Source organism: Perna viridis, chromosome 4 (assembly GCF_037379345.1).
Source record: "Perna viridis isolate PV_CMFRI_1.1 ecotype Kerala chromosome 4, ASM3737934v1, whole genome shotgun sequence".
NCBI classification, from domain to species: domain Eukaryota; kingdom Metazoa; phylum Mollusca; class Bivalvia; order Mytilida; family Mytilidae; genus Perna; species Perna viridis.
Genome location: NC_142448.1, coordinates 27,297,879 through 27,432,157, shown reverse-complemented (window position 1 = coordinate 27,432,157; position 134,279 = coordinate 27,297,879). Strand labels below are relative to the sequence as shown.

The following is a 134,279-nucleotide window of genomic DNA, read 5'->3' as shown; positions in this document are numbered from 1 at the left end:
TATTACACTGAGCATTTTTTTCTGTCATCTTGAAAATCATACAGAACTCTGTATTTCCAATGAGACATGTAAAAAATGTCTGAAATTATTCAAAATTTTTTTTTGCATAAACCTTAATAAAATGATGATAAATTTCAAAAACTTCTTTCAAGGGGGATAATTGGCGGTTCTACACAAATGTAATGGGAATTTTTGTTTTTTCTAATATTACAAGGAAAAAGATTCTGTGATCCTCCTTATTTTCTTTTTGAAATACAAATTTATGTCAAACTTTTCAAGGAATTTCTTATACCAGTTTTTTTTTAAGTTAGCGAAACTGTGGATCAATATAAAATATTGTAAGAAATCGTTTTAGACAGTGCAGAGCTTGGTAAAAGTAGTGTCGGCATGGTTTTAGATACCGGTGAGGTGTCAGTCTTCATTTTTGATGACGGGTTTCATTTTTCAAAATGATATCCGTATCTAAATCTATGTAAACCCGTATCCAAACATATGGATGACTAAGCAAACCAATGGCCAAATCTATGTAATGAAGCTAAATCCATACCTTAATTCATGCCAGGGGATCCTCAAGAAAATTCCTAGTTTGACCCCTAAGGCACTTATTATCTTTGGTAAAGGGAAAGTACAGATAAGAGATTTCAACGTTATCATAGTTCTTTGAATTGTCGTTGAATTAGAAGGATTATTGATGTGGAAAATGACATTCATGCATATTGCCCGTCAAGAAAAAGCGCATCAAATATATGCTAAAATTTGAAAAGTGACCCATAAACAAGAGACTCCTAGGAGCCTGAATCGATCACCTGGTTAAATTATGACTTTCAAGGGAATTACATTTAACAATGAGTTGTCCAACAATTTTAACTCAATAAGACTTCGGTAGGATTTACATATCATAAGGATCATTTCTTCAATTGAAAGTTTCTTTCTATCTATCATAGTTTTCAAGATATTGGGTGATAACTGAAAAAAGGTCATTTTCCACCTTTCAAGTGCAATAACTCTTACAAGGAGTCGTCTGACAACTTTGATCCCTGGAGACTTTTCTAGGTCTTATAATGAGGATCATTTCAGCAATTGAAAGAATTTGGCTAAACCTAGCAGTTTCTGAGATATATGCAAAAAACTATTGCCTGTGTTTTATTTTTAGTAACGGCAGTCATGTTTTTGGACGGATCAAAAATTTAAACACAACTGTTGTGAAAGATACCCTAAGGAACATCTTGCAAAATTTCATATAATTCCGCTCAGTAGTTCTTTGAAAAAATTGTTGAAGGATGACGACGACAGACGACGACAACGGATGCAAAGTGATGGCAATAGCTCAATAGTTAAAAAAGGCACATATCTGTATACTAGTATGTAGGGAGTCCTTTAAACCTAGACCAATCCAATGCGTCGGGGTTTGTTATCTCAAGGGCTCTACAAAAACGTAGAAAATAGACGAAATTTATTGCATGAGCACCATATTAATTTCTGTATTACGCAAAATTTGATTCATTAAGAATGAATTGAATGTTTTAGTAAAAACTAAAAATAATGTGAGCAAGCTCACAAAGAGAATACTCGGGTCCCCCACTTAAAAGGGACTTAAATGTAAAACTGCTGTTGGATTATACCCCTTTGGAGTCATCCAACAATAGTTATAACTTATATATACATATAATGCCCAACCTCGCTGTTGAATGTCATTAAAATTCTTGAAAATTTTAAGTTGCGCTTACGATGTTGTAACCCGTTAAACCCTTGAATTTGATTATCTCCCTTCGGAGTTATGTTGGTGATACCCAACCTTCCTACAAAATTTCATTCAATCCCTTGAGCGGTTGGTTCCTTTTAATACTCCTTCATGCATATGGCACGCCGTATTTATATTTATACCACCTTAAAGATATCTGAGATATCTTCTATTTTTAATTAGATATCTTATTAATTTTATAAGATATCTCATATCATTGTACAGTTAACCAGATATCTTATAAAGATAACTCATAATGAGATATCTTATAAAGAATAATATCTCATAAACTTTACTAGATATATCATAAGCTGTATAAGATATCTAATAAGTTTTATATGATAACTTATAAAGGTTTATTCCCGGAACGCCTACTGGATTAAAACATGATGTCATTAATTTTATGGATTAAGAGGCCATCTAAAGGGGCATACAATTAAAGTTACCTGTATTTTTTGTGAATTTATGTCAAATTCTACACATCTATATCTAATAGATAACAACAATAAAAAATATAAAATATACAGATATTATCATCAAAGATTACAATTTATTGATGATAATATGGCTATATTTTTTTAAATTTTACATTTGTTGTTTTCACCTATGAAATATATTTTATTATAATTATAAAAGACTAAATGTAAGATTTCAATTTTATTTCATTAAATGTCATATGAAATATAAATAAGCATACAACATAAAGTTATAACAATAAATGACATACAGACATACATTATCAGTACAGCACTATTCCACTGTTTTCAATTTCATGTTATCCAAATGTTATATGTAATTTAAAATAAATATCAATATAAAACATGTAACAACATAATTATTCTAAGCACATATCACAGTACAGCACTAATGTCACAAATGAAAATATGAATCACATTTTTTTAAGTTCTTAGAAATGTTCAAGCAAGGTGAAGAAGTTCGGAAGCAGAGTCAGCATACGTCATTAAATCTATGATTCCTGTTTGGTAACGGTTCTTCAATGTGGCGAGACGGCGGTCGATGTTCATGTATTTCTTGGCGCGTGGTCTGGTAGTTCCACCGGCTGCTCTCTGTATTCTGTTGATGTCGTTGGCATTTTGAACATCTTTAAACATCTTAATTGCAGTAAATATGTTGGGGTGGGCTTGTTGTGTCATCTTTATTTTGCTGTACCACCCTTCGATGTTGTTGGTTCTGGGTCCTTGTGTTCCAAAGTGGTTCCAACGTGTTCGGTCTCCTTCCACCCAATGCTCTGTGACATAATCTGTAAAAGTCTGAGTTATGTGTGTGATGTTGGCGTCGTCACGGTCTTCAAGAGCCTGGAACCAAACATCCTCAATGGCGTCCATGGGTATAAGAGGAAGAATAGCAGCACGTCTCACTAACGTTTTCACATCATTGTTGTCTCGGTACGGTATTTGTAGTCCACTGGCTTGTGTTTTTTTCCAGATGGCCTGTGCGTAATGAAAGAAACATCCCTTAGTATGTACGCCTGGAAACACATCTTTGATCGCATTGTGAGCAGCTGTCTCGAAGTCTAGATATGCATTGGTTGCAGTGAATTGAAGTCCATGTTCTGCCATCTATAATAAAAAGTATACATTATAATTGATGTAATTGTTACTTGTTATCAATTTACAAAAACTCTTATAGAAAACATGTCAATATAGTAAATTCTAAGTATTTGTCTGCAAGCCCAAAGTCATAACAGTTTCAAAAATGTGTAATTCACTTGCACTTTTTACAAAATCTTTAATGGGATTTATCTCAATTACACTTACTCCATCTCATCATTTTTTTTATTTTAAATAAAAAATGTGTATATGTTTTCTAATTACATTTAGTGCTTACCTTGTCATGTAGTAGAGTGAAAAAACGGGTGTAAGTAGCTTGACTTTTTCCTGGTAGGAAAGCGTATACAACTGGTGTCATTTTGTCGTCGATAAGTATGTGTATGGTGTAGATTTGGTGAAAGAGACTAGGGCATGTGTAGAAGGTACCATCACAAAAGAATTTGTCAGTAGTGGCTAAGTCTTGAAGATTTTCTGTTGTTGCGAATGCAATCATTCTGCTGGTTTGGTGTGTGTTATCAAATAGTAAGAATCGGTCTCCCGTTGCTGTTTGTGTCCATTTACCCTCGAGTCTGATGTCTGTTTGAGTCTTTGGTAGTGGTGGTGTCTGCTTACGTCGAGCGCTGTAAAGTGATGACTTAGCGGAGTTGAAAGTGGGCAGATGTTCAACCACTTCTCTAGTAGTATCATCACTCTCATCGTCTCGAAATTTGTTGAGTTCTTCTGTGAATATAGTAGGGATTGGTCTGACCTCCTCTAAGCAACGTTTGGTAATTTGGTTCATAATCTGTTTTGAAACAACTTCTGCATGATCTGCTACATGACTATGTGGTTGCCTTCCAAAACCAGTGGGTATGTTGTTAGATGTTGATAATGAGGCTGAACAACCTGGAACTATGCACCTCCAAAACACCTTGTCAGGTGTCCTGCGGTTAACTCTGTATAAGAAACCATCTAAGGCTAGGTTCTGGCCCCCTTTTCTGTTAGTTATGAACTTTACATTCAGTTGTGCATTTGCCATTGTTTGACGTTGAATAAGGAATTTACATTTTTCAGTCCCCTTTATACAACTTTAGAGCTTATGCTGTTCATATAAGCTGACATGATGAACACGAATCACTGGACAACAATTACAGGCAGCTTGTTAAGTTCCAGACTTTAATAATTTAATTATTTGCTTAATTGCTTCAAATTGTGCAAAGCTTGGACCACTTAGTTTGTTTTATGAATTATCTTTTTTTTTTTTTTTAAATATTTGCTCAGTATAATAACTGTTAGATAATGCTTACTTTGAAAATAATTATTGCAAAATATTAAATTTTCTATTATTTTTTAAACATCATGAATAATGTTGTTAGCTTTTATTTATTTATATGAAATTATGAAATATAGTTTATTGCAAATCTACAATTTTATTCTTATTTTATATATAGATATAGAAAATTATATAAATGTTATACTAAAATGAAGGGTCCATCACTACACATTATTAAATTATGAATGTCTACTTTTCAATTACAGGTAATTTTACAGGTAAATTAATAATTACACACCCCTTGAGAGGCCTCTTAATCCCTATACCTAATGAGATGTTGTTTTAATCCAGTAGGCGTTCGGGGAACACACCCTTATAAAGTACATGAGATATCCTGAACATGGAATAAATGCATAAATACGGCTTATTCCTACACACCCCCAAATAAGATTATAACTCCTATCGGAACTCTTCGGTCATTTTCTCTACACGTAAAACAGAAATCCGAATTGTTCCTTCGTATTTCCCGCCAGATGACCATTACGCTACTTCCGAACATTTTAATTGTTTGTGATTATTGTTGTTATCTGGAGCAAATCGAATTAAATTGTGGACTTCAGCCTTAGTTCGCTTAAGTTATACGGTATCATACGTGTGTTATCAAACAACACAGAAGAATGCATGTCATTCAGCTACGTTGTATTTCACCACAGTTGGAGAGGAAATTCGATAACAGGCGGATCCGAAACTTCCTAGTATCATAAGTAATAGAAAAGAAAGAAAACTGAAACAACGAACTCTCAGTTTATGTCTTCAGGGGCCTGGGATTATGCGTTTCATATACTAACAAAGGCGTACCACACAAAGGATATAATTAAAAAATGAAGATGTAACAAGATGCAGTGAAATGCATTTGCCTGCTGTCTTCATTATTATTCTCCTTGGAGTTTTAACATTTGACCAATTTTCAGTAGAGTCTGTGATTCCAGAATTGAATAGGAGAAGTTTTGTAAGGAGAATCAAATCTCAACAGTCTGTAAAGCATGGTTACTTGAAAGTTGGAAATATACAGAACACTGAACATGTACTTGGTAAGAAATATACAACATACAGATTTGCAATTTTCTGAAATCTCATATTATCATGTGGCGGTAAACAAGATCTGGTACTTACTTAATCAATAACGACAACTTGACTTTAAATGATCACAACTAAAAAAAGTATTACGAATATTGTAATAAAACTTTCAGTTTCCTATTCTACTATATCTTAGCTTCATGTTCATTGCCAATTTTTCATTCTACCCATACAAACAAGAAGAATTCAAAACAAATTACCTACCCCCCCCCTCCCACTCCCCACCCAGCCCCGGATTTTTACAAAAACGAAAATAATTCAAAATTAAATTAATTATTTTCACATTAACCTAGCACAACTTTTTTGTTTTTTAAAGATATTTGAATAAAATTTTCAGTTTCCCATTTTTACCTTTTCAGTGTGTCTGCTACAATTTATTTCAGATCATTTCATTAAAAGAGGAAGAAGTAGTTAAATGATGAAATAGAAAGGTCAGGGAATCTTGTTCTCTGCCGTGCATGATAGTTTTATCGATAAACTGGCTAATTAATAAGTTTCTTATCTGTTTGATTATAGCCAATGAAACAGTTGACAGGATGGAATCATGATTTGAATTACCATTACCTGATGAACTGCCTTAGACAGTACTCTGAACAATTGAGAAGGGAGATTTTCTATCAAATGTAGATTCAAATGGGACACTGTATACCGATGGGATGATAGAAAGTTAAATCTCCTTTCTCTTTTACTTGTATGGTACACTTTTAGTATACACTTACAAAGATCTTATGCATTACCTTTGGGTTTGGAGATTAGTGGGGGCAAAAAAATCACACTTCATTTCCTGATATTTCAAGTGGAGTTTCCAAGGTGTATTCTGGTCGATTTGAGTGGTCCCTTTTATCTTTTATTTATGAATGATATGGTCCAAGCTACAGCCAAAAAATGTCAGTGAAAAAAATGTGTAGAACCTATGGAATCAATAATTGGAGGTCTGTGGCCAACTAAATGGATTTCTTTGAATTGTTTTTCAGGCTGCTCTACCATAAAAGGAAGGTTTGGATTGATTTCAAGGGTTGTAACTTATTTAACTCTTTTATATATAGATGATGACGTGTTATCTTTAAACAATCCTAATTTCGGGGATTTGATACATCGCATCTACCCAAAAGAACTTGAGATAAAGGATACTACAGACACTGTGAAGTCAGCCTCATATCTTGACCTACACTTAGAAATCAATGGACAAGGAAAACTATTGACCAAACTTTACGACAAACGTGATAATTTTTCATTCAGAATTGTCAACTTTCCTTTCATCTGTGGCAACATCCCTTCGGCACCTACGAATGGAGTGTTCATATCACAACTCATATGTTATGCCAGAGTTTGCTGAAACTATGCAGACTTTTTGTATCGCGCTAGAACTCTAACAAATAGGCTTCTGGAACAGGGTTATGTTACTACAAGATTGAAATCATCATTACAGAAGTTTTATGGTCGTCGTCATGAACTCATGGATCGTTATGGTGTATCCATCTGCACCATGAAAACTGATTTATACAATGGGTCATAGTTTTCCTCTCCTCGTTTGTCTACCCCTGACTTGACCTTTTGTGAGCAACTCGGCGGGTGTTTCTAGAAAATCAGAGGACGCTTACCTTACCGGTGCACCTGGTCCATGCTACCAGTTTTTAGTGGAGTCCGAGTTGCTCATTTGCTTTTGCTACTTTGTATGTATGATTTTAGTTACTTTATGTTCTTTGTTGTGTATGTCTATTTTCCATGTCTGGTCTTTGTCCCTGGATTACATTGTTTTGATTACCGCTATAACCTTGGTTCCCTTGATTACTCTTTGTTTGGTCACATTTCTATCTGTTTCAGATGAACCCTTTAAAATAACAGTAAACAGTTCTAGTCCTGCTGTGTTAGATTCCATTGTGAAATTTGCTGCCAATTTGACTTCACTGGGGAAGATCGGATCAAATGAGACGACATTTACATATGTTTGGGAAAATGATGCCAATGATCATTCACTGACTTCTCACGCTAACCTGTCATCAAGTGTGAGAATAAAGGATTTCTCTAGTATTGGCCTTTTTCCTGTTCAGCCTGGAGAATATCACATGACAGTGAATGTTTATAAACCAAGTAGTATCTTTAAAGTAATTCGTATAAAGGTGGCACATGGATCAAAAAGTTTCAGGTTGACACGTAAGAATTGTTCATATTTTGTTATGATGAAATCCCTTTAAGAATTGGCAATAATAAAAATTTTGTCTCTTGAAAAATAACATAAATTTTCCATGTGCATATTGTTTATTGCACGAAGTGCCAATTCTTATAAATTAATTTTAAAACATATTTTTATCTTCAAACATGAGAAAAGTAGCTCTGAATTTAATGAATAAGGGCATGTCAATTATTTTTTTTATCCATTAAGATAAAACAAAATTATTTTAACCAATCAGATTACAGTATTTATCTCAAATTAATTTATTATGGTTTACATGTATCTCTTGTATCATTCATGTCATTTTTGTTGGAACATTTTGTATGTTCCATTCCAATGAATTAAAATAATAAGTTGAAGCAATGCTGCAAACTGTTGTAATGAACATTTTATTGCCATTTACACAGGAAAAATTGGAATATATATGTATGTCTATCATATGTTTTGAAAAACACCTGAAAAACATACATGTACATTGTATGTTAATCATGTTTTTCATATGTTTAGGACCTACATGAAAATCATTTGAAAAACATATGAATAGGCCTTACAGACTAATTTATGAGTACACATGTATTTCATTTGTGCATAAACATCATGTTGTAGTTATGTATTTTCTTTATTTATGTAAAGAGTATGGATTTTGTATGATTTAAGAAAATACTGTTAACATACGTACATTAGTGGTGTACCAATTTTCGCTTTTTCAGGATGGATAGAAAACATTGAAGAATAATACACGCTAAATTAATTTTTTATGCTTTATAATGCTAATCATATTTTTTTGTAACAGCATAAATTGATACCCGCAAATATGGTCACTTGAAAGAATCTAAGAAAATTAGTACAATTACAGTATATGCATTCATGTCAAAAAATAAACAAAAAAAAAAAAAAAAAAAACATGTCCATTTTTCCTGTGTATAGTTTTTTTTATCAGCCTTAACATTTTTGATAATAACACTTATATTCTCATGTTTATTGCTAAGATTTCTTCCTTTTCTTTCTGTTTTAGGAAAATTTGTCAATTATACATTTGTGTATAGTTGATAAGTTTCACATTATGCGTTGCTCACTCTTAAAATTACAAGAGGTTGGAATTCCATTCCACAGTACATGTCAGAAAATGGCTTGCCAGTATGCCAACCAACCTCTTACACTGCTGGAGTAAATCAGTTACATGTTAATACAATGTATCAACTTCTTTTCCAGAAAACCTTAATGGTAATATGATAGTTGCTCAGAACCTTACTCGAAAGAAAGGGAAATTAATATATGCCACAAAAAACCCATTGAACTTGACCTCTGTTTTGACAGATGTATTTGAAAACAATTATACCTATGCCTATATTTGGTATGTGAATGAGACATTCCAAGAATGGAATATGAATAGAAGTGCAATGATTTACCGTGGAAATCATACAGGAATTCTCAATATCACGTTAGAAGTGAAAGCCACAGCTACCCTCGAACCTATATTGACTAAGATTGGTGTTTTTAAGAAATACATTAACTTGAAAGGTACGTTTAATAAGTATTTATGATTGTTAGGCTAAAAAAAAAAATATTAGTGTTTTTTTCCTACCAGCAATAGGAAGGGAATTTGTCTTTTTAAATTTTGCATTGAATTAATTGGGATCAATCTAGACTTTTAATAGTGCATGAGCCAAAATGGTCAGAAAATGTTTGAGATGGATCGGGTAGCAGCAAACAGACATATTTTTTTTTGTTTGCCTTTTTGTAGATGTACATGTATGTAGTGAAAAACTTTACATGTTGTTCCATTAATCAATTGCCTCACTTGCTTATTGCTGTATTCTTTCTATAAATGGAAGCAAGTTAATTGTGAACAAAAATCCCAATTATAAATACAATTTTAGTAGCAAAGGCAAACATTTTATAATCAAATTATATACTGTGGTAACTACCAGTACATATATATTTTAAGGTTAGTAGAGTAAAAGAGAACGGTTTAGAATATACTTTGTGATATTTTTTCAGATAGATTTTCCTTGTTAGTCTGGAACAAAAGGATACATGTGAAGCCAGAGATTCAAGCTAATGTTTTATACTTTAGTATGACCTCAAACAAATTTTTGGTCATATAATGGTATCACCATGTCGTCTTCGTCACTGGCTTTCTATAAATTTAGTTTATTTACAATAACTTGATTAAAATTGATCCAATCTTTTTGATAGTTTGTAAAGGTTTTTTTCTCACCCCTTTAAAAATAAGGGGCTAAAAGTGAGAAAATGGATGTTATCATTAGAATTGATAGGGAAGGTTTTATTTATTTGATCTTTATGATTTTGATGTCAATGTGCTTCTGTTGAAACTCTGTTTTAGAAGTTTTAACTGTTTTGGAGTCAAAGGGGTAAGAAATTGGACCATGTCAAAATAAATTTTTTACTTTTGATCTAATTTTGATTTTTTTTTAATTTCCTGTAAAAATTCCTGCTTGTATTATTCGATCAGATTTCAGATATCAACTTATAAGGGGCCAGAGGAGCCACTACCCTAGAAGTTAACTTTTTTAAAATTTTTAGTCTGATTTTGATTCCTTATGAAATCCCTGCCTGCTTTAAGTAATCAGATTTCAGATATCTCTGATGGTTTTTGAGTTGTAAGGCACAAAGGGGCCACTCCTAAAAAAATATGACTTTCTTATTTTTGGTCCAATTTTAAAAATTTTTAATTGAAATTCAAATTTTGTGCTATAGTGTCCAGACCAGATGTTGTGTTCACAATTGCCCCAAGTGATGAGCAGAGTTCAGCATGTCTTGGTTGTATTGTGAAGCGCTTCGTGAAGCTCTTTTCTTTTTTGACAGTATCATTGCAAAATTCTTTGGCCTTTATAATTTAATATACACATGAATTATATTACTGTTGTTTGATAATAATTGAAAGAAAACAAATATCTTCTTTGACATAATTTATTATGGTTATATAAAAAATATGGTACCAGTGATACTGTTGCATATAAGTATTGAGGTTTCTGATGGTATAATGTAGTTTTTTTTAATTTACAGATGAGATAAACATTACACATATAACTCATGACAAGGAAATTGATGTAGGGAATCCTGTATCTATTGATATCCATTACAATGGAAGGTAAGAAAGGTCATCAACTTACATTCTTGTAGACGAGGATCATATCTGTCTATGTATGATACAGGCATTTTCAGTATTAGAAGTGATAAGGTACAGGTTTAATCAAGGGTGAGGTACCTATTACACAGATTATCTTTTTAGTCATCTTGCAAATTTACAAAGAAAAAAATCTGTACTTTCAAAGAGCAAATAGTGTTTGACATGAAATTGATATAGTAAAAGCAAGGTCTGTTGATTGGTGCAATGTTCTCATCCTGGATTGCATAAGATGTCTGTCAACTACAATCAATTAATCAATCTAAAATCTTGTAAATTAAGTGATTAAAGCAATTTAAAAAAAATAAATTTTTACTATGTTCTTCCAGCATCAGAAAATAGACGAATTGTTTGTTGCTTGGCATTTGGTGAATCTCATTGGCAATCAAACCACATCTATTTTTATAAAATCTAAAGACAAAGTATAATATATATGGTCTACCTTACAAAGAGGTCTAATGATCAGGTTTTGATTGCCTCAAGTCTAAAGAGATATATAGATAAGGTTTACAAATTTATAAATGAGTGTTTAACACACAATGTATGTTATATCCATGTACGAGTCATGTTTTCTCTTCGTTTATGGGGTGGTAGAGATACAGGATTTGTGCAGGTTGTTGTACAATACCTAATTATTCATACATAATACAGGACTTAAAGTCAATTAAGATTGAAGATCGGAATTGACACAGCAGTTGTCTGAGCTGAGAGATTTGTAAAATCAGTTAGCATCCTCCATGGAATAGCTCTCTTAACATTCCCAAGTTTGAGGTATCAAAGTCTACTTGATTAATATAGTATATCCGGTAATGTTATTTAAAATAAGAAATGTTTATAGGCAACCTTATGTAATGAAGGATTAATTTGTTTCCTTATCTAATCAGAGTCCGTTTTTTCTTTATTCAGATCTGACTCTCAAATCAGGAAAATTAATTCATTCATAAATGTCAGTGGTAATTTCCATATAAGGACATCATGATCTGAATGCAAAGAAATGAATATTAAATATACCCTATAACAAGTTATCTCATTTCTAATGGTCCCCAGTACTAGCATTTTGCACCAGTTATTCAATTTTCAAATGTTTAAAGTACCAATTTCTCATTTGAAATTAAGTAGCACTCCAGCTAAGGACCATGCAAAATGTGATTCATGGGTAAAAAGCCTACATATTTTTATTTTTTATATTTTGTTTGAAATGTCATAGTAAACAGAAATTAACATTCAGTTTTTCATATAACCTGTGCTCTTAAGAGATAAAAATTGTAAAGAATGCACTGTAGATTTCAAAATTAAGGGAGATAATCTGTAAATGATGTTCAAATACAATAGAATCTACTGGATTTTCAATGTTGATTATCTCCTAAGAGCAGGCAGATTTGAATGAATAATAACACATTTCATAGTATAGACCCATAAAACAACTTGATAACAAAGATAAAAATATGTAGCCTTTTTTGAGGTATATCACATTTTTCAGATTTTGCATAATTCTTACAAAGACAGCTACTTAATTGACACAGTACACATTACACAAGTACTTTGACGTAATAGCTGTCTGTTAATTGAGAAAAGCAGAATTTAAGATAATTTAGACATTTAGATAATGTTATGTAAAGATTGAAAAACTATAAATGAAAAAATATTGTCATCTTTCTGTATTACTATATTCATTGTGATTCTTATACAGTTGATTCACATTCCTGTTAATTGCATAAAAACTCAAAAACAAAAATATTCCCCATCTTATCCATGTAAAAAATTCCTCTTATTTGTAAAACACAAGACCAAAAATTAGAAAATTCTCTTAAATTTTTTTAAAATTTACTTAAAAATGTACCTGAATGGCTAAAACAATACATCATTAGTGAAGTACCTCAGTTTTCTCAAGAACTTTGTTTTTACCACAATAATATTTTCTCTTTCTAGACACTTTGGCATGAATCCAATTACACCTGGTAAAAGAATATGACCCACTTAAACATTGAAAATATGAAGTATTTTTCCTTGAAATAATAATTTCTGTTAATTGCATATTCCTGTTAATTGTAAACTTTTTTCTGACAAATAGGTTATGTGATTAATAGGAATCCACTGTATTTTCTACAAGTTCTTCCTTGATTTCATAAATTTAATGTCAATTCATGTAGATTAATATTATTTTGTACCAAGTTTGTTAAATATTCTGACTTCTTATTTAGACTTTCACGTGTTAAGGTCGATTTAAAATTATGAAGGGAAGGTACTTGTGTATAAAATACATTATGATAACAGATAGCTGTGGTTTATATTACATTGTATGTATGCAGCTGTCATGATCAGGGCATGTATTATAAAAGACTGTACAGATTATTTTTGTATCTGTAGTATCTTTAGGTATCCTGTCCCATTTAAGTATTTTTATTACACTTACTTTGGTTTGAAGTAGACTTGTATAAAACCTACTTTTTGACCTCTGTCTCCAACATGGAAAGTAGGTCTACTAGCAGCTTGACATAGTGCATGCTTGGTGCCTAATTTGGTAATGTGGAACTGGAAAAGTATTTATCCAATATTATTCAAACTTTGCACTGTGTTTTTATTAATATTTAAGATGTGCACCTCCTATTATGGATTTTTTACAACCATTACCCTATATATTGATTTTTATTTTCCACTATTAGGTGTGAATAGTACCTTCATGGTGTAATATGTAGCTGAAATAGTAAATAACCAATATTAATCAAACTTTGTACATTGCCTATACATACAGTCATACGTATTGATGATGTGTACTTTTTTTTATGAACCTATTTGACTAGCGTTTAGTATGAGTTTGGACATTTTAAACCATAAAGTCATTTGTAGGTACATGTAATTTGTAACCCACACTTAAACTTTTAAAGTTACTTTAGTGTTATGCATGTATTGGACATGTTCATGATGCTGACTATTTGGACAAAGATGTTGAACTGTTTCCCGATTTTTAAATGTTTCAGATTTTAAACTGATTCTTAGTATAATGTCTACCTTGATTGAATTGTTTGATTAAGTTGACATTTTTTTTTTTTTATAAATAACACCCACTTTAGATGGTGTCCTGCTGTTTGCTCATCCCAAGTTCAAATCAACAACTCCTCTGAAACCACTTAATGGAATCTGACGAAACTTTCACAGACACTTTATTACATGCCAGTGTGCACCTCCTATTGTTTTTTTTTTGAGTGGGGGTGGGTGGGGATGGGTGGGTGTGGTATCACTAGGTGAGCTCAGCTCATATTTTTTTCTAGTTGTTTTTGTTTTTTTTTTTGTTTTGTTTTTGTTTTTTTTTGTTTTAGTTTTTTTAGTTTTCCTGTCCGTTAAGACACTATTCTATTATTGGTATACAGGTTTACATTGATAGATATCAATTTTATATTCAGATGTAGTTAGTAGCTTTTTTAATGAAGTCATGGCCAGGACTTTGGAAATTAGAAATTGTGTATTTGATACCAACATTTTACTTTATTGCACAAATAAATAGTGCTTGTCAAGGAATAAAGAAGGCTGTCAGATCTATCCTTGCCTCAAGTGCCTGTGATCTGTCTTGGGTTCAACATTTATGGCTATATCAAGTTACATCTCACAGACTACAGTGAACCAGCATACTTTTGCTAATTTTATGAAAAAACTGGAATAATAAATTCCACAAATAAGTCCCTTTATTATGGAAAGTTAGAGTATTAGTAGCAAAACTAAAATGATATCTAGAAATATAAAAATAATTATCTGGAAAAGAAACTTTGTTAACAAAATTTATTCTCTTGAGTTAGTTTAACAATGTAGGAGTTGTTGCCCTTTAATTGTTCTTATAAACCTCTGTTTATATTTCGACCTCTACTTGTAATTGAGATGTTGTATATCGTTACACATGATTTGGCAACCAAAACAAAAATAAATCTGTTTTGAAATTCATAATAATGGAACCTACATGTTTATAATCAGCTGTGTACTGAAAATGGTATTCATGCTTATTCCTGAAATTTAGTGATTTTACTACTTATGAACAAGTTTAGAGTGTATATTAGTTGTAACTATTAAATACCCAGGAATTCAGTAAAATTTCATTAAGGATTTTGATATCACATTCTAAGCTTATATCACTATGTACATGTTGATCTTAAAGCACTTGTCTATTTCAATACAATATGTGTACAACAAAGCAGATAAAATTTGATAGTATAATTGAACTTTGGCTAACCATAATAAACACATTTCTATAACTCATGTATCTATATGTAAATGTTGTATCAAGCATGTGTTGATACATACTGTATCTACTGACCTATATCTATTGTTTTATTAACAAGGTCAGACAGTTAACTAAGTGATAGTTGTACTTGTTTAAAATCATATCAATTTAATAACAGATAATGTTGAATTTATTTTTGACCAACTTATGAAAGTGAAGGTCGTACATTTTAATCCAACATATCTATGTTAAAGTTATTTACTCTATCAGTCAGAGGAGTTCACACAGTGAAGGTCATTTCTGCCATAGGACATTAAACCATTTTAAGAAACTGTTCTAGGTAACAGTATTAACAAGGAATCAAATCTAATGAATGAAAACAATTTTCCTTTGATTTACTAAAAACACTCAAATAAAAAATTTCAGGTGTGATTCTATCTATTACTAGCTAGACGCTGGTATTTTTTTTATTAAAATTTGTTTTAAAAAATAATCACTAAGAAAAAAACTGGTAAATAAAAAAAAATATAGTTAATTAGGGTAGTTGACATGTGAATATATTGTTTGCTTTGTATACTGTACAGATTATAGCGATTTTTATTTTCATTTCAGTAATCCTACCATCGTGTCTTGGATTCTGTTGAATGTGAATGGTAGTCTGAACCACACAATTATAAATGGCAACCAAAGGAATTTTTCTATCCATCTGCCAGATGATTTAGAGAAAGGAACTTATCATCTTAATATTACAATGGAAAATGATGTTAGTCTGGTGTATACTCAAACTTCATTTTCCGTCATTCATCAGAAAGGTTTGTACTTAGTTTATCCAGACTAAGCATGCCTATTAAGCCTGTAAAACTTTAAAAGTGTATGGGGGAGCAGCGTCTTTAACTTCAATGTAAGACTGCTGCTTATCTATGTAATGTAGGGTAAATGCTGAATCAGGTTTTATTAATTTTATTGTTTTGTTGTAATTCGACTTTCTTTTCATTAACTATTACAGGGAAAGAACTGATATAGTTTGTTATGGCTACCAACAAAATTATGAACCCTTGCTAGATTCATTTTGCATTAACAAAAAAACATGGTCATATCATTCATGCCCCTGTAGGTCTAGTTTAGAGTTTTCTCTCTCAGAGCAGAGATATGCCTAAACACATGTTTCAATCTGCCTTTTCATTTTTCTTACTGACTATAAATGCAAATGCTTCTGAATAAATGTACGACTGCAGATGCTTTCACATTTTTAAGGTCATTCAGATTCTAATTTTTTATTATTTTTCAGGAACCGTCCTTCCCACTGTATCCATTACAGTGACAGTAGTATTTTGTGTGGTGGGAATTATTGTGACTATTGCTGCATTAGCGTACTCAGCTCTACGATTCAAACAGAAGCAACATGTCACAGAGACAGCAGATTTTAACTTCCATCCACAAATAAAGAGTAGATCAAGACTGACTCCAATTATAAAAAATTTGATGAATTTATTTTTAGAAAGAGGAAAATTTTCCACCTCAGATTCACCAGTTCGACAGGATTTATCAACAACAAGGTCCTATGGCTCTATTGAAACTGCAGGTGACGAGGGAGACCTTCTTAATTTTAGGTCTAAAGTGATCCTATAGATCCAACCTTAGTATTGATGTTGCACAGATAATTTGAATGTATTGACCAGAGATGGCTTTTTCAGCGAAATTTGTTTTTTCATAATGATGTGATAAAACTTCAAACTTGTTATTGTTTGCAATACAGAGTTACCACACAACCATGAAAACTGGATAAGTCCTTGAATTCCCTTGGGAATGCAAGAAGCTGGAAAAGACCTTGAATTTTACTTCATTTTCTAAAGTCTTTGAAAAAACCTGTATGTTCTTCTATCTCTGTCTGTGCAAGACTCTTCAAAGTACCGGTAGTCAAGGACATAAAAACAAACTTCCCCAGTCAGTTATCCATGAATCTTAGGCATGATTCCTTTTGTTTTTCCTAAGGTTTGGAGAGAATTATTGATCAATGAAACTGTTCTTATCAAAATCAACCATGGAAAACATAAGGAATAACCTTGGAAAGAACATTGAATTTTCTGTTCTGACATCAGTACTGTGTTGTAGATGAATATTGTTAGAATTTTTTATTCAATTGTTTTTTTTGTTATGATTTTATTCTTGCATTTTATTACATATTTATGCAAAATTACTTCTATTGGACACCTTTCCTAGATATGCAATTAAAATGAGATTTTGTTAGATTTTAAACTATCTTTACAGTTGATAAATGGTCATTTTTATAACCTTCATGAGCATGAGATTTTATTGTAAAGTTGTTTGAAACAGTTCAAAAGAAACTACTTTAATACTTGAAAGTTTGCCCCAGGTTTAGGTAATCTGGATTAATTGCTTCCTCTTGTTTACACATTTGTCCATGCTGTTTCCTTGTCAAAATAAAAATGCCAATGTTTGGTTTAAAATAACTACAACTAAAGAAGCAAGCTATACTTATAAATGATCAGATCAATGTAAATATCATGCAACTTATTTACCTTGGTAAACATTGGTGAAAGCAGCCACTATTCTCCATCTATCATGCTTAGGAGTAATTACTTTGTGTAATCTGTTACTCAGAAAGTATTAAACCAATATTTTTCAAACATTATGTAAAGTTAATATACATGTTAAAGATGTGCATCCCCATTATGGAGAAGTAATACATGTATAAACATTTTCATTTATTTACAATTTCAGTGTGTTGAACTTAGCTCTTTTTTTTGTCACTTTATCTCTGTGGATAGTACCTTCTTTGTGTAATGAGTTACTCAAAATGTTGAGAAACAATATTATTCAAACTTTGCACAGTATTGATATACATGTTGGAGATGTGTACTTTTTGTTATGGATGAATTTGACAGATGCTTTCCAACCTGTAAAACTTCTCCATTTATTTTGCAATACTCTGGTGCGGAAGTTACAACTTTGTGTAATCTGGAACTGAAACATAATTGAACTAATATTACTCAAACTTTTGAATATGTTTATACAAATATAGAAGATGTGCATCTTCAACCATAGACAATTTCATAAGTATTTAATATGATTTTTATAAAGACTGCAAATTTTTTTCTCAGCAGTGTATGCTATCATAAGTTCATACATTGTACTTTCTTCAATATACATACATGTACATGTATTTGGAAGATATGTGCTTACAAACTTATGATGGTAATGCAGTGGTCCAGACATGTTATTGGTTTAGTTATCTCCACATTAATACTTAGTCATACTATATGATTGGTATATTTTTCGTGTAACCAGATACCATTGCATTGAATGACTATTGATACCGTAATTGTTAAAAATTCACTGTCTCCTGTTAATAGTTTTGTTGAGTTTTCATATGTTTATGCTACAATAAATTGAAGATAGTACAATTTGTTTTGTTCTTATGATTTTATCTAATAATTACAATACATGCATTATTGTTTTCAAAATTCATCAGTTAATGTTGAATCCATTTTGGATTTATTATAATCTGTTTTTGGGACATATGGAATTTGACTATCTCTGATTGATTTAGTTTAGTTCATTGATAAATGTCTTCCTATACCAAATCAAAATTAAGTAATGATTTGTCAATCTCCTATCTACGTGTCACAAGGCATAAGAAAGTGGGAATTCATTGGACAGTTATTTAGTTGTGCCTATTACATCTTTATTACTCTCAATTACTCGAGTATTGATTATTGCAATAATGTGATTTTCAGTTTTTGCAATTCTAAGAAATATCCCACAGAAATAATGTTAAAAGTTCCATAATATGAGGTGAATTTATTCCAATGTAAGTGCATTTGTTGCATTAATTTGTGAATTGACAGTAATTGTTCATGTTTTTATATTTTTCTGCATTTGTTTTTGACCATGATTTCTTACAACTAAACAATATTGTGCTTAACACAGATTACAAAATCAGTACAAGTGAACTTTGGAACATGAAGGAATTATGCCTTTTGTACAATTACTGCCCCTTTGCAATTTAAATGCATTTGTCACAAGGTAAGAATTTGACCAGTATCATTGTGGCCCATTATTATTAGGTGTTTCCAGTCACAACCTCCAAAATCCTTCCCAACATTCCTTTGGGGCTTTCAGGCACCTTGAACAATTTCAAAGAGATACATTCCCTAGTACTCAAAATTATCATCCAGAATTCAGAAAGGTGCTTGTTTCTGGCACCTTTGTGGCTCCTAATTCCTTATTGGTTTAAGTCACAACCCCAAGATAAATACATGCAGGTCTTCCTTTTTAGCTCACCTTGCCAAAGGCCATATGAGCTATTGCCATCACTTGGCATCATCGTTGTTAACAATTTTTCAAAACTCTTCTCCTCTGACACCACTTGACCAATTGGAACCTAACTTGGTATGAATGTTCCTGGGGGTATCATGCATAGAATCAATGTGGGGATTTTTGATCCGCTGAAAAACATGGCCGCCTTACTAAAAATAGAACATAGGGGTCTGACAGTAGTGTTTGCATATATCTCCAAAACCATTAGGTTTAGCCAAATTCTGACATGTGGTAAAGGTGTTCAGCATGATGAGATCTATCTTTGGTCAAATTTTATTGCCCTTTTTCGACGATTTTTTGCGATTTTGAATGTTATTTCTTTCAAAAATCTTCTCGTCTGACACCACTTGACCAATTGGAACCAAACTTGGTATGAATGTTCCTTTGGGTATCTTGCATAGAACTGATTTGGGGAATTTTGATATGATGAAAAACATGGCAGCCATTACTATAAATAGAACATAGGGGTCAGACAGTAGTTTTTTGCATATATCTCCAAAACCGTTAGGTTTAGTATAATTATTTCAATTGCTGAAATGACCCTTATTATAAGGCCTTCAAAAGTCTTCAGGGATCAAAGTTGTAAGGTGACTCCTTGTATGAGTTATTACCCTTGAAAGATGAAAAATGCCTTTCTTTTTTACAGTTTTCAGCCAATATCTTGAAAACTATAATAGATAGAAACTTTCAATTGCTGAAATGATCCTTAAGACAGTCCTATTAAAGTCTTGAGTCAAAATTGTTGGACAACTCCTTAGTAAATTTATTGCTCTTGAAAGACAAACTTTAACGAGGTGAGCGATTCAGGCTCCTGGGAGCCTCTAGTTTGGCATAGCACCTTCTAATATATTTGTTTAAAAATCCATTCACTATGACTCAAGTTGATGTTACACTTCAGAAATATGCATGTTTCTGGGCCCTTATTCCTATTTGGTCATTGGTGTTATGTCTCCCACTCTCCAGTATTTCATTTTAAAAAAATCAAGTCTCACTAGCTACTTCTTACTTCCATTACATGTTAAAAAAGTAATTTTCACTGTGAACTCCCGGGACTATTGACAACTTATTGCAAACCATTGTGAAGCTAGGAAAATAAGGCTTTCAAAATCATGCTAATCATATGATGGTTGTATTGTAGAAATTTTTCACAAAATTGATCTGAATAAATAATTCTGAAAATCCACATTTTCACCTTTTCTGCTAACAGCATGGAGGTAAATTACTCACATATGTAAACAATATACATACAACTTTGTAGTAAATTACAAATATTATTTTAAAGTACACATTCTCAGTTTTATTTTGACTACTTTTGACCAGCATATACACGAATTATGCACTTACAGTATATAGATCTAGGGTCAGTGTATTTTTGATACTACATACATTGTAGTGGGGTGGCCATTTGACCAGGAAGTGGTAAATAAGACCTCAAGAATCTCTTGCTAACATTCCCTTGTCAAAGCTGAAGATTTAGCTGCAATAGGAAATTTCCCCCATTTTATTTGATTTTTTCTGCTTAAAATCACAATAAATTATTCTTGTTGAAACAAGTTAATTCTGAATATGTGATAACGAACATTAATATACAGTCATTTTGTGTGATCTTTTAGAGAAGGGAATGTCATAACAAATCATCTCATTGAAACTGGAATTTAGTTCAAATATGGACTGTTGCTAAACATAAAGCATTGAAAAAAAAAAAGAAAACGGAAAAAAACCTTCGAAAAATTTCTCAGTTGGCAAAAAATCTGAGGAAGAGAATACTCTAGCTTAAGTTTCGAAGGTTTATACTTATGTAATTGGTTCAACACATTACCCCAAAATATATCTCAGGCTTCCTATGGTGGTATGGCATCTTGTGGAACCATGTCAAAGAGATCCATTTACTAAAATCAAGTTATTATCTGAAAATCAGGAAAATGCTTGTTTCTGGCACCTAATTCCTAAACAATAGGAGTCTTAACCCTCAAAATCAATCCCAGTCTGACTTTTGTGGTATATAATATTGTGAAACAGTATCATAAATATCCATATCCTATTACTTAAGTTTTTTAGTCAAAATCTACAAAATGCTTGATTTTGGCTCCAAATTTTATTTAAAACCGTCTGGGCCATAACCCCCAAAACAATATCCATTTTCCTTTTGTTGTTTGGTATATTGTTCAGCTAACTAATATTCAAGTTATCAACGACAGCACCATACCATTATACCAAATTTTTTTGTGGCCATATATAATAAGGGTGATTCCTTCATAGCATTTGTGATTTAAGTTTTAGCCTTTCAAGACCTTTCCCTGAAAGAGTAAAAGTTCACTACCTATTTGTGAAATCCATCTAAACTGAAATTCTAATTAATTAATTAAATGTATACAGACTGTTAGAATATTATAACAAACAATTGTGTAAAGAGTGAACCTTATTAAATTAGCCATTCTCAAGTTAAGGAGCAACATGTTAACACGGACAGACGGACATTTGTATAATATAAAATGACCTCTCTTTTACTGGCGCATAAAAAGTGCATAGTGATTAAATGATGATAGACTGAAGAATATTAAACAAGGTCTACATTTGGCAAAAAACTCATTTCCAAACTGACTCTGGCAGAATAATACACTCTGATTGGTTTTACTTCTTTATTTCTTACAATGTAAAATATATAAATAAATGTCTTTATACAATGCGTACAGCTAACAGATCTAAAACATATCTTTATGAAGCTTCCTGTGTTTTCATTCCAACATTTTCAGGTATCACAGTGGTAGAGACCTCGGATGGAATCACATCATAACCTAACTTTTTCATGTCTTTCATCACAACATTAAATGATACTGTAACAAATCCTTGTGAACGCACTCTGGTTACTGAAAAAATAAAGAAAATACAAGTATTACTGTGAAGTTATAAAAACAAACCAGTGAATTTGTCGTTCCTTCCGTATTTGTTTAACATCTCCATTATACAATGTGAGTCTTGGTCTAACCTTCTAAGTTTCTATGCTTGTTGTGTTCAGATCAGGATTATGCTTCCTGGGTTGTAAATCATTGTCTTTTTGGACATTTGAGTCACATTGATGTCTAGTTTTTCTCACATCTATTGCCTACTGTAAATGATTATTATTTGCCTCTCAGCCTCTCATTCAAATGAATTGTCAATCATCACAGCAGGTATCTCACTCAGAATACATCTGTAAATTTTTATGCAAACTTTCAAGAAGCTCCAACAAAAAAACTGAAATTCCCTATAGAACGTATTAACTTATCCACAGAAACTTTAAAAGTTTTTTATTTTAACACGAGTAAAACATTGAAAACCCATCTGGCATCATGTAAACTTGACCCCACATTATACATAATGAGGGATTATTCTATTCAATACCTAGGATTCTCTAATTTATCTCTCAGATTGTTATAGTTCAGAGTAAAATACCTGCTATTATGATAGTCAACTCATGTAAAAGAGAATTAACTCTTGTGTTCACTTTGGGAATACAGGCTTGGGAAAAATAGTTTAATGACCCTTAAATCCATAAAATCTAGTACACCACAAACAACTGCACTTCATAATCCTGGCAAAGGTATTTATTTTCTCAAAATTATTTTTATGTCCAGACAAAACAGAATAAATGTTTATGCAAATTAGTTCAGAAAACCTCCCCTATTAGAATTTAATGAATACTGTCAGAATTAAATTAAGTACTTCATGGAGAACAGCATGTTGAACTCTGTTCACTTGGGGCATGTGTGGATACAATATTAGTATTTGACATACATAAGCATTAGGGACTCATAATAATAAAACTGTTGGGACTATAACCCTCAAAATTGATACCAGCCTTCTTAATGTGGTTTGGAACCTTGTCTACAGATGATGATGATGATGACAGTGCCTTACCATTACTTGTTCACAACTGTTTTGCTGCTGTCGAAAAATTATTTTCCCTGGCAAATCACACTACAGGATGGTAGCTGTGAAGGCCAAAACCTGAATATTATTTTTGTTTGGTCTTCAAATTTGAAAGGATTATTTTATAACAGAAAAATTTGTACCTTCTCGTCCTTCACCTTGACCTAGAACTTTGACATCAACATATTCTGGCTGAATCCCTATAAACAAGGTTCTGAATTTCTGCAGCAATGAGGTTGATTCTGGTGTGAACATTGGCATTTTAATTTTATGGCTGGAATGGAAAGGATAAGTTTAATTATTTTCTAAAGAAATAAAAACAATTGCTACCAAATAAATTTGATTTGTTATTTTTCTAATTCATATAATGTTTCAGCGAGGTTCATAACCCATTTACAGTTCATTGCTATGATTTCATACATGTATTCTGTTCATATTCCTACCACAATCAAGTGGTTATAAAAGGCACAATCATGTTCTCTTTTAAAAAGACCTTGAGATACTAACAAAAAATAATAACATTGTGGAACCGGTCAGATCTTCCAGTGCTCTAGAATTTCATACATTTTTCAATCTATACTTGGGCATGAAAATTTCATGAATTTCCATTGCTTAATACATGCATACCCCCCATTTTGAGTAGGGGTATATAGTGAAAGGGGTGCCTGACCTTCCATCTTTTCTCTTGCCATGAATAGTTAACAGGAAAAGAGAATTTTAAAGCCTTACATTACCCTTAATTTCCAAAAGCCTCTATAACCTGACACTTTGACTGTCTGAAACTATAACCTTTCATAGTTTTCAACTTGAGTATTCCAACAATCTGTCATCTATGCCATTATTTTCTGGTCCCAGAATTCTTCAAACAGGTTCAATGCATTTAGTAATTCTGCCTATGTTTTGTGACTTTTTAATATTGTAAAATATAAAACTTTTAGTTCCCCAAATTTTGTAATTTTAACTTACTTTCCTGGTGTAATAGGAATATGACAAACTCCATAACCTCTAACCGCATCATTACCAAAGAAATCTATTCCATATGCATGTAGTATCAATTGTGGCCCTGAAAAGTCATAGTATTGGTACAATATACAGTTATAGCATAAATACTAGGTATATTGGAATATTGTTCCAAGTTGTATATAGTGGCAGATCCTGGGAATGGTTTAGGAGTTCAAGTGTGTTTTTCAACAGATATTTGTTGGAGACCACCCCATTTTTTTTGTATGATCCACCACTGCTATTTTTGTTACATGAGCTGATGATATACATTAATGCACGGCCTAAATTAAAATTTCTAAACTTAATATTCATGGTGATTACCTGTAGATAGGGAAATAGTTTTTGGGTCAGAATTCCAAATTTGGATTTAAAACAATCAATATCAGATTCAAAGACGAGTAAAAATGCTGAAAGATGAGAATACATTTTTTGGAGTAGTTTATTATTCTAGGTAAGTAGAAAAGGGTAAACAAAGATAATTTTGATTTATGCCCAGAAACATACAGCAAAGTCAAACCATTTGTTTAAATAATTTTTAGCTATTGATGACATCAAGAGTCTTAAACCTATATTTTCACCATTATAATATGGGAATACATTGCAAGCTAATTTTTTGTTGGTTTCTGTAGTAATTACAATGATAATATACAATAGCTATACAACAGTAAAAGATTCATGCATAGTTACATTGTTAAAACATCTCTTTCATGGCTTCTGACACCTCCTGAACAACAGTGGAATGTCACTGAATTTATGGTAAGGAAGCTATAAGAACTTAAGTAGCAGTCTTTGTAAGAATCATGCAAATTCTGCAAAATGTGATACACCTCAAAAATGGCTACATATTTTTATTTTTTTTATTAAGTTGCTTTATAGATCTATTTGATGAAATGTATAATTATTCATTCCAATCTGTCTGCTCATAGGAGATAATCCACATTGAAAATACACTAGGTTCTATTGTATTTTACTGTCATTTATAGAGTTATCTCCCTTAGTTATGAATTATACAGTACATTCTATATAACTTATATCTTCTAAGAGCACAGGTTACATGAAAAAACCACATATCAATTTTTGTTTACTATAACAATTTAAACAAAATATCAAAAATAAAAATAAAAATAAAAAAAATGGCTTTCCACCCATGAATCACATTTTGCATGATTCTTAGGTGGAAAGCTAACAGGAGATTATCCTGTTCTCCTTCCTGCCAAATATTTTGATTTACATGTACAATAACTTTAATGTCAACCTAAAACATTGTATGAAATTCTGGAGAAATGTTACACAACATATGTAACTTTTATTTTTTATATATTGAGTAAATAACCATTAACATCAGAAGCCTGTGTGAAACACTTAAATAAAATATAATTTTTGGGGGAGGAACTTAAACACATTCACACTACAGAAGAATACATACATCCATGTGGATTTGTACTTTTAAATGTGACATCTAATGGGAAATTCCACACAAACTGTTGTCTGTCATCTCTGCTTTTCTTTGTTGTTTGTGTAATGCCATCTTCTAAACCCTGCAAAACAAATGAAATGATTGCATGGAATCATATTAAAGTAGTTTCATTTATTTATTAAAATCTCACACTCTTATGGTTTTCCATTTCAGGTTAGCTAAGCTTTTAATTAGAATGCCATTACCATACTAGTACAAATGTATATATTGAAATCATAGCTCTAATTCAAGAGAGAGGATACATGTATATAAATGTTTTTATACAAGCAAGAGTGGAGAATAAATAGAGTGTGTAAAATATAATGTAGTAGTTCAGAAAATACTTTTTGTTTATCAGCTAGTATATTAAGTGATAAAAAAACATAATTTCTGTTGGATAATGTAACCATCAATACTTCAAAGTCTGCTTAATATACATGTAACAAGTTCAATTTCTTTATTAAGATACCATAAAGTTTTTTTGAAACAAGACCAACAGTTTATATAGAATGAATTATCATACATGTAATTAAAAACAAATAAAGGTACAAAAAATGTATCATCTACTTTTATAATTATTTTGTTTCCATAATACTTACTGATGTTATTAACCAATCTGGACCATAATGTAGGCAATATTTACAATAAATGTCATCAAAACCAGGAAACTGCAAATAAACAATTATTCATGATCACACAGTGAAAAATAAAGATGTTATTATAGTACAAAGTGCAGTGTATACTGGTACTCTACTTACAATATATAGCAAAACGACTTGAACAAGACTTGTTAGTAATATAATATATGCAATATACCTTATAGAGCTAAATGTCCATCAATAGTCTGATCAAAGCAGTAATCACCAAGTCATTTCTTTCCTTTAATAATTGAATTGAACTTTGAAACTGGTATATTCAGTCTCCCCTACTAACTTTCCAGTTCACAGGCCCTAAATACATTTTTCGGAATTTTTTTATATAATGACTGTTGGCCTGCAATAGTTAATTTTACAGGCCCACCTCCATTTTGACAAGCCTTGGACCTCGGACTACTGCTTAATAGTGAAGACTGTATATTCAAGCAATGCTAGAAAGTAACATGACTGTATATTCTGCCAGGATTTTCTGATTTTGTGTCACCCTTCCCACTAGCACACATGTATTTGTTTCTATCAATGACTAGTTACTATCAAATATGAATATTGACTACTGACAGAACCAGTATCTGTGCTCAAGCACCTGACATTTTTATTTTGAAATTACAACTTTGTATATTATCAAGTGTTTTAAAATATTTTATACATAGCACTTTAGTTGAATGGCATTGTCATGAATGAATCAATGGCAGATCCAGGGGGTGGTCCCACAGCACACTAGACCACCCCTTTGTTGAATCTCAAATCTTTCAAGGTGTCATTTTCTCAAAGTACAGTGGTAATTATTTTTGTAGCAGTCTTTATAAGAATCATGCAAATTCTGTAATATGTGATACACCCTAAAAAAGGCTACATCTTTTCATTTTTGTAATTAAATTGTTTTATGGGTCTATATTATGAAATGAGTAATTATTCATTCCAATCTCTCCGCTCTTAGGAGATAATCAACATTGAAAATCCAATAGATTCTATTGTATTTTAGTGTCATTTACAGAGTTATCTCCCTTAATCTTGAACTCTACAGTGCATTCTATATAATTTGTATCTCCTAAGAACACAGGTTACATGAAAATCTGAATGTTAATTTCTGTTTACTATGGCAATTCAAACAAAATATCAAAAATAAAAATATGTAGGCTTTCCAACTATGTATCACATTTTGCAGGATTCTTAGCTGGAGTACTACTTAATTAAATTCTCATAGTAATACTTGTTTGGAATGCAATATCCCAAGGCGTCAAAATGGCAGTATAGCAATCAATATGGTTAACCTAGTATTTAACTATCAAAACAACTTCTAGACAATTACTTTTATGTCATCAAGGTTCTAATATTAGCAAGTAAGAGCAGGATGTCGTGTTAGTATTATAGCTGAAAAAAGTAACAATTTGACACTCATCTGTTCAAAGTGTAACTTTAAAAAAAATGTTATACCACCTTTACAACCACAGCCAAATCCTGCTAAATATAGGGTTTGTACTTTTGCTTGCAAACAACAGCTCAGCGATCAGTGTCCTTGCTAGAGCAAAATGGACGGGCGCCGTGACCCACCCTTATCAAAACTGTGCCCCTCTGCCCTTTCTGAGTGCTCATCAGTGCCCTATCGGCATATTTGAATGTCCCATTAAGATTACACACTTCCTATTACCCCAATTAGGAAGTGTCACCTTATCCAGTAGTAAAAATTAAGGCAGTAGCTGCTCATCCATGCATCCGAGGACAGGAAGCCTCTACAGGCTAATCGTCCAGACATCCGGTCTGAGTCAATTACACTTGAAATCATGACGGAAATGGTTCATTTCCGTTAGTAATGTGGAAATTGTGAGAAATTCTTTTTATACAAATAGATACAAAATGATGCAAATATGTTTACAAATTAAACCGTAACTGTTGTAACAAATAACGATTAAAATTCATTCAGAATTAATACAAAATACACATTTAACAAACTCAAAGATCTTTATATATGTACCCATTCCACACGGCAGATGTGAAACATATCCATTCACTGTGGTCTGTATTTGCATAAACTAAAAAATTTTAAGAACATTTCATGCAATTTTAACACATGGTATATTTATATTTTCGGCCAAGATTTAATTTTTATTTTTGGCACCAGTCATCATAACTTCTGTGACTGTTCAGTGTCTGACCAAAATAAAACCTGTCTATTATTAAGCACATGGGATTACTCCAATTTTCAAATATGCTGTAAAACTAGTATTTAACACAAACAGCGAACTGTTCAGTTTATTAAATGTGAACACAGTTTGCAATCATATTAATAGTCGTACAATTGCGGCAATATTTCCATGACAAATAGGACGTTTCCGTCGCGATTCCGTATGTTTTTGAGGCAAGCCAGATGTGTGGATGATTAGCCTGCAGAGGCTCTCCATCCAGGAATGTGTTGACGAGCAGCCACTGCCAAAAATCTCAGGTAACTATTGACTGATGAACAGAAATACCAACTTTTACCACGAATATCTGTAGTAGACTTTAAAGATATTTGCTTCTAAAGATCTATTTCATTCCAAATCATAAATAGATTTGTATTTCTTGTTCCTAAGTATAGGTCCCTTAAAGAACATCTTTAATGCAACCTTACAGGCAAGAATGGACATGTTTTACAACATTTTCCCTGCTTTGTAGAAGCTGAAGGTTTTAAATTAAGTGGAACAAATTCAATATTATCGGTACGATAACAGATATGATTCTGGAATTATTTTGTGAAATGAACAAACCTCCCCAGATTCAATCTGTCCACCAACCATCACTAAAAAAACCGAATTCGACGTCATTTTGGACCTATGAGAATGGTTTTGTTGACAAACAAATATGCAAGGAATAACTCCAAGGAATCCCGAAAATGTTGAATTTGTCGGAATCCGAATAATGCTTGATATGAAGTTATTTTATGTTAAATTTTCAAGCGTCAATAAAACCCTGTTTTGTTTAAATATGGCGCTAACTGAGCAGTATGACATTTGTAAGCTTGCATTCGAAGGAAATACTGGCATTTTGAAACACAAAATCAAAGAAAATCCAGAACTTGCGACAAGTAGAGATGAGGTGATTTACGCTTCTAATTGTTTCCCGTGATGACATCACCGAGAACAAGTATTATCTGTTATAAACTCTTTAAGAAATGACCATGCAAAATTGAAATCATGCTATATCAGTGGCATTTGATTAATTAAAATAACCAAACTCGGCAAAATAGGATAAAAGGGAACAAGCAGATCAATGTCCATCTTACTTTGCCGAGTTTGTTTAAAGGATATTTTAATCAGTGTGAGCTGATAAAGAACATTCCATTTACTTGATTATGGGTCTGGGACATACATGTACAATGTAAGCCCCCCCCCCACCCAAACCAGATAAAAACCCCCAGACAAAAGCCCCCCCTGGATAAAAGCCCCACCTTATAATAAGCTGAATGTTAATGTAAAAAATATATATTTATTTTTGTTCGTTTTTTTGAGTATTTTTTATTTTTTCTTTTGTTGTGACTGTTTCTTTTATATTGGTATTGCATTTTATTTGTGTTTGTCTTATTTATGTATTCTTTAGTACTGTTTAGTGTATTTAGGAAGTTTTTGTAAGTATTAAAATGGTTCAATTTCTGTGTATGTTTTTTCCCCATTTTTTTTTGTTTACTTTCTTTGTGAATTTTTTTCAATGACAATTAGTACATGTACATTGTGTCTGTCATGTAATACATGTAAAATGTTTCAGTTTCTGTGTGTATTTTTTTCAAGGGTATATTCATTTTATATTTGATGTTATATTTCTTATTACCAGAATCATTTGAAATTTTATCAATGAAATAAGAAAAGCTGCCAGTAATACACTTTTATAAGAGAAAACAAAATGACTGTTTTTAGATATATTTCTTTTTTAAAGTGTGTATATTTGACAACTGTTATCATTAAAAAAAAAAATGCATGTAGTGTTTTCTTTGACAAAAAAATTCTCAAATGGTCAGTATGATAAATTAGAATTAGAAAATGGATCTTGATTTGATATATCACCATTTTATAGACAGCAAGGCAATCACCTAAATTTCTCAATTTCTATTGCACAAATAAGTTTACTAGTCAGTTTAACAGGTCTAAATTTTGTAGAACCGTCTGTGTAAACAAATTTTAAAATTACCAAATTGTCAGTGCAAAATGTCTTTAACCTCCCTTATAATATTTTATCTTTTCTTTTACAATTTCTGTAATTTCAACAGTACAGTATATTTCCCAAGTATTGTTTGTAATAGTTATAAGAATTTACAAACTTAATTTTTTTCAATACATGCTCATGCCTCAGGACACTGGTTGAATCTTTTTGAGAACAAAGAAAAACAAGTACAGGTTATGAACATTGTATATGTGATTGAGTGAACTTTTGATATTCAAATAAGGAAAAAGTGATATATTTCAATTCTAGAACATACAGCAGTTTTTTTCAAGGAAATTAACTTTATGCATGAGGTTTTTCATGAACGTCACACAATTCTTTGATAAGAACCAAAATAAAACACTGAGTGAAAAACCTCTAGTTTTCAAACCAAACCTCCACTTTATCACTTGACTTGTATGACTAGAAGCCAAAGTCAGTATTTTGCTTTCACAAAAGTTTCTAAAGTAGTCATACTGTCAGTGTCAGCTATGTTCGCATATTAATATCATGACAAGATGCTTGCAATAATGTTGAGAGATTAACAAGTTGAAAAAAAGATCAAAGGAAAAATATGTTTCATTATATGCCATGTCAATCTGAAATGTTTGAGTTGGCATTATTCAACCTCACAATCTTAGGGGTCCTGTGGCAACACATGTCAATAAGACAAACTTAATTTTAAAATTTGTAGGCAAACTAAATTTTTGTATTTTACAGTTAAGTAAGCAGGATGTAAAAATGATGAGAACAAAAAAATCATTGTTGGGAAGTGACATATTGTGGAGAAAATGCTAAATAATGATAAGTATCCCAAAGAAAAAAAAATGATTTCTTGAACATCTAAAAATCTAACTTATTGGTAAATAGTTAAAGAGGATTTGAAGTATATACCGGTACAATGTTTACATTTTGAGAGCCTAACATTGCAATTAAATGTCATCCCCTATACTTTTGTCTCAAACTCAGTTCCAAAGACAAAATTAAGAGGTAAATGGACCAATGCATATGCAGTTCAAAACATATTAATAATGATTCATTTATTTTAATGATAATTTTATTTAAAATCAATATAAATAGTTATGTTCTCTGTTAAGTACATACTGTTCATGCATGTGCCTACAACTAATTGTCATTTACAGTGAAACTTAATACTGGTACTTAATCATGTGGTTCACTTCCAGAAAATGAATTGAAGGAGCTACAGCCTACATGCAACAGTGTAATATTGAAGTGTTTGGACCTGACATTATTCAGCAAGATTTAACAATATGAAAGATGAATTATGATGTCCATTTTATATCCCTTATGATTCTTAATACTTTACTCTGTGTAATTTAATTCCCAGCTTCTATTGGACTTGTTTTATATTTAGTTATGACTTTTGGATAATGACATTAACTAAGTCTTGATCTCCTTTTTAGAATTCCACCCCATGTAATTCCTGCTTACCATGTGACCAGAAATTTTCGTATCTATTTATTATGAGTGGGACATGCTTAGCATGACAACATACATATTACTTGGTACACATGGTATAGTCCAGCATTTTGACTTTAGATGTCGCTGGCATAACATGAATTGTTTATTTATACTGCTGAATTGATGCAATAGATACATTGTGCACATATTAAGTGAAGGTAGATTTCTTTTAAACATGGTATAACTCACAGTAAATTTCTTTAACTTTTTTGTCCCTTTGATCACAACAATTGTTATGAAAATGGAATGATTTCATGCATGCATGCACACATCAATTTTCAAAATAATCAGGTTTAATTTAGACAAAACAGGATTGGACTGGAGTTGATATTTAGTATATTTTCTGAGACAGAATCTTTTAAATGTGTAGTAAATTACTGAATGACTTGCAACGATAAAATCAATAGTACTTTATACTATCATGACTATTGGAAGATGTATAAGCCTGGACATGTTTTTGAATTAACTCATACATCTCTTGCCTGCTTGTGACAAGTACATGTTGTTTTTATAATTTCAGACACAGCGTATGCCATTACATTGGGCAGCTTCAGGAGGTCACATAGAAATAGTGGAATTCCTACTAAAACAAGGAGTACCAGTTGATGCTAGGGATGAGGTACATGTACATGTATTGTTTTGAATTTGAAGGGATGTCTGTGTTATGACAAGTGAACAGTAATATTATGTTGTAGAACCCTATACACACAATGTTCATTTATATGAGAATTATATGAAAATTAGCATCAACTGAGAACTGATTTTAATTTTGACTGTTAAAAACAAAATGACTATAATCTGTGACATAAATTAAACTTAAGCAAGTAAATGCAACAAATAGATTATCAAAGTTTGGGTGTTTACAGATGTACATTTTAAAATTGGTCTTATTGTCTGACATCACAAATATATTATGGAATAATTTACTAATGGACATCATGGCATTATATTATAGCATCTGTTTAAAAATATGTACTTACATATGATACTTACCGGTTTTCTACCTGTTGAAACAAATCCAGCTGGTCCTTAAAGCATTAAATGAACCACCTCATTTTTAAATAAGACAGAAGCCATCCTGATGTGGTCTCTGGTTATTTCCATTAAAAAAAATTGTCTTGGAAGCTGTGTAGCTTGTCTTGTGAAAAGTATGATTTAATAAATTTCTTATGACACAGTGTACTTTGCATTAAATGACAATATATGGACCAGTTGGTCCACATAACTTAGTGGAGAGACTAATTGAGCCATATACTGCCTCTTGGCCCTTCATATCATGAACCATTTGGCTCAGGCAATATATTAAGATTTGATGGCCTGTGGGATGACTAAACCTTTTGCTGCCAGGTTGCTTCATCTAAAGTTTAAATAAAAAGACTGTCTAAAACAAGTTAATTCCAATATCGTATAACAGAGTCAATTTAAAATCAGTCCTTTTGATTTGCAGTATTCTATACATAAAATCCTATGTTTATAGACAGGATGGACTCCCTTGATGATATCATCATCAGCAGGACGGGACCAAATTGTTTCTATGCTAATAAGCTGTGGAGCTCAAGTAAATGCTGTAAACCAAACTGGCCAGTGTTCTTTACATTATGCTGCATCTAAAAATAGATACGAGGTAGGTGTTTATATATTCTAAAAATCAAGTGCTGACATTTAAAAAAAAATTAGGTCACCAACAGGTTGAATAATAAAACTATGATAAATTTTAATCAAGCTTTTTTTTTAATCAATTTTTCATTGTCAGTGCCTGTTGGCCTAACTCTAAATTAGTGTATGTTACGTTGATATGATCTTAAACACAAACTGAAAAAAAACATTCAGAGACAAGTTATAAAAATGAGTTTGGTGTTTATATTCCTTAAAATTAAGTGTTCACATTTAAAAAAATTAGGCTGCCAGGAGGTGGAATCACAAAAATGTAATCATATTTGATCAAACTTAATTTTTCATTGTCAGTACCTGTTGGCCTGGCTCAGGATTTTGTGCATTTTTAGTTGATATAATCTTGAACACAAGCTGAAAACAGGCATTTGAAGACAGGTGTTTTTAAGTTATGTTATTAAAATTAAAGTTATGAATAAGACTACTTTTGCTAATAATAAATGGTGCATTAACTACCTAAGCTTATTCCACATATTTTGAGGAATTTATTTTAGCACTTTAAGACAGACTGCTAATATATGCCAGAACTTGCACCCAGTGAAAATATCCTGCTATACAGTATTTATTAATAGAGAAGACCAACTGTATTCTCTAAAGTTGACTATACTACTCACTCTAAGAATTAAACGAAAATTCTGTTTTTAGATTGCTGAACTGTTACTACAACATGGTGCTGACCCAGACACAGGAGATCAATACAACAATACACCACTACATAGAGCAGCTTCAAAGGGCCATGTTAAATTAGTCAAACTTTTACTGCAATATAATATTGATGTTAATTATAGAGATTCACAGAACAGTACACCATTGTAAGTCAAATAATTCTTTACTTAATTTTCTGATTATACAGCTATTTATGCTCATTCAGAATTAATGATCTTCTCTATTTGAATAATATTTTATGAAAAAAAATATTTAAACATACTATTAGCAAGCTCAAAAAGTTACTCCCAGCTTCACTTTGAATTTAAACACTACGAAGGAATCTAACAACAGTGAACTTCCTACATCATGTACATGTTTATCTACATATGATGCCTTACATTTCTAATAGGCATATAAAATACCATATATAGATTTTTGGAGGTTATTGCTCAGGGGAAAAAATATATACCTGTGTTTCTGCTAACATGCTCTGAAATACTAGGGTTGATAGCTTGGCAAAACTATTAATTTTTTCCATAAGTTTTTGACTGGTTTGTTTTTAAGACACATTCAAACTAATAGTGCTTGTAAAAAAAATCCCAAAAATTTAGGGTAACAAAGGCCTTTGAAATGAAGGATAAAATGTGGCAATAAACAAGGATTTTCTAAAATTTTGTATTTTCTGAGCAATTTCATTATTAAAGGCTTAAATTTTAACTCTGAATTCTTGGTGTTCTTTGATATGCTTACTCTTTATCGTGTATTTAGAATGACTTGGACCAATATGCTGAATCTGATATTTTAGATTTTTACTCTGAATAATCAGAAATTTAATTTTAGGGTTATTCTACTCATTTATCTAGATTTATAGTTATGTTGGACTGTAATATGTAATTGTCTAGTTTTCAATTTCTTTTATCGTACCACTTACATTCTGTATCAGGAACCTGTGTTGTATCAAGCTTAAATGTTGTGACCATCCTTGGCTCCTTGTCTTAACTGTTAAAAGAGCATTTTATCAGAAGATCTTAGGGAATATCTCCAATGTTTTTAGGTGTTTGACATTGAAGGAGCTGTCATGTGAAATTCAGTCACAATCAACTATTGGCTACACTAAAAAATAACCTTGAATGCAGAATTGAGAATTTCTAGAATTATTTGCTGGTATTGTAGTGCAAGGTGGCTTAAAGTAATTCCATCCACCAGGTAGCACTAAGAATACTAGCTAGATACATGTATTACCGAAAATAAAGAACACTAACTCTTACTGGTACACAAATTTTGGCACAAACAGAGGAGCTCAGAAAAAAAAGTAATGATGAAAAAATTCAACCACTTTGGCTATTATTTCAGAACTGGAATGGACAAATTCCAGATAGATTCTTCAGCCAAGTGTATCCAAGGCTTTTCTCTTGTGCTGTGTAACGAGAAAGGTCGAGTTCATTTATTCAGTAAAAAAATTCACATATTTCTTTTTTTGACGCAAGTTAGCTTTAGTCATTTAATTTATTAAATGAGCAATGATTTTTCATATGCCCAGTAAAGCTTTCAAGTAAAAGAAATTTTTAAAAAATGTGTAAGCTAACGCAGTCATTTCTCTTCAAGAGATAATAGTGGATTGAGTCATTGACTTTTTCCACCACCAGATGAAAGATATAAAAAAGGTGTTGAATATCAGTACCTATTAAAAATGAAAATATTTGATAATTTTATCCATGAATCGCAACATGCAGGGATGAATAGGTATATTCCAAACCTTAGTGCCACCATCCCCTCTGTCAGAATCAACTGCAGAACAATAAAACTGGAAAGGCTAAAGGCTATCTTTATTTTCCTTCAGAAATCTAAACCCATCATAGAAAGGATTCTTAGCAATATAGAAAAGCTATCTTTTAATGTAACCTTTTTTACAATGTTTAGCATTGGATTCATAGTCCTCAGAATTGTACTTTAGTATTAAAACAATAACTAGTTGGGAGGTTTTCAGTGGGTAGTATAATTTAGACCATATATATACTATGCTTTCAGTTTGCAATGGGGTTTTTGTTTCAGACATTGGGCATGTGAAGAAGACAGAGTAGAGGTAGCCAAACTATTGGTGGATCGAGGTGCTGACATTGCTGCATTAAATAAAGTAAATTTTACTATTATGCACTGTTCCATTTTCATTATTTGTTATGGGTCCTAGGAAATTTGACCACAAGATAGCATACCATTTAAATAGGTTTACGTATTTTATAAAATTTTGTGTAAATTGCATTATTTTTTACCAACTGGAGTTTGAGTTTAGTATATAGTGTTTGGTTTCATGTTGTGATTTGATATGCTGATTCTAATAATGAATACATTATTAGATTTTGTTTAAATCTATATACAATTGCAAAGAAATTGTGTTCCTGTAATTGTATCGTGCCGGCATCATCATTGTCATCCAGCGTCCATAGGCAATTTAGTTTCCTGACAATAACGAGTATAAGCATATGAATCTTTATGTAACTATACCACAAACTGCCATACCATCAAAGGAAGGCATAATGCATTGTTTGATTTTTTTTTGGGGTGGGAGGGGGGTGGGGGGTGTCATCAGAAGAACCCTGTAGGAATTAAGGGCCGGAAATAAGCTTTATCATAAATCTGGACAATGACCATATTTTAAGGGTTGGTATATGCTGAACAAATCTCTAAGCGGTTTATACCAAGTTAGTTTATATGAAATGTACAATGTTGTTTGATAACACTGAACTATTCAGAATTTCACAAAAATTAAAATATAAGGTTCATGAATTTGTACCACAAGGTGCCATACCACAAAATGAAGACTGGGATTGATAAATAAGTACCTAAAAGAGGTGATCAGAAATAAGCAATTAGCATGTTTCGAAAAATCCAGACAAAATTGGCTAAAACTGAATGGGTCTCTGTGAAATTGTACCACTGTTCCATACCTCTAAAGGAAGGCTAATACCTATTTTGGTGATTGTAACTGAAACCGTTTGTGTATTACGGGCAAAAACAGGGCCACTTTGATTCTAGTCAAAGTCTTATTAGTGTCAAATATTTAGTTCAGAGCTGTATCATGCTTGAATAGTGTTTCTATACTTGCCCCAGTTTATGTTTTATTTTATCTTATTTTGAAATTTGATGCTTTTAAACATTCCAACCTTGCTAAATCTTCTGATTCAACTTTTGTTGGTTTTTTTTTTTTGCAGGAAGAGAAAACTCCATTAGATTATGTGTCACCATCACTAAGAAGATCAATAGAAAACAGGACTGTACATCGATGAATTGATTTATATAACTTACATATTAGAATTTTCCCTTTAAAGGAAATACTGACATTACTAGAATACTGCAATAATTCAAATTGCATTAAATAGTGAAATTGAAACATCCTGTCAAAATTAACAGTATTTTTTATGGTGGTCTTTATCTTTGTTAGCGAGGTCAAATATTGTTATTGAATAAATATTCAAATTGAATTACTAGCACATTTAATGAACATAGCATTTCAATGGGAGAATTGTTTTCCAAGTTATTTGTTGTATTGTTTTGAATTATGACAACAGCAATTTGTCTTGAGATTTGATTGCCAATGAGCAGCCAAGACCATTGATGTGGCACTCCAGTAGCTCAATGAGAAAATTGCCGTGCTTTTTGAAACACTTTCAGAATTAAACTTTGAAAATCAGGATATCTTGTTCAACTATTAATTGGAAATTTCATATACAGTCTTTGATGGACATATTATGGTATACGACTGTCGGTTGGTCCACTCATTATATGAAAACTTCAAATGATTTGAGGACTAAGTCTTTATGGAAGGAAGCAACCTTCTTGAAGGTGCTTGAACTTCAAACACTAAATAAAAGAGAAACAAGTATACAATATGCTTTAACACAGTGTTCATAATAGATCTTAATGCAACATGTTTCAAAAGTCTTTTGACCACAACTGAGGTAAACTTAAGATGTAAATCGCAGAAAATCTATTTTATAAATGTTTAACTATGGGCTGACCATTTAAGTCGCATTATTTTACCCCAAGCAATACCATAAATGGTCAGCCCGTGGTAAAACAATGATTAAAAAAGATTTCCGTGATTTAATTCGATTCTTATAGGACAGTAATGGTACTTTTTTACATTTTCGTAACCTATTACAGTAACCTTCACTGCCATATTTGGCTGTACACATTACGCTAGCTATGTCAGTTGAAATGTTCGCTAGTGAAACTTTGCTTTGTATTTTTTGTCATGAACGAAAGGTAGAATTAAGTAGAACAATGTTAGATATGACAATAGTCTTTTGCATTATAAGGTCAGTGTTCACACATTGACAGGTATAATGTTTCATTCATTGATGATTGTTATCGTTTAGTGTTTAGCTACCGAGTATGTGTTTAAGTTATTTTTACGTAACATCTCTACATCTAAAAGTTCAATTGAATATGATTAAATTTTTAAACCATATCCTTAACTCCCCTGATACACTAGTCCACGAAATGTTCAGAGAAGTTAAAAACAACAACTTGTGGATGTCCCATGTAAAAAATATACTAAATAAATAAGGGTTCTGTCATCTTAACTTACAACTTAATAACCTTCAATTTTATATCAAAAGAATCAAACAAAGACTACGCGATCAGTTTAAGCAAAATTTAGTAGGCTCAATAGCTATGAGTGAAGAACTGTCATTTTTCCGTAAAATATTTATTCCGTCCCCATATATTGATTTATGTAAATCTAAAATAGAAAGATCTCTCATCAGTAAATTTCATTTGAGTGCACATGCACTAGAAATAGAAAGGGCTCGGTACAAAAACATAGAGAGAAAAAAACGTGTTTGTAAATCATGTGATAGTGGGAACATAGAGGATGAATATCATTTCTTCTCGGTGTGCACCCACTATGCACCGCAAAGAAATCAATACAGAATGAAATTGGACAACCATAATTTAATTTCTTTATCAAAACCTCACCTCACACCAAGAGACATAGCATACATATTTAACAGTAGCTCTATTGAAATACTAAAAATAAGTATCAAATTCATGAGTGAATGTTGGAGTCAAAGGTCAATTTAATTTAACAGAAATTATATCAATATATAACGTTAAAACTATAGATTAATCTGTTTTGATCAGATTTACACCACTGCCGCACCATGGTCATAAATTTAGTTTATATGTAATGTATATTACATTGTTCTGTTTTTGTTCATGCCATAACTATTTACTGTAAATGTGTTAGTGCAAATAAAATTGTCTATTGCCTATAATATAACTTTTATAAAACATAATATTTAATACTTATATTAAATATGAATTTGATCCTCATTCATACTACTGAAATGAACGAAAACAGCCGATACACATAGGAATGTTGCACGTGTTTGTTTACACGATTAAGGTGGGCAGTAATCTACACACAAGCAAGCCTTGCCCAACAAGTCACATGCTGCTCATATAGCAATTGAAAATCGACCACAGTTGTCATCATAAAGCTTGTTATATTAGAATTAAGAAATAAATCTCGGAAACTCCATTTTATTACTGTTTTACCAAGAGTCGGCCATTAAAGTCCCATTGTTTTACCCAAAGCTATAGCAAGGGGTTTAATAATGACGTGAATGGCCAGCCTGTGGTTAAACAGTGATAAAATGGAGTTCCCATGATTTGTTTTGATTCTAAAAGGACTTGTTTCTTCATATATTTGCATAGACACAGCCTATGTGTGAAACAAAATGTTTGTCATATGTTTATCACTTTTTTAACATGGCTTTGAAGCGCATCATATTAGAATGAAGAATAACATCTGCCATCGTAAATAAATTATACTTATTTTACTGATGTCACAGTTGAATTTTGGTCCAATGGTCACCATTTCATGCCACACATAGACTGCATCTTTACATTACTATGCAGAAACTATTCATATTAGAATCGAAATTATTCTGAGAGTCCAATTTATCTGTTTTACCATGCACTGGCCATTTGTCTTTATTTTACCCCAAGCTATCACTTGGAGCAAAAGAACACAATATAAATAGCTAGCCCGTGGTTTAACAATGTTAAAATGAAGTATCTCTCTCTGTAAGATAACATTAGATAAGTTTGTGGTAAAACAATAGAATTCCGAAGTCTCATTTCCATAACGGAACTTTGAATGAACAACGTATTGAAATCAGAAGACCAATCTGCATTTTTATGTTAACCTCTGGAATCTTGGAGCACTGCATTACAATGCCAAATCTTCTATTTATTGCTTTTCTTATTTTCATCATGTAGAATAATTTTTGTCATTTGACATTATTTTTACACAGAAAGAAGTTTTGAATTTAATACTTGACTCAATGCCCAGCAAATAAAAAATTTCCAAGCATTTGAATGGTAGACTTGGTCCAATTCTTGTGAAGCCACCAAGTCACAAGATGAAATATCTTCATTTAAGCACATGTACATACGATTCAATGCATTATCTTACTTTTTTTTTATCAAATTAAAGGGTTTTCAAGAGCTGAGTAACATGTTAAGTTAGATGATTTACCGAAGTTGCATCAAATAGTTCTTTCTTGATGCCTGAACCAACCAAACATGTATGTCTAAATATTAGGATTGCAAGATCAGAGGAAGTTTGGACTAAAAAGCAGAGGGCGTTTACCATGTTAATGCTCAAGTTTTGAAAGGAGTCTGGATGTATCATTCTTGTTTGTTTCTATGTGCCATTTTGGTTATTTCACATTCTTTGTTTTATGTGTCTATTTCCTGTCTACTTACGTCTTTCAAATCCTGGTTCCTTTCCTGCAAAATTCTATTCACATATTGTGTAACCTTGTGGTACTATATGGAGATCAAGTCACTGTATGGTACAGATAGATGAACAGACATGATTATAAGGTGCCAGGAATCAAGTCAGATCACAACCCAGCAGTAAAAAGTCAAAATCTTTCTATTTAAATGTGTTAGCAGTTACTAGGATGGCAAAGAATTGCAGTTCAAGACAATAATCCATGAGTGTAGACTAACATTCATATCAATGTGATTCTCTTAAAATTGTAAAAGCCTACTGGCTGAAAAACCAACAAGAGTAATTATACTGTCAATTAAATGTTTCATCAGGTGAAGCTTGACACAACAGCAAAGGCATAATACTATAGTAAGGCAAGTATGGACACAGCTCTGAATTTCGATGATTTAATATTTTATACACAATAAAGGTATAGGCCAGAACTAAAGTGGCCTGCAATTACTGAATGGTTTCACATAAATGCACATGTAGCATGCAAGACTAACTGTATCCATCACTCACACTATTGGCTTACTTAGATACATTAGTTCCATTCACTCCACCCTTCTTCAAGGATATTACGTGAAGTGTTACAACATAAAAAGAGATACTTATTACATCAGAACAATGTTTCATTCCTTGTTTTAAGTCACATCCCCAAAAGTCAATCATATCTAAGCCCCTTGTAGTACCATTTCAAAGAGACCAATTTACTTGCACCAGTAGTGATGTTTTTTCCATACTAGGAAATGATGGGTTCTAGTCCCAATTCATTATTGCCCAAACAGTATTTGCCTACTGATAACTACAACAGCAGCACAGTACCATTATTGGACTACATTTTTTTTTTGCAGTCCTATAAAAGTTATCCAATTGACACTCAAATGATCAGCAATTCAAATAAAACAAAGTTTGCAGATTTTAATAAAACTTTCAAAAGACAGTCCAAGCCATTCCACACTTTTTAATTTAAATATTTTGTAGCTGGTAGTGAATTAGCAATACTTAGATTTATAAAAATATATGTAATTTTCCCTCACCTTTCAATTGAGATATTTTTGTTGTTGTCTAAGTTCTTTTTCCAAGTCTTAATATTGTTCAAAGATGTCATATTTAACAGTGTAGATTGTTGCTGAAGTTTTTTCAAGCATATGAAGGAATATCATCTTGAAGTATCTTACTCCAAGAGATAATATATCAAAGTAATATAAAACCTTCTTTTCATTATGTACAAAATTAAGAAATATTTTTTTCAATGCTTTTCTGTATATATAGATGGTATAATGTATTTCATCCTGGTTTAGTTATCTCTTTGACATATTCACCAAATCCATTCTTATTACAGTGGGTAACACAGTTAACTTCAGGGAATTAAGTTAGCAGATGAAATGTCTTAGGTAGATAGTTGACTTGACAGTTTTAATAGGTTGAGTTTTCTACTATACAAGGATATCATTTAATGACGAACCGATTAATTACTTGAATATGTCATATTCTATGTTTACTGTCTTCTTTTGGACTTAAATTCTTTCAGTTAAAATCCAAGTACTATGATATCAAATATCCACATTTTTCTTATGTGTGCATGGAGTCCATAGAATATTATATAATCCATTTAATTTTGTTTAAAAGTGGATTTAGAACTAAAACAAAACTGGAAAATGTTAAAGAATCTCATGAAATTTTACATGTGGCCAATTGTCAGAGCAGCTGTAGTAGTCAGCAGTAACAGAAACAACACTAGAACAGTACACTGTTTTATGCCTATTTTTTGTCATGTAACCTGCATTAGCAATGTGGTACACTTATAGTAAATAGCACTGATTTACATGTATTAGATGGAATTCAGAAATAAGAAATGGACCAATCAGAGTGCTGCCTGTTTTAATGAAATCATAATTCAGATGTAGGATGAAGGGACAAATCCTGAAAAAAGATCTAGTGAACAGACCAAGTCTTTGACATGTATTTATTACAATATAAATACATCGGCAACACAAACTGTAGCCACACCCACCAGTATCCACTTCATCACTGAAACAAAAACAGAAACAAATTCATATTGGAGGCATTGTCACATTTTACAATTTCTTTTTTTTTATCATGTTACAAATCAATACTAAATTTCCTTTTGTATGACATCTGGTTTATTGCAGTGAATGCTTTTGGAATGTCTCTGTGACATTTCAGGACACTATCATTATTCATATGGTCATAATAATTTTCTAGAACTTTTTCTACTTTGAACTACTTTGCATGTTCTTTCAAATAGTAATCCTGAATTAATAGAAATAAAACAATCCAGTGTTCTAGGATTTTTTTTTTCTTCAATTCTTAGGTTTCCATTCCAATTGAAGATTAATTTTACCACAATTCAGACTTTAAGGCTTTCCAAACTTTAAATCAAATCCTTTCAGATATTATTTTTTTTAATAATCAAAGAAAAAGTGGAATAAAATCAACAACTTTTTCCACACCAAAATTGCACTTGCCCTGGATGATGGGAAAGTGGAATCCTAGAACATCCCTACAAACAGTTATAACTGCTGGTATATATTGTGTCATATAGCTGTGCATAAAGTGAAATGACATAATGGTTGATCTGACTCACAATGAAAAGAACCAATGAAGATGTTTGTAAAGAAAGTTTAATCGCCCTTAAGCACATATGTCTCCCTCATTTAAACACAAAAAGGTGTGATCACCCTGATGTACAATTGTTTCCCCTTTTTCATAATGAACAATTAATTCACAACATGCATGCTGACTTGTAAAGGTTCAAATAAATACTGTACTTCTATTTCAAGTCATTGAATGACTGATGAATTAAGGAAACAGACATTCTTTTTGAACAACTTAACATAAGTTCTTTAACTGAAAATTATAATATAATAGGACTACAATTAGTAGAACAGATGATCTTCAAACTAAATAGAAGGAAGTACATTGATTGGTTAAATTAATTAATAAAGGTACTACATTTGAAAAGTTCACTCATTTAAGTGCTTGTTCCATTTTAACTTTAGCTAAAGCTACAATGATTGTAGGCATCTTTAATAAGTTTTAGTCAACTTTGTATTTACCACAGAAGTTGGCAACCCCCTAAAAATATAAAGTAATTACAAAATGAACAAGCACTTAATCAGTATGTTTTACCCAATGTGTTGCTGTGAAATAATGTTTTTCATTAGAATAAATGTTTTATCACGACTACTTTTTTTTATCTTTGAGTAATAATTGGGTGTAACATATCAGGATGCTGTTTCTTTAACACAAATTAGTTTGTTCCAGTAAGAAACACTACATTATGATATGCATTCTACAGCATAGCAAGATGTTAAGTATTCCTTACATCAAATTTACTTGTGTTGCAAACTCAGCCAATAGTTAGTTCACTGCACGCGCAGAAGAATTACTACAGCAGAGAATAGCTGTTGCACTCATTTCTTACCCGTTTTCATCTGTGTATTTATCTCTGAAATATGTATTACTTATGACATACTAGTATACCATACACAGATTTCACCAGTGCAATAAATCTCCACAAAGTTGTCAAAGAAAATGATGTTCCAGTAAAGACAATTGTCCGTGGAAGAAAAATAAATATAAATGGTACAAGGTAACTTTGAACAGGGTTTAAGTAATGTTCTAAATTTTCAGGACACCCTGTTCTAAATGAATTTCAAAGGTCATGCCTAAAAGTGTCATGAATTATACCAGTAAAATGGCACTAATTGAAAATTGGTTTGACATTCAAGTTACATGTGTAAACTTAGAAACACTATTAGCCTTGTTGCCCACCAGAAAAAAATTTCAACAGTGGACGAATAAACTTCAAGAAAATCGTCTTAACTTGTGAAGCACAAGCTAAGTTTTATTGTCCCTGCATTGGATATTGTTCCATGTGTATTAAATGCTGATAACATTTTTCAATAAATGAAACCATGGTCAGTGATACATTAATTGAAAGAATAAACCTGTCATGCCTATGAAAATTTGGTCCATCTAGTGGCAAGCTATATGTTCGTTATATGAATTATTTTGTTAACCTTATCTCCTACATGCATCCCTTTTAATTTCATTTGTTAACCTTATCTCCTACATGCATCCCTTTTAATTTCATTGTTAACCTTATCTCCTACAAGCATCCCTTTTAATTTCATTGTTAACCTTATCTCCTACATGCATCCCTTTTAATTTCATTTGTTTATTATTTGACTCATTACCTTCTTGCCAGTTCCAACTTTGGCCTTTTTGGTTCCTCTGACTTTCTTTTGTCTGTTCTTTCGTTCCTTTCTCTGTTTTCGTCCAGCTCTTTGTCTCTTTTCTACTACACCATGCTAAAAAGAATGATCAGTAGTAAAATATACCTATCACAAAATTAGAGCATTATTTGCCAACCTGTATTGTATTAGCTACATTTATAACAATCTTTGGTTAAAAAATGCAAATTCAATTGACCCAAAAGTACAAAAGCATACATGGTGAACAGAAAACAATAATGACTATACTTCCACTCGTGTTACTTGGTTCATACAGAAGTGAAACTAATTACCTAAACACTAGTAGAGGGTAATTACCAAAGCATAGCATCTTATCTAAAAAAAAATCTGTGATTCTTAAAAGGTAAACATATACCAGGGGCTGCTCTGGCTTCCAAAATTCTGTTGCCAGAAAAATTGCCAGTTGCCATTTTTCGTCGCCAATTTTCAGAAATTAGAGCCAAAGGGTGGCAAAAATATGATAGTTTTAAGTCTACTGATGAATTAGAATGTACCAAGATTCACTCCTGATGCATGTATAAAGCAAGTTTTTAGTCTGTCACTTTCATATGCATAAAATAATAAAGTACATGTTTTACTGCAGAAACAGGTATTTTATTTCTATCAAGGACTTTATATAACTATTCTCATATTGTCCCTGATTTTATAACATGCTCGCCTTTGTCCTTTATGGTCTAATTTATCATACAATATAATTTGATTTTTTTTTTTAATTTTTGACAAACTTGATTCTTTTTTTCAAGTGATAAAATTTCTAGCAAACTTTATTTTGTACCATGAACCAATAATTGTGTCCCTGTTTAATTATTTTGATATCTGAGTAGTATTTCCTTAATTAGATTTTGGGAATCCCCATTCTATTTGTTTACAGATTTTTCCACCAAAAAAGTCACATGGCAAAAGTGTAACCAAATGTCATCGATTTTCTTTTGTCAATTCTTTCATTTCGAAGTGTTAGACATTTCCTGATGGGATAATCATTGTTAATTGGATTTAATTTATTCTGTTATTAGGTAAGTCTGTTTCTGAATGTATCACAGGGCTGTGAAGCTTGTACATGTATGTAGCCATGTGTACATGGCCATAATTGTGTTTACCTTTGACCAGATGATGAGAGTTTTGATTGGCTCAATAATATATTTCCATTTGATTGACACCTCCCATGAGAATATTGTCAGTCACAGTCGCCTGGTCTAATTACCTTTAATTGCATTCAGTCGTAAATTGGTCATGGTCAATTAACTCTGACCAGGTGTCAACACAATTGTTTAATATCTGTTGCTGATAAACTTCCTGTCAATTTTAATATACAAAACCCAGGCGCCAAGAAAACTGCCAACTGGTTATTTTTGTCGCCAGATAAAATAAAAAATCGCAAATTGCAACATTGGCGAAGCCCAGCACGACCCCTGATATACTTTACATACCATGTTGGCCTTAAAACATACATAGTGTTGCATCACACATACTGTTGTTGATTTCACAAACTTTTTTTTAATTAGTGCAACACATGTTGTAAGTTACGAACAGCATTGTGAGCACTTACAATGAAATTTACTTGATACCATAAATTTTGTCCAGAATAATCCTTCAGTGAAAACAATTAAGAACAGTAACTTTAAATCTAATAGATAAAGAATAGACTTAAAGATAAGAGATTTTTTTTTTAAGTAAGGTGCTCTTCAGTGTGCTCTTTTGGCTTCCTCATTAATATATAAGACAATATGATGTATGTGTGTAACCTCTAAGCCAACACAGTTGAATATTTATGCTTTTCCAAGAATAATTATTCCTTTTACAGTTTTACATTAACTAGGATTTATTTTTTTTCATAACTTTATTAATTAAACTTTAAGGTGTTTTTGTAAAAGATATGAAACTAGTAAGATCCTTACTCTGCATTACTGTGTATTGCCAATCAGGATTTTTACTACACATACTAACTAATATTATTTATTTTGGTTACTAGGATACCTTTCTCAGGTTAACTTCCAGTCAGACTGAAATCAGAGACTCAGTGTATCTAAATTTGTATCAATTACCTGTATAAGGACTTTATCCTCAATAAAGAAAAAACCTCCGGAAAAAACAATAATATTTTATCTAATTCTTACTCTGACAAGTCTGTATTTTGGTTCAAATTTCTTGGCAAAGTCCAAACTGTCATAGATCAAACCAAATCCAGTGGTCTTTCCACCACCAAATTTTGTTCTGAATCCAAAACAGAAAATAACATCTGGTGTAGTCTTGTACATTCTGGCCAATTTTTCACGGATCTCTGTTTTGGCAACCGTCGATTTGCCGGGATGCAATACATCTACAATCTGAAGAAGAAAAACATGAAACCATGAATAACACATACTTGTGAAACAGCATTATTTTATAGATTGGGATTATAGTTTTGAGAATGGACAGTTGTGATATTTGGAATTATCAGCTGAACTTTGATAAACATCAGCGTTCTAGGATTTTTCATAAAGTGAGGTTTCCTCGGGAAAAATCCATCTAAAATCAACTTTCCCACAGTCAATGATTGCTTCCCAAACAAAACAAATCCTTACAGCATATTAAGTTTTCAACTTCCCACGGGAAAGTGTAACAAAGTACCTAACTTTCCCTGACCAAAATTTCACTAGCCCTGGGTAACGGGAAATAGGAATCCTAGAACACTGAACATGTGACTTCTTCTAACCTCAATCTCTTTAACCTTACTTTCAAACAATCCATTAAAAAAATGCCATAGCTCAACACCTCTTTGGATAATTATTTTTTTTCTTCATAATTATTTACATGTAAAATTGCAACAATTTACATAATACCAGTACATGGAATTCTTAAAAACAAGAGTAATGTACATACCATCTGCTTCCGGCACAGCAGACGATTCGTCATAAATTTCCTAGTACGGATTGTGGCACCTTCACTCTGAAAAATGATATGACAAATTAATCTCTGATGAAAAGTGGAATTAATCTGAAATTAATATGTATTTTTCATGTTAATTACTCCTCAAAATGATGTGATGAAATGTCTTTTTTTCTTTTTAAAGTTAAAATCTACAATGTATGTATGGAGGAAACCATAACTGATATTTATCTGTTTCACCACCAGTGTGTCTCAAATTTATACTCCCTAAGGAAACTATCAGTATATGGTAGAAGTCCAAAAATATTAACATGAAAATGAAGGATCTTATACACTGATATACTACATGTATGTGTCTGAATAACATTCTCCAGCAAGATGATGGAAAAGGGGTCTCTTGTATATGAACTACACTAAATTATCTACACTATATAGAGAGAAAAAAACCTGATATTAAGGTATGTTTGGAATGCCTTTAACATTCCAAACATACCTTCCATTACTCTTGTAAGAGAGCTAAATGTCAGAAAACACTAAACTAGGTCAAAGAATAGAACTGGTGTACCACAAAAATTTCTACAAGAGATGAAAGGAAAGAGGTATCCAGTACATAAATGTCATCACAACAAAACATAACTATCATCAGAATCCTTTCGAATTTAGCTCCCAATTAGAAAGCATTAATAAGCACTGAAGTCAGAATGTGGTAAATGAAAGTTTGGGATCTTATCTACTGCCAGATAGCAGTAAAGGGGTTTCAGACATGGATTGCCCATAGGCTGGTCTTACCAAGAACAGTCCTAACGGTTTCAAGATTTGTTCTGTAGTGTAGGAGCAAGCCCACACAAATGTTGATCTATCGATCTATCCTCTGCAGTTTTTTTTATATAGCCATATATAGGTTATCTATACGACTATAATTCACACTTGATGCACCTAGGGTACATATACAGCATTACAAAGATTCATGATTGATTGATTGTTAGGGTTTAACACCTGAGCAGCAATATGTCGGCTATATTGAGGCAATAAATATGAAATAGGTGATAACATGAAAAATGGGATGGGACACAAAAATAATGGGGTCAACAAATTTTTATTGCCACGGGAAATAGGGAGAGGTGGGTAGGGTCGGGCAACTTAGCCCCATGGCGGAGCCAAAAGGTTCCTACTCCGAGATAATACAACAGAAGGATTCTTTTCCGTGAAAGGAACGTGGCATCTTTTCTAACACATTGCACCATGGTTTGTGGTTAGGTTTTCTGTATTATGGCCTGACAACCCCAGAATGAAACATGCCGGGGTTACCCCATTCCACCACCTTGGGGGCACAACCCAGTTGCTCTGTGGGCAGAGCCCCCTAGTCCCAGGTGGTATCGGGTGGTTTCGCCCTAGTTACATGTTCGCCCTGATTGGTGAGTGGATTCGCCCTGATCAATTAACAGGTAAATGATTGATGTTTTAACAAATAAAAGGTATTGTTATTCATGATAAACTAATTAGTACTCTAAAGAAAAATAAAAGAAATCGTTAAAAAACATGTTTGCAGAAAAGAAGTAATTAATCCTAATTAAGGAGCAATTAGGTATTTTATTGAAATTTTGATTGGTTTTTCAATTGTTAGGAAAATTAATATAACGGACATTGTTATTACAGAAATATTCTTCAAACAGTAATTGACAATAGATGTTATTTTCAGCTTTAACTCAGTTTGCAACCTTTTGAATTTCAAACAATTGCCGAAATTGTATAAAAGACATAAGTTTAAACTGGCATATTCATTCTTGAATTCGCATCTTGACATGTTCTTATGGCAGACAACTTGTGTATTTCTTGTAACCAGACAGTCCGACCTCGTCAACATGCCATCACTTGTGATGCATGTAACAGATGGCAGCACCGTACATGTGATACAGGTAGGGAATGCTTTATCTAATTTAGAATATCATTCAAAGAAAACTAGGAAAGACTTCAGCAACAGTTTATTGATTGATGAGTTAGAGTAAAAACATATAAAGAGTTCAACAAAAAACAAGACAACATAAATAAAAAAGACAAAATAAACCAAAACAAAACAAAAAACAGCAAATGAACAAAAACAAAAAAAAACAACAAAAAAAAACAGCAAATGAACAAAAAGAAAAAAACAAAAAAAAAACAAGACATTATTTGGTAGATATCAATTGGTTGTGCAGTTTTACATTTGACTTAGCCAAATATAGTTTATTTCACTATCTAATTTTGATATACAAAAATCAGGGCGAAACCACCCAGGGCAAACAAGATTTAGGGTGAACCGGTAGTAGGGCGAAACAACCCTGATTCGTCCCAGGCCAGGGTTCTGTGCACTATTTAGTCACTTCTGACAAGAAACTTAGCACTGCTGCAGAACTATTTTTTCGACACCCAGACCTGCATGGGCTACTTCAGGTAGCCATTTTCTCATGCAAATGTATACCATCTTCAATAAGTTTAACCTAGATCAACACCACTGTTAAACAAACTTAAATTGGATCTTCATATAACTTGTACATTTCCTTACGATTGCTCTCATTCAAGGTTAAAGCCACCCTTAAATTAACACAGCACAGGTTACACAATCTTAAGGTTAACTAAACATTTTCTGTCGAAGTACTAAGTACCAATCGCATTCAACAAAATGAAACAAATCTTAAGTATCGACATCTACCCTACTACTTTGTAAGTATTTATTGTGCCTTTAAGGCTGTTGTGAGATAATTTATAGTTTATTTTAAATGCTAAAGGATATGAATATAAGTTGCAATAGTTTAAATAATCAGATGGAAATAAATGTCCGAGATTCATGACGATTTATTCGTTCAAATAGTCGTACCATGTTGGTGAAATGTTGACGACGGAAGAAAGGACTTGCCGGAAGTTGAGAAATAATAGCACAAATATTTATAAACAGAAATAATGAAATATGAAAATAAAACATAACTTTTGTTGACGTTTTGATCATTCTTCGAAATGATTCCATTCTATTATATTTTCAGATATTATTATTGAGGTATTTATTCATCTTTTAAATTGTTGGGTGAACATCACCTTAGTTTCTGTTTGCTTAATATACTTCCGGTTTTGATTTCCCCTGAAGAAACCCTCTTTCAAAAGGAAGAAAATTTCTAATGTGTATGGTTTTTGTTTAAGTGTTTCCTTATAGTATATAGTGTAGTGAGATATATAGTACATGATCTTGAATAAGAGTCAATGTGCATTAATGACTTTTTCCTGCAAGCTAACTGTAACAATCCAGACCAGAAAAGTCCTATTTTTTTATAGTACTCGAATTCACCTCAGCCTGTTTGCAGTTTTTTTTATAATCATTAATGCATATTCAACTCTCTAGATGCTATCTCGCTGCGATTTGTATAAATAAAGGGCAAAAACAAAATTACTGAACTGATAAACTCTTAGGCAATACAACAGGAATATTCAAGCAGGAAAGTCTACTTAACAAATTGCCTCCACTGGGTCCAGGGGCAGGGACATACCTTTGCAATAGGGTTTGTAAGTTTTGTTCTAGGTTCAGGTTTCCTTCCAGAAGTTTAGATGTAGAACGTATTGAAATCCGAAGGCCGGTCTGCATTTTATTGTTCACTTCCAGGAAATGAAAACGCTGTATCACTATGCAAAATCTTCTATTTCTATGCTTTTTTGAACATTTTTACTCAGTAGAGCCAGATATTTGTCATTTTTTATCAGTATTTTTTCACAAAAATATATTTTGCTTTTAACATTGAACTCAAGATATATTAATGACGAATCTCTAAGCATTTGAATGGTAGGTGAGGACCCATTCTCATGAAATCACAGAGTCAGGTGACGAGACTTACATACCATATTTTTCGGACTATAAAGCCATACTTTTTTCAGCATAGTATTGACTTCCTCTTATCGTCCTCTTCAACTTTTATAAGATTTTTCAAGAAAATTTTTTTTATCTACAATGTATTTCATTAGATTCATTTTTTTTTCATTCTAAATTTTGGGTAAACTGCAATCAACGATAGCAGTCTCTCAAACAGTCAAACAAGCAGGTCGAACTCTGAAGATTATTGATCAGTACCACTATCCTTTATGATTGAATATGACAATGTTAATAAAAACTTTAAAACAGTGAAAATATATAAACAAACTCTAGAAGAGACACTAACAAAACTTTTTTACTGGTAAGTCATTATCAAGTGTTCCGTAGTTATTGGTTCTTAAATAAGCAAATTTATACCCATTTATGGTATGTTTTAACACATTCCCACATGGCTCAAATTATGATCAGTTAAAAGTGTTATCTAAATGGCTAAATGCCACCAAATTTAAAGGTAACAATTTTTTTCATGGTACATGTATTTCCAAATACCAGATTATAATACTGATTATTAAATGCCACCAAATCAAAACAGTACTTGCAGAAGATATGAACAATATGAACAAGTAAAAATGAATGGAACTAAATACAATTAGAATACAAGTTTAATAAAGAACATACCAACTTCAAAATAAGTCTTGAACTTTGCAGGGAAGATGTGTCGAGGTCAAGATGAAACTAATAAGATACAAATAAAGAAAACAGACAATAGAATATTACTCAATAAGATTTGAATATGTGAAATAAAACTTTTTCAGGCAGCACTTGGGATATATTTTTTTGTAACGTTGGTCTAAAAGTGTATATTTAAGGCAATGATTGCCCATCAAGAAATCATTATTTTGGTACTAATATGACTGAAAAGTAATGCATAGTACTAATGGTTAAATATACAGAAGCTAATCTCCATATTTAGGATTATTAATGGAGAGAACATCGTCGATATATCAATATGTAAAATTAACTGATCTACCTTCTTATTTTTCACAAGCCCTGTGCAGGTCCCGGTGTCAAATAGGCCTGCAGCAGCACTAAGCTTGTCGGTGATTAAATAGTGCTCAGGAACCTAGCCGGGGGCTAGGCGCTCGGCCCTCAGAGCAACTGGGATGTGTGTTTCACATGGTGGTATGGGGTACCCCTGGCTTATTACATGCAGGGGTTGTCAGGCCATAATACGGAAAACCTGACTGCAAACCATAGTGGTGCACTGTGTTGGGAAAGGTGCCTTGTTCCTTGCACGTTAAAGAACCCAGCTGTGGTATTTAATAGGAGTAGGAACCTTTGCGCTCTGCCACAGGAGGCTAAATTGCCCGACCCTACCCATCCCCCCTTTTCCTAGTGGCAATCGAGATTTGTTGACCCTATTATCCTTGTGTCCCATCCCTTGTTTCATTTCATCATCATTCATGTTCATTTTATCATCCATTTCATGTTCATCGCCTGAATGCTGCTTAAGCATTAAACCCAAACAATCAATCAATTAATCAATCATAACTTTCACAATATTTTGAAGAAACTCCTGTTCATATAAAAAAGAAACATTGGCTTGGAGAGGAACACAATAAGTGCCCATCAGCACGCCATTAATTTGTTGAAAAGTTATAAGTATGTTCTGAAAGAGAAACACTAGCATACTGATCACCTATTGTTTGGTATAGCAGCTTTTGTCTTTTTGTTCTATTGTGGTAAAATATGTAGAATTGTAGTCTAAAACAGCAAATTTGTACAAATTACCATTCTTGCAGTAAATTTTCTTTTAGATAGGTTTTCAATTTATCGTGGGGTATGGTAGTATATGATGTTGAAAAGTCAAACGTTTTAATTGAATTAACTTCAGCAAAGAAGCGAGATTTAAAATATCTTTAGAGTTTTTGAGAATCTACATTCATGTATGATTAATACCACTAATGAAGTAAGAAGTTTCATGGTATTCTTCTTGTCCCTCCTTACTGTGAACAAAATCTTGGTATAAAGACAACTCTTTTGTTGAACAAGTAGATGATCGTACTTTGTGCCTTTGATTGTATAGAAATTATGTCAGTGACTTTTGTAGCTCCCTCTAGTAATTCAGATACAGTTGTATATATTTATGCTGCATGTACATGTATGTTGGATTTCTCAGTTGTTCATTTTCCATCTGTTAAAGTCCTTAAGTGATAGATGTAATTTTTTTTTTTTTTTTTCAACAAAAATTTACAATTATGCATTGATGGTAGTCCATTGTATTACCACTACATTCAGCTCAATTATTGATTTGATTATATTTTTTTGTTCAACCTTTCTATTTGGAGTCAAACTTGTCTTTCTTGCTGTTTGTTATGCATTCCTTTTTAGCTCGCCTGGATGTAGGTCATGTGAGCTATTGCCATCACCAGTGTTCTAGGATTCTTCAGAAATTGAGGTTTCCTCTGGAAAAATCCATATAAAATCAACTATCCTACTATCAACGACTGCTTTCATAACAAAACAAATCCTTTCATCATATGAAATTTTCAACTTGCCACAGGAAAGTGTAACTAAGTACCTATCTTTCCCTGACCCAAATTTCACTTGCTCCAGGTAATGGGAAATAGGAGTCTTAGAACACTGGATCATCACTTGGCATCCTTCTTCGTCGTCAACAATTTCTTCAAACATCTCCTCTGAAACTACTGAATAGATTTGCACGAAACTTATAATATAATGACTGTTCCTTAAAGTATCCTGCACAAAATGACTGCCGTAAGGTTTAGCCAAATTCTGACTGGGTTAAAGTATTCAACATGGTGATATCTATCTATGGTCAAATTTTGGTGAAAATTTGTTGAACCATATTGGAGTTATTGCCCTTTTTGAACGTTTTTTTTGCTGTTTTTGATATTATTACTTTTAAAAATCTTCTCCTCAGAAACTGCTATACAGAATTCAATAAAAGTTGGTATATTTATTTTTTTAGGGTATCCTTAACAAAATGACAGTTTGGATGGCCACTGTTACTAAAAATAGAACATAGGGGTCAGACAGCAGATTTTTGCATATATCTCCAAAATAGTTAGGTTTAGCCAAATTCTGACATTCAGCATGATTAGATCTATCTGTGGTCAAAACTTGGTGAAAATCTGTTGACCCATGTTGGAGTTATTGGCCTTTTTTTGGATGTTTTTTGCTATTTTTGAAGTTATTACTTTAAAAAATCTTCTCCTCAGAAACTACTGTACAAAATTGAATGAAAGTTAATTTTTTGTTTTTAGGGTATCCTTAGCAAAATGACTTTTGATCAGATGAAAAACATTGCCGCCTTTACTGAAAATAGAACATAGGGGTCGTACAGTAGTTTTTAGCATACATCTCCGAAACTGTTAGGTTTGGCCAATATCTTTCAATTGCTGAAATATCCTTATTATAAGGCCTACAAAAGTCTCCAAGGATCAAAGTTGTCAGACGACTCCATGTAAGGAATGATCTTCATGATAAATCCTTCCAAAGTCTTCATGGAGTCAAAATTGTTGGACAACTTCTTGTTAGAGTTATTGCCCTTAAAAGGCAAAAATTTAACCAGGTGAGCCATTCAGGCTCCTGGGAGCCTCTTGTTTAACTCTCCTGGCTAAAAGACCATGTCAGCTATTGCCATCGTTACGTGTCTGTCGTCATCATCAATAAACTTTTTCAAAGGTCTTCTCCTCTGAGACTGTCCTGTGCCGAATTTTTATAAAGATCTGTTGCTCAATGTTGGAGTTACTGCACTTGAAGAGAAAAAATGAAAATTGCAGATTTATTTTATAATATGAAAACCAGGTGGATAACTAAGATGCTCTGTATCGATTAAATGATTCTTGTGACAATAGTACGGTAAGGACAAGAGTCCAGCTTTAGAAAGCTATAAGGGCTACATTATTACATATTTTTGACCAGGTGAGTGATTAAGGACCCCAAGGACTCTGTTTTTTTTTTCAAATCCGAACATCAGTCCCTATGTTACATATACTTTATCAAAAAGAATTTTATTATTTGTTATGAGAAATCCTATTGTTTTTCTGCCATTTTGTTTCCAAGTGTAATTTTTGTAATTTTTTTTTCAAATAAGCAAATGTTTAACAAGGTGAGCGATTCAGGCCCTCTTGAGCCTCTAGTTTTGTAATGCTCCTACCGAATAAATTTGTTTTTGGTATATAGCCTTATTATGAATAGTTATAGATTAAGTTCCACTTTGGTTATGGTTGATTGATTTTTTCATAATGCTTTTACCAATTGATTTTATCCTTTGTATGTAGTCTTACTTTGAGAAGTAACAAATTAAGTTTGACTCTGGTTATGGTAGAATGTTTTTACAGAAGTTATGGCCCTTGGACTTTGAAAATTTCAGTGAATTTAAAGTTTGAAATGTATCTTTTTACGGGAGGACATTGGAACGCTGTCCTTTTATTATTTCAAATTTGAATGGCACAGACATTATTTGATGCAGAGTACACATGTACATGATGGTTTAAAAAATGTGTTTCATGAAATTTTGAAGTATTTCTTAATGATTTATTATTTGTGAGTATGATTATACCTTGAGCTACCAAGGATCAAACCCTAAACCTCTTAGTTCTCACTAACCACTTCCCCGTCTAATGGCCACCCCCTTATGTAGTACCAAAAACACACTGAACCTAGACCTATGCATTTTAAGTGCATTATTTGTGTGTATTCTCTAGTCAAAATAAAGCTGAGAATCTGTACTTTAAAACCATATATGTAATTTACCACAAAAGTATATGAATATTGTTTACATGTGTGAGTAATTTGCCTCCATGCTGACAGTTAGGAGAAAAGGTAAAAATGTAGATTTTCAGTATTATTTATTAAAGTAAATTTTGTGAAGAATTACTACAATCATCGTATCATTAGCATAATGAATTTGAAAGCCTTATTTTCACAACTTCGTAATGGTATGCAACCTTAAGATGTCATTTGTCCTGGGAATTCACAGTGAAACTTTGAAATTTACTTGTTTAACATGTAAAGTAATGGACACGTTAAAGTGATTAGTGAGAACTTAATAATAACAGGCCAGTGATAAACTGGTTTATTTTAAGAATTCATCTTCAAGCCAAGTTGATTTTCTGGCTATTTTAATCAATACCAGGTAACCACATGTACTACAAATATACAATACATGTAGGCAATCATGCCAATCATTGTTATTTACTGGTATAACTTTTTTAACCAGATGTATTTATATCGAAACACGATGTACATGTATGTTAACAAAATGCCAAAAATAGTAATTCCTGGTGATTTTTAACCCCTAAATTAATCTCTGAATGTAAGTGACATAATAGTGGATAGTTTTTCAAGGGGAAAAAACAAATGTATATTGAGTATGAACTGACATTTTTCGTATCAATGATGAGCTTCCATCACATGTTTTTATTCTTCAATGAACTATTGATACTAAATAGTAATAGAAATATCAGGTTATGAACTATCAGGGTTAGTACTGATGGTAAAGGTGATTCATCACATATTACCTGTTCTCTTTCAAGATTATGTTATTTATTTAACTTGGTAGTACAAAGTTGTAGTTCAAATGTCCTAATTTTTCACTCTGCATGGTTCTTATAGTTCAGATGTTTCCCATTTTGTGTTTTTTTACAAATAAATCAGAAATATATCCATTTCAATTTATCACTGTTTTTTTTACTGTAGGGAGAGGCTGCATATATAATGAGTGAACCTCCATTGAAGAAAAAAAGAACACTTTTAGATTTTTTCTCAAGGAAATCAAAGTCTAAGAATGGTAAATATGTTTTAGTGAAAAAAATGATAAGTCAATTTAATACAGTTATCATAAGATAATGATGAATAGACTGTATTTTATTGTTTGCTCACTGTTTGTTTTTCAGGTTTTGTCCATAAGCATTTCTAACAATTTAAAATAAAAATTTTGTTTCTATATATATATTGAAATCACAAAAATGGACTTGATTATATTTCTTAGCTTTCTTGTAATCACCTAATGTTTTGTTTGCATCTATAGTATAATTCAAATGTCTATTTTTTTCACTCTGCATATTCCTTATAATTCAGGTGTTTCTCTTTTTTTGTGTTTTTTTTTCCCACAGATAAATCAGTAAGGAATACAGACAAGGATCCTGAAGTTATAGAAATTGACATGGCTGAATCTGCTTCAGGAAAAACTTCCAAGTAAATAGTCTTCTGGCACAGTGTTTCTTTTTCTTAAAATATATCAGACTGTTGTTATCACTTAAGCTAAGCTGCAACAATTGAATTTTTTGTTCATCTTGTCTTTGTTCGAAAGGTTGTGATTTTTAATTGTTTAATTGAAGTTTCCTCTTTCCTGTTACATTGATAGAAAGCATTATACATGTATTTAGAGCAGATTTCAAAACAGTTGTAGTTTTGTCACAAACTTCCATGTTAGGTCAAGCATAAAATCCTCATAGGTTAAGTAAATGAGGTTTTTTAGGTCTATATAAATTTATAATTTTGTTTTACCCAACTCCATTGGAGGGGTTGATATACTTTTTCACCTGTGTCTGTAATTCTGTCATTCAGTCAATCAGTAACACATTTTTTTGAAACAACTTTCTCAGCTTCTGTAATTCACAGGTTGTTGGTATTTTATACAAATCTTAATATGGGTATACTGAATTGTGAAATGCATTTTCCTACTCATATGACATCTACTTCCTTTTTGCCAACAAAAAAAAAATTGAAGTCATAATAAACAAAATTTTTGTCATATTTTTCTTGGTTACTATTAATCACAGGTTGCTGACATATTGTACTAAGCTTTTTACAGGGATGTTGTATTATGAGTTATGTTTTCATTCTGATATGGCATCTACTTCCCGTTTGGTGAAAAAACATTAATTTTCCTCGTGAACGAAAGCAGGGATATAACTAGGATATTTGTATCAATATCATCATATTCTTTAAAACAATTTTTTGATACTGTGTGAATAAACAGTCACAAAAAAAACCAAAGACAGATAATTCAAGATTTTGGTGTAATGGGACTCTTTATACTCGGAACTGAGCTTAAAAGGTTACTTCACAGTGAACAACAAGGTTTTTGATAACATCTATAATTTTATTTTCATCCTTTTTTTTTGTTAAGGTCATCAGATAATCCTGTTACCAAAGTATTTAATGATGGTTCTACAGCTGGATTTGGGGCCTCATTTGATGGCAATTTTGATGTTGAAATAGAAGAAAAATGTATGTAGAATTATAGCTGTACATAAAACTACAAATTGGTTATTTTACTCATCTGTAGTGTAAAATATAAGAAGTGTATGACACACAGTCTTTTATTGATATTCTGCACACAAGCAAGATCAATTAATATAAATTGAACCTGATTTCTAATGCATACTAAAATTAGGATAATACTATACATTATATCAGCTTATTTGTACTTAAGAATGTTTCTTTGACCATTTATTAGCCTTAGAATACATGATAAAAGACACTTAATTAAATGGGACTTTTGCTTGAAAGATTTAAATATTTGAAAATTGATATAAATGACACTGTGCTCGTCCATAAGTTTAGGGATAATTTATGTAGTTAAAGTACAAAGACTGACACAAAAAAGGAAAATAAGATATAAAATGCTATAGAAGGTAAGATGATCTCCTTTGAATTATCAGTAGTAATATCTGCTTGTATGTATGAACATAGATTTATATTTCTAAGGGTGTAAAGGTTACCCAGTAATTAACATTTCCCTCTATTATTAACCCTCTTTTCAATGTGCATAGATGGTACACACATTCTTCCTTAATGACTTAATAAAAAAAATTCCTTATTACTGGGATAAACCTGTGTGTATTTTACAACCCTAAGACAAAGGTGTTGCTGCACCTTGTTAGGATAGATTATGTCTATAGATAAGATATTTTTATATTGGCCTGGTAACAATGTTATATTGCAAGGGCAGTTTTGGCTGTATTAAAGACAATACTTGTGCTATTGAGTTAATGAATGATATTCTAAAATATTTTTAGGGAACAGAAATATGCTTTATATCATCTTGTCAGAATTATATATGTTATAGGTTTTGGGTAACTAAACTTGACTACTAAATCTTCATCCTGAATTTTTTTAGTAAATAAAACAAAGGCCTTGGCAAGTTCTTCAACTGTAAAATATGATGAAACACTGGAATATAACATAGAGTAAGTAATCTTCAGTAATTTGGTTGTTGGTTCTTCTGAATACTTGATTACCAGGATGATATCATACTCCAACTCTGCAATATAATACCATACTGCAGTCACCTTGTTTTATGATGGAATTGAAGTGGAAGAAGGAGAAAGGATAACCTAATATGGTCTGTTATTTTTTACTGTTTATTAATTAATATTTAAGTCAAGAACAAAAGACATGTTTTAGGAAATGAAGTTTTAATTGCAGCACTTTCCAAAGGATTTTATATATGTTTAGAATTTTTTTTAAAACAAATGACTTTGGCAGCTTTCTCCTCAGTCATTGTGTTTTTGAACATGCTAAAAAAAAGCTATGTTTCCATTCTCTAGAAACTTGTTAAACATTTCTTTAAGTTATTTTATTTTTTCATAAGCTTTGCATATAAAATGAAGAATACTTAATCCACCTTAATATCATTTCAGAAGTTGTAGGGTTAGACCTGGGAAACTATTTTTAGACTGTCCTTGAATGGTTGAAGGAAAATATAAATATGTAGAAATGAATCATATTTATTTAACATTTCATGTTGTAGCTCTGACTTCATGGATTCCCAGGGCTCACAAGATGGAGATAGTGTTAAACCAGATGTTCCATGTAAAAAACCAAGTCAAAGGAAGGCTAATTCTGATTGGAAGGTATGCAATGTTTATCCCAACAATCAAAAAAGAATGATATGAATTTAAGCTTGCTGTGAAGTACTGAATTATTAATATCTGTCAGAATTTTTGACAGTCTTACAAGGTATTAGTGTATATATGTCGGGTTCTGAATTAGTTTTAACTTATGACTTTATAGGCTATTTTCATTTCATTTGTTTTTCATAAACACTTTGAATCAAGTCTATCCTTCATTAAGGCCATTTCTTTGACTGTTGTACTCTATTGGATTATCTATATTATTGGATGTTAGTTAAAAATTTTCAAATGATTATTTACCTGTAATAATACATTTAAAAGTGAGCTTGGCTTGCATATTAAAGATAAAACTTGATGCATTACAGATTGGTAACCAAGTGTGGATAAAAACTTTCAGCTTTTTGTTACTTGACAAAGTTTTCAGTCACTTCTTCGTGTACTTATTTTTAAAAGGGCATCATTATTTGGAAGTCACCCTCAAAGCATGACATCCCTTAAGGTTTGTAGTTTTGAAAAATGGTGCAAATACTTGCATTTTTAATTTTTTGACATTTTTTTTTCTTACAGGGCAAGCCTCTGAATCAGTTAAACAAGTACCCAGATTGTATGGAAGGGCTTCCGTCATTACATTCTACAGAAAACCATACAGTACTTATAAAAGTGCCAGTAAGATATTATTAGTGAGATTTAACACAGGATTATATATATATATATTGTTACCTATGTTTCTATTATTTGGTTAATTTGATTCAGAAATAATGCAGTAATTCTAGGCTCTATTTTAATATTGGTTGGGCCTACATTTGTATCTGCATTTTGTTTTTTTTTGTTTTGTTTTTTTTATGTTGAGTGATAAATATTCACAAATGTAGTGCCTACCCAAGTTGGAGTAAGCATAGATCTTTGGGCATTCAGGGCTAATTTTGATACTAATTTTTTATAAATAGGGTTTTGTTCCAGATATTGTTTAAAAACACTGTAAATTTACTGTCATGTTGAAAACACAATAGAAGAAGAATGATAGACAGTTGAACATGGTTAAATCGAAGTTGAAGGGGACAGGCAAAAATATTCAATTTGTCCTAGGTTCAAGTCATTCGAGGTCAAGTATTACCTGGAAATAGTTTGGTTGATGATTGTTTCTTCATTTAAATCATTTATTTTGCTTGTACATATACTTCACTTAACAGGATACTTCCTGATGTCTGCATTTCTATATCGGAAGATATTTTTTGTGTGTTGTATATCATGTTTTAAATACTGAACGACACCTAGTGTTTTAGGGAAATTTCCTTTTAATTCTTTCTGCATCCAAAAAACGTCACGTGTACACAACATGCTGCTTTGAATGACGCACAATCAGAAGCTTGGTCAAATTATGTGCTCCACATTACTATGATAAAATTTCAGATTCACTAGCAAAACGAATATTGTCATTGAAATACACTTACAGTTGTCTGTTTGATGTTTAATTAAATGTTCAGATAAAATTACAATTCATCCTTACATTTTTATTATTATCAAAATATCCAATATCACTGTTAGTATAAATTCTGACATATAATTAATAGAATTCATTTCTTTTCAATGCACACACTATTTTAGATTAATTAAATACACAAATCAAGCATGAAGAGTGTTAACAAATAATTTCAAAAGCCACTCTAATGGTTGTAAAAACACTTTGATCGTGATTTGTAATAAAGCAATTAGATTTCAAACTAATTAGTTGACTTCAAGACATCATGGTTAATCAACTACAAAGTCCTATCGAGGGGACTGAAAACCTTGAGTTATCCAAGATTTGGGTTTATCTGAGTTTGAGTCATCTGAGGTAAAATTGTATTGTAGTAAGGGCAGTTTTGCTGGGACTTTGAAATAAATTTGAATTATCCAAGATTTCGACTCTTCCGAGTTCATCACATCAAGGTTTGACTGTTTTGTGTTGTAAAAGATATAGGAAGGCTGCAAAATTTACTGTAATTATTTTTTGGTAGCATTTCTCATTAACCAAGTATTGAAAAATCATATTTTATCAGTGGATAAGAGTTTTTTTAGGAAACTTTCTGTTACATACTATTTAAAATGTAGTTGTCTCAATATGACTTTTTGCAAGTAATGAAAGACAAGAATTATACATAGTATATCTTTCTAATTACTGGTAAGTTATTTACATCAGATGAAATTACACAAAATTTTTACGTATATTTTAATTTTATCAACTTGAATAAATGTGAAATTTCATTATTGCAGTATAAGTATGACCCGAAGACTCTACCAACACCTCACCCAGCCCATTATAAAGATGGATGGGATAATGACCATGTTAAGATGCCTTGTTCTCCACAGAGTGAATATCCTTATTATGGAAAGGTAGGTTTAGGCTTCCATTGAATCATTTTTTTTTACTGTGAAAGTACCAACCAGTATATTTGTGGAGTACCAAGTTTTGTGGATTTAGTGTAGGACTCAAACCACGAAATTACAGTCCAGATGAAATACATATTTTCTGTTTATTTTTACTGTGGGAAATGTCAAACCACTAATTTAAGAATCCACTAACCAACAATTTTTCTACAATCTATGAATAATAGTACATTCAAAGTATGACCACAAAAAATTGTGGTTGTAAAATTGTATTGTCCTGTCATCCATGTCATTGTCAGTGATTTTTTTGTGTTGTGGTCAAAATAGGTTTGGAATTGAGGGCCAAAAAAAAGGACTGAAAACAAGCATTTAAGGTTAGACTTGGTTTGTTTGTGGGGAGGGGGTTATGACTTGAACTGTGTAAGAAATAGGGCCAAAATAGGTTTTTAGTTAGAACAAGGGTACGGAAATTTTGACAGCCCATGCCAGACATTTGATCAACCTTCAGCAGACGTTTGTGTCAGTCTTTTACATGCTCAGATCGAAAATAAACTTAAAAAACCATTTTTATGTAGTTATTTTAAGATAAATATTGGAAATTGTGTTATTTATTAACATACTCTGTCTTTTACAAAATATCAGAGCGAGCGAACGAGTTCGGTTTCAACCACACATGGACGTTCCAGCATGTAAACAAAACATCGTATCTCTCGGACATAGGCAAACAGCCAAAAACTTCCAAGTGATGAAAACAATGTTGATTATATTTAAAAGAAAATCACGAATACATAATGTATATTGATTTAAATGGTATGTTGACTTCTGTGTTAAAAGGATTCAATTGATGAATTAATAATTACAAACTACAACTGATTTGTAGTTTCAGTTCTATGTGCTTTTGTTACCTCTGAAAGATGGGCCGGAAAATGGTGGTCTTCTCAATCTTTTTTCTTAATTAATAAACTAATGAATGTATGAAAATTCTCCGAGGTACTTCAGTTAATTCGTATACGCAATGGGGCTGCATGTGTACCGTTAATTCAATTATGCTACTAACTAATCAGTTACAGGTAAATCACAATTGCAGGTGACTGCACATTAGGAGACTGGTAGATAGGATGTTTATACACTAATAAAACCACACATACTGTAATTTACACGGGTTGACAATTTTTTATGTACAATATTAGAAAATGGTTGTCGATCATTTATAAAATTTGTTGGTCAATGATCAGCATTTTTTACCGTTTCTGGACCCTTGGTTAGGAACTGTATGAAATTTGAATGTCATATCCATACTTGTTATAACTGCTTATGATTTGACATTTGTGGTTGTATCAAGCTGCACCTTGCAAAGGTTTTTGGATTATTGATCCTTTAGGATTAAAATACCTTATGTCGCAGGTTCACCACTGGAAATTCCCTACTATCTCTGAACACTACACAAAAATATAGTCCAAATGCAATTCCTTTTATATCATTCTATACATCTTTTATATCCAGTAAATATGTTTCTGGCAATTACTCAGCTCAACAATATTCTATAATTTTTGCAAAGAAAATTGAGATCTAGTTTTCAAATCAACTGATGATTTAAGGGACTCCGTTTTGGCCATGGAAGATATTTAGTAATAAAGATGCATTTTTTGGAATTAGTTCTTGCAGTAATGTGTCAAGAAGTATTAATGTATTGTTAAGTATGTGTTGAGCATCCATTTAACACATTAATCAGTAAAAAATCTCCATTCTATCATTAATATTTACCAAATAATGAACAGGAAATGAAGAGGAGTGATTTTAACCAAGTAAAATTGGCAGAAAAATTCAAATCAATAAAAAGTGTTTCCTTTTTTTTCCTTATGTTCATCAATGAAATTATTTTCTTAGCTGAATTTGGTTATATTTAAGTTTAATTACAGTATAGGATGAACACACTGTTAATATAGTTATTGAATGTAAATGCAAACTAACTTTTGGGCCTTTTTAAAAATTTTGAAAAAGGTGAAAGTTAACAAAATTTGTAAATGTGTGTGAAGTTGGATTCTGTTTAACTATTGATTACAGTTTATACTTCAGAAATCAATAGTATTAATTCTAAATAATATAAAAATGTAATGTATGATCAGTTTTAATTTACATCATGTATTTTTTTAAATTTTGTTCATGCTACAATTTTCGCAAGAATCAAAAACTTACAGTGCTAACAGCACTTTGATTTTGAGGAATAGTTGAAAAGAACACAATTATGTCATTAGTATTCCCTCAAATTTTATGAAAAAAAATTGTAATGCTGGAAAATTTGTAAATTTTGTGGAGTACTTTTTATTGATCAAACACATATTGTGTACATTTTACTTGAAAAAAGATTCAAACGTTAGAAGTCTTGAAGACAAATTCTTTTAAAAATTTTCTGATGATACTAATTTATATATTCATGATGTAATTAAAAAGAATAACATCAAGCATACATTATTTTGGCCATGCATTTTGGAAATAGTTTTTTATGAAATTTGATTGTACTACTTGTCTGTATTTCCAGCTTAATTTTCCAACAGTATTTCATTATAAGTAAATTTAGTCTCAAAACTGTATAAAAATTAATTTTTTTTTTTATTGTCATAGAACAATAAGCAAACAGTGAGAAAAAGATGGGAAATCATTGAAGAAGTTCTACTGAGTAAAATTCCAGGTCCTTATGAATTGGAGGTAATTAATAGTCTCCTCTGTAGACCTATAACTGCTTGACTATGAATCACTTGGCTGTCTTATAGGCCCTGCAATACAGGGTGTAAAAAAATTTCACAAGGCATGAGCACACTCATTACAAATTCATGACGCTGTTTCTATTGTACTGTACTAATTTGCATTCAGTGGCAGGGTTTAGTATTGACTCTGACAAGGGCGTAGAAGTAGTGAAATAGCAAATATGCCCTCTATGCAGGAGATTTATCAGTCAAATTCAGATTGAATATTTTGTACACTCACTGACCAGTATAAATGTAACAAAATGAAATAAATCATCTATTCTACAATTACTCTTCAACCAATAAAAGTATTTTAAAATATGTTATTTTTTTACTTAAAATTATTTCTTGCAATACTTTTGTGAAATGTTTAATGATTATAGCCCTTGCTATTGACTATAAAGTATTGTTAAGGTAGATCTAAGGTAAGGGACACAACTCTTACAAATCAGTGGAATGTTTGTATTCAGGCTCTTTAAATTAATCTCATGTAAGCATAAAAATAACTTGGATTGATTTCATTCTGTTTCAAATGAAAGCTTTAAAGGCTTTGGTGAAATTGGATATGATACAAACATATCACTGATTTCAAGATTTATGTCCCTTATCCTAGGTCTACCTTCTTAAATAGCTAAATGGGCTATGTTATTTTATTACAGGAAGCAATACTTAAGTATAACTCCAGGTACTTCGGCAAATGGACTTTTGAAACTATGAAATATTTATTTATTGAGGTAAGTTGTCTTGTCATGACGTATATGTAGTATATTTGGATAGAAAATTATCTTATTAAAATTTTATCAATGACCGTAAACTTAGAAGATATTTTAAATACTGTCAAAATGCCATTTACCTGTAATCATTAAACTTTACATTATGAAAATTAAACATTACCAAAGTTTGATTTCTTGATATCACTAAAGTTCAAATCAAATTATTATATAAAACGACAAAATTATTATTATTTTTGAATATGCAGTATAAGTGGTCCAGTATTAGCATTGGACTTTGAAAATTCCATGGAATATCACATGAACTTTTTGTGTTATCAATGATTCTATTATCACTTGTCATTGTTGAAAACAAACGCTACTAAAGCCATAGATGTATATACATCAATGCAAAACATAGTCCAGAATAAAAATTGTGTTCTGTATTAGACTATGATATGGTGGTGTATATGTTGCTTTGCCATACCTGGTTAGACATATTTTAATGGTTCAGATACATGTATCCTTGAAATTTATTTTCTTTTTATAGATGCTTGCAGAAGAAGAGAGGTACCACTTCTTTAGTGTTGTGTTACCAAAAATTGCCAAACTTGCACTCAGTTTACCTCATCTATGTACACAGGTAATTCATTAAACTTACCTCATCTATGTGCAAAGGTAATTCATTCAACTTAACTCATCTATGTACACAGCTAATTCATTCAACTTACCTCATCTATGTACACAGGTAATTCATTCAACTTGCTTCATTTATGTACTCATGTTATTCATTCAACTTACCTCATCTATGTACACAGGCAATTCATTCAACATACCTCATCTATGTACACATGTAATTAATTCAGTTTACCTCATCTATGTACACATGTAATTTATTCAGTTTACCTCATTTATGTACACAGGTAATTCCAAATATCTCATCTATATGGATGTATACATTTCATTCATTCAATTTACCTCATTATTGTACACAGGTAGTTATACCCCACACAACATGTGCAAATGTTTGTTTGTAGGGTATTGAGCTTTCAATTCCTTCAACATTTCACATTTATATACACATGTAATTTATTTTTATTACAACTGATATTGTTTTACTGGTTTTGTATACTGGTAGTCCATTTTATAATTTGCATAAAAAAAAGTTGATAGACAGGGTCAAGGGTCAACTTAAGTAAACATGGTACTACTAAATAGATTTCTGCTGGTCACATGACTTAAAGTTAAATCAGAAATGCTTGAGGTCCCAAGGAATTTTATAGTCACATGACCTAAGTAGACATTTCACATACAAAAATCTCACATGAGACATGACTACCTGGTATATAGAAACAGTACAACTAATCACAGCAAAAACTGTCTATAATTTGGTTTCCTTGGCTGTGCTCCCAATTAGAACTTTCCTAAAAGTGTTTCAGAAACACATGTTTCTATATGTTGACTTAAACACATAAGCTTTGTAAATGAGAACATTTTTTGAGTTACCAGTTACTTACAACTGTTGATATTTGAAATAATTTCCTTATCTTTCAGCCAATTCCTCTGCTGAAGAGAGGCAAAACCCGAAGCATCACACTTAGCCAACAACAAGTAGCCTGCTTATTAGCTAATGCTTTCTTCTGTACCTTTCCCAGAAGGAATGCTAGAGGAAAAAACTCAGAGTTTTACAATTATCCCTGTATTAACTTCAACAGGTGAGATTGTACCTTTGTATAAGTTGTATTCATTGTCAATTTAGTACAGAGGTTTGGTATTTTGTTTTATCAGTAATATTTGTCTATTTAATGTAGATATAAATACATTAACATTTTTATCAGCATTGTTAAAGAAAAAGACTACCTTTGCACTGAGTTGAGTCCTTATGAAAACAAAAATAAGTAACCTTTTATGGAAAATGGGCTTTTGTAAAGTGCATCAGGCTATGCATAATTCAAAATCTATGAAGTAAATCAGTCTTATTTTTACTGATAGCTTCTGATTAGCTCATGATGTCACTAAGTCAGTTTGGTACTTATACATGTACCAGTTCTTCAGATCAATATGTATACAAAGGATCTTCTGTAAATATTTTTACATTTTTGTTTTTTCTAATTACTAAATATTCAAGAAGTTTTTTGACCAGCTACAAGAACACCATTAAATTGATTTTGACATGTCATTATGAGAGTTTCTGGATGTTTAGATTTCTTTTTTGCTCATCTGATTTTTTATGAAGTTCATGCCTTGATTATCATTTTATTACAGTTTGTATGATGGCTTACCAGATTCTGTCAAATTAGAGAAGCTTAAGTGTATTGTTCATTACTTTCGTAGAGTTACAGAAAAAAGTAAGTTGAAGACTTTGATATAATAAACTTGACTATTCATCAGTAGTGAAGATCTTGTATAGATCACTTACAAATAGGTTTGTCTTTCCTTGTAGGATTAACATTTGGGAAATTATATTTTAGAATTAAACAAGAAATCAAAACTTTGACAAACATGAAAATAGTACTTTGAGCAATTGTTAACATAAGAAGAATGGATATGGTGAATATGTCATAGAGACAACAAACCCACTGGGATGAAAAATGTCAAATCAAGGCCACCCATGGGTCTTCAATGAACGAGGAAACCCTCACACCACAGGTCAGGCTGCAGCTGGCCCAAAAACAACATACACAGGCACAAAGAAATAATTGCCTCTGTATACTCCAGCAACATAAAAGTAAACTGAAGTGAAAACAAAACAAGTTTGATTCAAATCTGTCATTAATATATGTGCTTTGTTGGTTTGTTGTTTAAGCACCAGTTTGTTATGCAGTCAACTAATCCAGTTCCTTTGTTCGTCCTTTGTTTATTTCATTATTCTACTAATTGTATTACCATTTTTATGTCGATTGATTCTCAGTACAACAGTTTCTATATATATTATGCAATGTCACTTTCAAGTTTCTTTAACTGTTGGGAGAAAGTGAATGACTTTATGCTACATAATTGGATTTTCAAACTATGTCTGATATGAATACTGTTCTAGAACTTCAAAGTTCTGTCAAGCTTGTCTGTGGAGCTTGTATCACTTTAAGATAATTTCTATATGCATGTATATGATTAAAACATTTAAGGACTAAAGATGCAAGAATTAATTTCCATACTACTAAACATGGCTACATCAAATACTGACTTAAAAAAAAAACAACCTTTTTACAATTTGTTTGTTTTATTTTAGTGCCAACTGGGCTTGTCACATTCACTAGACAATGTTTAAAAGAAACTGCATTTCCTAAATGGGAAGATTTGGATACCAGACTTCTAGATTTGCATGTTTCTGCAGAAGGGACTATTGAAGATGATGGTGAAGGCCTCCTACAGGTAAAATATATTGCAAGCATTATAGTTAATCTTTTAAATATGAAACCTATTAGGAATAAAAATGATTTTAACTTTAAGGCTACAAACATGAGATAATTAATTGCTCTCTGTGAAAGATTATAATTTTTGAATATTTCAAACAGTTCCCTTTAAATTCCATTTTTCATTGGATTGAAACAAACCTAAATGCATCTATCCTATTAAGTGTTAAGATACATTTATAGTTTTTCATAATGATGTATCTATTTCCTTGGATGTCTGAGGACTTGAATTGGGGTGACCAATGTTTTTAACACTAAAAATTATGTTCAATGTTTGTACAACATGTATTGCAGGTAGATTTTGCTAACAAGTTAATAGGAGGAGGGGTACTTACTCATGGTTGTGTACAGGAAGAAATAAGATTTCTGATTTGTCCTGAAATGATTATATCTAGATTATTTACTGAAATTCTTGAGAAGAATGAGTGTCTCTTAATGAAAGGTAATTTTTTTAATGCACCAGTCATTAAATTTGCCACAACAGAATGTTAACACAGAAAAAAAATTGATGCATTCAATGCAGCTTGTAATTTTCTTTAGAGTCAACACATACATTTGTGACCATAGTGAAATCTATCTAAACATCCTGTTTTTACTTTAAAATTTGTTATGTTAAGACAAGGTTCAAAATACATTTAAATTGACTTTAAAAAGTGGCTAGTTTAGACAGGTTTTCATTTTAATCAAGGTTCAGTTTAGACAGTTTTTCAGATTATTCAGGGTTCAGTTTACACGGGTTTTCAGATTACCCAGAGTTCAGTTTAGACAGGTTTTCAGATTACTCAGGGTTCATTTTAGATAGGTTTTCAGATTACTCAGGGTTCAGTTTAGACAGGTTTTCAGATTACTCAGGGTTCAGTTTAGATAGATTTTACTGTATCTTATGTTATTTTTTATTGATTTAAAATTAAATTTTACTTCACTGGGATATAATGGAGAATTATTTTAATTTACAGATGACTTAGAAGTCAATTCAATACAGGATACATTAATTCAATATGTACATCATATGACATAGTCCTTTAATTTGTATTACCTTGACAGGTTGTGAAAGGTTTAGCTCATATGATGGGTATGCTAAAACATTTGAATGGAAAGGAAATTATGATGACTCAAAAACTCCAAGGTAATTTTGTTTTTATGAAAGGTTGTGAAAGGTTTAGCTCATATGATGGGTATGCTAAAACATTTGAATGGAAAGGAAATTATGATGACTCAAAAACTCCAAGGTAATTTTGTTTTTATGAAGGTAAAAATACATATGTCTTTAAAAATAGTGTCAAAAACTTTCCCATACCTACATGTTTTTAGTCTACGTGAGTTGTAAGGCATATTTACAAAGAAATAAGAGTGAAACTTGAATTTTGAGAGTCAAATTGTACTTGATAATGAGAAGAATTGTACAATTTCAAACAAAGGTTCCAAAATTCATGTATTTGACAGGTATTAAGTTGGCCCCAAGTTGTATAAATGTATTCTAAAGGAAAATAATTCATATCATTTTTTAATATGGACTTTGAACAAAAAGTGTTAGTGAATGATTTTAATAGCAGTTTCTGGTCATATTGCAGGGATGACTGGGGAAGAATCTGTACAGATGTGACAGCTATAGATGCTTTAGTCATACATAGTCACGAGAAACAATTCAGAAGTGATTTGTTGAAGAGAGAACTTAATAAGGTTAGTTGTTTATTTCATTCAAACAATTATTTTCAGCCTCCTTTTAACCAAAGAGGTAAACAGTTCAGCTTTCAATTAATCTGTTTGCTACAGTAGTTTTGTTTGCCTTGGTGGATTTTAATGCAACTATGACAGATTAAAGCATTACTTACTTAGAGGAAATCTGTGTATTTTGAGGTAGGTAGGTTAAGGGTAAAAGCCACAGTAATGCATATGACTGAACACTCACATCTGTAAAATTTATAGTAAAGCCATTATCTGAATTTAAATAGCATTTTTTGAGGATGTTTTTGGTTTACTCATGAAACTGTACTACAAAATAACAATTGGCTTTTACTGAAATAATAAATTGGAGTAAACATTGCTTATAAAAGCAAGCACTGTGGATTTCACCATACTTGTAATTTCATTTTGCCCTCACAAGCAGCTCCAGCATATATCATTTTTTATAAAGTTTCATAATTTGTATATTTCTGGAACAATATTGGTTGTCCATGGAAGGTGGGAATAATTTACACATAACCTATGACATGAACATATGCACATCAAAGACACAACTATTTCAAGAAAATAATGAATGCCTTTCCTATCTTAAAAAAGCTATGCTACGATTGGGATAATACAATCAAAGCTATATTTTTTCTGAGGTGGGTCCGGATTTTCTGCACTTTTTTTTTTGTAATGCACCTTCCAAATAAGTTTGTTTTTGGTGTGTAGCCTTATTATGAAGAGTTACAGATTAAGTTCAACTTTGGTTATGGTTGAATGATTTTTACAGAAGTTACAGCCTTTGGACTTAGAAAATTTCAGGGAACTTAAAGTTTTCTGCACTTTTTTTGTAATGCTTTTACCAATTGATTTTATCTTTTGTATGTAGTCTTACTATGAAAAGTTACAGATTAAGTTCGACTTTGGTTATGGTTGAATGATTTTTACAGAAGTTATGGCCCTTGGACTTTTTTTTCAGTGAATTTAAAAGTTTTCCGAACTTTTTTATGCCCCGCGACAAACTGTTGAGGGGCATATCAATTTACCCCTGTCCATCCGGATTAAACATGATCATGGCTTGTCCGACTGTCTCCATGTACAATTTTTGAACTACATCTAAAATATTTTACAGGATATTTCTACACATGATGAAGGTGTGCAGGGCCAAAGGATTTTGATTTTCGTGAAATATTACGGAAATTGGTGAAAGTTAGACTTGTTTATTTTAGTCAAAAATAGGGCTACATGTCTTGTATAGCTATCTCTTTCTGTAATTTTTGAACTACAACTAAAATATTTTTTGCAGGATGTTTCTACACATAATGATGGTGTGCAGGTCATAGGATCTTGATTTTTCGTGAAATATTATGGAAATTGGTGAAAGTTAGACTTAGTCATTTTCATATTTTCATCAGAAATATAGCTATATGGCTTGTAAGGCTATCTCTTCATCTAAAATATTTTTTGCAGGATGTTTCTACACATAATGATGGTGTGCAAGGTCATAGGATCTTGATTTTCATGAAATACTACTGAACTGGGTGATAGTTAGACTTAGTTATTTTTGTCAGAAATATATCCCAAGGAACAGTTAGTGATTTGTTATGGGGGGGGGGGGTATTAACATTTTTTATGTGTCCATTAGTAGGTCAATCGGTCCCCTTTTTATCATCACAACTAGTCTGACACTACCAAACAGAATTTCATGACACTATGTGGCCAGGATACAGTATGTAGATATGCATATATTTAGGAATTTCTGATCCCCAAATTGATCCCCAGACAATGAGTAACACAAGTCTTGGAAGGATTTCTGAATCTGCAAACCATGTCTTCATACAAAAATAAACATGTTCCTAATTTGGCAAGTATAGTGAGTGGGGGGCATCAGGAGTGTCTTACAGACGCATTTGATTTACTTAAAAAAAAAATCATTGTTAACAAATGAGGTGGGGGCTCCTGTGATAAACAGGGCTTCTGGTTTTGTAATGCTTTTACCAATTGATTTTATATTTTGTATGCAGAATGCACTTATAATGCATATATCTAGGTTCAGTGTGTTTTTGGTACTACATAGGGGGTGGCCATTTTTTGACCCAGAAATGATTAGTGAGACCTGAATGACTTTTACTGAAGTTACGGCCTTTGGACTTAGAAAACTTAAGTGAATTTAAAGTTTTCCACACTTTTTTTGTAATGCTTTTACCAATTGATTTTATCTTTTGTATGTAGTCTTACTATGAGAAGTTACAGATTAAGATCGACATTTGTTATGGTTGAATGATTTTTACAGAAGTTATGGCCCTTGGACTTAGAAAATTTCAGTGAATTTAAAGTTTGAAATGTATCTTTTTACACTTGGGATTTTTATTTCTATTGGTATATTGGGGATCCTTAAAAGAAATTAAGAAACATGGAATACTGGTAGAGCTCACAGCGTTGAAGGTTCTCACTGTTAATGATAATATTACAATACCTTTATGACTGGATAGTCCAAAGTCAAGGTAGAATAATATTAACAAGAAAAAGTTTATTGTTCAATTATTTAAATAAACTGTTTATAGGAGCTATTTGCAATTATTGCATGCATTTTATTGCAATTTTATTACTTTGAAGATGTATGCAAGTTAAAAAACTAATCTCTAGTTAAAACATCCTCACTATAGTGGAAATTAACAAAATATTATTTTGGTGATAATGATTTTATGAAATTACTGTTGTTTAAAGCAAACTTTTGTAATGAAATTATTGAGTTTATGGATGCAATAACATCATTAGGGGAAAAAACTATATGTATAGCATTCAAATTTTTCTTTATTACAGGCATACTGTGGTTTTGCAGCTCCTAATATTAAAAAGGCAGTAAACATACCTGCTGTTTGTACTGGTAACTGGGGGTGTGGTGCCTTTGGTGGAGATAAAAGATTAAAAGGTAAATGGTTTGGATTTAGGTAAATTATGCCCCTTCTCCCCCATCCATCATTTTATCCGTTTATCATTCTGTCCAAAATTTGTTCTCAATTATCTCAGCAAGTATATGTTGTAAGCAGTTTTAAGCAGGTTGTACTCGAATGTTGACTTTTTGTTTTGTGGGACTTTGTCAATTTTCATTATATTGAATGATGTCAGAAATATTTTTTGGTCTTAAAAATCTTGGCTGCCACTGACCATTTGACTTGAAGTGTAGTATGTGGCTTTGTATAGGTCAGACATACCTTGTAAGTGATTTGTGATTGCTGTATGAGTGGGAATATTCCTACCACAACACATTGAACTTAATTATATTACTGCACATTAAATGAAAGTACATGTTACTATTTAAACTAAATGTATACATGAAACTTCATTTGCAATAGAACATAGGAATGTTTTATATGGAAGGAATTTCCTGAAATTCAGCAAAAGCAAAAAAAGAAAAATGAAGTATCAATGTTCTTGTGGTACCAATATGGGTTCAGTCAACCACAATATTTAGTTCCCAATGAAAAGGAAATTAACCATTTATTTGTATGATGCAGTCATGAAATCCACAAAAGCAAGAATCTAAGGACTGATGATTTTTCCCTAAACCACAAAAATTGGTACCCACAGACAAAAATACTTTCACAGTATAAGTCTTTGGAATATTGCAATTATTTTTTTTATTTTAGCACTGATTCAGTTAATGGCAGCCTCTGCAGCTAGGAGAGATGTATGCTACTATACATTTGATGACAATCGATTAAAAGATGATATTTATCAAATACATCATTATCTCACCGTCACTAACCCATTAGGAATAGGTAAGTCTGAAATGAAAAATATCCAATGAATACTTTATCCATTAAAATAAGGTAAGTCTTCAATCAGAGAAATAGTATTCAACAAATACTGTTTAAGGTAAATGGTGAGTAATGAGTTTATAACTGTTATGGTAAATGGTGAGTAATGGGTTTATAACTGTTATGGTAAATGGTGAGTAATGGGTTTATAACTGTTATGGTAAATGGTGAGTGATGAGTTTATAACTGTTATGGTAAATGCTTAAACGCAAAGTAGATGAGAAAAAAAGCACAAAGTAAAATGTCAGTATTTGGATTGTTAAAAGGCTGAAAGTTATTGTGGTTTATTTAATTCATCTGGACATCTAAATCTTGCCAGCAGTTGAATATTGTATTTTTGGTGGAGTTGCACCTCGTGTAAATTGGCTTCTAGAATGGTGAATGTGGGTTAGGAGGGCGGAGAAAATATTTTTGTAACAATTTTCTCAGCCACTAAAAATCATATTTGGCACACAACTTCAGTATGGAATCCCATATTGTGGGATGTGATTTCAGGTTGGTTATACTTCTACTTTTTAAGGCAACTTAGCCATTTCTGTCTTTGACCCATTTTTACTATTTATAGAGTTAAGCTTTCAAGATTGTAAACATACATGTATAGTTGTTCACTGTTTGCTGAGTAAGACTCTGTTTCTCTACTTCTTACAGTACAGTATTTTATACCAATGGCGACCCCCTTGAATGACTTCACAGAGAATATTATTTATAACTATAAGAAATAGAAACAGCAAACTATCAAAGAGACCATTTCTTTTTTTCTTTTTTGCTAAATGTTCTATCATTATCATAAACTTTAAATAAATGTGAACTTTACAAGTAATCCATAAATAAATGTCTGAAATAAATATCAACGAATCAATCCAATTCTCACAAGATTACAATACTCATATGTCAGATTACATAGGAGGCTTGTATATTATAAAGTGTCAGATTATAAAGAATTCTGGAATACTCATGGTGTCAGATTACATAGGAGGTTTGTATATTATAAAGTGTCAGATTATAAAGAATTCTGGAATACTCTGGTGTCAGATTACATAGGAGGCTTGTATATTATAAAGTGTCAGATTATAAAGAATTCTGGAATACTCTGGTGTCAGATTACACAGGGTATTGGAATACTCATGTGTCAGATAATACAGGATTCTTTAAAACACTAGTTTCAGATTATATAGGATTCATGAACTCAAGTGTCATATTAATGCTGGATAAAATGACAGATGATGTAGGTCTCTGGAATATTAATATGTCAGATTATGAAGGTCTCTGGAATACTAATATGTTAGATTATGAAGGTCTCTGGAATACTAATATGTTAGATTATGAAGATCTCTGGAATACAAATATGTCAGATTATGCAGGTCACTTGATTACTCTGGTATCAGAATATATCAAATTTTGCAGTCTTGTTCTCTTAGATAATACAGGAATTTTCGATACTCAGGTGTCAGATTTTCCATTGGTATGGAATACTTAGGTGTTTGTTTATATATCGTTAAAGAATTCTCAGATTTACTGCACTGTTACTTAGATTTTTTCCCCTATTATTCTCTTTTACTTTCAGGTAACATTATGAAATTAATACAAAGGTATGAATCTGTGATACGAAAATCTTGGAGTAGATCAAAACGGTTAAATCTGTTTGAATACATAGTCAAAGTGTTTGACGGATCACTAGAAAATACAGACAGTGAGCCAGAATCTCCTTCAGCATCACAGGAAATGTCACAGGAAATGTTACACATGTATATGGACAAAGAATCTGTACCAAAACAGTCTATGAAACGACAACTTTCTGAAGATTACAAGGCAAATACGCCATAGTGTAGGATATGCTTGTATAGTTATGACATGATTCATAATATTGTACAAATTGATAGTGAAATTTAGTGCTTTAGGTAGAAGTAGTGGAAGTCAGGCTAATGTAAAAATTGACACTCTGAAGTGCAATTAGTGGAAGTCAGGCTAATGTAGTAATTGACACTCATAAGTGCAGTAGTTGAAGTAGGAATTATGTAGAAATTGACACTCTAAAATGCAGTTGTGGAAGTCAAAATAATGTAGAAATTGACACTCTGAACTGCAATTTAATTTAATTGTAGAAGATGAAATTATGGTACTGAATTCTTGATGTCTTGTATAAGCTTAGGTGACAAATATATGCACTATAATGTCAAGTTTTGTAGATAGCATATATACTTCAAAGACATTTAAAAAAAACATGACTTGATGTAGTAAATATAGCCCTGGTTTACCGTTCAATTTGAAGTATTTAAGGCAGTGTTGTCAAGTTCATTCATGATGAGTTGTATGGCAGCTTTTTTTGTTGTTTTTAGTTGTTAATTATCCAACCACAAACACCACTGTTATCCAGAGATGGGTCCGATTACTTTCAATGTAATTGATTAAATTATAATTTCCCTGTCAATTATATGATTAAATTAAATTAATGATTATTGCATTTCTGATAGTAATTGATTAAATTAATAATTACATCGGCAAGTAATCATGATTACAGTGTTATAAATGACTTGTATATGAAGTTTATTTAGATAGGAATGATACTCTATGATAAATGAGTGATTTGAGTAAATGAACATTACTGCCTGTTTCATATTTTTTTAGAATATAGTTATGTATATAATTATGTTAGAACTCTTTGAAGGATGGTGGATGTAGAATGTTTTGTTTGTTGAAACTCTACTGTCATGATAACACAGTCAATATTTAAGTAAATCCAATTGTTTTATACCTAGTTTTGCCCTGAAAATAAACATTCTTCAGTCCAATACATATATCTATATGCATTCTTATGTAAATAATTTTTTTAGTTTATATATATATTTAACATGGAAGCTGAATTTCAAAATTAAGCTATAATCCACTAATTTGATCATATTATCATAGTACACTAGATTTTGTGACATATTTCTATCAAGGAAATATTGGCCACATGCATCAACAACTTGAAAAGCTCGTTATAAAAAGACAATTTTACTCAAAATATTTAGTTTGTCAAAGCATGTGATTAATACTTGCAAATAAAAAAAAAACACCCATGATATTGCTCAGTTTCATAAGAGGCCATTAAATTGAAAAGAAATAAAGGTTGTCGTCATTTTCTGCATGCTTCAAAAAATGAATTGACCTTGGTCTTGACCTACTTCTGCTATCTAAATCATATCAATAGTGCACTGTTTATTACTTCTCGCACAGTAAAATTATGAAAGGTTTGATAGTGACTGTAATATATTAATGTATTTTAATATTTAATTAGATTTGCCTTATTTTCCTGTAATTGAGTTTTGGTTTCAGCTGTATAAAAAAAGTTTGGAATAAGCACATAAATTTGAGTCATTTATATATAAATCCCAAATTCAACAAAAAGATGACTATGTGAAAAATGCCTTTTACTTACCTACAGAATTAGGATCTCTCATTGATTTTCATTAACAATTTCTCTTCAGGAGTATCTTGTCATTATTGTTACCTTTGACCATATTTAAAATATTTGGATATATAAATAACAATTTTGGAACACGTGTACAGTATATTAAAATATGCGGTATTGTATGATTGACAATATTTACAGCCAGTCGTAGAAATTTCAGGGTTTTCCTATCTCTAATGAATGTCGTTCTCTTTCTTCTTTGTGAATTTTAAAGTTTCTAGAAGAGGTTCTGGAACCTGAAAGTTTGGGTTCATGAGATCTGTATGGACAACAACATAGAATAAATATGTGTGTTCATAGTTGACTGTGAGTAACTCATTATTGTTTCTTTCTATTTGATTGTTCCGGTGTTTTGATTTCAGTTTCTCTGAAAAGGGTATCTTTTTCTTTCACTTTTTAACTTCCAATCCAGACATTTCTGGATATTTACACCTAATTTTGCTAGCTTTTTACATGCATTCTGCTTTCTGGTCCTGTGATAGAATAGAAATGTAAATGCTACATTAGATACAAATGTACTCGAACAACAAAAATATGGGTTAAATAATGACCACCTAAATGTGACCTGATTATACTGGATTCTTAATTATTCTGGTGCAGGATGAATCAGTTTTATTCAGCATTATTTCACTTAATGTAAGCCATCAAGTGTATGTGTTAAGTGTATATATTCAATGTTTTAATAAATTTATTTTCATTTACACCTTTGACCCAATTGCAAATTTAGATCTCATTTCATTCAAACGTCTATTTCATTTCTCTGAATTGGAAATCAAATGTGTATCTTTTAGCAATCTTTTTTTTACATTTGTAAGTGGAAGGTTTAAGTATGGTAGTTTGCAATTTGGAGGAAATGTCCTGTATGACAGTAACTTATAAATAAGTATTCTCTTGTTGTAATATCTGTATGATATGAGGCCATTGTCTCAAAAACAGTTCCAGTCACCATATTGTGTATACATGCATACTGTTACATATTTAAAATTTATAAAAAATGAACATTTATTTAAAAAAAAAATGGAATTGGTATTTCATAGTGTAAAAATGTAAGCAAAATTAATAAAACTTTGCTATAATAGGGGGTGCATCATCTTCAATAGGTATATAAACAATGTGCAAAGTTTGTATATTATTGGTTCAATTCTATTTTACAAAGTAGGTACTCATTCACAACATAAAGTGACAAAAAATGTAGGTTCGACATGTAGGAGGTGCACATCTCCAATATATATGATAAATATTGTGCAAAAATAGTATTGGATCAATACCTTTTTTGAATTATAAAGTACACAAAGTACACCCGTCAAGCATGAAGAACAAACAGATAAAGTCTCGTCTTTGCTAGACCTGCTGTTGGTGATGTAGGTATCAAACAAGAGCTTGACATTATCTCTTATCATCTACATTAAATTATTTTCCTGTTCGTAAGATCACAATATTTTAGTGATCATATATCAAGTATGCTTGGATTTTGTTCAATGATAATTTATTCATGAAGTACTGTGTTTTCATTGTAATACAGGTATATTTTTTAAAATGTAAAAGCCAATTCTGCTATAACCTTTTACTGATTTAACTACAATTATAGTTATTGGAGTTTTTTTATGTTAGGTTTTGACATGGAGCCACAGTAACAGATAATACAGAATCAAATTTTTAAATAAAGTCTATAAAGAATCACTAGAAGTCTTGTTTTTTTTCCAAAAAAACATCATTTCATCACAATGAAAACTAATATCACAATCAAACTTTGAATAAAAGCAGCTATGTACAACAGGTGGACATATATTTGAAATAAAAAAAATTTTCATAAAATGTTTCATTTATGGAATAAAGATTAATTTTATTGTATAGCATCATAAACTGATTTGTGGGTAACCAATTCAGGACAGTTTTGGACAATGAATCACAGTAGAATTGACATCCATCACAGCACAGGCAACATAAATAGGCAGGTAGTAACAAAATAAAAAATACTCAACTACATGTATACATTCTCAACATTTTATTTAAAAATGTCAAAATGGTGTTTAAGTGTTAGGAAATGTCATGCAAAGTATATATCGACGACAATATAATACATGTATAAACAATCTCTGACTTTCTTGGTGCTAACAAACTACATAAGTGGCAGATAAAAATGGATTATTTCAGTATTTCAAAGAAATATTTGATATAACAATGGTTTGAAAAGTTTTTTAAGAAAGTGTCATGAAAGAATACACTGCATAGAAGTTTTAAGAAAGATAATATCTAAAGATAAAAATTCATGATGCAAATGACTAGAATTTCCTGAAAAAAAAATGAGGGTATTGTAATTAACATGAATCATTTCTTGATAAAAAAAGAAAATGTTCCAACCTAACAATAAAACCCAGCCAGCACCATCACATACAGTAAACTATATCAAATTGTCATAACAATAGAAAGACATGTATTTTTAGATAGTTAACTTCAGAAGTACTTTGTAGCAAGTTTCATGACAATATCACTCCAATAAATTAAAGAAATTAAATGAAAACCTAAACCTGAGGAAGTTTTACCACTTTTTTCTAATACAGCTAAGAAATAATAACAACAGTCATAAAAACAAACTGTTTTTAGCAACTTACTACCATGACTAATATGTTTTAGTATCCTATGAAACAGAAAATAGACTTTAACAAATATTTCCAACCAGTTTATCTGTTTGGGTTTTCACTCACAGAAATGTCTTTACATTATTTCTGTATTGTACCACTAATTTAAGGAGGTAGACCTAGGGTAAGGGACACAACCCTTAAAAATCATTGCAATGTTTGTATTCAGCATTTTACATCAATCTCATATAAACATCTAAGATACTTTGACTGATTTTATTCTGCTTCAAAAGAAAGCTTGAGAGGCTTTAGTGAAATTGAATTTGATACAAACATATAACTTATTTCAAGAATTATGCCCCTTACCCTAGGTCTACCTCCTTAAACAGACTACCAAAAAAAAAAATTTCCTACTTACTGATCTTACATTTGTGGACATACAAAAAAATTCTGAAAACAATTTATTGAAATTTTAAGGGAGAAATATAATACAGGCACCCATGACACTAACTTGAATTATAATGGATTTACAGATGAACCAACTGACCCTCAATTTTCTTTGGTGGGGGAATCAAATGGTCTATAGGTGGGACAATTAATAAGCTGAGACAATCTTGCAAGGATTTCATTATTAAAACATTAACAAAAACAGTATATAGCAGGCAAAAATTAGTCTTTAATTTATAATCATGCATTTATAAGAGAGAGAAAAAAAAGATTACAATTATAATGCTGGATTCATGTGTTAAAAAGTATCATTTCTATAAATAAACAAAGAAATACCAGTAAACTAATCTTGTTTCACAACGCATACAAACATCATAAGCATATTTCTTAAAATATACCAGTAAACAAATCAAAATAAAACATGTACAAATTAACTAGCACTTACATTAAATAACTGCAGTGAATCCTTTGTAAGCTGATGTACATTCTGGAAGAAAATTATGTATTGTTCATGATACTGTTACAGTTTATATGTACTTAAAACTGGGCTGCATAAAAATAACAGTATACATTGGTTTCCAAATTATAAAGGCCTTGTTTTAGCAGGATCCAAACATGTTCAGGAGTTCTAATGTACCAATGTCATACAGTATTTGATAAATTAACCTCCCTTTAAGGGTTACAATACCATAAAGGGGGTTAGAATAACCCTCGGGGAACAATATTTCATACAATATATTGACCCTGGGGTTAAAATATCATATGATAATTTTACCCCACGTCAATGTTTAACAGGGTTAGTATATCATGTATAACCAGCATTCAGTTTATACATTGTGACCTTTTGACCTTGAGCAAGCCAAATACTGACTAAAACTCAACAAAATCTTCAGCACTGATAAGTTTCACTGGAACTATAAAATGAATATGGAGGAATATAATTGGAATTACAATTTTAACAAGTCACTTTTCAATCTACATCTCTGTATTCAACCTAAATGTGACCTTAGAAAACAAGTATTCAGGCAGGTTTTTCTAATACTATATCATTCATAACTCTCTCATTAAAGCCCTAATATTTCATACAAAAGGAAGACTTCTAGTGTTATAAAAGACTTTATAAAATATTACAGTATATGTACAAGATTAACTTTATATTCCAAGATTATTAATAGAAATATCAAAATAGATTAATAAATTAAGCTCTACTCACATGTTTCTATTAAGGAAGCAAACTTTTTAAGCATGCTTTAGTAAGTGTATTTAATGCAGCTTCTGAAAAACTTACTGTTAACCATTTATTTTCATGGATACTTTTTTTACAATTTAGGATGTCAATCTAATTTAGCAGATATTTGCTCCTAAAACTCTCTTGGAGATGTAGTGTATACTAAAGACACTTGTTCATGTCAACTTTTTTCATGTCTTTTTTCCCCTGATATTAGCAAAATTAAATTGCTCATGAAAATGAGTTGGTTAACAGCAATAACATTTAATAGCTGTAGATTAATGCTGAATCACACAAAAAGAAAAAAAAACAATTCAATTAAATATATATATCATGAATGAATGTGTTATACTACATCAAGTATAATGTTTCAAGACACATTGATATCAAATAAAAAAAAACAATTATCAAAACTTGTCATTACTGTATTAAAAAAAAGATTTACTTTAAAAAAAATCTAATTTGACTTGCTGAAGTACCTGCTTCCACAAGAAAATATTACCTTGAACACAATAAAAATTCATTCAAAATAAAACATTACATGGCAAGTCCAGCTCTATTTTACTTTTCCTATGTTAACATTACCTATAATTAACCACTCATCCTAATATAGTAGATAAAAAATTAATATGTTGATAAATGAAATACACTGTATTGGGATTGGATAGTCTCCCCTAGGCAGACTGGAAACAATCACATACATTATTGTGATTTTTCTTTTTGTTCAGAAAAGCATTAAAAATTCTCCAATAGCCACAAATATACAGTTATAACTACAATAATGGTCTTTTAAAATTTTTTGTGATAGCAATCAATTTACATTTGTTAGTTCAATACTAAAATCATTGCAACAATTTCCCAAATCGCAGATTTTAAATGAAAATGTGCAATTTTTATATATTAATGTTTATAACAACCACTTCATGAGTATTACAGATAATATTTGCCAAATCATTGCAACTTCAAGCATCAAAATCAAATTATTATTATTTACATACAACCTTTGAGCAAATTAGCTGTACATTATCAATACAATAACTCTATATACAAATGAATTGACATTGTACAAATGTGAACAGATAATTACAGAGTACATGGACATTATGCACTTTAAATGTAGATGAATTAGTAATACTTCAAAAAAACAAGTGCTCGAAAAATTCTCAGAAAACATCACATACAAAACTCTTACACAAAAACTGAAAGCCCTTAAAAAATTGTACCCAAGAGATCATAAAATCAATAGTACTTTAAAAAATAGTTCTACAAATGAGTGCTACCTCTCACTATTTGGTTTTATTCCCTTTCAATTGCATAAAAAATATTCAGTTTTAAATGCAGAATTCATATTGATTATATTATGAATTCAATTAATAAACACAAAAAAAATACTGGACCCAAACAGCAATATAGTGCTTGTTTCGTATTGTGACTGGATTATTCTGAAATTTTCATCAGAGATAAAAGAGAAAGTTCACCATGTAAAATAGACCGAAAAGCATAAATACAAACTTAATTTGAAATACCAAACAAAAAAATCAGTTAAACTGGAAAAAAAATGTAAAATACAAAAAAAATATTATAAAATATTTTCTTTAAAAGCTAATTTTAACTTCAAAGCAAAGGAAAGTCAAGCTTAGACAGAACTAAACAGAAAATGCCTTCATAGTTAAACTTCAACAAAGCTTACTCTAAACCAACTTATTTTCAGGAATACTTTTTCCACATTTCTGGATATCAATTTAATTTTTAAATGACTAAATTATTCACAGCAATATTTTTTTCTATAATTTTCCCTTGATCACAAAATAAGCAAAAATAATCACTTGTAAAATAAGTTGGTTAATAGTAAACTGTAAAACTAAGACTATTTCACTACAACTGTGACTGCCTTCTTTGAATTGCATAAACCAGTGTCAATCTCATTGCATTGATAACCATCACATTCCTTTTCATTCCAATCAGTGTTCAGATTCACTATCACTGGAAGTTCTGTAGTGTTGTCCAAAACCTCTTACTGAATACTGAAAAAAAAATAAAAACAAGGTTGTCAAACAGAAATCTATTTTTGCTTAGTCTGAAATTGAATTTCACAATATGGCATATCTATAATAAGCTTATATCAACTGGCTGTGATAAGAAGTTGCAAAGAAAAGTGGATCCAAAAAGGTGAGGATGAATGGACAGATAAAGCATATACCGGTACCACCTGCTTTTAGCGGGAGGTATAATGTGTAAGTCATAATCATTTGATTCTCAAGACACAATATTATTCAATATACATGTATAGACATGAAAATCAAATTTGGTTGGGTTTTGTTAATATGTTTGCAGTAAAAAATGCTGTAAGTACAGAAAATAGTTTTGTTTTTTTATAAAGAACAATTGTGTGTTAAATTGATCATAAGTAATGACACAATAATATAAAATCGCATTGTAATGTTATCACTTACAATTCATTTTTACACTTACAGAAATTTGTGATTTTAATCACCAAAGCTTATTACATTTACAGTCTTACCCTAATAAATCAGTACTGTAATACATGTAGTACTATGATTAATTAATGGCTATCATTCAGTAGGTCTTGTTTACCACAATTTGAGGACAAATTACTTAGTCAAATTCATCATATTTGTATACAGACTCAAGCATGCTCACTTTGAAATCCTATATAGCAAATCAATACACATATCTCCATGGAAAAGAAGACCAGATCATTTTAAACAGAAAAAGAAAAAAATTAAAAAGAAAATTCAACCTTAGTTTGTCTTTACTCATAAATTAAAACAATGATTTTAATGTAAGTTCATCAACAAATTTCTCACTTTGCCAAAATACACAGCCATTCTTTCTGTGAAGCTTGTACACTTTTAATAGTACAGTTGAAACAGAGATTCAGGTTCAAATAAAGGTTTATACCAAAATGATTTACGACAATTGTACATGTATATTGGCTATTACAAAGCTTTTACAACTCAATCAAAATCAGTACAAAACTCAATCTTTAATGTAAACTAACGTTAAATTATCTCCATTTGGTTTTCTCCTACAGTAATTAGTAATTAGCAATTACACAGTACATTAGAAACAGCTCCACAAATTTATTATCACTCATTGTGAAAATGTTCATTTCCTGGCTAGCAGAGTTACTAAGCTAGCCAAGTGATATGTAGTAAATTAGGCTGTGGTTATTAGATCTGCAGAGGAGATTGTCATTACCGAAAATATCAGACATAGAATTAGTAGTTTTATGTACTTTATAATGAAATGTTCTGAAGGTACTGTTGATTGTACTAGCTATCTCAATAACTTACCGCTGGAGGAGGTGAATCCAAAGGAGGTCCTCCCATCATGTTGATAGCACCACCACTGCTAAAATAATAAAAAAAAAAAAGATAGCTGGAACTAGTAAACAGATATGGACAATTCTTATCTTAAACCACATATATTTTTAACAACACAAAAGCTCATTTGAACCCGGAATTAAAATGTGAATTATTAGCATTTCAATATGCATACACAATACATTGTAGAAAAAACTCAGTATCTGTAATCAAAATCAATACTGAGCTAAAAATATAAGAATGAACAATATTGACTTATAATCCTCATTAGTCACACAACAGAAAACATCAATGCATGTTTCAGGTACATAATTGAAAACCTAAATGCACTATGGATAGTGCTCATAAATTTAATTCAAATGGCATTATAATTATTATTAATAATGAATGTGTTAAATGCATTTGATCTCCATTGAATTTGCATAATAAAATGAGAATGAAGCACTGTATTAAATATTGTAAAAAAGAACTTATTGTTTTTCATATGAAATTTTGCATATTTGAAATAAAGGGAATTCTCAAATAACACATTCAGAGGGGTAATGAATCTAGTGATCCTCCACTTATGCAAATTAAGTCTTTTTTTCTCAGAGACCAAACATTCCGCTGTACTCCCATTGGTACCATCAAATAAATAATTTTTTTTTCTTATATATGTAACAGAACTGCAGTAAATAACACTCTACTCTTCACACAAAAGATGATGTATGTACTCATTACAAGGACCACAGAAACACAATCCCATTAAAGTACCATGTAATATCATAAAATAAAATGTAGTTGTACTGTAAACTAACATATCTTTTCCAGATTTAATTTTCATATGTAAACTGTATCTACTTACTGTCATATTCATGATTAATAAATCAGCCTTGAAAGAAAGCTTATTAAAATTGTCAATAAAATTTTATTCCTTGGAAAAAGCTAATGGCCCAATTCCTAAATTAGTTAAAAGCAGTTTTAGTTAGTTTAATAGTATATGGGTCAAAGCAGAACTTGTCTTCATGAAATTAAGTATGTGTTACATAGACCCAATCAAGATGAGCCTAGTGAAAAGTTCATCTGCATCCAAGTCCTTAAAATACTTCATGTCAAGGTTTTATTGTTGTACTTCATAGAGAATCACTATGATGTTGACTGGATTTTTAATGAAACAAGATACACCTCTTTGAATTGGTCAAAACATCTACAAATTTCTCTCCATTAAAGATGTTGCTTTGTTCAAATGTTAATCTAATCTAAGACCAAAATAATCAGCTGCAAACATGTGTTATACACAAATGACACAATCAAAAAATGATACTCAGAAAAAAAAGGTGAAAGGTCTACCAGTACAAATAATTCATTAAAAGAAATTCCATTGTAAGAGACAGCTGTATGTAAATAAATAAAACCAAAAAAAATTTTCAGCAAGAAAAATATGTACTTTAAGCAAATAGCTATTACGTAAAGAGATGAAAATCCTTGTTTACAACTCCATACAAGTCACACTATTTATAGATATATTAAGTTAAGCAACAGCTTGATAAATTATATTGATTTACTATAAGAAATAAAGAATGTGTTAATGAAAGCCTGGTATAGTATCTGGTGCTGTGTTGACCTTAATGTAAACTCGCTCATATAGAGCAGTGGCTGAGGCCTAAAATACACAAAGACAAACTATGAAAATATTTATGAACATACTGAATTAGACATAAATAAGAAGAGACCTTTGTATGGCTCTTTGAAATATATATTAGACAAAGAGGATTTGGATTTGAAAGATATATATGACCAGTAATAGTTAAGTGGAAATGCGTCTCCCAATAAAAATATCTGAAATGTTACTAAGTAGTGCATCACTTCAAAATGCATTTTAGTAATCATTTCAAGTTTCTTTTCCTTTGGCTCCACTGCTTAAGCCTATTAATCGCAGCTGGCCTCAATACAAATGAATAACTTTTCCAGAATGGAATTGAATGTAGAAGTTGTCTATTCAAATTAATGATTTAATTGATAAAAAAAGAGGTATTTTAAACAACATTATAAGCTTTGTTTAGCTATAAATGTTGCATGAATATTTAAGAAAATCATCTCTCATATACAATGTTTATCAAACTTGCAAGTTTGTTCAAATAAAAAGTACCTCTTAGGATAAATAATTCGGTATTCTAGTTGTTATAAGTTCAGAAGAATTTCAAGGGTAATATTTATCCAGCAAAAAGTCTGCAATAAATAATAAGGTATAAGAGGGGAGCCCAAATAGCGAACTTCTATAACTAATATTAAAAAAAACATAAATTTTTGGAAAAAGAAAAGGTGTTTTATCCAATAACCATTTTTGGATGACCATTTTAGTATCATTGTTGTTACTATATAATTTGCTTAATTATTTTGTTTCATACATGGTTAATTATACTGCATATACAGTAGTTAATGTATTTGTTTATGCTCTTTTGAGGGCTCATAATTTGGAAATAATAATATGATATTGAATTGTATTCTATAATGAATTAGTATGCGATTAGTTTGGGAAACAGAGATGATCTACATACAAAATGTAGCAAACAGAATAAATTACAGTGATTATAAAAAATTTAAGATATGGAAAACAGGACAACAAACAAAACTATAGCACTTGCAATAAAATCTTCTATAAAAAAATGAGAATGACATTAGGTGCGCAAGAAGGGTAAGCATGTTCTGTTCCAACAGGGGCGCCCATAACATTGTGAGTAAAATTTAGTAAGAATCTAACTACAATAATGTAGCTGTCTGATGCACTTAAGGCAAACCCACAAAATACCATAAAAAAACCACTATGTTCCTCTTGGTGTGATTCATACCTGGGTACTTCTGGTCACTTTTTTATACATGTAGTTGTATATTTCATTTCAAATTACTGGGAAGAATTGATTCTGACTGTGTATAACCCTTAATTTGGATTATCTCCCTTTAAAGTCCTCAGACAGTATGGAAATTATATTCCTTCATGCACATCTACATACCATATCCAATTTTCCTATAAAATTTCATCAAAATCCCTTGAGCCGTTTAGGAGTAGGTGTGCTTACAAGAAATGTGGACAGATGGAAAGACAGACTGACTGACAGACTGACAGGCGGACAGACAGGATAATTCCTATAAACCCCCTCAAAACTTTATTTGTTGGGGGTATAATAAAGATCTGATTAGAGCCAATACTTTCTCTATGATGAAAGATTCAATATAAAGTAAATAATACACGAAAAAAAAAACATATTGCATGCTTAATAACCATATCGATAACAGTCTGAGTGAATATTGGTCAAGTTTTATCCAGCATTAAGTACAAATTTTGATGTGCTTTGTTCATTTTATTATACATGCATATTTTAGCACTTGAAATTTCAACTATGTTACCAATCATTAATTTTTTTAAAGTCTTTTAAGGAAGTACAAAATGCTACATATGTACACATATCACGTTTTGTTCAGTGTCTCACCTTTTTTTTCTATATTCTAGTACTACCTACAGGAACTGTTTTACAAATAAATGTTGTAATATCAAATAGGCCAGAAGATATACATACTAGTCGTCAGTTCAGTCCATCTATTCTAAAAACAATGTGACAGACAGGTGTAACCATCTTATTTAGCCAAGAAACATGATTTCACTATATGCCAATAGAAAGTAACTAGTATATTACCTTGAGGGTCCTGAGGTGGATCCTATCCCATACAATGATCCATAGTCCTGGTAAGGAGGAGGTCTTGGCACAAATGGATCTGTATCATCCACTGGTCTGTATCCACTGCCTCTCCTACAATATACATAGGGTACTTTTATTCAATTTTAGGATTTTTACACTCTTCATAAATTCACAAACTAAAGAAAAATAACTATAACACTAAAGAAAATAAAAAATGTGATGGTCTATATTCATAAATATACCTGTATTTCATTGTAAGTGCATTCTAAATTTGCAAAATAAAAATAAGATTAGAAATTTTTACCAGTGATTCTGACCTACTAGTACAGAAGAGCTAAATCGTAAAGATATATAGAGATGTCTTGAAGTTAACACTTTTCTCCAGAGGGTAAAGTTTGCTTGGAATCAAAAATCAATTTTTACCAAAATAAAAAACTGGGATTAATTTTATCAATAGCTTTTCCTAAGCTGTACAAACAATTTGGTTTCTTGTTGGCAACATTAATGAGTTTAAAGTTCTATATCTCACCTCTTGCCACTAATGTGCCACATTTTGGGAAGAATGCACTGTAACCATGACAACATTAATGACAATATCATAAATGCTGCCAGTAATATGCACATGTTGAATCTGAAAAAGAGGGAGTACATTGAATATGCACTGTACAACTAGAACTGTGTTCTCCTCAATACACAGAAAACTGAAAACCCAAAACACAGCACTGATGACCTATCAGAACCTTCAAATGGCAAAGATTAAAGTATTATATACATGTAGTTTGTCATAGAAAAAAAAACTAAAAAACTGAAAAAGATACCTTTTTAAACCTGAGAAGTACAAAAATCAAACAGAAAGACTGAGAAACTATAATTATTTGTTGCCTAGGAATTTATAAAGGCATTTACCCAGTAATAGATGTGCTTACTGAAACTATCATTTTCCTAAACTTGTAATTAGTCATTGCACAAACTTCATACTTATCTAAGTTAGGAATTGATGGACTAATTAATTAACAACATCCTCTAGCTAACCCATAGCAAGGCCTTGCATGCTCATCTATTCATGTGTAATGAATTGATAACTACATATATTTATTCCACATCTGATCCCATTTCATTCCCCAACTAATATTACAATAGTAGGAAACTCTGCCTTATATGGCGGTCTAAGAATAACGCAGATAGTGCTGTGAATCCTATATTTATAATATACAGTTACTTGTTATATTACTGTCAAAGAAAGCATGGTAAAAGAATAAGACACAAGTAAAAGAACTTCTCCATTTACAAAATACAGAAATTACATCACAGTATACAAGACAAGTAAGAACTATAATACTGTATCAGAACAACATGATAATCATATGTAACTGTTCTTACAATTACAAGTAATAGGATTTCATTCAAATGTGATATGTCTTTTTTGTACAAACAGTAAGGACAGTTCCTACATTTCAAAATAAGCAGCATTTTTTTTTCCCTAAAATGAATTTCAAACTACATGTAATATCATTTCCTCTGGCTTAACAGAGAACACTTCAATTCAATGTATTTTTTCCTAGATCACAGGGAAGGAAGCAATCAAAAAATTTATGACATTTGTTATAATATATATCACATTACATTCACATGAAGCACAGACTATTCATTCAAAATGGCACTATCGAAATCTCTTACAAAAGCCCAGGAGAGTGTTATGTGTCAGTTATGTGAGACAGAGCCAAAGTTACAATTTAAGTGCCTGGACTGTGATATTCTAATCTGTACTAAATGTTGTGAGAAAGTTCATCCTAAATTTAAGAATGCCAAATCCCATAAAGTGATTGATATAAAGAATACTGGCCAGATGGGAGTTATCAATACTGATCTGGATTTAATGAACATTCCATGTACAATCCATACTGAACAATTCTGCTGTCTTTATTGCACCAATTGTGAGTATTTTGTTTGCCCTAGCTGCATTGTGAAAGACCATGTTGGACATACACCGACTGAAATCAAAGCATTGCATGAGAAAATGTTAAAAGAACTGAATGATGCTGTTAGCTACTTAGAAGTTCAGGAAGAAGAATTGGTCCAACATGAACAGCATACTAACTTCACACAAGAAAAGGAAACTGGAAAATATTCAAGTATACTAGAAACAATTGAAACTAAAAGGAATGTTTATAAAAATGATATAGACATACATTTTGATAGACTTGTTGAAGATGTGAGGCTTAGAATGGACACGATCAATAAATCCATAAAAGAAGAATGTACAAACATTTCCCAAAAAAGAAAAGATCTTGCCAAAAAAAAGACAGAAACAAAATCTCTTAAAAATACCAGAGATGCTTCAGAGTTCTTTACCTCTATTCCTTGCCTCTTGAAAAACGTAAAATGTAGGATTGCTTCATGTAGTATCTCTAGTCATCCTTCAATGCTGATGTTCGAATCAAAATATGACAATTTACCTGAAAACATCCTTGGATCACTAAGAGAGACAACAGAACAATATATCAATAAGAAAAACATACAACTAACTGTGAAGAAAGAATACACCACTGAATGTTGCCATTACTTAGCTGCTTGTTCTGATGGCTCACTTTGGATCACTGATTCTACTGTCAATAATTACATGCACACTTTGCTGAAAGTTTTCCCACAACAAAATACCAATTGCCTTCAGACATTAATTTCAAAATCAATTTATTCAATTCTCGACATTGAAACAGTACCAAACAGTAACAACATATTGCTTGCAGATAGAACACCAAAATTGAAATTAGTAAATGGAACAACAGGTGATATCAGAGAATCAATATACAATGCTGGATCCCTTCTCATCATAGCTGTTCATGTCAGTCTCGACAACAAGGTCATTATAGGAGCCAGAAGTCCTGGAGATTTATTTCCTGTTCAAGGAAGAAGAGTTGTCATAGTGATGGACATTGAAGGTAACCAACAGGCAGAATGGGAGTTTGAAAAACATGGTAAAAGACTTTTCTGTGTACCAAGGCCTACAGCCAGTGTGACAAATGGAAATATTTTTATTAGAGATGTTTTATCCAGTGACAACAATGGGAAAATTATAGTGATGAGTCCACATGGTGAAGTTCTAAGCATTTACTTAGGACATTCTTATGATAAAAACATCAAATTCACACCTGCAGACATGACTAGAACTTCTTCTGACAATGTCATTGTCTGTGATGTTGACAACCATACTTTACACATGCTTAACAATGAGGGAGAGCTTCTTTCAAAGTGCAATACATCTGAATTCAGAATTAGATACCCACACTGCATTACCTTTAAGAACAAAGATCTGTGTAATTATATGTGTATTGGATGTACTAGACCTACAAGCAGTATGAAAAAGGCTAAGTTGTATTTTGTTGAATTTTCAGAAATTCCTCAGCAGAACCTAAAGGAACTCATTTGAGATTACAGATAACAGCTCTAATAATAATTTGAGTATGATTTATTCGATACAGTTATCCAATTAAGGTGCTTACAAGGCTTCAGTAACAGACTGACAAGAAGTTTCGGCCTGTATTACTATCAATTTTTGTCAATTTTTGCAAAATATGACATGCACATCTTCAATGTATGTATAAACACTGTGCATAGTTTGAATACTTTTTGAGTTACAGATTATACAAATTATGTATTCTACATTGACTATTAACCTGACTGGAACAGCTACTTGACCTGCTTACAATGTTGCTGAGACAGGTAAAAATGCAGGTCAAATAATTAGGCATATATCCAACAACTATTGCATCAATTAGACAGAAAACTGTGCTATCCATATTGATTTTTCTGCCTTTATTTACAAAACTAGTGCTAAATACATTATTGCTTTGACTGCCACCTTATAATCCTGTTATATTTAATCTGCATTACATCTACAAAAAGATATTCAGTAGATCCACCTGCCAGGATTTTTATTTGTATAATAAAATAATTTCACACCTTTTTGCCTGCATGTTTTGTGTGTCATTAAAAAGGATGACAGCCTTTATGTACCTTTCTTAATAATATAATTAAATAAGACCTACTGAATATTCCATTCAGTCACTGCATGTACAATCTAATTATACTGATGACTTTTTCTGAAGCCTCATATTTTACCCTTTAGAAAATAACATCACAACTATGACAGCTAAAATCTGACTAATATCTGAACAGAAGAAGACTGAAATATTGTAAGATCCTACATACAGTGACTGAATGGCAATACACTGAGTAGGTACAATCAATCGTAGTTCTAAGTTAGAGCCCTAGATTAATCTTACGAGGAGAAATGACCCGGCCAGCTAAAGCTATATTTTATATAGCCTAGCTGGTCGAGTGGTCTAGGGCGCTGGACTTGGTGCAGGCGGTGTTGCAATAGATGTCACAGCGGTACAAGTTCGAGTCCCGCGGAGGGAACAACTAAAAATTTGGATCGCAAATTTGACAGTTCTTACATCGGGAATTCTTCAGACCCTTCTATAAGTTTACGTTATCTTCCCTGTATCAATTTGATCCGATGGAGCAGTGTAGCGAATAGAGTCGTCACATTCTGAGATATATATATATCAACTAGCTAAATAGTACAGCCCTCAACTAGAAATTATACAGATGTGGTCATCCAATGAACTCATAATTTTAATCTTTTTGAATTGGGCAAAGTTCCTATTTGTTATATAAATCATCGCCCTTTGGTGTCCCCAGCAGCTGGATCAACCAAAAAGCTGCTCCTTCTGCTCTGGACACAAGGATATAACAATTTGAACCTTGAAGCCCTGGCTTTGCAACTCTAATATAATAGCAATGTTCGTTTGGCTATTTTAAAAAATGAATATAGATAGCTAGCAGTGGTTGTAACATTTTTTTCCTGCCTCATCTCTGTTGTACCTGATATCCCACAACTACATACTATAATGTACTATGTGGAAGATCAGTCATTGTGGAGCTTTGTTGTGTGCTTAAAATGTAAATTCAATGTAATATGATGTTATAATTTTACTATATGTAATGTATCATGCCCTCATGGGCCCATCCATATGGATAATAAAAGTTCTTCTACATAATTGCAGAAAAATACACATACATGAATGAAACTCTATTTAACAACTGAATAGACAGTAAAAATCTGAAAAACTCCCAATCCTAATATATTCATATTGTGAACATGGTAACAACTCCCTGTTATGGACTCAATAAGATACGAAACATTTTCTTTGAAACTGAAATGGCATTAAAAATAGAAAGTACCAGGTAACATGATAAAGGTAAAACCTAAAAAGTCATGGAGAAATAGAAGTTACCGTAATTCTAAATTATAGTATGAGAGTTGCTAGGTCATACTTGTTATATGTAACTTATGATGTCATTTAGAAACCAAAGGACATTGCTTCAAATCTTCACTTTTAAAGAAATGTGAAGCCTGAACTCAACAGTGAGTCAAAGTTAATTTCTTAATGAGTGTTAAAGATCTGAAAATAGATATAATAAGGGAAACTGCTGAATCACAATTCTGTGAAGCAGAAGATGGAATTGAAAATATCATTTGTTGATGTTTATATTGGGTACCAGTATGCATAAAACATATCTATATTTCTGCCATTACAACTCCCCTACGGACAAAATCAACATTATGCCTAACCAATTTCCAGACTCTTGGGAGCTTCTCATTAAAATGAATATGTATTAAGTATAAAAAGTACTTATTAAAAGATTATATTTCATTTTTTTTTTAAAAACTGTCAAGAAAATATCAATATGATGGAAAAGAGTAATCAAGGGAACCAAGGTTATAACGGTAATCTAAAAGAATGTAATCCAGGGACAAAGGCAAGACATGGAAAACAGACATACACAAGAAAGAACATTAAGTAACTAAAATCATACATACAAAGTAACAAAAGCAAATGAGCAACTTGGACTCCATTAAAAACTGGGAGCATGGACCAGGTGCACCAGTAGGGTAAGCATGCTCTGCTATTCTAGAAACACCCGCCGAGTTGCTCATAAAAAGTCAAGTCCGGGTTAGACAAATGAGGAAAGGAAAACTATGACCCGTTGAATAAATCAGTTTTCATGGTGCAGATGGATACACCATAACAATCCACGAGTTCATGATGACAACCATAAAACTTCTGTAGTGATGACTTCAATCTTGTAGCAATAGTTGTGAATAGATACAATTACAAATCACCCAAAAAATGACAATGCCAATTTCTCAAATTTTACTTGTAGTGATTTCAATTAGCACTCCATAAAAAAATTATGGTATTTACTTATTGCAAAATAAAACCAGGTGACAGATTTAAAAATTTAACACTAGATTCACCTAAAAAGCTGTTATTGACCATTTGCAAAATGTAAAACTTACTTTCCTGAAACTGTAACATAGGTAAAAGTTTGAATTGTGGAGATAATAAGAATCTCACACTACTAAGAGTACAAGACAGAAAAATCTCAGACAACCAGGGGTAAGATTTCAAGTTCTTATATCGAAGCTCAGCCAAGTTATAGAAGATTGAATTCTTAACCAAGGGTGTCTGAGATTTCCTATTTATTTATTTAAATAAAAGACAAAACATTTTTTGTGATATCCCAAACAGTTAGTGTTTTCAGAACATGGCTAATCTCCCATGGGCAAAATTAGAATATCCTTGTCTCTTTAGTGAAAAAAAGACTTACAGAATAGTATTGCAGACTGAGTCTTTGATTTTCATATAATTGTCATGGGTTCTTTGACACTGAAACACACTGCTTAAAGCTGTCAAGTTACCATGTCCGTAATTCAACTGAGTTCGTACTGCTGCAATTGGCTTACCAACCTAGAAATTAAATAAGAATATATCAAACAAATATTGAGATCAAATGCATAACAATGTATAGTAAATAGAGTAGTTCTAAGACTGTGAAAAAATTGAAAAGCTTGTCGAAATGAAAAATATTTAAAATTCCTTTGATATTCTGTTAGTAGATAATTCAATTCATAAAATGTTAATAAAACATTTTAAGTCTTTTTTTCTTTACAATACTTCAGTGTAAACTTTAAAACTATTTATAGAATATGAAGTAATTTGCCTTGCCTTTCGTAAAATACTCAGACTAATGCTGATATTCCAAATCTTATCTAATGTATTATTCGCCAGAGTAATAGCATTCAGGGCATCTGATATGTCCTGAAAAAAAATACATATATATAGTTGCATTACATTTCAGTGAATGTTGGAAAGATAACAGCAAATCATCTTTTAATTTTAAAATCAGATTAAAAAAAGACAAAAATGAGATGGTGCAATTTTTTTTAAGCTTTTTATGGCTTAATTTGATAAATCTAATAAATGTTCATATGATAAGTTTGTGAAATATGAATAACCATTAAAATAAATATTCCTTTATATCTGCGGGATGCATCAGAATCATTTTAATTGTAAAATGATATCTGTTGGAATTCGTGTATTGAAATCTTATGAAGGAAAAATGATTAAGCATGACCTTTACTGTATTATCCCCCTTTTCATCAACTCTACCAAACCCTACAAAAAATAGCCTTTGTCCAAACACGACTCCTTCTAAACACCCTTCATGCAATTGAATTCAAATGCATTAAACCATTTTGAATATGTGTAAACTGTACACCTGTTTCAACAGAACAAAGCATTCTGACATAGGTTTGGTTTAGACAGGTTTCCCTGCATTTTACTATAACAGCATGGTACCAGTAAATGACAAATAAAAAACTTTTTCGTGGTCATATAAAAATGAAACATAAGATAATATTTAACTGATTGCAACTGTCTGATTGTACAGTCAGTAGTGGTTTTATTGAGAGGTTTTCTGTATCATATATAAAGAAGGGACTTTACTTATTACTGACCTGTGAGTATTTCCCTGCAGCATCCCCATCTTTACATTCTATATAAGTTTTGATGATATCTAGAAAAAGTGAAAGCATAGCAAAATTAACTTTTTTTTCACTGAAATGACAATGGAATAATTAAAAGATGCTTGGGTGCAAGGGGTATTTATTCAGGAGTCCTCTTTTGTTTTAATAATTAGTAGCTCATAGTCTCTTAATTCTTTCTTTTGAATCCAGCAATCTAAGGTCTTGTGAATTTTTGAAAACTACTAGGCATTTCTTAGGTCCTGACAGCTCAAGCAAATATTTTCGTTTCAATTTTCACTATTGACTGGACAATAAAATCTATCAACCAGTTAGAGTTAAAGATAATAAATTTTAGATAAGTAAGTGAATAATAGTGTAGGGACATGAAAGCATTTGCAAGAAATTATGGCCTAACCATGTACGCACTTTTAAAAAACACAAAAAATATCATTACTACTAGTGTTCATATCACAACTCATACGTTACGGCAGAGCTTGCCAAAACTACACAGACTTTTTGTATCGCGCTAGAATTCTAACAAATAGGCTTCTGCAGCAGGGTTATGTTGCTACAAGATTGAAGTCATCACTACAACAGTTTTATGGCTGTCATCATGAACTTGTGGATAGTTACGGTGTATCTATCCACGCCATGAAAACTGATTTGTTCAACGTGTCGTAGTTTTCCTCTCTTCTTTCGTCTACCCCGAACTTGACTTTTTTTTAGCAACTCAGCGGGTGTTTCTAGACAAGCAGAGGACGCTTACCCTACTGGTGCACCTGATCCATGCTCCCAGTTTTTAGTGGAGTCCGAGTTGCTCATATGCTTTTGTTACTTTGTATGTATGATTTTAGTTATTCTATGTTCTTTGTTGTGTGAGTCTGTTTTCCATGTCTGGTCTTTGTCCCTGGATTACATTCTTTTGATTACCGCTATAACCTTGGTTCCCTTGATTACTCTTACTGATAGTAACCATGGAATAACACAGTAATTATAATATATTTCAAAACAGAAGATAATAACCATATTAACATATTCAACATTGCTTTATAAAGTAACAGGACATCAAACTTCCTTGAATGCAGGTAAAAGGTAAAGGTAAACTTTATTTAACACAAGCTCTGTAGAGCTTTTAAATATTAACGAGATTTACAAGCGTTTTGGGTTCATGTGAGCTTCTTACATATTTGCCAGGACTGTGTGAAGGAAAGCCCAAAATTACAAGCTATTAAAAATCAGTGAAACCCCTAAGCTAGGTGCCTGGAAACCTGGACACATGTGGGTCTCCAACCCATAGTGGTGTTGACTTTGTATTTACAAGTCCAGCACATTAACCACTTAGCCACCATGTCGTTGATGCATTTATATTAATACCAACACAATATCTAGGTTCCATACCCGCACAATATCTAGGTTCAATACCCACACACTATCTAGGTTCCATACCAACACAATATCTAAGTCCCACACAATATCTAGGTTCCATACCCACACAATATCTAGGTTCAATACCCACACACTATCTAGGTTCCATACCAACACAATATCTAGGTCCCACACAATATCTAGGTTCCATACCCACACAATATATAGGTTGAATACCCACACACTATCTAGGTTCCATACCCACACAATATTTATGTTCCGTACCTTTTTCTATCTGTTTACTAACAACATCTTCTATAAAGTTTTCTGGATCTACACATAAATCTGCATTTGCCTACAGAATAAATACATTAAAAATTATTACTATTATTGTTATCTTTTAGACCAATTCAAATCTCTACTATTATTGTTATCTTTTAGACCAATTCAAATCTCTATTCTTTTATAAAATGAGTAACCCTCATCTTATGTTACATTTTAATCTTCAGTCAGTGCTTCACTGTTTACAGGTAAATAAGGTTTATGTGGTCATTACCAGTAATTGCATGCAATACATCCCAGCAAAATTGAAATAAATGTATCTCACAGTGTCATACAATACACTTACATATGTATAGTACCAGGTTCAAGCAAAGTGTGTGTTAAATGTATTTCAAATACAACTATATTTCATAAAATTATGTGTGACCATTAAATTTTGCAATAAATCTGTGAATGTCTATGAGCAAATTTAAAACACACTGACACATTCCAGTGTATCATTACAATATCTTCTGCATGGAAATGAACACTGAACAAAGGCATAATTAAATTATAAGTCTGTCTAAAAATGCATCAAAATGTATCCATAAATAGCTGTATTAGAATACAGTATACACCCACATCCTCTTTTTATAAATTAAAATTTAATAATTTAAAAAAAACAATGAAAATCAAAAGAGAGATTCCTTCCATGACAAACATAGCTGCAAAATCGTAGCTTTTCATCTTTTTTTTTTTAACGCGATTAACGTTAAGAAAATACAAAAAAATAGTTAGAGCTACGTTTCACAGCTATGACAAGCATTGCATCAAAACATTATCAAAATCCAACATTAAAGCAGTTTTGAGTTACTGTTCAATTTGTAGACATGAGGACAGACAGACAGACAATTTTAAAACTCAGTAAAACGTTCTTCTGTGTTTTATAACAGAGTAGTCTCCATTTTTTAATATGTTGTACTTGTTATAAACCTAATATAATTTTAATTTTAGCATAACAAAATTCAGTACCAGTATTTGCTGTTAGATTTTTATGAAATAAAGTTGGTTCAAAATGTGATCTATTAATTTATCAAATATGATCTATTAACTTATAAGTAAATTAAATATCATAGACAGAAACATATTGGCTAGTGTCAAGGTTACATGCAAATTATATAACAATAAAAATACAGTCCTAGATATTGACTCAGGAAACAAATCATTATATAAAAGTATGTGAATTTTGTACTTTAGCAATTGCACAATTAAAATTATGATAATGAACTTTAATCTCTGGAGTGTTGGCAAATATAGTTGACCACTTACCACACTACCACCAAGATAGACACCATTCAAAAGCCATGTAAGGAAAAGTGTGAAAAAACCAACTGATATACACCTACAATAAAAACATATCATGAAAGGTCAATAACTTCATGTCTAAAATGGTTGATCATCCTACTACAATTGAAGGGCTGCAGAATCAGAGGAAACAAGGAATGCATATTGTGTACACACCAGTCTTGGAATGTGGACATATGTTATCATAACCTGTTCTAATTATTTTTGTATATGACAAAAATACACATAAATGAGGAATATCAGTAGTTATGTATTGGTAATCATTGTGATGTACACATACTCTCCACCTATCCATGTTTAACACGCCAAGTTCATTTGTGATCTACAGTAGTTTCGGAGATTTTTGACCTAAATCAAAGTGCAGTTACCATAGCAATATATTTGCATTTCCCATACATTTTGGAATTGTTCTGTTTTTCTTTAATGTTTAAACTAAATGTTTATTCTTAATACTGATTTCAGAGATATGATCTGTAGGTCAACAGTTGAACAGTATCCAACTTCAAACATATTCATTCCACCTTTTTCACAAACTTTTAAACCTGCTAAAAAATTAATTTTCAATAAAAGAACAGAATTCCAATGTCCCCTGCGAAAAAAGAAAAATGTGGAAAACTTAAAATTCACGGAAATTTTCAAAGTCCAAGGCCATAACTTCCATAAAAATCGATCAACCATAACGTATGTCGAACATAACCTGTAACTTCTCATAGTTAGACTACATACAAAATATAAAATCAATTGGTATAAGTATTACAAAAAAAAGTGTGGAAAACTGTAAATTCAATGAAATTTTTTAAGTCCAAGGGCCTTAAACTCCACAAAAATGATTCAACCATATACAAAGTCGAACTTAATCTGTAACTCTTTATAATAAAGCCACATACCAAAAACAAACTTATTTGGTAAAAGCATAATATAATAAAGTGTGGAAAATGTAGGTGGACGGACAAACTAATCCCAGCATTTCCATGTCCCCTCGTGACTCATCGCTGGGGACAATAAAACTATTTCAGCAGAATACTTGCTCCTATACTGTTATTATACTCAAATAAACCCAATTTGCCCATAAAAAATATGTAAGATTTTTTCCATAACATACATTTTTTTTTATCAATTTGAATAGTATACTCAACAACAAAAGAAACACATTTATTTCTTTCGCATATAAAATTCAGATGTATATACATGTGTACCTTTAAAAATAATTTCTTTAAAATAAGGAAAATTTGACATTGTATTAGTGGAATCCTTTGCAACAAATTGTTTCTTAAGCAGTTTAGTGATCATTTTTTTCATAACCACTTATTTTTAAAAGTGACTAACTTCAGACTTTATTTTTTGTATTCTTTTGATGATATTCCCTATCGCCACAACAGAACGCAAGGTGGTCGTGTCAAGCAGATGTTTAGAATATTTAAGCATTTCATAAAATTTGACCAAACTTTTGAAATTGTGAAAATTGTACAACTTGAAAGATGTGGCAATTTTCTTCTACTGCTAAGTATACAGCACAATACATTTTCCAATCAATATAGTGCAGATTACGCCACAAAGTACATTGTAACACACAAAAAAAATGGGTATAGCACTGTAAAATCTGCCAGGGAATAATAATGGAGGTGGCATCAGGCTCCTTTTTTAAAGTCAAAATACACATGTATATCAGTTGATTAATAACAAGGGAGAATACTGGCTTGACAAAGCTTTCCAGAGTTCCAGCTAGAAAATCAGTGGGGCTTTTTAGGAAATTCTTATAAAAAGATATTAGACAAACAACATACTACTTTATTATTTCTTGTTAATCAAAAAGCTATTAGCACTGGAGGTTTTTATATTCTAGTGAAAATAGTAGCATGCACATTTTTTTTAACATTACATGGTGTAAAATACAATTGTATACATAAATTTGCATTTCTTTTATCATTTAGAACTATTTTTTTCCCTAATATGTATAAACTGAATGTCAATCATTACTACTGATTTCTAAAGTATAAACTGTCAATAGTTTAACAGTATCCAACTCAAATACTGTGTCAGCTTTAAATATTCTGGGGAAAGGTGAAATGGATTTAACATGTACACGTTGGTGAGTTGGATACTATTTTACTATAGATAGTTTATACTTTACTAATCAGTATTTAATTTGCATCTACATTCTAGAACTATTTTATCCTACACTGTTATTATACTCAAATACCACCAATTTCAGCTTAAGAAAATAAGTTCCTTGGTAAACATAAGATTTTCCAAAACTTGACAATTTTTTTTCTCAATTTGAATTTTCCCGCCAATTTTACTTGGTTAAAATCACCGCTTTTCACTTCCTGTTCATTAATCAAAAAATATTAATGATAAGATGCAGAGATTTTGACTGAAAAGTATTAAATGGAACATGCTTAACATATTTAATGCTTTTTGACACATTACTGTGAAAACTAAATTCCCTTAACACAAATTTATTACTTAATATCTACATTTCCTCAATCTTCAGTTGATCTGAAGACTAAATCTTAATTATTCACAGACAGAAAAATATTACTGAGCTGAATAATTGCCAGAAACATATTTATAAAAGAGTTTTTGACTGATATAAGAGGAATTACATTTGGACTATATTATCATGTAGTATTCAGAAATAGTAGAGAAGTTCTTCAAATGAACCAGCGACATTGGGTATTTTGTTCCCGAGGATCAAAAACCAAAAATAACATAACATAACATTATATTGTAAATGTAAATAAACATAGAATTATTAACAAAGCTAAAATAATCAATTAATTGATTATCAAGGACTGATGGGTACCAAGTGTACTAGTTATGACTAGATGATATGCTGCTATTTCTCATTATCTAAAAACACAAAGAAAACTTACATTGCAAGTAGACATCTGGACTTTTTACAACATCCACAGAGAGACACAACCAAAATAAACAATGCTACAGATAATACAATAATTGTTGAGGTCCATCTGAAAAAAAAAAAAATTAGGAACATATAAAATTAAAGTTTAGTAGAACTTAATTTACAATGGTTACTTTTTAATGTTACTCAGATGTGGACTAAGTTCCAATTGTAATTATTCTCACATAGCATAATATTCATTTAAACTAAATTAGCTTTATAGCTTGTAAAATTTGGAGTGACCCTTAAAGAAACATAGTGAACTGGCTACATGCGTTGAAGAAAATTCACTCTTGTAATATCTATACTTCTAAATGATTTCCAATAAGGAGCGGACTGTACAGTGATACACATTGCTAAATGATGCACTATGTAATTAATATACACACTCAGTAAGTGATTTTCCAATTTCATTGAACAAAAATAAAAGCCATCAAGTAAAACAAATGCATAAACTTTTTTTTAAAGTACCAAGTTGGAATACAATCTTTTTAAGATGGCTGATGCAGAGTGTTCACAATAACACACAGAACTATATCTTTTTGCAACTTCCTTTATGATCATAATACAAGATAAAATCACACCTTATGAACTCTCCTTTTTTGGTATTATCTGAGATGAAATCTAGATTTTCATTAGGAGTTACAGATATTAACTGCTTGATATCTGCTTTAGCTTTCTTTGATTGGTCTAACATTTCTTTTGTATAATCTCCAATTCTAGTCCTAACTGTTACATTCAGGATTTGCTGATTTAGAGCATTCTGCAGATCTACGATGTCTTTCTCTGCCAAATTGGAGGCTATATCATGCATTCTGTTAATCTGTAAGTATGAAGTGAATCAGAAAATCAAAAAATAATATTTTGAAGCAAGTTATATAAAGCTACGATAGGGAAGGTTTATTCGAGAAGCGTTAACATTGAAGCTAACTACAGCTCATTAAATCAGTTATTAGGGGCAGAGAAAGTTTAATCCATTTAAAGACAAAAAAATTTATGACAAATCATAGAATGGACCCTGTTTTGCTAGAGCTCGATTTTTATTGTACTTGCTTGTAGAAGCAACTTCTGCAGGTAGGCATATATATGCTCCCCTTACATATAATTCTGATCAACTCCACAAGATGTCACTCTATAATCATCTATGCCATCAACTGGTAGAATAGCAATGACTACCTCTTAAGTATAGGAATCAAACATAAGACCTTCCACACTTAAATGTCAATCTCTAAGAATTAGGCAGTGGTTGAAACATGGCTTAAAAAAAAACATTGAGAAAGTGTAATTTGACTATTTGCACTATAAGAATCAAAGATATATGTTCAGATTTTACATCTCATTTTTTGTACATTGAGTTATAGTTCATTGAAATGCATTGAAAATGAACTTTCAAGGGCAGATAATGCTTTTAAAAATCTCATTTTTTTTCTAACATCCTATCAAAAAATTACTGAAAAATCATCCTTTGATTAAATACTATTGTCAGATTGATGGGTTTTTGATATTCATGTTTCCGATTTTTCCCATTTTCCCTGATTCTTACAGAGACATGCACTAAAGGAGGTATCTTAGGGCAAGGGATATAACTCATGAAATCAGTGATATGTTTGTATCATATTCAATTTCACCAAAGCCTCTCAAGCTTCCATTTGAAGCAGAATAAAATTAATCCAAGTTAATTAGATGCTTACTTAAGATTGATGTAAAATGCTGAATACAAACATGCCAATGATTTTTAAGAGTTGTGTCCCTTACCCTAAGTCTACCTCCTTAAGGTGAACCTTCTATCACTATACCGAAAGCAGTCAAATGATACAAATACTTACTGTTTGAAGAGCATCTGACAAGGTGGCATTGATGTCTTCAACTGCTGAATTAAAATTTTCAACACCATCATTTGCTTTCTCATTACCATATAACCCAATAGCAGCAGCAGCCCTGAAATAGATGGTGTTCATTAAGGGTTTCCCTTAGACAATTTTAGAAGAGTGGGCTACCCTGTCACCTTTCCCTCCTGCCCTTCTGCCTTGTAAAGAGACACACACATTCTGATACAATTGTGGAAAGAGTTATACAAGCAAAATACTCAAGGAATGAAACTTGCAAACAAAAAAGTCCCCTCCTGCGAACTGCTTTAGTCCAACTTTCCTCTGCCCCTTTGTAGCTGTTGTGGGAAACCCTATCATTGTTTTTGTGGTGTTATATGCAGTTTATACTTACCTCCAATAACTGTATCAGGATTAATACAATTGGTAAAACATGATTATCATAAAGTACTGTATGTTTGATGTAAATGTAGTGATTAATTTAAAGTCTTCGGTGAAACTCGACCAGAGATAGAACCAACAACCTTTCACAAATTGAGACAAGTGTGCTTCCCCAACAATGAGGTTATAACAAAATTGTACTTGACCAATATACTTACATGGCAATTATTATAATGACACCAATAATACCCCCAGGACAGCATGATTTTACTCTTTTCTGTGGTCTCTCTTTCTTACATTGAAAACAGGTACAACAACAGCTGATCAATATAAACAGTACACATACAGCTACAGGTAGAAGAGCCCAAAATGCAATGGACTGTAAACAATAAAAAAAAACATGGTTACTAACGTATATCATGTGTAGGTACTCCTAATAGTCTAAAATTGAATGGGAGCACCTCTCCTTCCTTTTGATGGGCCAATGTGTTCTTCAGTTGAACATAAAATTATTTCAGCCATAATTTCATTTATTAACACTATTTTTGTCATACACATACTTATTGTTATGCTGAAAAGCTCACAAAAATATATTTTTTTGGACTTGAACCAAGATTTATATAATACCAGTAGTCTAAAAAAACACTTGCTTGAACCAATCGGAACTACTCAGCCGATTCTGCTAAACTAAAAAAAACCTCTGATACAGAAAGGAATATTCTTCTCGATAAACTCTGTCAAGAATTGTGGCATGAAGCGAGGCACTAGGAAAAACAGAATGGTAAAAATTTCAACCAAATAAACTATAATTTTAGAATCAGATTGGTCAAATTCCAGACAGATTTTTCCTCTAGTGCCTCCAAGGTTTTTCTTTTGTGTAACTGGAAAGGCTGAATAGTTCTGATTGATGCTTGAACCAATAAATAGCCAAATTACAGTAGAATATACTCATACATGTATTTTATTTAAAATGAATAAAAAATTGCCTTACAAAATCTCTCCTCTATATTTTTTCTGCTGCAATACTGCTGTTTATATACATGTACATGTATGTAGTCAAGGACACTACATATATATGAAATAAAAAAAATATTTAAATAGATTTGTATCTGTACATACATTATTTTCTAACAAAATTTGCTTTAATACCAGAGGCTCCTAATTGCATGACAATTTTGACTCAAAAGAAGACTTACATAGGACATATTGTAAGGATCATTTCATCAATTGAAAGTTTCTTTCTATCTATTGCAGTTTTCAAGATATTGGCTAAAACTGAAAGAAACATCATTTTTCACCTTTCAAGGACAATAACTCTAACAAGGAGTCTTTGATGCAATACAGATTTTTGCAGGCCTTATCATAAGGATCATTTCAGCAATTGGAGGTTTCTTTGTATCTATCATAGTTTTAAATATACTGTCTAGTTTTATAGACTGACCCCCACTGTGACACCTAATTATAGAGAATCTTAATTGTTGATAATGAGTGTGCAAAGAGTTAAATATATTTATCTCCTTACAGTGTTTAAACAAATAATCATCTTTCAGTTTCACCTAGGCTGACCCAATGCCAAAGATCAAGTTCTTCAATACTTTTTACAGTTTAAATGTAAAAATTGCCAAATGTAAAGTAAAATTGCAACATTTATTTGAAATGATCTGTATTTCTCATTTTGAATATGCAATTGGGATGTCACAAAGGTTCAACAATGTACAAGTAACAAAAATCCAAATCTAAACAGATTTCGTAGTGAAATAAATCTGGTTCTTCCTAATAGAATTCGGTTTACTCATATTGAAATTATTTGTCACAATTTTTTGTCAAAAATTTCATAACTTTTAATTTTTTATGTGAAAAAAATCATATGATGAACATCATGTGTAAATAACTTTGTAAACTTCCGGTTGTTTAAAAACTGATGAACAAACAGAGCTTTTCCACGATTTTTAGGATAGTTTTATTAATTTTTAAATAAATTACGAATATTAGAATGCAGTTGATATTGTGAAAATGTGTCCAGCTGAAGCACAATGTTTTAACATCCAGCAAGTTTTTCCTGCATCCAGGACGCATGTACACACCTTATTGAGAACCCTGTTAATATCAACTTAATATCAAGAGAAAAATGGTAATGGCTATTTTTGATCAATGTGCTTTGAATAACAACAAATGATGACTAATTGAATGTACCTGTGTCTATAGAAAGAAATATCAAAGTTTCAATTTTCAAAAACAATATTTCAGTTAACAGTTAATTATTGTGTCTTCCTGTTTGTTTAACCTATTGAAGGTTCTACCAATTAAAAGATTAAAATAACCTTGTTAAAAATGAGATAATTTTTATTGCGTAATAGTGAGTTTGAAATACTAAATCAACAGTTAGAAGTTTACCAATTTCATAAATTTTCCTTGGGGCAAGTATTGATAACTATTAAGTAATTATTGATTTTTACAGGTACATTTTGACCATTTTTTTCTATTTTAGAGTCTTGAGAACACATACTTCCTCAGTATTTTCATCATAATTTGATCATTGTCTATTTGTTAATTATATGACTTGTATACCTAAAATCCTGAATAATTTCTCTTTCGCCCAGTATGCATAAGTCAAGTGTGAACCCTATAGGCTTTAAGTTTACCTAGTATAATGTCTGGGGATGCACAATTATTTTTGTACATGATATAGACTTTGTTATGAGTGACAAGTCTCTGGGCTGACAAAATGAAAAGTGTTATGAATTTCTTCTGGAGTGTTACAGGTAACAACGGTCTCAAATTAAGCATCAGTCCTATCATCAAGTTTTGTTCATACAATCCCATATTCTAGGAGAAATCCGCAGATAATCATCACAACAAAACATTAAATCAGGTAAAAGTTAGGTTTTTTTTTGTTTTTTTGAAATGGCACGCATAGATTTCGCAACTATGGACCAGTAACAAAATTGTGTGCAACTAACAGTAAGGAAAAATTGCTTAGTCTATTAACCAACGATAATAAGACATTTTGAAATGAAACAGTATAGAGTGAAGTCAAAATTTGTACTTTGTAAACATTTACCTCAACATATTTTGTATCATCTGGATTGAAAGTTGAATTAGTGAGCTTAAATGAGAAAGAAAAATGTGGAAATGAATGTAAAAAGTTGGTTAACCACTCTTTCTCATCGTGGTTCATCTTCAAATATGCTATATCACTCGTATAAACCATTTAGGACAAGATTTATCTGAATTATTCCAAAGTTTATGTCTGTGTATATTATTTTTTCCTCTCACGAGACATCCGCCATTTTGACTGTCGCAAAGTGACGATCACGTGACAACTCAATCCAAATGAAAAGAAATGGTAGATTAATCTAGGAAAAACTGTTTACAATAACTGCTACGTTTTGGGGGTAACTAGATTTGAAGTAAGTGTATAAATAAATTGTCAAATTTCGCTTTGTTTTGTCGTTTCCTAGGACCAAGCAAAAGGCAAACCCAACAAACGTGACTCATCAATGACGTAAGCGGGTTTCCCTCGACTGTAAAGGAGGCATCCGTTTCACAACCTCACCGCTTCAATCAATCCTGAGGCCGCACTCTGCCACTGAAAAAAATTGTGCATCAGCAGATCAATGGATTAAAGATCGGTGTTTACGGTACAACATGTGAAAAGACTTTCTGCAAGCTTTTAAAGGCAGAAAACAAGTTTGATTATCGAGCAAATTCCAGCAAGTCAAGACCTTGGCCTAGAATTTGGAACACCTTGCAACTTCTGCAAAAAGACAAAAATGTCAGGTATGCATTTGAAATCAATACTTAATATGTCATATACATTCATTAAATGGTCTTCACTGAGCCCATTAATGTATTTAACTGATGCACTTTCATTTAAACTTTAGCATAAAACTGTCATGCCCAATACACCACTTATACCGCATAAGGTAATTGACCTTTTAACTTTTTATTCACAATACATTAGCTTTGGAACTATTATTTTTAAAGCATTTTTGATACTTTTTGTAAAACACAAATATTGGTATTGTTACCTCTGTGGCTTGCTTACATCTGTGGGATCACTTTTCTTGTAGCTTGCATGCTCAGAACACCTGATATGTGCTCAGTTGTGCAAAAGATCAATAGATCTTCAGTCATTAATCGTAGGATCATTGTCATTTAAATGTAAAGTTTCTAAGAAACTGTGAACAATATACCAAAACAATAAAAACACTTTTATCTTCAGATACTTTACTGGAATATTACCAGAAAGGATTTTTATAGTAAATACCTGTGTATTGGGGAACTGAAAAAAAAAAACATTAGCAATTAAGGCATAAGTTTTACATGCCTTTTGAATTGCGCTTAATTTTATAAAATTACTCTTCCATTAAATGCAGTGATAGCCATTAATGAAATAGTTGATATGGTTACAGGTTTTGAAATTAACCCCAACTAATTATGAAGTGTAATTAAAGCTCTTGTTGTACCATTGTCAGAATTTTATTGTGTTTTTGAGTATTTGAGAGAAATTTTGTACAATATCCTGCTTAATTAATGCCAATGAGCAAAGAGGTTTTTCAAATTTATTTGGATTGTTACATGTACATGTATGTGTATAATAATTTCAATTTCAAAACAATTTTGATTTTGTGACATACATGTACATTACATGTACAGAAAATAACTTGAAGGAACTTAACACTTCATTCATGCAAAAAAGTTCAATGATCAAGCATTTAATTAAACATATAACTGCTATTCCCGACTTGCGGACCAACATTTTGTCAACATTTATCTCCCTTTGGTGCAGGTGTCTATTCGAAACACGTAATGTTTTCCATCCGATATTGACGATACTTTAGAAAATCTCGAAAGTCAAAAGGGAATTTCTCATTCTACTGACCTTACCATAAATTTTCTTTACCTGGGATACAAATGAAAATCATCCTTATGTAACCTACCAACAAAATGAAACACCCTGTAAATTTTAGAAACACTGTTGTGTTTGTCTGCTGGAGATTCCATTTTCATTCGTGTAACCTCTTTTTTCTGCACCCGAATCAGAACATTGATTAGAGAGACTTAGAAATTATACCTGCTCTTACGGGAGGTAACTCTGCAAAAACAGTATAAAATACGGCTGCATCCGGAGCTCTGCAAGTAGGGAATAAAGATTCACAGAAAGTGCAAACCATTCAACATTAATAGCATCACATTACCTAGCAAGCTTACAAAAAATAACCCGGCTTGCCTAAGAAGAACCATAAATAATCAGTGATTTTATTACCATTTTATTGCAGCCGAGTATTGGCTGTTTCCCTTGGAGACTTTTCCCAAAGTGTTGAAAAAATATTTTTCCCAAAGGAAGGAATATTCCCAATTCTGAGGCATAATTTTTTGAAAACCAGGTAAAGAAGCCAGTGAAATGTTCCTTGAGACATGATTTCTCAGCCCTGTACTTTGTTAACTTCTGGGGAATGTTTTTTTGGCAAGTCTAATGGACCCACTTAATATTGAAAGTACATACATTATGTATTTGTCAGTTTGGTATCGGTTTTCAGTTACAGATCGGCATGTGACGCATTTCTTTCCCCCAATGTGTTGAAAATGCAGCAAACATTTATAAAGGGTTGGGGCTGCTTTTAAATCAAGGAACTAAATCACTGATAATGAGAATTCTTGTTACTTGTTGCAACTACAGATGTCAAAAGAGCAGCTGTTCTGAAAATTAGCGAAATTTTTACAGTTACAATGAAGAATTTCTTTTAATATTCCACTTTGGGTTGGGGTTAGGTGGTCGAATTAGTAATTTAATTCTATTCTGTACATTTTGTACCTATGTAATATAAGTATGTTCAGGTGAGAAACCAATGTTCCTACGAGTTTCATGTAACATTTCAGGGGTAAAATAAAAATGACAACAATTTGATGAAGTTTGTCAGAACTGAATTTGCACCAAGTGAAGTTTACTTTCTGTTGTGATACAAAAAATGTAAATGTACAAATGTACATGTATGTACCCTTGATAGGAAGTGGAGTTTTAAGTGAATTCATAAAAATTTGAATCACAAGTACCTGAATTATAGGCTGGTCTTTGCTGTTTGGTTTGAAAAATATTTTGCAGCAAGTAAAGTTTTTGTATTATTGGCCAGAAATCAAATGACTTTGGTAGTCCAAATTATTGTGACTTGAAGAGTGAAAGATAGAGTAGAACTACTGGGGTACTTAGATGAAATAGTCACCCTCTGTCTCTCTCAGTTTACCCTTAAATACAATTAAAACTTTAAGGCATCATTTAAAAAAAACTGTGCTTCATTTTAGTAATATTTGACCAGTTATCTTTCTTAGTGAACAAATAGAACATCCAAATCGATGCTTATCCAAAAGGAAACAAATATTTTAAACAGTTTGTTTTTTTATGTAACAGAAAGAAAATTGCAAAATACAGAACAGAATGTACTTTCTTAGTTCCTGCTTATGCTAATTAATTATACAGTATAAATACTGTGTAAATGAAGGTGTATTGGTATAAATTCATTTCTTTGAGTCAATACACTTGATATTTTGCTCTTAATGGTCTCATAATGTCCTATTGAGGTCTGTAAAGCAATGTAAATTATTTCAGTTGAAGAAGAGTTCAGTCATCAGGAAAATGTATTTTGTTCTTAAATATTGCTGATACATACATATACATGTAGTTATACAAGTACAAAATTATTTTTTTTTATAAAAAGGAAACATTTGATCTGAGCAGTAACTCACAAGAAGTTGGAAATAAATATCATATTTTTACTTGTAATAGCATTGAGTTAGTGGAACTGAGGAATAAATACATTTTAAGTTACATGTATTACAGTGTATGCACTGAACCTGTCTTGTATGAAGAATTCAAGATGCAGCAGGGCTTATAGTGCTTTGTAATCAAAGATACATGTGTATTTTTAAGGAAATAAGAAAATATGTGCTCACTTCATGTAAGCTGTTGATATCCATGTTTCCTTACCTACTGACTGGTTGCCACATTGTTATATACATGTTTATATGCTGCTCTTACAACACTTACATGTGTCCCAGTCAACAAATGAGCTTGTCATGTCTTAGTAAACTGTTCTTTTCAACAAAACATTTCTTCAGCTTGAGATAAGTTTTGACAGTCACATGAAATCCAAGAGAAATATATTTGTACATGTAGTAGTGTTGATATGTGCTAATGTACATGTACATTGTTGTACATTTTTGTACAGGTACATTTATTATGATTGGTGTTTGCACAGATAATTTTTCTTAGACAAGACAATGACTTGGCATGCCATTTAGCAACATTAGTACTTGATGATTCATATCATGACTGTCCATTTCAAGCCCTCAATTAAATACAGAAACAGCCTTAACAGGAGCAGATCCAGGATTTTATGAAGGGGAGGTGTAATTACAAGAATCAGTAGAAAAGGAAACTAGATTATTCCATGTTCAATGAATGAATATGATAAATTGCCATATTTAGTAGATTATGGTAGATTTTTTTTCTTTGAAAAGTAGGGGTGTATGCCCATTAAGCTCTCCCCTGGACCTACCCCTTAGATGTGTTGTTCTGCAATAAATAACAGCATGCAATTACTTCTAGCCCTATGCCCCAGTCTAGTAAAAAACTATTTTCAGTGGAAATTTGCTATGTTTTATTAAGTACATGTATGAGGTACATGTAGTACATTGTAACTGAAAAAAAAAGTTTGGCATAGACTGAAATATTGCATTATTATCACAAGTATATATGATTCCTATTTTTTTCAACTGTTTTTAACTTGAGGAAAAAAATGTTGGTCCTCTTTTGCATATCTGGATCCACCAATGTTTATTTTAGTTTGATTTTAGCCATTGATGAAGTTTTTGGAAATATTAGAAGGAAGGATTTATAATGCAACATTACTACAATTTAGTACAAATGTATGTACATATTTGTATATAAAATCATTAATGAATGAAAAATGGACCTAAAGTATTTTATTTATTGAATGAGTAAAAAATGATTAATTCAGCCAATTTCAGAACTTGTTAATGCAAACAAATATTGACAGGTTAAAATCATTGTCAACATACATGTAACTGTACAGCATATATTATCACTTTCCTCTTTACAGAACATGTTTTTTAAATGTACGTTACTTTATGAAATATGTGAGACCCACAATAATGTAAATATACAATTACCTCCTTTACTGCAGTCAGACACAGATATAGATACGCTTATTACAATGTATCATGCTTTTTGTAATGAAGATCTGTAAAAATGCACCTTCATTATTGTTTTTCCAACATTAGTGATGTGAATTTGTTCACCAATGTCTTGTATTATCATAATGATTACTATATGCTGTAATAACTGTATTACTGGCTATTAGTTTCGTTTCAGTGTTACTCGTTGAGATGATCAAATGTTTACTATCACTGTGTAAACAAAGAGTATTTTAGTTTCCTTCCTCCTTTTTAGAAGTAAAGAAGCATTAGGCTTTCAGTTACATTTGTACATTTGTCGTGCAATTACTCTACTTGGGACAGGATCAGATCATTGATTGGTTAATAAGGGGTAACACAGTACAAGGAAGGACTGGACTACACTGCTATTTACATATATTGGTTGGTTTTTCTGTCTTGCTGCTGCTTTTTAGTGCAACTGTTGAAATTGAACCTGACCTTCAGCTTTCAGAAACTTGGGCTGCTAGGGCATATGTGTTCTAAACATGTTATCAGTTTTAATGCTAAAGAAAAAGACATTTGGATACAAGATTCTTAAATTGAAAATGGGCATTTGAACACTGGTGTATGCTGTACATGTAATAAGAGCTTATAGGCTTTGTCAAAGTTTACATGATTGACAATAATTATTAAGATATTATTATTTTGTTTTCACTTATTTACCTAGAATTGGGACATTAAGCAGTTTCTTAGAAATGATAGGAATTCACAAATTCAACTATTTGTACTTTATATTTATAGATACAGTTTGTATACAATTACAAAATTATGTTTAATAAAAAAGTTTTTAGTATCATGATGAATTACTTCGAACTGATATTGAACGTCAAGTTAAATAAAAAATATTATGTGATGAAGAAATTATATTTTTTTAAGGCTATGTTACATTGCCCCTTAATCCGTTGGTACTGTCAGTGTGATGGTTTAATTCATTTTTGATCTATAATCATTTATATAGTGTTCTGTAAATAGCTAAGTCACGATTTGACAAAAGGTAACATGCTGTCAGGGTATTCCCTCATATATATTCATATATTTATGTCAGCCAATCAGATTTTACCTGTTGATCCTGAGTCACGTTTGTATGAATGAAATGACTGCTATGACCTGCTTTGTGAACTTAATCTCCTCCAATCAAAGCTGATGATTCATTGTCAGTATTTACTAATCTATAGTATAACACTTGGAATTCCAAGAAAGAAATAGAGGTACAAATTCTCTTGTGATTTCTCAGTGACATTGTGCTCTTCATTAGTGGATTATAATTTTGCTACAATACTGTTGCATTGTCAAATTGAGAACTGGTTTAAATTGTCAAAATGATGGCTAATCCCATTCAAGTTAATGTCCCTGATGGAAGTGTGGGTGTTAAAAGTAAGTGTTTATCTAAATTTATTTATGTATTTAAATATTAGTGACTGTATATCCTTGTATTGTTTCACCAAACATTTTTAATCCTGATCCAATGTCAAATGGAAAGAATCATGTGGCAATGGAATTTCAGACATTTAATGTATGCTTTTATACATTCCTTCTGCATTCTTGCCTGTAAAACACAATTTAATGGCATTGCAGATTTATTTGCGGTTGTAACATTGGTGGGTGTTTAAGCAAATGGATTAAAATTGCCATTCAGCAAAAACATTTGTATTGTTCAATGGGTTCATGTATTATATCTTGGCAAGTGCACTTTCTAAAAGCATAAAGAAGCACTGCATTAGTCAGGAAGGTGTGCATACTTCTAGTTGCAATAATAAATCTTTTGTAGTACATGTATACCTAAACCTTAATTACAAGATCCATGTACATATGTATTTCTTACTGAATACAAAGGTTTTCTTGCACATGAAATCCAAGTTTTGAAATGAATACCAAAATGCATAGGTAGAATTTAGAAAAAAGAACTATTCAATCCTTCCTCTTAGACCTCCTTACTTCAAAATCTGATATGATAGGCATATGGGTTCATGTAAGTTTCATTCAAGTATATGTAATATTAAATGTAAGGTACAAATATATAACATTACTTCATAAAAAGTTCTCTCCCTTTGTTAAGACTGTACATATTCACGTTCTGATACCTTACCATTAATCTATCTTGAAATAGATGTAAGATACACGAAGGTCATTATTTCCCTTCTATGCGAGGAATGATTTTGAGAATCATTTTAAAGTACATATATTTACAAAATGTTACATTTAACATTATTCAAAAAAACAATTCTTCAGTTATGTGGGATTTTCTTGGCTGGCATATGATGCATATTCATTCTTCTTGCTAATAAAATTAGTATTTAGTGAAATACTTCTTTAGTTAGAGAATGGCCCAATTAGCAAACTTTTGTGGGTCCATTTCAATTTTACAGACAGTCCCTCTTATTTGATCTAATCCTTCAGCTTTTAATGCATTGAATTGATTCTGTATGCATTTTTCGTATCATTTTTTTTGTTCTGTGAAAATTTCAAGAACCGGCCAGTAACTTAAATACTGTACAAAAATGTATACTTCAATTTTGTCACAGGTTTATATTCTGTGTTGTGTAATTTTTGCAATCATATAGAGTTTTATAGAGTAATACATTGTAGTACATATAATATACAAATTCCTTCAGAATCCCTACATGGTGTGTAACTTTTTTCTGAGACATATTGATTTATGTTTCATCTGCATTCATTTAAACTTTAAAACCTAATTTAGTGTATAGGAAGCTAAAATCATTTTTCAAGGTTAAATATACATAGTTATTGTCACTACTTGAAACTTAGTCAATAAATTTAGATACTAGCAATTACTTCGATTCATACCAGGAAAATGTGAAATGTATTTCCCAACCAATCAGTGCCTTTTATGAGATTTTCTAACCAGATGTAAATATTTTTAGAAGCAGCATTTCAAATTGAGCTTGGATTATATTTAAAAAATAAATACCTAAACTGTTTATGGATATTGGAAAATTTTCAAGTGCATGTTTGAAAGTTTGTGTTGTGTATTATATTTCTGATTTAGGCCTCCTACATAGCTGTTATCAGAGCTGTCCACTGTTTGTCTAAATCCATTGAAAAGTTAAATTGATTTTAAACTTGATTATGATAAAATGTACATCTTAATGTCAGTAGGTACAGGATATTATGCAGGAAAAACAACTTGTTTGTTTATTCATCTTGTTTAAAAGAAAGTGATCCATTGACGTTAGTAATGACCTACTGCAGATAATAAACTTTTAACCTAGTTTCTTAAATCCCATTACTGCCTTGCACTGTTAAAAAAAGGTCAAACTTCAATTAGTTTTATGTTTGTGATTTGATCATATTTATTTATAGATGTGTGTTGGTTCAATGATGTTAAGTATTTTTCTACTACTACTGTGGAAGAGGTGGAATATAAGTCATTGTAAACTCAAGGTCTTTCAGATGTGTCATCGGGTATGAATCATATCATGCACTCCTGCAAGGGATGCTTTTGTTAGTAATGGGACTTAAAGAAGTCGCTCACTAGATATTATTGACAATTTCTCTATGTGGCCTTGAGACTTGTTTGTGTTGTTGATGTTCAAAGGACAAAAAAAAGGAATTTGAGCATCTAACTTTTTTTTTTTTCAGTTCGCTAATTGCCCTTAGGAATGGATCATAAATTATTGAATTTAAACACAAATCAGAAGAAAGTCTAAGTCATAAAATTTTTATTACTAGCAATTTTTCTTTCTGTTAAAAAAATACTGTTTGAAATGATTGTTATTATATGTACCATGTTTACATATCTGGATCTGTATAAGTTGAAGTTTAAAATGATTGGTGTAAGTAGCAGAGTAAGTTTAATTGAACTAATCCTGTACCTAACATGTTCTATGACCCTATGTTTTACACAGGCAGTGCACTACAAATACAAAGTAGGTACATGTTTTTCAAGAAAAATATAATAACAGGTCAGTGTACTCAGTTGATACAAGTACTTGTATGTACAACTACATCATCAGACCTTGTGACAAATATAGTGTGAGAAAAATGTTACCATTATCCATTATTGTTTGTGTAACCAGATGGAGAAGTCTCACTTGTGTTACATGTCCATCTCATCTCTTGTTATTTGAAACAAACAATTTCACTGTGTCTAGACAATAACTTAACTATAAGTAAATGATCCCTTTGAAATTGTATCACAAGACAGAAAGGCTAGAATTGATTTTAGGGGTTGCCATTGGAACCATACATAATTCTGTTTAAGTCTTATGCTATGTTAAATGAAAATTCAGAGGTATATCAAGTTTAAATGGCCCCACCAATCCTCAGCAGTAGTATCAAGCTGCACTCTGCAAAGCATTTTGTTTATTCTTGTTAACATCTGGTTAATTCACATAAGATGAGAATTGCCACCAAAATTTTCATTTTGTGACTACTACAGCAAAAGTGCCAAAGACTGAGTTCTGAATCTCAGACACTGGTTATTTTAAGTGTTCTAAAAGACTTCTTTAAGTGAAAATTGTTGAAATCTTTCCACAGAATGTCTGAGATTTTGCATTTTTGTGACCTTTTTTTTAACTCACTTTTTAAATTAACATTGTAATACATATATCACATGTTTCTATTACCCTTATTTGAGATAAAGCTTGGCTGAAAAAAATGTACATTTTTATTCTAAAGAGAGGAATATCTTATATTCAAATACCCAAGATGAGAAACTGGTGTTTCTCATACCTATAGTTTTCTGCAGTTCAGACTGTGAATTAACATTTAAATATTCCTATTTAATAGCTTTGTTTTATATTTATTTGTTTCAGCAGGTCGTGGCAGAAGACTTCGGGTGCCTCCAGGACTACGAATTCCTGCAGAAACTGCACAGCCCCCAAGAAGTCCTGTGTAAGAAAAATTAAAATCATATTATTATCAGCATATTGTACATGTATATGCTGAACCTTGGTAATGATTAGAATTTATTTCCTTAATCACCAAAGCTGGCCAGTTTTGCTGATGTGATCATTAATTAGAGCTTTTAGCACTTCATTTTCACTTGTGGCTGGAGTAATTCACTTGAATGAATCCAGATAAATCATTGTTGTGGGAGGAAATCAGTTTGTGTTCTCATTCATCTTTGTTAAAGAGCTTATAGAAACTTTACAGGAAGTAGTGGGTGGTTGTTCACTATATTTCATAGCAAATTTTAGAACTAGGTTAAATTCTTTCTAAAAGTGTCAACCAATTTCTAAATGGGTTATGATATATGTTTAACTGCATTAAATTCCATGAGTTGTAAGTATTGGAATTAAAATCAGGTGACAGATTTGCCAAGTTCCATCAAAACTCACAAGTACCATGGATAAATGACCTGCTATATTACTTATTACATTGGATGCACCTGGTCCATGCTCCCAGTTTACAGTGGAGTCAGAGTTGCTTATTTACTTTTGTTGCTTTGTACACATTATTTTTTGTATTTTGTTGTACATGTATGTTTTCTTTGTCTTGTCTTTGTCCATGGATTAAGTTTGATTTGGGCTAGAATCTTTTATCCAGGTTAATGACATATTACAGTCCTGGTGAAAAGGACATCACTGAAAATGTTATTTGTTCAACGGGAACAGGGCAGTATGTAAAAGGCCATTGCCCTTTTAACAAGAAAAAAAGGAGAGCCAAAATGCCTTTGTCATTTAACATGTTCATGTGTTGTAACTTGTGGTTTCTGTGTTTTCCCGTTTTCCTTCATGGTTTGGACCTGGACAAGTGAAGTTAGAAACATTTAAGCATTTATACATTCAAAAACTGACTGGTCAACTAACCTGAAGATACCTCTCTTTTTGATTTGATTCCTCGTTTAATATTTTGGAAGAATTTGCCTTAAACTTGTTCTAATCATTGAGAATATTAATATCTTTTGAATGCTTTTTCATGCCAATTTCTATCTCTGCTAATCTTTAAAATTTTACAGTAACAAAATTAGAAGTTATACACTTATGACATGTATGAATGATAAGAGCTATTTGGAAATGTAAAGATCCATTATACATGTATATTCCATATCGTAATTTAGATTCTCATTCTTTGTGGCTGTATCAAGTTACATGTTTGTAATTTTAACAATGAAGTTAAATGAAATGCTTACCTTCAGGACTGAAAGAAGAGCATTTTTATGGAAAAAAGACCCCATTTTGAAGTTATGACTTAAATTTTCAATTATAGAGAATGTTTTAACCACTGATTTTCCATCAATTTATTTGAAACCTTCCTTGTTCCCTTTTCTCTATAAAAGAAATAATTTGTGAATTATCACTGGTTTACTGTAAAAACAACAATCAGCCAGACGTATATAACGTTCACATGATCTCTTTACAAGTTCTCGGCCAAATTTATGGGTTACCTACTAACCCACTGATTATCTAGGTCAATAACTTCCTTGCTCTTAATTGTGGCATTTAGCATATTCATTGAAATTAAAATTTGTAATTTTTTATTTTTTCTGATTTTTAAGTGGAGTGTTATTTTTACAGTCTGGTGAATTTCTATTACAAGATAAAACCTAGTAACATAGCATGTTCTTTGAATGAAGGTTAAAAACAAGGTCATCTCTGATTTCTAATAAAGACAGAGAATGTCTCCCTACAGTCTGACTAATGTGTTTTATGTACATAATTTTGTTACCTTGGAACCTGTTGGGGATGCACACAAATATACTTATGAAAAAATGCATTGGGTTGATCATGTAAACAGTCATGACAGTTTTTTGTTAGAGTGTAAAATTAGTTGTCTTAACTTGTATGACAAGTGTATATCGATACTCAGCACCAAAAACTTTTTAAACAACTAGTCAACAGAACTAGTGGACAAAATCTTTTGCTAGTCGCAAAATTTGTTTACTGATCTGAAAAAATAGATATTTTAAAAGGTTTACAGGGATTGAATTTCAGAATTTTTTTCCACTAGCTAAATTTAGCAAGTACTGAAAATTTGAATTTAGAAATAATTTCTACTAGCAAAATTGAATTTCAACTAGCATTTAACAACTCAAATTCAATCACTGGTTTATATACAGATTATCCTTCAGTAATAAATGGTTTAAATTATTTCGCCACTCTCGATGGTAAAATTAAAATTTTCAACATGCTAGCTTTAGCGAGCATGATAAAATCTTTATTTTACCATAGAGTTTTGAGAAATAATTCAAATCAAGAATAGGATGAAGTAGAAATGATTTTTCCCATGAAATCTGCAGGAAACTTGCATAAATTGAATCACCACATCACCCAGTGGTTAAAAAGTTGCATGCATTTTTTAATCACCTGCTTAAAATGGGGAAAAAATTTTTATTTATTACGCCAGACTGCAGTCGCTTGTTTTCAATAATAAATTGTCTATTACTATTTGCATTTTGCCATTAGAAAAAAAGAGAAAAATAGGCATTTTTTTTCCAACTAGTCCTTTCGAAACAGTAGCAATAGAAAATTACTAGTCCAAATTGAAATCTGCTTTCCTGGGACTGTGTAAGGATGCACCACTTCAACCTTTCACTTAATATAGAAGACTTCAGACATCATATGTTGGTGTGGGTAGGCAGTCTGTGTTAAGTTGTAATAAGATTGTCAGACCAATTCATTGATTTTGTATTATTCTGTTATGTGTTAAAATATGGAAACTACTGTATGTTTGTTGGACTGTTCTGTAATATGTACCATGTATATATGTATTCAGTATGATTTACTTCATTCCTAATGACAAATGTATTGGATGTTTTTGGGAACAAGTGTGGTGTATTAGGGACCATAATAATAGAAAAACAGTCACTGCCCAGGAATATTAGCCTTTAATGAGAACCTCATCTTTAATTCCATAAATTAGTTGAAATTATACATGAAAATGAAAACAGATTAACCAGCCATTTTTTTTTAGTCCTGGACCAGAGGTTGCACTGAAGATTACATACTTGCAGCACATCCTGCTTTAACAATTTCAGGTCCATGAACAAATTACTAGTATAACACAGGCAAAGTCAAGAAAAATACTCCTACCCCACTCCCCTCCCACCCCACCCCCTAAAAACAATAAAAACCTATATGTAGTTGAACAAGTTGTATTGTTAATAACTTTCATCATTTTCAATTATTTTTACTGTCTGATATTTTCTATCTTAGGCTACTGCCATGATATTTAAAAATACAATGTTTCTGCAGTTTTCAGTAGCAATATTGTGTCAAATCAACAGTGACATCACCAATAGACAAAAATAATGTCAGTTTTGAATGTCTTATAAGATATCACATTTCCACCATCAGTATAGGGCTCACCAACATTTTTTTTTCTGTTTCCAATTCAAAATTGCTGTTAGTCTGTATGGCAGCTGCTGTTATTGCTTGACACCTTTTGATGTATCAAATATATTAAAATAAGTAAAACTACAGCTCATAACTCAGGTTGATAACAAGCATTCCATGAATTACATAAATATTGCTCAATGCCTTAGTATAAAACGGCATCCACTGATGAATTACCTATGATTAAGTGTTAAATGTTAATAATTAGAAAGACATTCTCACTCTATGATGCAGTTGTATTACTCATGCATAGTGATATTACAATGTTGTTCATTCATATATCTTTATAATGGGTTGTAGAACATATCCAAAAACATGTGTGCATGTATGCAATGATATCTTTCCAAAACAAACATTTATGTTTCATATACCACCTCAGTGGTCTCTTCTCAAGTGCCGGAGTTTTGTTTCACCCCTGGCAAAGTTTCATGAAAGACTTCTAAATGGGCAGGTTTGATCAGTCATAATAATGTGTCAAAGTTGGGTGACATACTGACATGCTGGCTGATGCTTGAAAGAGCATACACATTAAAAATCTTCCCCGTGCAGGTCCAGGTGTTAAAAGAATAGGCCTGCAGCACCGCTAAGCTTGTCGTAAAAGGCGACTTAATAGTGCTCAGAACTCTAGCCGGGGGCTAGGGCACTCTGCCCACAGAGCAACTGGGATGTGTGCTCCAGGTGGTAGTATGGGGTACCCCTGGCGTGTTACATGCTGGGGTTGTCTGGCTATAATAAGGAAAACCTTACCGCAAACCATAGTGGTGCACCATGTTGGGAAAGATGCCACATTCCTCGCACGTTAAAGAACCCTACTGTGGTATACTCCCGGCGTAGGAACCATAGGGCTCCGCCACAGGAGGCTGAATTGCCTGACCCTACGCACCTCTCCCTATTTCCAGTGGCAATCAAATTTTGTCGTCCCCATTGTCCTTGTGTCCCATCCCTTTTTCATTTCATCATCATGTCATATTCATTTTATCATCAATTTCATGTTCATCGTCTGAATATAGCTGAAATATTGCTGCTCGGACGTTAAACCCCAACAAACAAACAAACATTAAAAATCTGGCTCACAGTGTCTTTTTAAGTACAAATTAAATGTCCTCATTCTTATATCCATGAAAAATCTGCAGGTGAATGTTAACCCACAATCAAACAAACTGTATTTCATAAAAATATGGCTCTTTAAGCCATTATATAAATGCAACATAGGTTTCAATTGTAGGATTTTTCTGTCAATTTAGTTGGCCATATGTCATTTTTCTATTCCTGTATTGGTTTGGAAATGTTCTTTTAATACCATATGCTGACATTATTAATAAAGTTTATGTTTTGTTTTTAATTTTGTTTTTTTATTTTTCAGTCCACCTAGAAATTTAGATTCCCATGCCACAATAAAAATCAATGACAAAGAATTTGAGATTGAGGCTAGTGACCTCCAGATTATACAGAATCTTGGACGTGGTGCATTTGGCATTGTAGACAAGATGATGCATAGACCAAGTGGTGCTATTTTAGCTGTGAAGGTATTGTAACATTAATATGAAAAATGTTAAAGGTTACACAAAATAGAAAAGAGGATGATGACCTTACTTTTAATTTCAAATCAACAAAATGAAGAAAAAATTATAGACCCCTTATAAATTGTTAAGTGTAGTTCTATAAATTGGGATTATAGCAGCCATGCCCTTTTAATCATATATCTACTTAAACATGAGCTAATATAATCAGAATGCTTCAACACAGCTTGTGTATTTCATTGTAATGATAAAAATAACCCTTAATGAAAAGTTTAAATCATAATCTAGATAGTGCCTCTTGTAAAACTAAAGGTAATATCAGGCTGTTATAAATGTATTCTTTGTTAAACATAACATGACATTAGCATTTTGTTTTTTCACACTTGTATCTGTATTTGTTTCAATACTACATATATGGAAACTTCCATTTATAACCTGCTTTTATTAACAGAGAATCACAGTTACAGTTAATAATGAAGAACAAAAGAGGTTATTGATGGATTTAGATGTATCTATGAGAAGTGGTTCATGTCCATATACAGTACAGTTTTATGGTGCTTTGTTTAGAGAAGTAAGTGATCTTGACCCCAAAATTTAAAAAATCTAAACTATTTCCTATTTTCATCATCCACCTCAACTAATTAAAAGTTCTACTTTCTATTCAGATGACCTTTCTGATCAACGTATGAGATTTCAATTTTATGAAATTATAAGCATCATTCTTACAATAAAAATCTGAGAAACATGTTAAGATGATCTGAAAAAAGTTATGTTGATTGTTGTTAGATTTTCATGCTGAAACTGTAATGTAGCAAATGGTAGTTTAGTCCTAATTAGGTTGCTGTTGAGTTGAACACATCAGTTAAACACATTTAAACAGTTTAACAGTTGAAAAACAAGTTTTGTTTAATGCAACATTGTGTCTTGGATTAAAAGCAAAAACACATTTATAAATGATAATGATTACCCTAATTGTTTTATACAATTTAGCTCAAATGATGTGTAAAGAAAATTACTGTGATATACTGATTTTGTTCACTCAATGATGTAAAAGTGCTATATAGTTTTCATTCTTCAATGGACTAATTATTCTAATAATACATGCTTCAAAGCTCTTTAGACCTCAGCTATTGTAAAAAAGTGTTAAACACATGACCAACATTTTGTGCAACACATAGGCTGTGTCTTTTTTTTTAAAATATGAAGTAACTTGTCCTATTAGAATCGAAAAAATAACAGAAACTCCATTTTGTCATTGTTTTACCATGGGCTGGCCATTTATGTCGTTATTTAACCCCTTGCTATTGCTCAGGGTAAAAGTAAATGGCCAGTATGTGGTAAAACAATGATAAAATGTAGTTTCTGTGATTTATTTCTTAAGTTTACTACTTACTAATTGATCTACTTATTCCAATTGTGTTGTAGAATCATGAAAAATTACTATCTTATATTTTGACAGGGAGATGTATGGATATGTATGGAGGTGATGGATACCTCATTAGATAAATTTTACAAGAAAATCTATGAAGATGGTCAATCCATACCAGAAACGGTTTTAGCAATTATAGCATTTTCTGTAAGTACTTGTTTTGTTCATAAATTTGGGCAAGTCCTAAAAGCTTTAAGTCTTAAAGCTTTATTCTCCTAATTAGAAGACTTGGCAATTATTAAGTTTGTACATACTTACATCTTATCATTCTCTGGACAAAATTGCACGATCTTTGTCTCATAGGAAAGGAAATATGTAAGAAAATGTTTGAATAGTCCAATATTAAATGACAGTTGATTCATTCAGTAGATATAATTAAGAAAAGACCATGAATGAAGACTTAAAATGTTATCCACTTGCTTTATTGCAGGTAGTTAAAGCTTTACATTACTTAAAGACAGAATTAAAAGTAATGCATAGGGATGTCAAACCATCCAATATATTAATCAACAGGAAAGGACAAATTAAAATCTGTGATTTTGGAATCTCAGGTCAGCTGGTAGATTCTGTAGCAAAGACCCAGGATGCTGGATGTAAACCTTATATGGCTGTGAGTATCTGTAATGAATCCATTTGTGCATGTTACTAATTAGACATGTTTGTCGAGAAACATCTTATTGACAATACCTTTTTCATTGTCTACAGTTTGATATGGGGATATTAATTTTCAATTACTGTACAAATTAGCATTGGTCAAGGTCTGGGATCCTCACTCTTTGAGATACCCATTACCTTGGTCCTACCATAGGTACATTTACTCATATTTGGGACTTTTTTTAAGAATGCAAAACAGTCTGGGAACTTTCACTCTTGAAAGGAAATTTGAACCTCTTGTGCTGTACATAAAAAATTCAGCAAAGAAAAATTAGTGTACTTACTACAATAATTTTTGAAAGTAGAAACTTATAACACGTGTTTTTTTCACTATTTGAGAATTCAACTATTTCCTACCTTAATGATCTTTTAAAGGCAAGAAATTTAAATCAGAATAAATAAACAAAATGAATAATATAGGTACAAAACCATCCTACCACAAATACACATTTAAACCAAGAGAAAGCAAAACCTTTGTCACTGTAAATGATACCATTATCAATATATACATAAATACAGCATGTACATATTTTCAACTTTTTAGGAGTATCATGTTTCTTATATGCAATTGTGAATTTTACATTTTCTTGTGCACTTTGATCAAATGTCATTAATAGAACTTGAAAATTTAGGAGAATCTTTTTTGTTATATATTTTTTATCAATTGAATATTTTATAGCCTGAAAGAATAAATCCAAAAGAGGGACAGTTGGGATATGATATTAAAGCAGATGTATGGAGCTTGGGAATAACAATGGTAAGATTAAATAAAGGGAGATAACTCATATTTTTTTACTAGATATTCAAATTTATTGTAACTCCAGAGCTCAGTTCATAATAAGTGAGAAATGTGAAGGGCATGATACCATCTTGAATTTAAAATTTTGATGATAAATATAAAAGTCTTGTTGAGTTTTCACTTTTGTTGAAATTGAATAACTAAAGATGATATCAACTGTTACAATGTATAACTTTGGCAAGAACTTTGAATTTCTCTGTCAATACAATGATGTCCAAAATCTACAAATATTTTCATTTGAGTTGACATGAATCATTTTCAGTGAAGACTACTTTGCAACATGATGATTACTATCTAAGAAACCTGAAAAAAAATATATATTAAATTAAGACCAATCTACTGTATATAATCCAGTATATATCCATCCACCTTTCAGTCAGGGTCCCCTTTTCAGTCCCAGATTTCTTGAACTTAGCCTTGGCCCACTACTAAGACTGATTTCATACAGCTGCATTGCTAAAATTCCTTAATTACAATGAGTATACCTGTTTGTTTTGATAACCTCAATAAATGTTGAAATAAATAATTACAAGCCAGAGTTGTTTTATTAAATTCTTGACAATTTAATACAGCCATTGTTTCATTCATTCTTTCCATTAACCCAAATTAAAATCATAAATATAGTGAACAACAAAGAATAAAACATTAAGTTTATGATACTCTAACAATTCATTTTTGAAGATATTTCAGTAAGATAAGAGGTTTTATCTTAAGGGAAAAGTAATTCATTAAAAGAATTGCCATAACCAACTAAACTATTGATTACTTTTGTCAAGAATTATGGTACATTATTTTGTCATGTTTCTATTACACTTTTGGATTTTTGGCTATATCAGTGTACACTGGTAAAAATCAGAAGAAAAAATGCATGAGTGCAAAATACAAATAAAATCACAAAAAAGGCTGTATTGTGGCAAAATAAAGACTAAACAGTAAATATTCTTTTTCTGGATCATATTATAGCTGTAAAAGATAGAAGATGAAGACAGTCTTTCTAAAACTGACGTTTACAATTTAAACATTGTGATGCTGGTCTAGCTGTTTAATGTTGGTGTCACGTTCAGGTCAATTATCAAGCTTTTGACATTTCAATCTTAAATTTTTAGTTCAAACACTAGATCTTGTCTATAAGTCAGAACTCTTCCAAGCAGTTAAAAATTTAGTCCCAAAAAATCTGACTTGTATACAGTAATAATAATTCTGTTTTTACACCTTTTTCTTGGTTTCACATTGTAGTTTTATACTGTATTTAGAGATAAATCACCCTAAAAAAAGTCAGATACTGTATTTAGACATAAATCACACTGAAAAAAATCAGACACCTTTTAAAGTAGCACTCTAGGTAAGAATCTTGCAAAATGTGGTTGGAAAGCCCACATATTTTTATTTTTGATATTTTGTTTAAAATGTCGTAGTAAACTGAAAGTAACATGTGGTTTTTCATGTATTCCATGATCATAGGAGATAAAAATTATATAGAATGCACCATAGATTTCTAAATTAAGGGACATAACTCTGTAAATGACATTCAAATACAATAGAATCTGTTGGATTTTCAGTGCTGATTATCTCCCAAATGCAGGCAGATATGAATGAATGATTATACATTTCACGATAAATATGATATGGAGTCCTACAAAATATTAAAACCTTGTAGTAAGAACAAAAATATACTTTTCAAGAGCGATTCAACATTCCGTTCAAACTTTTGATATGAAAAACACTTTCATTGAATTTTTCAGATTGAATTAGGAACTGGTAGTTTCCCGTACAAAAAGTGGAACACACCTTTTGAACAGTTAAAGCAAGTTGTTCAGGATCCTCCACCACAACTTCCAGCTGATAAATTTTCTTCAGAGTTTGAAGACTTCATTACACAATGGTAAGTCTAAATGAAGATTTGTGAAGTCAGTCCATTTGTCTGTCACAGATTTCTCATCTTCTATGGATGGCTTAGATACTAAGTACATTGCTTTTGCTTGATGGCTTGTACCGTACCTGTACAGTGTCTCCTTTCTCCAGGTTCCTCACTTTACTACTTCTCCTTTACCCTTCTACCTAATATGACAGAAATAGTTGAGTGGGGGATGTTGTTAGCATGACATAGTGTTCAATATCTTGTTTTTACAAGTTGGTTGTAAAGCTAGTAGCTTGATGGGTAGATTGAAGTATAAATATTATTAATACAAATTTATCTGAACATATAAAAGAACTCAACCCCTTTTTATACTCAGTGCAGTTCAGAAAATTGAAAGCTCCATTAATATGGCCTCTCAAAAAGATAAGAAATCTATTGCATTCCAGCATATTTGAATAATTTCAATTTCATTTCTGGAACTACAAGTGATAATGTTTTTACTGAACTTTTGACAGCAGTAACTTTTGAAAGTGATTCCCTTATCATGCATCTCCTAATGCTGTTTTGGCCATTCAGAATTACTATTAATATCCCTTTAGTTATATAGTTCTCATTTCACTGACCTTATATTCAGGCTCCTTGGAATCTCTCGTACACTACTGTACATGTAGAAAAATCAAGGAAACCAGGAATGGTAATCAAAAGAATAAACTCCAAGGACTAGACATGAAAATTAAAACACGACCACACACTATAGATGAATTATATTATGAAATAACTTGTTTATTCTAAATACATAGTTCTGTCAGATTGAAATTATGAAATTAAAACTTGCAGTGTATACTTGATTATAAAACTACCAAAGGTCCTGTCTTTCTGATGAATAACCAGTTAAATGTGTCCATCCCGTATTCATATCTTGGTAATAATTTAGGTTTTCTCTTGTTTCTTTCAGTTTACACAAAGATGTACAGAAGAGAGCCAACTATGATTTATTATTACAACATCCATTCATCAAAAAGGGAGAAACTAATGACTTCGATTTAACACAATATGTAGAAAGTGTTTTTGACAAATATGGAGACTTAAATGAACAACCAAGTTAATGTTTATTGTTTTTAGATTCAAGAGGAGTTTGTGAGAGTTGGACAGTGTGATCGTGAGTATGATGGATGGATGAAATTAAGTGTGTTGATGAACTTTCATAGTATTTTATTGTCAGTGCTTCGAGATCTTTTCTACATGCATATTTTTATCTGGATTTTTGTGTATGCAATTCTCTGTGACTTTAAGTCTTCCATTTAATGGTAATAGTTACATGTACATGTAGGTAGAAACAGTAGCAATCATATACATTTATCTTGTTTGGTGATTCATGTTGCTAGTTTGCATATTTCTAACAGTCCTTCAAATTTTTTACAGATTTGATTTTTATCCATTGGAAAATGAACTGAAAACTTTATTTGAATTCTGTAATATTATCTTGTGGAAAAGTTTTATTTTCCAGATTTCATACTAAATTTTAGAAAGCCTCAGTCACTATTACAGTTTTAACTTAATGCCTCCATATTATTAAGTAATCTTGACCAACTTATAAAGGGAGAATTATCTACCTCCAATGACCATTTCTTGACAATTACTATTATTTCCCTAATACAGGAAATGTGGACTTATGAAATTATGAAAAAAAGAATGCTATTCGTAAACGAAGATTTAAATGTGATATAAGTTTCCGAAATGCTGTTATTATGAGTTAATTGCTTTATCTTATTTTATGGCATTCTTAATCTGTTTACCAAATAGTGATTTAATGACAGATGTGATGATATCAAGAAAATTAAATTTCTGGACTATAAAATTCATCAAGTTTGTGCTCATTTAACATTTTAACTGTTAGACTTCATTTAAGCTTTTGGAAACAAAATTTGTCACAGGAATTATTTTTTATCTGGCCAGAATTGATTCAGGTTAAAGGTCATTGTCTGTGATATATAAGAGTATTTATGATTATATATGTATATTTTAGAAGAACTATTTTTTTCTATTCTATTCATTGTGCTAAGTTGATACATTCAACTATTTCTGCTGTCTGCTACTGCCTGTCTGTATTATTTTTGTAATTTAATATAATATTGTATAGTAATCAGTTCAACAAGTTTTGTTCCAACTGAATAAGTATATGTAAAAGAAGGAGTGCATGTACTGTTCTAATTTTTGAATTTGAATTTTGATTTAACCCTTTGTTAAATGTCTCATTAATTTTAATGGTAATATTAAGGTTGGTAGCTCTATAGTATGTACTAGTACATCAGATATTAGGGGCGGATGCAGGACTTTAGGTTAGGGGGATGAATAGAACTAAAGGCCAATTGAAGCAAGGCAAATAAATATTTGGGGGCAGAATTAGTAAAAAAATCAAAGATTTCATTCCAAATTTCTTTTTTCTCAATTTCACGCCAGGTCCCCTATGTATGAAGTCATGACTGGAAACAATGTACCTACATGGTGTTCCTAAAATCATTTAAGGTGATAAAGGCCTTTGGAACAAATACATTTTTATTTGTATTTGTTCACAGATAATCTTAAATAGTAGGAAATATACTGATATTTTCTATTATTGATTGAAATTTATTTTTTGGCTTATGGTTAGCAATGAATTACAAGTTTTATCATTTCCTTAGAGATAAATTTGATTACTTCATATTTCACATGATATTAGACTTATTTATTCTTAGATGTGCAATTAGAATTTATTTTAGTATTTGATGATGTTTTAGCTATAAAACTGAGGATTTTTTTTCATATACAACCTTAAAGAATAAAACATTAGCAGTTTATAAAAATATTTGTATCATAAGGAATGAAATAATTAAAATAAATTATGAAAGTTGTATGAAAATGATAGATTTTACTGTACAAACATTATGAGAACAATTATTTACATTTTTAGTTTTCTGATGCAATACAGCAGTTTCACTAATTGAAATGGAAATGGAATTTTGAAAAGAAAATTTTGTGCAATTGGTTTTAAATCTATAAATTCAGTGTTTTACCTAAGAATATTTTTTGTCAATCAGCTGTAGCATTGCTATACATGAATTTACACTTGTTATTTGTCTCCAAATAACCTTTTGATGTCAATGAACAATGTTATTTTAAATTGTGATGTCATTGATCTTAAAGTTGAAGGAGAATTCAGTAAGAAAACAACTGGAAAATATATTATTGTTTGTCAATGACATCTATTGTGAAGATATGTAACTTTCTTTACACAATATTGATTATTGAAGTAGACAGGAAGTTGGTTTTAAAGTTATAAAACAGTTGAATACAAACTGTAACTCACCAACCATTATCTTTGATATTGCTAATTACGATGTTTAGTGTACAATGTGATAAACATTCCTAGTTCTATGCTGTAGACATTTGTAGTGTAAATGAAATCCATTTTGATTAGTTTCATGTGGTGTAATTTCCTTAGATCACCTGAATTCATTATTTGTAGATATTGACTAAATCACATGACACAAGCTACTTCATACATGTAGTTAGATGTTACTTTTATAGTAATTATAGCCAAAAATAACTTTTGGGGAAATCCCAATGTATGATTTAAAAATAGAAGTTCCATTTGTTATATGGTACAATTAATGTTATTACACCAATATTTTCTCATTTAAAATGGAATTCCTAAACAATGTAGTAATGTAGCTGTAGAATTTTTAAATATTGTAATAGTTTTAGTTCGGGTGTAAAGAAAAAGGGGAAATATCATATTTTAGCATCATATCATTTTATGGTCTTGTAAATATTCATTTGTATATTATAAATTACTTCACTATTGTATTGTGTAATGGCTTTAGATTTTAAGCCTTATATTATATGGGAGAAAGTGTTATAAATCCGTATCATTTCAGTAGGAAGAATTTTCATCTTTTTGTGTCTGGCAAAAATGGTAGAACACACTACATTATAACCATGTTATTAGCAAAATGATTTTACAAGATTTTAAGAACAGCCGGCTAATTCCATAGTACTTCAAAAATAACCTCATTTGCAGAAAAATGATCAATACCTGTTGATCACTGGAACTTAAAATAATTCACACTACAATGTTTTGTCAAGGGAGGGGCTCCTGTTGATCACTGGAACTTTGAGTAATTCACACTACTATGTAGTGTTTTGTCAAGGGAGGGGCTCCATTTTCCTTTGATATAACTATAAATCATGAAAGAGATGAAAATTTTTCTTTAAAATGTGATTGATATAAGAGAGAGGGTGATCTTTCACCAAGGAAATAACTTTTCAATAACACAAAATGATAGGGTTTCTTGTTTTATGACTGGTAAATCATTTTCTGCTAATGATTAGTTCCCTTGGAGTGTTACAGTATGATCCAGAGGGAGCTGTGATTGTTATTTATTATGCTCTCAGGAGAAAACGTGTGTGATCTGGAGCGTTTATTTTATACTCCCTATAGTTGATTATGTTGTTGATATTTGAGCAAACCATTTATTTGTATAAAAGGAATTCACTATATTAAAGACTAATTAAGATGAAGATTTGTTTGTCTTTGATTTTCGATTTTTCCTCAGAGCATTCCTCACTGTAAATAATAAAGATATCAAGACTTGCATCTCAAGGTTGACAACATTACAAAGAATTGTAGTACAAGTTCAACCAATTAAGACTTTGTAGGTCTTAAACATGTTATAAAAGAGTCAAAAACAGTGAAAAATCATAGTTAAAGGGAAATAACTTTCACAAGGAGAACTTCTACTGTCTTAAGTAAATTTTATGAAGCATCTTTTACTACATGTACCAATATAAAATA

At 31.4% G+C, this 134,279-nt stretch overlaps 9 protein-coding genes across 17 annotated transcripts; 5 read left to right on the top strand and 4 right to left on the bottom strand.

The window, feature by feature from the left end:
* Positions 1–2,536: 2,536 nt before the first annotated feature.
* Positions 2,537–4,454, bottom strand: LOC148619566 (uncharacterized). The gene is made up of 2 exons (XM_088579628.1): positions 3,590–4,454; positions 2,537–3,321 (listed from the first exon to the last, which is right to left on the bottom strand). The coding sequence occupies exons 1-2, from the start codon at positions 4,328–4,330 to the stop codon at positions 2,659–2,661; spliced, it is 1,404 nt and encodes a 467-aa protein (XP_088435754.1). The 5' UTR covers positions 4,331–4,454; the 3' UTR covers positions 2,537–2,658.
* A 376-nt stretch (positions 4,455–4,830) lies between these two features.
* Positions 4,831–18,664, top strand: LOC148619565 (uncharacterized). Its single transcript, XM_088579625.1, has 6 exons — positions 4,831–5,655; positions 7,526–7,855; positions 9,087–9,395; positions 10,905–10,989; positions 15,848–16,047; positions 16,524–18,664. The coding sequence occupies exons 1-6, from the start codon at positions 5,472–5,474 to the stop codon at positions 16,862–16,864; spliced, it is 1,449 nt and encodes a 482-aa protein (XP_088435751.1). The 5' UTR covers positions 4,831–5,471; the 3' UTR covers positions 16,865–18,664.
* A 3,537-nt stretch (positions 18,665–22,201) lies between these two features.
* On the bottom strand, positions 22,202–29,478 carry LOC148619564 (B9 domain-containing protein 1-like). Its single transcript, XM_088579624.1, has 6 exons — positions 29,344–29,478; positions 26,543–26,611; positions 25,914–26,025; positions 24,452–24,548; positions 23,629–23,759; positions 22,202–22,443 (listed from the first exon to the last, which is right to left on the bottom strand). The coding sequence occupies exons 1-6, from the start codon at positions 29,398–29,400 to the stop codon at positions 22,292–22,294; spliced, it is 618 nt and encodes a 205-aa protein (XP_088435750.1). The 5' UTR covers positions 29,401–29,478; the 3' UTR covers positions 22,202–22,291.
* Positions 29,479–29,512: 34 nt separating this feature from the next.
* Positions 29,513–38,049, top strand: LOC148619563 (uncharacterized). The gene is made up of 6 exons (XM_088579623.1): positions 29,513–29,671; positions 32,772–32,870; positions 33,729–33,875; positions 34,568–34,734; positions 36,623–36,704; positions 37,780–38,049. Exons 1-6 carry the CDS (start codon positions 29,561–29,563, stop codon positions 37,852–37,854), a joined length of 681 nt encoding a protein of 226 aa, XP_088435749.1. The 5' UTR covers positions 29,513–29,560; the 3' UTR covers positions 37,855–38,049.
* Positions 38,050–43,309: 5,260 nt separating this feature from the next.
* Positions 43,310–51,406, bottom strand: LOC148619562 (small ribosomal subunit protein eS24-like). 2 transcript variants are annotated; one of them, XM_088579621.1, is made up of 6 exons: positions 51,357–51,406; positions 48,497–48,562; positions 47,752–47,961; positions 45,581–45,694; positions 44,806–44,829; positions 43,310–43,388 (listed from the first exon to the last, which is right to left on the bottom strand). In XM_088579621.1, the coding sequence occupies exons 1-5, from the start codon at positions 51,357–51,359 to the stop codon at positions 44,824–44,826; spliced, it is 399 nt and encodes a 132-aa protein (XP_088435747.1). In that variant the 5' UTR covers positions 51,360–51,406; the 3' UTR covers positions 43,310–43,388; positions 44,806–44,823. The 2 variants fall into 2 exon arrangements, with proteins under 2 accessions (XP_088435747.1, XP_088435748.1); XM_088579622.1 differs by lacking the exon at positions 44,806–44,829.
* Positions 51,407–51,565: 159 nt separating this feature from the next.
* On the top strand, positions 51,566–79,010 carry LOC148619561 (poly(ADP-ribose) glycohydrolase-like). Its single transcript, XM_088579620.1, has 20 exons — positions 51,566–51,655; positions 58,062–58,152; positions 58,478–58,559; positions 59,497–59,597; positions 60,490–60,559; positions 61,123–61,225; positions 61,793–61,891; positions 63,479–63,598; positions 66,215–66,298; positions 66,996–67,070; positions 67,597–67,689; positions 68,601–68,761; positions 69,312–69,394; positions 70,276–70,418; positions 70,754–70,901; positions 71,504–71,585; positions 72,031–72,139; positions 74,951–75,059; positions 75,778–75,909; positions 77,513–79,010. Exons 2-20 carry the CDS (start codon positions 58,080–58,082, stop codon positions 77,770–77,772), a joined length of 2,127 nt encoding a protein of 708 aa, XP_088435746.1. The 5' UTR covers positions 51,566–51,655; positions 58,062–58,079; the 3' UTR covers positions 77,773–79,010.
* A 3,578-nt stretch (positions 79,011–82,588) lies between these two features.
* Positions 82,589–109,975, bottom strand: LOC148619559 (protein tweety homolog 2-like). 5 transcript variants are annotated; one of them, XM_088579610.1, is made up of 15 exons: positions 109,715–109,975; positions 106,872–107,032; positions 106,273–106,384; positions 105,031–105,269; positions 104,418–104,513; positions 101,506–101,578; positions 100,201–100,270; positions 98,542–98,600; positions 97,751–97,843; positions 97,353–97,492; positions 91,204–91,305; positions 90,672–90,785; positions 88,604–88,642; positions 86,971–87,025; positions 82,589–85,677 (listed from the first exon to the last, which is right to left on the bottom strand). In XM_088579610.1, exons 1-15 carry the CDS (start codon positions 109,862–109,864, stop codon positions 85,615–85,617), a joined length of 1,566 nt encoding a protein of 521 aa, XP_088435736.1. In that variant the 5' UTR covers positions 109,865–109,975; the 3' UTR covers positions 82,589–85,614. The 5 variants fall into 5 exon arrangements, with proteins under 5 accessions (XP_088435736.1, XP_088435735.1, XP_088435737.1 ...); XM_088579609.1 differs by having other exon boundaries at positions 86,971–87,028; positions 109,715–109,974; XM_088579611.1 differs by lacking the exon at positions 88,604–88,642 and having other exon boundaries at positions 86,971–87,028; positions 109,715–109,974.
* On the top strand, positions 92,303–94,226 carry LOC148619560 (uncharacterized). Its single transcript, XM_088579607.1, has one exon. It carries the CDS (start codon positions 92,329–92,331, stop codon positions 94,099–94,101), a length of 1,773 nt encoding a protein of 590 aa, XP_088435733.1. The 5' UTR covers positions 92,303–92,328; the 3' UTR covers positions 94,102–94,226.
* Positions 109,976–110,164: 189 nt separating the features above from the next.
* LOC148619558 (dual specificity mitogen-activated protein kinase kinase 6-like) lies at positions 110,165–134,005 on the top strand. Of its 4 annotated transcripts, none has more exons than XM_088579616.1 (9): positions 110,165–110,433; positions 119,664–119,742; positions 124,549–124,711; positions 125,157–125,276; positions 126,165–126,281; positions 126,565–126,744; positions 127,468–127,545; positions 129,330–129,469; positions 130,401–134,005. In XM_088579616.1, exons 1-9 carry the CDS (start codon positions 110,427–110,429, stop codon positions 130,549–130,551), a joined length of 1,035 nt encoding a protein of 344 aa, XP_088435742.1. In that variant the 5' UTR covers positions 110,165–110,426; the 3' UTR covers positions 130,552–134,005. The 4 variants fall into 4 exon arrangements, with proteins under 4 accessions (XP_088435742.1, XP_088435743.1, XP_088435740.1 ...); XM_088579617.1 differs by having other exon boundaries at positions 110,294–110,433; positions 119,667–119,742; XM_088579614.1 differs by lacking the exon at positions 110,165–110,433 and adding an exon at positions 116,039–116,262.
* The last annotated feature ends 274 nt before the right edge of the window (positions 134,006–134,279 follow it).

What these genes read in the sequence shown, in the direction of transcription:
- LOC148619566 (XM_088579628.1), bottom strand. Translation starts at nt 4,330, where the DNA reads ATGGCAAATGCACAACTGAATGTAAAGTTCATAACTAACAGAAAAGGG. An exon ending in TCACTCTACTACATGACAAG is followed by an intron (nt 3,322 to 3,589) that starts GTAAGCACTAAA and finishes TTTTTATTATAG; the next exon opens with ATGGCAGAACATGGACTTCA.
- LOC148619559 (XM_088579609.1), bottom strand. Translation starts at nt 109,864, where the DNA reads ATGGTTTATACGAGTGATATAGCATATTTGAAGATGAACCACGATGAG. An exon ending in TGTCAGATGCTCTTCAAACA is followed by an intron (nt 105,270 to 106,272) that starts GTAAGTATTTGT and finishes TCATACTTACAG; the next exon opens with ATTAACAGAATGCATGATAT. An exon ending in TGGCACATTAGTGGCAAGAG is followed by an intron (nt 90,786 to 91,203) that starts GTGAGATATAGA and finishes TGTATATTGTAG; the next exon opens with GAGAGGCAGTGGATACAGAC.
- LOC148619564 (XM_088579624.1), bottom strand. Translation starts at nt 29,400, where the DNA reads ATGACGTCGAATTCGGTTTTTTTAGTGATGGTTGGTGGACAGATTGAA. An exon ending in CAGATTGGTTAATAACATCA is followed by an intron (nt 26,026 to 26,542) that starts GTAAGTATTATG and finishes TTTGTTTTGCAG; the next exon opens with GGTTTAGAAGATGGCATTAC. An exon ending in AAGTACAAATCCACATGGAT is followed by an intron (nt 24,549 to 25,913) that starts GTATGTATTCTT and finishes ATGACTTTTCAG; the next exon opens with GGCCACAATTGATACTACAT.
- LOC148619560 (XM_088579607.1), top strand. Translation starts at nt 92,329, where the DNA reads ATGGCACTATCGAAATCTCTTACAAAAGCCCAGGAGAGTGTTATGTGT.
- LOC148619562 (XM_088579621.1), bottom strand. An exon ending in TGCTGTGCCGGAAGCAGATG is followed by an intron (nt 47,962 to 48,496) that starts GTATGTACATTA and finishes TTTCTTCTTCAG; the next exon opens with ATTGTAGATGTATTGCATCC. An exon ending in CAAAATACAGACTTGTCAGA is followed by an intron (nt 45,695 to 47,751) that starts GTAAGAATTAGA and finishes CATTCTTTTTAG; the next exon opens with CATGGTGTAGTAGAAAAGAG.
- LOC148619565 (XM_088579625.1), top strand. Translation starts at nt 5,472, where the DNA reads ATGCATTTGCCTGCTGTCTTCATTATTATTCTCCTTGGAGTTTTAACA. An exon ending in GAACACTGAACATGTACTTG is followed by an intron (nt 5,656 to 7,525) that starts GTAAGAAATATA and finishes TATCTGTTTCAG; the next exon opens with ATGAACCCTTTAAAATAACA. An exon ending in AAAAAGTTTCAGGTTGACAC is followed by an intron (nt 7,856 to 9,086) that starts GTAAGAATTGTT and finishes CTTCTTTTCCAG; the next exon opens with AAAACCTTAATGGTAATATG.
- LOC148619561 (XM_088579620.1), top strand. Translation starts at nt 58,080, where the DNA reads ATGAGTGAACCTCCATTGAAGAAAAAAAGAACACTTTTAGATTTTTTC. An exon ending in GAAATCAAAGTCTAAGAATG is followed by an intron (nt 58,153 to 58,477) that starts GTAAATATGTTT and finishes TTTTTCCCACAG; the next exon opens with ATAAATCAGTAAGGAATACA. An exon ending in GCTTCAGGAAAAACTTCCAA is followed by an intron (nt 58,560 to 59,496) that starts GTAAATAGTCTT and finishes TTTTTTGTTAAG; the next exon opens with GTCATCAGATAATCCTGTTA.
- LOC148619558 (XM_088579614.1), top strand. Translation starts at nt 116,208, where the DNA reads ATGATGGCTAATCCCATTCAAGTTAATGTCCCTGATGGAAGTGTGGGT. An exon ending in ATGGTGCTTTGTTTAGAGAA is followed by an intron (nt 125,277 to 126,164) that starts GTAAGTGATCTT and finishes ATATTTTGACAG; the next exon opens with GGAGATGTATGGATATGTAT. An exon ending in GGAGCTTGGGAATAACAATG is followed by an intron (nt 127,546 to 129,329) that starts GTAAGATTAAAT and finishes TGAATTTTTCAG; the next exon opens with ATTGAATTAGGAACTGGTAG.
- LOC148619563 (XM_088579623.1), top strand. Translation starts at nt 29,561, where the DNA reads ATGGCGCTAACTGAGCAGTATGACATTTGTAAGCTTGCATTCGAAGGA. An exon ending in CATCTAAAAATAGATACGAG is followed by an intron (nt 33,876 to 34,567) that starts GTAGGTGTTTAT and finishes TTCTGTTTTTAG; the next exon opens with ATTGCTGAACTGTTACTACA. An exon ending in ACATTGCTGCATTAAATAAA is followed by an intron (nt 36,705 to 37,779) that starts GTAAATTTTACT and finishes TTTTTTTTGCAG; the next exon opens with GAAGAGAAAACTCCATTAGA.